The 144,179-nt window shown below is 41.8% G+C and overlaps 3 protein-coding genes and 1 pseudogene across 7 annotated transcripts; all 4 read left to right on the plus strand.

Annotated features, from left to right (window-relative positions):
• Nucleotides 1-17,813: 17,813 nt before the first annotated feature.
• LOC110531683 lies at nt 17,814-64,998 on the plus strand. Of its 5 annotated transcripts, none has more exons than XR_005053201.1 (10): nt 17,814-17,868; nt 18,320-18,369; nt 18,457-18,513; nt 18,840-18,901; nt 19,026-19,156; nt 20,069-20,425; nt 20,528-20,893; nt 21,181-21,205; nt 21,413-21,474; nt 21,587-21,752. XR_005053201.1 is itself a non-coding variant. In XM_036987520.1 (10 exons), the coding sequence occupies exons 1-10, from the start codon at nt 17,829-17,831 to the stop codon at nt 64,671-64,673; spliced, it is 1,398 nt and encodes a 465-aa protein (XP_036843415.1). In that variant the 5' UTR covers nt 17,814-17,828; the 3' UTR covers nt 64,674-64,998. The 5 variants fall into 5 exon arrangements, 4 of the variants coding, with proteins under 4 accessions (XP_036843415.1, XP_036843414.1, XP_036843416.1 ...); XM_036987520.1 differs by lacking the exons at nt 21,413-21,474; nt 21,587-21,752 and adding exons at nt 64,370-64,431; nt 64,542-64,998 and having other exon boundaries at nt 21,065-21,205; XM_036987519.1 differs by having other exon boundaries at nt 21,065-21,205; nt 21,587-22,152.
• Nucleotides 64,999-77,558: 12,560 nt separating this feature from the next.
• LOC110531684 lies at nt 77,559-79,390 on the plus strand. Its single transcript, XM_036987524.1, has 6 exons — nt 77,559-77,610; nt 77,760-78,125; nt 78,306-78,656; nt 78,747-78,875; nt 78,977-79,026; nt 79,154-79,390. Exons 1-6 carry the CDS (start codon nt 77,568-77,570, stop codon nt 79,277-79,279), a joined length of 1,065 nt encoding a protein of 354 aa, XP_036843419.1. The 5' UTR covers nt 77,559-77,567; the 3' UTR covers nt 79,280-79,390.
• Nucleotides 79,391-95,290: 15,900 nt separating this feature from the next.
• On the plus strand, nt 95,291-99,528 carry LOC110532963 (annotated as a pseudogene).
• Nucleotides 99,529-125,811: 26,283 nt separating this feature from the next.
• Nucleotides 125,812-128,347, plus strand: LOC110531681. The gene is made up of 4 exons (XM_021615002.2): nt 125,812-125,889; nt 126,018-126,383; nt 126,562-126,912; nt 127,968-128,347. Exons 1-4 carry the CDS (start codon nt 125,847-125,849, stop codon nt 128,078-128,080), a joined length of 873 nt encoding a protein of 290 aa, XP_021470677.1. The 5' UTR covers nt 125,812-125,846; the 3' UTR covers nt 128,081-128,347.
• Nucleotides 128,348-144,179: the final 15,832 nt, after the last annotated feature.

Genomic DNA, 144,179 nt, shown 5'->3' on the forward strand with positions numbered 1-144,179 from the left:
AAACTGGCCCCTCACACCACTGGACCTTGCCAAACCGATTGGTTGCTATGGGTCATGGTTGCCAAGGGCCTTATTACACCGTGGGATCAAACAATCACAGGTAGTCATCTTGGATCCCAGATCCCAAATTCCTGCCTTCCCCTCTCAGATTCCTTTAAACAGTCACAGAAAGAGCAGCAAGTGCATCTCTGTCCTTCACAACAACAGCTGGACTCATATTTCTTTGGACATGTGGGATTGTGTGCGTGCACAAAGTGAGTTGTGGGACATGTTTATATTGTTCTTTAATAGTTAGCTATTGTTGCATTATGACTTCTGCTTCTGTACAGCTTGTTACCTGTAAACATGTTCAGGGATTATATGCCATTTATACATTCCTGTATTACTGTTATTACAGCTCTTGTGATATTGTATGTACAGTATATCCGTTACCTTTCATGTCCTTCTACAGAACCACAACCTTTCCCACTTTCCATCCCCATGTAGATCTCCGGTGTGTGTGAATAAAGTTCCTGTGTGTGTCATCTCTTGGGCTTCCTTATTCCCCTCAAACCGGGAGCGATGTCAGTTGGTCACAGACCAATAAACACAAAGTTATGTTGCTCTTTTTCAGTAACTGTTGAATGTCCTGGTCAGAATTCTATTGGTTTTCTTTCAAAGATGTAGGGTACACTTGTATCAAAGAAGACACAGAGGGTTGTGTGTGGCTGTCCATGTGGGTGCTTGAGTGAGAAATACACATGGGAGAACCTGTCAGTAAAAAAGCACAGCACCCTTCATTATCGACACATCGTTCTGACAACATGAAAACAGCCTCCAGACTCTGAAGTCAGGAGGTTTACTAGTTAGTTGTCAAAAGGAGGTAGCCGAACACGAGCCTTGGCTTTTGCGAGCTGGAACAGCTCATTGGAGCAGCAGCCTATATCCTGTTTCTGTAGCGTGAAGCAACTTGATGTACAAGTACGACCCCTGGACAGGACTCTAGTCTATCACAGGGCCTTATCCCCAATCTATCTTCATAATGCTGAGTGCATAATGCTGAGTGCATAATGCTGATGTTGATGTGGAATGTTATTGGAGGGAATAGCAGATATTATAAGGGCTCCTGACCAATTGTGCTATTTAGTGAATTTTTTTAAGCTGACCTTAACTTTTTTGCATACATGATGTTTCTGCCATCGTTTCTTACAGTTTACCGAAAAGAGCTTCTGGGCATTAGAACAGCTATCCTTAACCTCGATTTGGATGAGGACTTCTACTTCAATGAGTCGGAGGGGAAACCATATTGATTATCCAGGACCAGGCCCAAATCCCGACACCTGAAGAAGGCGGAGACACCGCCTGGTGTCTGGTGTGCAGGATTCCTGTCAGAGAGTGGATAAACCACCTCTACCCTCCATTCTAGTGGTGAATGTGCAATCACTGGAGAATAAACTGGATGAGCTCTGTTCGAGACTAACCTATCAAAGTCAGTTGTGGCTGAACAAGGACATGGTAAATACAAATCTAGCTGTTTTTTCTATACATAGGCAGGACAGAACGGTGGTAAAAGAGAGCAAATTATTTCACTTGTATTTTACTTGTTTGTGACCCACTGACTCTGACCAGTTAGAGGGGAATAAGGCAGTCTAAGAGTTAGCACACACAGTGACTTTATTTACACACACTGGAGATTATGAATATGGAGATGGACATAGGAATGTGTATGGGAATGAAAAGTGGGAAAGGTAGTGGTTCTGAAACAGGAGAAACAGGAGGTGATGAATCCACTGTAGACAATACTATATGATAGCACAAATAGGGCAACACGGCTATTTACAAGGGAATGACTGCATGAACATGTATATGCTACCTACAAATTACAATACAGCTATACACAAATGCAGTGTCATGATGTTGCCCTGTTGGTGAGGTTTATGACCCCCATAAATACCTTTCCCCTTTCCTCTCTCTAATCTACAGATTTTACTCTTGGAAAGCCCGTTGTTAACATAGAGAGAGTCTGGTAACATCAAAAGGGTGGGGAACGGAACCATATTTTTGTATTCTGTATTTCTGTAATCCAACCAGCTGACAATATCTGTTGGTACTTAAAGAATATGATGTCAGATCAGTTGTTGTTTGAGACATTATTACTGATGATAAGACGACATAAACTGTATCTTGGAAAGTCTACACATTCTAGTTATCAGATTCACATGGAATTGTTGTGCAATTTAAATGTTTAAAAATTAAACTATTTTTGAAAAGATGAAATTTATTTTTAGCTTCTAAATGAGAGAATTGGTTTTCATAAGTGAACTGTGGTCAACTCAGTGGCCCCACCCATGTGAACCGACATTTGTTGTGAACTATGAAACACGCCCTTCTCTCCACTACTACAAAAGCCCCTTTGACAAAATTCAACTTGTGTTCCTGAGGACGTGAGGACTGCTCTCCATATGATAAAAGGGCTAATATCAACTACAGAACTAAGCCAACCTCAGTGTGAGCTCTGGTTGCGAATCATTGAACGACAACAACCTAACGAAATTAGCATTGTGTTCCCGGTGACGTGAAGACTGCAGCCCATACGTTAAAAAGGGTGAATTTCAACTTGGAGGTGACGATCGACACGCTGGAAGGACGAATATGGACGACTATACCAGCCAGAATATAGCATTAGCTTATAGTTTGGCAACTTGGTATGAACTTTGAACTCTTATTCACTAAAGAAGTGATACATCCTAGCCGTTGAGTTAGCAGCAGCTGCTGTAAATGTGGGCTAGGAAAGGACGGACAATCTCTTCAGAAAGACAGGGTACTACTACGTATACGTTCTACCACACGACGATGGTACTACAACATATCCGTTCTACCACCAACGTATTCTTCAAAGGACAAGAGATCTCTGCTGGGCAACCCAACCTTCCATCTACGACCAATCTATCGAAGCGCAGCACAGAGTAAAATATTTATTGCATTTTCCTTTCTGAATGGGCGGTTATTTAGACTGCATAAGAATCTGTATTTACGATAGCATAGCTTCATAAGGTCCGATAGAGACCCAATCCTTTTGTTCCTCAGTCTTCCCGTGCTTTCATTCAAACCCAACCCCCTTTCTTTGTGTAACCAGCCTTTCATATTGGTGGTTCCGTCTGCTAGGGACGTTTTCATGCATGACATAATTAGCAGTACTAGCCATTGAAAATAGTGGTAAGCTGAAATATTTTTTTTGGGGGGTGGATGTGTTTGTCCTCGGGGTTTCGCCTGCCATTTCAGGTATTTTATACTCACAGACATTATTTTAACAGTTTTATAAACTTTAGAGTGTTTTCTATCCAAATCTACTATAATTATATGCATACCCTAGCTTCTGGGCCTGAGTAACAGGTAGTTTACATTGGGCACGGTTTTCATCCGGACGTGAAAATAAAGGCCCCTACCCCAGAGAGGATAATAAACAAATTGGACTCAAACAATCTGCCTCCTGTGTCTGCATCTGCGTCTCGCCTTGTGCCCTTATAAGTTTTGATGTCGTCACTATTATTCTACAATGTAGAAAATAGTTCAAATAAAGAGAGACCCTTGAATGAGTAGGTTTTCTAAACCTCTTGACCGGTAGTGAATATGTACAGTTGAAGTCGGAAGATTACATACACCTTACATGGAACCCAAACCGGCTGTGCGCGTGTGACATCGTGCACCATCATGCATAAATGTATTTTGTCCCCCCACACCAAATTCGGAACCAATTACATTAATTTGGGGACAGGTCGAAAAGCATTAAACATTTATGGGAATTTAGCTAGCTAGCTTGCCCTTCCTAGCTAATTTGTCCTATTTATAAAGCTTGCTCTTGCGAGCTAATTTATCTTTGGATATAAACATTGAGTTGTTATTTTACCTGAAACGCACAAGGTCCTCTACTCCAACAATTAATCCACACATAAAACGGTCAACCAAATAGTTTCTAGTCATCTCTCCTCCTTCTGGGCTTTTTCTTCTCTTGACTATATATTGCGATTGGCAACTTTCACAAATTAGGTGCATTACCGCCACCGACCTCGTTCATCTTTCAGTCACCCACGTGGGTATAACCAATGAGGAGATGGCACGTGCGTACCTACTTCTATAAACCAATGAGGAGAAGGGAGAGACAGGACTTGCAGCGTGATCTGTCAGAAATAGAAGTGACTTTTATTTTCGCCCTTGGCAACGCAGAAGCTCGTTGGAGCGAGCGAGCACTGTGCGTGCAATAATTGAATGAAATATATCGCGAGCGCACGCGAACGGTGTATTCAGCCTTTTAGCCAAATGCATTTAAACTTAGTTTCTCACAATTCCTGACATTTAATCCTACTAAAAATTCCCTGTCTTAGGTCAGTTAGGATCACCACTATATTTTAAGAATGTGAAATGTCAGAATAATAGTAGAGAGAATGATTTATTTCAGCTTTTCTTTTTTTCATCACATTCCCAGTGGGTCAGAAGTTTACATACACTCAATTAGTATTTGGTAGCATTGCCTTTAAATTGTTTAACTTGGGTCAAATGTTTCGGGTAGCATTCCACACGCTTCCCACAAGAAGTTGAATTTTGGTCCATTCATCCTGACAGAGCTGGTGTAACTGAGTCAGGCTTGTAGGCCTCCTTGCTCGCACACACCTTTTCAGTTCTGCCCACACATTTTCTATAGGATTGAGGGCTTTGTGATGGCCACTCCAATACCTTGACTTTTTTGTCCTTAAGCCATTTTGCTACAACTTTGGAAGTATGCTTGGGCTCATTGTCCATTTGGAAGACCCATTTGGGACCAAGCTTTAACTTCCTGACTGATATCTTGAGATGTTGCTTCAATATATCCACATAATTTTCCTACCTCATAATTCCATCTATTTTGTGAAGTGCACCAGTCCCTCCTGCAGAAAGCACCCCCACAACATGATGCTGCCACCCCCGTGCTTCATGGTTGGGATGGTGTTCTTCGGCTTGCAAGCCTCCCCCTTTTTTCCTCCAAACATAACGATGCTCATTATGGCCAAACAGTTATATTTTTGTTTCTTCAGACCAGAGGACATTTCTCCAAAAAGTACAATCTTTGTCCCCGTGTGCTGTTGCAAACCGTAGTCTGGCTTTTTTATGGCGGTTTTGGAGCAGTGGCTTCTTCTTTGTTGAGCGGCCTCTCAGGATCTGTTGATAAAATACTCGCTTTACTGTGGATATAGAAGTCCACTGGACTTCTTTTACGACCAGTGTGGTACACCTCAGTAATATCTTATATGTGTTCTAAGATTTTCCCCCATCTAGGGGCCTGTCTGCTCCCCCCCACCGGCCTCAATGAGGCTCATCATGGGTCTGGGCTACTATTTCCCCCCTCTGTGGCTCGGGACCCCCCACCAGCAGTTGGTGTTGGTATCCGAGGCACAAACTAAATAGTCAGAACCTACGTATGAGTAGTCAGCGGCCGCGTCGTTATGGGAATGGCTGTAACCTTTCAACCAATTCTCCTGGTGTTTGTGCTTCAAAACACTCAGTGGCTGTTGAGGCCTGTCAGTCACCAAAGTGGCCACGTGTGGCAACCTCTTCAGTACCTGCAAACTGAGACGAGGATATCTGTCTGTTATATTCCAAAGTATTTCACCAGTGGCAGTCATTGGGTGAGTTGCAGGACTGATGCTATTTGTGTCATTGTAAGGGGTGACAGTCCCCCACAAGTTGGAAGATGTGTCAGCGGAAGCAGAGTACACTCTGCGCCTCGTTGTTTTTCTTGCTGAGACGGCCACAGTGCTTGCGGAAGTGTCCAAAGGGCAAGAGAAGTTGATCTCAACTACAGTATTGTACGACTTCAAGGAGGAGGGAAGTTGCTCAAAGAGACTGCTGGCTCGAAATCATGAAAAAAATGTTAATTCAGATTTGCTGATGGAATGTGTTGAGATATCGTAATATTTATTTGATTCGGAATCTGCACCAAGAGGTTCCGAAACGTCTTTGTCCCAAGGGGTGCTTTTGCAGCTAGCGTTAGGGAAAGACAGTGTGGTCAGTGGAGAAGGCACTGTGACCTGTGACCTTACATGGTTGGTTTTCCAATCCACCAGTGGGAGTAACCGATCCGTTAAGTCTGATCCGAGTAGCAGGGGTTCCGATTCAAGGCTGGTAACGTACACAGGTTGAATGAGTGATACGTCCTCGAAGTGTAGTTTCAGCATGACTCTCAATGTGAGAGGCGAGGTAGTCTGAGTGAAACCTCAGGATTGTAGTGATGCATTGTTCCACTTTTAACCAATGTTAGGTTGGCTTCAAAGCCCTTTTGAGATCATTGAACAATGTTTGAGAGTTGAGCGATATTGCCGCACCCGAATCAATTAGCGCATGACAAGTTATGTTTCCAGGTATTACCGTTTAGAATTGCATTTAGTGGACATATTCCCCACAATGCGAAGTGTTCATTCGCAACGATGTGCTGTGCCATTTCTGTTCGAGGTGAAGGCAGATCGACTTTTCGGGTTTTGAGTGGGCTTGGCTTTAACGAAGCTTTTGACCTTTTTCTTCGCAGCGTTTGTATCAGAGTCTATATACAAAGCCTGTGGGCTTGTTCCTTCATAGAGCGGGCCCTGGATAGGGTCTCGAGTGAGAGTGGGAGAGATTTGTTTTAACGTCCTTGCTAAGGGTGTTAAAACCTGTGGACCTGGTGTCCGGCAATTCCCCATCTTATCTTTTACCTTTTTCCTCAAAATGTTCTTGCTTTAGTTTTTCACATAGTCAAACTTCTAGAGAACATTGGTCTACTTTTTGATTGCCCTTTAACCCTTTGTTACCCTTGTGCACTGACACTTTTGTGGTTGGGTGCAAGAACTTAGCGAACAGGTCGATTGCAGCGGTAGTCATTTCGATGGCGACATACTTAACAGTTATTTCGACCGCGGTGGTTATTGGAATCGTGGTTTCGTGGTAGAAACCATTGTTGTGCTTCATCTCTCAACGCTTCAATACCTGATAATGCACCCTGTAACTGGAGTGAGTGCTCCTGGTCAACCTTCAAAACCGAGTGGTCAGGGCTCTTAGCATTGCAAGCTTTTGATGCCTCAAAAGTTGTGTTTGCAAACTCTCTGAGTTGTACGATAGGCAAGCCAACGTGGGCTGTAAGGCCCAAGTAGGTAATGAAGCTGGGATATATGTTCTACAGAGACATTTGTTTGAATGGTAACAGCTCTTCCATTCCTGTTTCAATGTGGTGGCCAAAGTAAGCTGAACGAAGCCTATGATAGTAAACTTGTGGGTGTTCATTCCGAGCTTGTTTGACAGAGTTTGCCAGTGAGCTATCATGTTTGAGAGACGCAGAACAACTAAATTCTAATTTCAAAGCTGTGGCAAGTTTAGCGTAGTCATTTAGCACGTGTTGCTGTTGTAAACGAATGAACTTCATCGCGTGTCTATTCAACGTTCGCTTTAGGTAAAGCCTGTCAGATCCCGTAGTGTTCGTTTGGCATCCAATGCATCCTCTGTCAGCTAGGGACGTCTCAGTATCGTTTGGCTGACATGGAATGGGGTCAAAGGTGGGGAAATTCTTGACACGTTTGTCAAGGTGTTCCACGCCAAGTGGGAGGAGAGGGTTGGCTTCATCCTGTGAGGAAATTGGGGCTGAAAAGCCAAGAGGAGAAGCCAAGATTTGGCTTTGTTGGCAAAGAGGCGCCATATTACTCAGTGCCAAATGGCCAAGAAGAGAAGAATGAGGGACACATGAGGGAGGCAAAGTCTGAAAACTTCTATTATCTTCACTCCTTTGAGTACTGGGCTCCGGTTGCTTGGTTTGGTAGTCACGCTGTAGTGCGTGACTGTTCTGGAATTCCATCAGATTTGACATAAGAGTGGTATTCTGCTGCATTGCAGAGTCCATTTGTGATAAAGTGCATCTCGATGAGAGGTGTAGGAGTCAGGCGCAGGAGAGCAGGGATTTTTTTGAGAAGCGTGTTTAATGTAGAGATCTGTACACATAGTCCACCAATACAAAATTGGCCCAGATGAATGTCCAAACAACACACTCGAAGGAATGCAAACTCGTGTCAGTACACTGAGGAACAACCACAGTTCCGACACTACATACACATAAGTCAATGCGAAAACAATAAACAGCATAGAATACTGAATGCTAATACTCACAAACTTAATCCTGCACGAATTACGGCAGGTAACAGGTGCCCTATATACCCACAGAAATCAAAGCAATTGAAACCAGGTGTGAAAAGGAACACAGACAAAACAACCAGAAAAATAAAAAGGGATCGGTAGCGCCTAGTAAACCTGCAACACCGAGCACCGAACAGGGAGAGGAGTTACCTTCGGTAGAAGTCGTGACACCATTTGACACGTGTTGCACTTGCTCCTTTCGGGTCTCAAACATATCTGTCATTGTTTGCAGATAGAGGTCTTGAGTACAGAGCAAGAGATTCATTGATGTAAACCTTGCTCACAAATCCCTATTTCCATCTTCATCACCTGAGTTCTTTCATCATTTATTTGGTCAACGACTTAAAAGTTTTGCTGACCTGTCATCCAACTTAGTCATTGTGTTCATTAACAGTCTTTGGTCTGCATCATTATGAGTAGAACATTGTTACTTTGAGTAACGTTCAACAAAACCGCATGCATGTTATCAAGTTGCTCGCTCCTGTTTCTAGTTTGACGTGGACATCTTCGTATTTAGTTTTGGCTAAATCAAGTTGTTCCTGTAGAAGACAATTTTGTTCCTGTAGAAGACGCTCGTTCTTTGTCATAGGTTTTTACAATTACATTAAATTGTTCAGTTTTCAAACGCAGGTCCATTGCTAGCAGAATTGTTTCCCTTTTCTGCTTTTGTCATGGGTTTCCCTATTTGGGAATTAAACTTTAATTTACCTGAGAGCATAGCTGTATCAAGATTAATGTGGAAAATATTTAATTGTCTCATTTGTAGAAACCAATCACTTTGGGTATTATCTAAAAGATCCACCTGAAAAGATTTGCTAGGCAATTTGAACTTTAGTTCAAATTCAATGAGACCAATAATATCCATTCAATTGAGATTGTCTGGATTATCATAAGTGTAAACAGTAGTTTAAATGTTAGGGTACATTCATCACAAGGTACACGTCCCTTAGGCAGAAGCCACATGGGATTCCCGCTGGAGGCGTGACTTCCTTCAGTATTGGAAGCAAATTTTACTGATTAATCAGTGTTAATGATGAATCAAACCTGTATAGGCTATTTGGGAATTACATTTTATTTAACTTGAGAGTGTTGCTGTATCAAGGTTAATGTGGAAAAGTTAAAATGGTCTCATTTCTAGAAACCAATCCATTTAAATATTGTTTAAAATGTCCATTGGAAAAAGGTAAATCTGGCAATTTGACCTCTTAGTTAAAATGAATGAGACATCGATATCCAATCAGTTGAGACTGGCTGGATATCATAAGTAACCACGTGTTAAACGTCATCCACGTTTGGGTGTCACCTAAATAATTATTTAGAAAATACATTTACTGGCAATTCAATTGAAGTACGGAAGTACAAAGGGTGGGACGTCCGTCGCGTAAGACGGAAAAATTTCCAAGTGACACAGGAACAACAAAATGGCTGCTGTTCCTTTGTTAGCTTAGCATCTCGGGCAAGCTAATGCTATTTTGTACACTTTCAAACATAACATCAGATCACTTTAAACAAGGGAATGGTTTTACTAATAACGTCTTACGTTCGAACCCTTTCCCTGTAATTACAATGAGGAGTTGGTCACGGTTCAGATACCATGTTTTCCGGTTCTGCGCACTGTGCCTCCAGTGCGCGCCCTTAGCCCCCTGCTTTCCGCACTCGCTCCTAGTCTCCAGTACACCTCCTCAGTCCAGGATATCCTGCGCCGGCTCTACGCACTGTGTCGCCAGTGTGCCTTCACAGCACAGTGCGTCCTGTGCCAGCGCCCGCACTTGCCGGGCTAAAGTGAGCATTCAGCCAGGATGGGTTGTGCCAGCTCTACGCTCCAGACCTCCAGTGCGCCTCCACGGTCCAGTACGTCCTGTGCCTGCTCCACGCACGAAGCCTCCAGTGATGATCCATGGCCCGAAGCCTCCAGTGATGATCCATGGCACGAAGCCTGCAGTGATGATCCACGGCCCAGAGCCTCCAGTGATGATCCATGGCCCGAAGCCTCCAGTGATGATCCATGGCACAAAGCCTCCAGTGATGATCCATGACCCAAAGCCTGCAGTGATGATCCATGGCACGAAGCCTGCATTGATGATCCATGGCACGAAGCCTGCAGTGATGATCCATGGCCCGAAGCCTCCAGTGATGATCCATGGCCCGAAGCCTCCTGTGATGATCCATGGCCCGAAGCCTCCAGTGATGATCCATGGCACGAAGCCTGCAGTGATGATCCATGGCCCGGAATCTCCTGAGACGTTCCACAGTCCTGAACCTCCTGAGACGGTCCACAGTCCAGAACCTCCTGAGACGGTCCACAGTCCGGAACCTACTGAGACGGTCCACAGTCCAGAACCTCCTGAGACGGTCAACAGTATGGAACTTCCTGAACTATGGAACTATGGAACTTCCTGAACTTCCTGTCTACATTCCAGAGTCTTCAGTGACGGTCTGCAGTCCAGAGCCTCCAGTGGGGGTTCCCAGTCCTCCGGCGACGATTCATGGCCCGGTTCCACGGAAGCGGAGGGATCAGCGTGCGGAGCGGGGGCTATGTCCGAACCGGAGCCGCCACCGAGGATAGATGCCCACCCGAACCCCCCCCTATAGAGTCAGGTTTAGCGGCCGGGAGTCCGCACCTTTGGTGGGGGGGTACTGTCACGCCCTGACTTTAGAGAGCTCTTTTATTTCTCTATTTGGTTAGGTTAGGTTTGGTAGGCATTCTCTATTTCTCTATTTGGTAAGTTGTGGTTTGGGTGGGCATTCTAGTTTGTCTATTTCTTTGTTGGCCGGGTATGGTTCCCAATCAGAGGCAGCTGTCTATCGTTGTCTCTGATTGGGGATCATTCTTAGGCAGCCTTTTCCCCACCTTAGTGTGTGGTATCTTGTATTTGCTCAGTTACTGTGTACCCTGCAGAACGTTACGTTTATCTAGGTAACGTTCGTTTATCTTTTGTTGTTTTTTTGGTGTTCATCAAAATAAAGAAAGATGTACGCTTACCATGCTGCGCCTTGGTCTCATTCCAACCACGGATGTAACAACCATAAACAACCATGTCACTCTCTTCATGAGAAAAGCCTGAACTAAAAATAAAATCTTAGCTGAATATAATTTGAACAGTATATCGTTGAGAGACTGATTTCAAATATGACAATGTACACATTGGGATTTAGAAGTTTTCAGAAACTATTGACAAATGTGAACTTATTAGTACACCTTGCAGGACTGCAATTCATTTATATTTCAATAGGGAGCAGCAGTGTATATGGAAGTCCCCTGTGGCAGCTTCACCAGTAGAGTCGCATCAACTTTTAGAAGTTGTGAAAATGATCAAATTGTTCACTTTCCTGTGATAGTTGATGTGTGTACTCATAATGTCTGTCAGCAAAGGCCCAACAAAGACACTGTGTGGCTTTTAAGAATCTGTAACAAGGTAATATATAAATGTATTACATACATATTACACATCTGTACCATGTTATAAATCAATTTCAGAATCAGTCACTTGTATCAAACAGTCCAGGTAGTCATGGATCATTACTACTAACATCAACTAAGTTATTATGAAGTGTATCTAAGTTACCAGGAGCCACACAATCACTAAAAATAAATATGATGAAGACAATGATGCGTGTGTTTACGTGTAGTTTATTTAAATTGATTTCTAGGGAGTAGTTGAATAAGTATGGGAGAAAACCTATTTATTCAAGTTATCTCTCCTCTGTAATGTGTTGTTCTCTTTTAGTTGTGTTTATAGCATGTCACTGAAACCCACCCCCACACGTTGACAAGTTCCCAGGTACTCTGCAGTCTTCTGTAAGCCCAAGATGAGTCTGTGTCTATGCTTTGGTCAGGTGGGCCTGCTGACTTTGTACCCACAGTACCCTCCTACCTGCTCTCTGTGTCTCTGTGTCTCTATGTGGTTTTCAGCAGGATGTCTATGTGGTGTCACTGTTGTTCTCACTATCTTTACTTGTTGTTCATGTTGCCTCTGGAAGTTTACAGTCAGCAAAACAGTTATTTATTAAACTGACTAATATATATTTAGTTATCTGAAATCTGTTACAAACCACAAATAACTGCTGATGAACCATATTTGAACCCTCTTAGTTAAGCATCTTATGTGTGGTGCAGCACCATCTATTCTAACTTGTTGTCCATGGGGAGGGGCCATTTTGTGATGATGTCATGGAAGAACTTTCAGTAAATTCTCAAAAAGACATGTCTTATTAAGCACACAAACTACTGCAGGTTCCTCTGTCAGATTGAGACCAATAGAGGATCCTCCTTCTGATAGATTGCTTCCTTTTAGAACCACACTAACCACAGAGTTAAAAAGACTAGATAAAGTGTGTCACTAGCTGTTTGGCTGGGGTTGTCCAATCAGAATAGGCACTCTCAAATGTTACACTTAGTGAATGTTTCTTTGAATGATATACAAGCAATGGAGGACTGACATGAAATGTATTTGGTTCATTGTGTAGGTGTTTACCCCGCTCATGTTCACACTTGTACATACAAGGGCTCCCGAGCGGCGTAGCGTTCTAAGGCATCGCACCTCAGTGCAAGAGGCGTCACTGCAGTCCCTGGTTTGAATCCAGGCTGCATCACAACCGGCCGTGATTTGGAGTCCCGTAGGGCGGCGCACAATTGGCCTTGCGTCGTAAGGATTTGGCCAGAGTAGGCCATCATTGTAAATCAGTATTTGTTTTTAACCTACTTGCCTCATTAAATAAAGGTTAAATATAAAAAATAAAAAAATACACTATATTTTTCAAAAGTATGTGGACACCCCTTCAAATTTGTGGATTTGGCTATTTCAGCAACACCCATTGCTGACAGGTGTATAAAATCGAGCACACAGCCATTCAATCTCCATAGACAAACATTGGCAGTGGAATGGCCTTAGTGAAGAGCTCCGTGACTTTCAATGTGGCACTCATAGTATGCCACCTTTACAACAAATCAGTTTGTCAAATTTATGCCCTCCTAGAGCTGTCCGGGTCAATTGTAAGTGCTGTTATTGTGTAGTGGAAATGTCTAGGAGCAACAAAGGCTCAGCCACGAAGTGGTAGGCCACACAAGCTCAGAAAACACGACCGCCGAGTGTTGAAGCGCAAAGCGCGTTAAAATTACCTGTCCTCGGTTGCAACACTCACTACCGAGCTCCAAACTGCCTCTGGAAGCAAAGTCAGCACAATAACTGGGAGCTTCATGAAATGGGTTTCCATGGCCGAGCAGTCGCACCCAAGCGCTGGGGTGGTGTAAAGCTCGCCGCCATTGGAATCTGGAGCAGTGGAAACACGTTCTCTGGAGTTATTAATTACTTTTCACTATCTGACAGTCTGACGGACGAATCTTGTTTTGGCGGATGCCAGGAGAACGCTACCTGCCCCAATGCATAGTGCCAACTGTAAAGTTTGGTGGAGGAGGAATAATGGTCTTGGGCCCCTTAGTTCCAGTGAAGGGAAATCTTAATGCTACAGCAAACAATGACATTTTAGATGATTCTGTCCTTCCAACCTGGAAACAGTTTGGGTAAGGCCATTTCCTGTTGTAGCATGACAAGGCCCATCTGCACAAAGCGAGGTCCATACAGAAATGGTTAGTTGAGATCTGTGTGGAAGAACTTGACTGGCCTGCACAGACCCCTGAACTCAACCCCATCGGTCACCTTTGGGATTCATTGGAACGCCGACTGTGAGCCAGGCCTAATCGCCCAACATCAGTGAACAACCGCATGAATGCTCTTGTGGCACGTTTCTCATATTGGCTGGGTTCCTTTGTGTGGTGGACCATTCTTGATACACACAGGAAACTGTTGAGCATGAAACACCCAGAAGCATTGCAGTTGTTGACACAAACCGGTGTGCCTGGCACCTACTACCATACCCTGTTCAAAGGCTCTTAAGTATTTTGTCTTGCCCATTCACCCTCTGAATCACACATTCCATGTCTCAATTGTTTCAAGGCGTAAGAATCCTTCTTTAACCTGTCTCATTCCCTTCATCTACTCTGATTGAAGTGGATTTAACAAGTGATATCAATAAGGAATCATAGCTTTCACCTGGTCAGTCTATGTTATGGAAAGAGCAATTTTATGGTTTCAGATGGTGATGTTGATCCACAGATGAGAATCCTGGTCCTTCTCTCCATCATAGGAACTGGAATTCTCCTCTTCTGTCCTACCATCTTCATCATCATCTACACCAATAGTAAATAGATAAAGCTAAGACCAGTGTCAATAGACTAGAGATGGGTTTTGGAATAAAGTTGGAGATATTGTATCATCGCTATGCATTACAAATTATGATAAATTGAGATTGCTTTGTTGCTCGTATTGCATTTGAAAAATATTAGCCTGCAACTTTTAATTCAATTGAGCATCATCATGCTTCCTTCTACTGTATGTCTTAATTGATTGAACCGAAATCCCTGTGTACTGAATGTGCCTTCTTTTTGCATTAATAAATATCTATTTAATCAACAGATACAGACTAAAATAGGCTTCTTCCATCTCTTAGTTTCTGTACATAAAGTATGTTTGTTTGTGCAGAGGGCTGCTGCAGAGACAACCTACTGTTACCATGCTAAAGTCACCTATGCATCATGCACTCAGTGAGCTGTTCACAGGTACCTGCACACTTTGGTCTGCTGTGAGCTCTTTGCTTTCGATAGGCCTGGTTGGCCTTTCACTCACTATGTGGTTTCAGCAGAATGTCTATGTGGTGTCAGTGTGTTTTCTCTCATGCTTGCATTGTTGATCATGACCATGACAATTAGAAACACAGTCTACTGACATACTGCATGCTATTATTTTAAACCCATTTTACTGATGGACATTTATATTTCTCTTTCCACAGTGAAACCTCAGGATTGGACATCTTTGTCCAGATAGTGCTTTCAAACAACACCATGTTTACAAAAAAAATGACATCATCATCAAGACAATATGTGTGATTCACCAAACCTGCACAAAATATTATATAAAGTAAGCATTGGTCCACTTTAAACATTGATTATATGAGTGATTTTCAGATATGCAAACCATGGTGGGCTGAATAAGGCATTTACAAAAATGACGCACACGTCCAGTCCGACCAATCACCAATAAGCCCATTGTAGAAGTGTTCTGTACATACAGTATGTCTGTATGAATGTTTGTCCAGAGGGTTTCTGCAGAGACAACCTACTGTTACCATGTTGAACCCACCCACACATCATGCACTCAGTGAGCTGTTCACAGGTACCTGAACACTTTGGTCTGCTGAGAGCTCAAGACGAGGCAATCTCTACACTTAGGACAGGCCTGCTGAACTTCTACACATCCTGTGGTTTTCAGCAGGATGTCTATGTGGTGTCAGTCAGTTACTCTCTTCAGTTGTTGTTCTCCCCCATCACAATTAGAAACACAGACCCACTGACATACTGCATGACATGTAGACTAACACAGTATCTTATCACTTACAAGATCATAGGTTTTATCAAATCTTGAATTGTAATCATTAATTTACAGAGTGTAGAGTAGAAGGTGTATCCAGACTACAGCCAAGAGCCCTACCCACCCAGGAACACCTCTGACCCCTACTAAACTCTAAGGTGTTACACTTAATGTTACTGTGAAATAGTGAAAGTAAGACTGACATAAAATAGACTTGCTTCATCCTGTAGGTGTTACCCCCTTATAGACTCATGATGCTCCACTCCTATTCATCCTGTACATACAGTATCAAGTCATGTTCTATGAATAACAGTCCTCCTATAGGTCATCAGGAGAACTGTAACTGCTGCAAGTGATGGAACCAAAGATATCTAAGGCACACAACTGATGTTGATACCAAGAGCATACATGTAATGTATGCTTAAAAAGTACAAAAGTGCAAACTACTATTTAAAAAACAACAACAACCTTTGATGGTAAATCAGGTGTTAAATCAATCAATCAAATGAATTTATAAAGCCCTTTTTACATCAGCCGATGTCACAAAGTGCTGTACAGAAAACGATGATTGCCAGAAAAGAAAAATGGTTTTTGGATGATATTTGAATTGTTCAGGCTATCCAGATGAGAGTATTAGACAGCTTTCATCCAGCCATGTGTTGCAAATGACCAGAATTGGTCCACTTTTAGCATTGATTATATATAGTAAGTGATTCTCAGTTAACCTGTGAAGACCACGGTGGGCTGTATAAGGCATCAACAAAAATGATGCGTACAGTTCAACCAATCACCGAATTGCCCACTGTTGAAATGTTGTTTACATGGGTAGACTGCTTCCACTCCAGACACAGTTAGTAAAGAGGATGACAACCTAATAGATGATCAATTCAATGTCAATTCAATTTTCATTTCAAATTCAATTCAATTTAAAAGGCTTTATTGGCGAAGCAAGTGCCAACGTAAGTGCCAAAGCAAGTGAAATAGATAATAAACAAAAGTGATATAAACAATAAAAACATCCCTTTTTTTTGTGGCAACAGGTCACAAATATTGCTGCTGTGATGGCACACTGTGGTATTTCGCCCAAAATATATGGGAGTTTATCAAAATTGAGTTTATCAATATGTTTCTCTAATATGGTCATACATTTGGCAGGAGGATAGGAAGTGCAGCTCAGTGTCCACCTCATTTTGTGGGCAGTGTGAACATAGTCTGTCTTCTCTTGAGGGCCAGGTCTGCCTTAATTTCTCAATAGCAGGGCTATGCTCACCGATTCTGTACATAGTCAAAGATTTACTTCATTTTGGGTCAGTTAAGGTGTTATCTCATGATTTGTTTTGGTCTAATTGTGTTGCTGTCCTGGGGCTCTTTGGGGTCTGTTTGTGTTAGGGACCAGGACCAGCTTTCTTAGAGGGCTCTTCTCTCTAGGGGATGGCTTTGTTATGGAAGGTTTGGGAATTCCTTCCTTTTTGGTGGTTGTAGAATTTAACTTCTCTTGTCTGGATTTTGATAGTTAGCGGGTATCGGCCTAATTCTGCTCTGTATGCATTATTTGGTGTTTTACATTGTACACAGAGGATATTTTTGCAGAATTCTGTGTGCAGAGTCTCAATTTGAATTTTGTCCCATTTTGTGTATTCTTGGTTGGTGAGCAGACCCCAGACCTCACAACCATAAAGGGAAAGGGGTTCTATAACTGATTCAAGTGTTTTTAGCCAGATCCTAAATGGTATGTCAAATGTTATGCTCCTATTGATGGCATAGAAGGCCCTTCTTGCCTTGTGTCTCAGTTCGTTCACAGCTTTGTGGAAGTTACCTGTGGCGCTGATGTTTAGGCCGAGGTATGTATAGTTTTTTGTGTGCTCTCTGTGTGCTCTAGGGCAACGGTGTCTAGATGGATCATCACACTCTGCCTGATATTTCAACTTCTCGGGAGATGGGTAGGTCCAACTTGTATTTTTAAGTGCTTATAGGGGGTACACACTAAATTTGTAGACACCCAGGAACTTTAACGGTACCAAGCTGGACATCAAGGGTAGGTGAAATGTCTTACATGTCTGTTTATATCCATTGTTTAATCTACTGTGTCAAACTGTACACAGTTGTAGTTATTTACATCACATTAGAAAACGTCCAATCATTTTCCGGGACAATGGCGCAGACCCTCTTCTCTTGGTGTACTGCCTGAGCTCAGCATTGGGTCTCTTGTTTACCCTGATCATTGTCCTTGGTAGCATCATGTACAAGATGAGCAAGAGAAAGTGTCTGCAGTGTAGAGGTAAGTATAGTCCATACCAAATAAATTAATGATGTATGTAGCAGGTAAAGTCCTTCTGTCACGACTTCCGCCGAAGTCCTTGTTCGGGTACCACCGATCCATGTTTCAGTTTCGTTTTGTTTTGTCTGTATTAATCACACCTGGTTTCAATTCCCATATCATGTTCCTTATTTAACCCTCTGGCATACATTTCTGTTCTGTCTGTGATTGTTGGTGTCTTAGTGGTTGTTGTAGGTGTTAGTTTGTATGTATTTTCCTATTTGGAATCTTGTTTGACTTTTGTGAGTAAACTCCGTGTGTTGCTCAAACCTGTGTCCTGTGCCTGACTCTGCTACATCTCTGCACCCAATCGCTGACACCTTCATAGAAGTTGCTCTTCTTTGATATCACCAGATGTGTCTGTTATGGAAGATGGAGTTGTATCTTTTTTTTAATCTATGTTTCTTTTCAGGACCCGTCTCTCAGACAAGAGGTCCAGCAGTCTCCTCTTCAGATCCAGGGGTAAGCAGAATTCCTGATGTTGTATTACCATAAAAAGAAGAGTGAAAGGGGTTACAATAAAATCATTTTATAATTGTTCTTCACAGGCCCAAGATGCAGACAGTTTCCATGACGTATTCTGAAACTGAGCAACAAGAAGAACAGGTCTGTAGGACAGAGAAGCAACATGTAGGAAGAGACGGTGTACTCTGGGAACAGACTGTAGAACTGGATGAATGACACAGCCTTACTTGTTAACTTTATTCACTGTAACTGTAATGAATAAGGTGCATTGTTTCTCCGCAAAACTCATTTGACAATGACTACCTTGTGATAAGATAAATAAAACATTTAACAATAATCAAGACAAAGGAAGTTGAAGGTATTTATTTGGGCCATACTCAGCCATAATCAGAAAATAAGACACAGTAGTACGGCTTTAAATTAGTAAACAAGAAGAGGTTTTAAATCTTTTTTATTTTGTCTTTTAGATTGGAATGCTTCTCAGCAAAGCCAGTATGGGAATCGTTATGCCAACTCGTCAGACCAACAGGTTAGCAGAGTTGCTGTATCAAGAGTGAGACTGGATAAGAGTATTAAAGCAAAATATTACAGCATTAGATTTAACCCAGAGTCTGAATTGAGTGAGTCTGTGTTTCATCTCCATGGCTCCACAGTGACGATGATGCCCTGAACTATACTACCCTGATGTTCACTGAAATGAAGAGTACCAAGCCCAGGAGACAGAGGAGAGAACAGAGGAAGAAACCATCTACTCTGGTTGACTCATCAAGACAGGATGTGACATGTAAGGGTCATCCAATCAGCATCATTCTAAGTTATGTTCCACTCTTCCTCTGAACTCAACTTTGATCTTGACTGTTCCAGTGTGAACTGGCTATTATATACATTTCTCATTTGCTGTAGGATGCCTTTGCATGGGCCTAGTTTTGCCTAATATAAATGTAAAATAACTCATTTCCAGAACATAATTGTCCTCCAAATGTGAAAGCTGATACTTGGATGGTTTCATAAGTCTCAAATCCTCAGCAGTAGTGGCTGAGGTTGACTTGTTTTTGTAGAAGTGTGCAACAAAATGTATAGATTTTTCAAATCTTTATTTTGTCAAAAAGGTGCCAAAAACACCAGAGTTCACTTCCTCCTGAAAGCTTTGAATTGCCTTCTACAGACATGAAGTGAGAAATACAATGTATTTCAAAGAGTGTATGTCAAAGAGGACATATGTACCGGTAGTCTCAGCCACCGACCCAACTGATTAAAAAATACAGACAAGTAACTCTGACTGTACATCATTTGAAGGGCTGCTCTAACTATGGTATGCCACAGGACACATGTTAGATTGTAGTTTTTAATCACATGTTTTATGCCTGTTCAGACAGCCAATAATATCATTCAGTTCAGAGTTTCCGCCTACTTCATAATGATTACCCAATGAGTGTCATCATATAAATGGTGCCCAGTTGTCAGACCCACACACTGTACAGTTCAGAAAGGACATTCAAATTATGATTATATATTGGACAATCTTTTTGTTTTATGGCAATTTTGGTAAGCAAGAAATATAAATGTGGATCCTTTTACTTTTTTAACATCAGTCTTTTTGAATCCATTTGAATGACTATGTAGTCTGAATAATGATAATAATGTATAATTCTGTACTATAACTTTGTCTGATTTATTTTGTTTGTTTGCTTCACAGGTTGTGCACTTAACAAGGATGTAATCCAAACAGACCCTGTGATAGTTACACGCCTGGGACAAAGTGTAACTCTCACATGCTTTTGTCAACTTGATTTGCTGATCAGAGTCTCTTGGTTCAAGCAATCTGTTGGACAGAAGCCTCTTCTCATGGCATCATCATATTATCTCTCTAAACATAGTTTGCATTTTACCAAGGACTTTAATGAGACTAAACGTTTAAGTGTGAAGAGAGGAGTTGACAGCTTTAACTTGACCATCTCAAAGACAGAGTCAGGGGACTCAGCTATATACTACTGTGGTGCTATGGAAGCGGGCCAAGTCACATTTGGAGAAGGAACATTTTTAATTGTCAAAGGTAACTTAAATTGCTTCCTAATGTGTGTTCATATAATGCTAAATTAATGAATCTAGCAAAAAAATGGAATGTACACACCATGATCTTACTCACTCTCTTCAGATTCAGGGTCCAACAGCATGTCTGTGCTTCAGCAGCCTTTGTCTGAGTCAGTTCAGCTAGGAGAATCTGTGACTCTGAACTGTACAATACACACTGAGACCTGTGCAGGAGAGTACAGTGTCTATTGGTTTAGACAAGGCTCAGGAGAATCCCGTCCAGGAATCATTTACACCCTTAGAGACAAGAGTGATTGGTGTGAGAAAAGTCCAGAGGCTTGTCCTCCTGAGGCTGGGTCTCCTACACAGAGTTGTGTCTACAACCTCCCCAAGAGGAACCTCAGCCTCTCTGATGCTGGGACTTACTACTGTGCTGTGGCCTCATGTGGGGAGATACTGTTTGGGAACGGGACCAAGCTGGATGTTGAAGGTAAGTTGTGCATAACCAAAATACGGCACTACTACATCAATATCAATATGTAAATCTTTCACCTTTAGTTGATAGTGGATTTCAAATTATTTAACTTTATTAGCTAACGTTCATGCCAAATGCATTGAGAGAAAAAAAAGAATAGAAAATAATTAAGCCTTGCTTTTTAAGTTTCAGACCTGTTGGGTGATAAGAGTAATCTTGTTTTCTTCGTATTTATATCTGGCCTGACAACTGCTGTGATTCTGAGTGTGATTGTCAACATTATCCTCTGTGTGATAATGAAGAGGTCACGATGTGAACACTGTGCAGGTACAGTAAAAGTCTTCATAATAATAGTAACATTAATAATAGTTACAGATCAAAAGAATGGTGAAAGCTCGCCCTTCTTTTACCACATCCCTCTCTGGCCTACTTCATTTTGAAGCAGAAAATATGACATTCACTGTAGTTTGTGTTTTTATTAGTAAACAAGAAAAGGTTTAGAATATATTGAATGTTTTGACATTTGTCTTTTAGCGGGGAGCCCTTTTCAGCAAAGCCACTATGGGAATCCTCATTCCAACACCACAGACCAACAGGTTAGCTGGATCAGTTCCACTGTATCAAGAGTGCGTCTGGATAAGCATAAGAGTACAGCATTAGATTTGACCCAGAGTCTGAACTGAGTGAGTCTGTGTTTCATCCCCACAGCTCCACGGTGACGATGATGGCCTGAACTATGCTGGCCTAAAGTTCACTGACAAGAAGCCCAGGAGACAGAGGAGAGAACAGAGAGAGGAAGAAACCATCTACTCTGGTGTGAGTCATCAAGTCAGGATGTGACAGTCCTCCAATCAGCATCATTTTAAGTTGAGCCCTACTGACCTCCACTTTGAGCTTTACTGTGTCCGTGTGACTTGGCTGTTTTGTACATTCCTCATTTGCTATAAAATGTAATAGTCGGGTCTAGCTGTAGAGACAGTCACTGCATTGGAAAATTCTCCTAATAACGACACAGAATCCCTCAGATGCAGAGCATAAGTGTCCGGCAAGTGTGAAAGATGATTCTAGGATGGTTTCAGAAGTCTCCAATCCACACCAATAGTGGCTGAGGTTGACTGACTGGATCCATTTGTTTTTGTAGAAGTGTACAACAAAATGTATATAACGATTTACAAATGTCTGAACTCTTCCCTTTGATGACAATAGTTGTAACATGGAACTCTGTAACCTGCCTATATGTGTGTGTGACAGTTTAATAAACACTTTCTTTTGTTTCCTATGTTTATTCACTTGCCCAATTCTTACCACTTATCTTGTCTTTGATTTTCTTCCAATTTGACATGAGTGTTTTGTGCAGATCGTTGACAAAAAAGGATGAAAAAATAGAAACCAGTAACTCTGACTTCATACCACTCTTCCCTTTGTGATAGCACTCCTTTGTGATAGCACTCCTTTGTGATAGCGTAAGCATTTTAGAGAGAATAGCATCATTGATTCATCTATGAATACATACTGTATCTGTATGTAAAGTGGGGCATTATTTTGACCTCACTTCTTCTTCAAACAACCAATGGAGCCAACCTAAAAGTTGTGCCTCCTGTGGTGCATGTAGATACATATTTCCGCTGATGCTGTCACCTCACTTTGTCTCTTGACCCTCATCTATGTTACACCAGACCAGAGAGAAGAAGTTGAAAGATGTTCAGGTTGTGTCTAGTCCTGGTTATCATTCCAGTTTAACAACTTAAAATACTATTTGTAAACCAAGGATTCTAATATTTCTTACTCCTGAATCAATGTTTAACCATGTTTCATTCACACACTCAAGGAAACCAAACACTGTACACCACACCCAACCAGGATTTAGGATTAATGTAATTAAAGTAAGTAAATGTTTGTGTTGTCTGAGTAATCTTCTCTGCATTTCATTTATTGTGGACACGGTGGACATTGGCAATCCAAGTCCTCTTCTGAACGTTCATCTTTGAGACAATGTGACTCTGCAATGCTTCTATCTGAACAGAACATCTTATCTGATGGTACAAGATAACTGTAGGAAAGAATCCTCAACTTGTATTTCCAATTCACAAGTATGATGGTGGTGCAATATTTCACAATGAGTTTAAGGATAACCCTCAGGTTCACAGTGCAAAGGTGAAATGGATTTTATCATCTACATACCATCTGATTCCACCACATTTTCTATAGGGGAATGAATGTTAATGATGGAATTCAAAAGAATTCTCATTCTGAAAGGTAGGGTATTGTTTTATTAAGAGTAATGTTGTAAAATATGGCTAATTATTGTAATTGTTGTACAGCAGCCTGTGTCTGAGTCAGTCCAGCCAGGAGACACTGTCCTCAGTGGAAGTTGTGCCCCTGAAATTACATATTGGTTTCCTTACCCTATAAGTAGTCTATGGACAAGATATGACAGCAATCATTGCTTTGGTTTAGTTTACATGGCACTGTTTCTAAATGCTAATATTTTAGCATTTGTGGCACATATCCCGTTCAAGTCATGGGTCCAATATTAGCCTTTTTCACACATAAAGTCCAAATCATTTGAAGGTATCTCAAATAAATTCTGAAGCTCAACAGAGTCACTTATAGATGATAGAACATGATGCACAAAAAAATGCTCAAATCAGTACCTTCTGCAACTTTTTGCACTTTTTTGGATACTATGTCTTGAACATGAGGTAATTATTCACATAATCAGATCACCATAGGAAACAGATTTACTGACATGTAGACTTTCTTGTCAGGTTGGAAATGGGACCAAGCTTGACATCAAAGGTAAGTGATACATTTTGTTAATATACAGTGGGGCAAAAAAGTATTTAGTCAGCCACCAATTGTGCAAGTTCTCTCACTTAAAAAGATAAGAGAGGCCTGTAATTTTCATCATAGGTACACCTCATCTATGACAGACAAAATGAGAAAGAAAAATCCAGAAAATCCCATTGTAGGATTTTTAATGACCACCTACAAACAAGCAAGATTTCTGGCTCTCATAGACCTGTAACTTCTTCTTTAAGAGGCTCCTCTGTCCTCCACTCGTTACCTGTATTGATGGCACCTGTTTGAACTTGTTATCAGTATAAAATACACCTGTCCACAACATCAAAACAGTCACACTTCAAACTCCACTATGGCCAAGACCAAAGAGCTGTCAAAGGACACCAGAAACAAAATTGTAGACCAGCACCAGGCTGGGAAGACCAAATCTACAATAGGTAAGCAGCTTGGTTTGAAGAAATCAACTGTGGGAGAAATTATTAGAAAAGGGAAGACATACAAGACCACTGATAATCTCCCTCGATCTGGGGCTCCACGCAAGATCTAACACCGTGGGGTCAAAATCGATCACAAGAACGGTGAGCAAAAATCCCAGAACCACACGGGTCGACCTAGTGAATGACCTGCAGAGAGCTGGGACCAAAGTAACAAAGCCTACCATCAGTAATACACTACGCCGCCAGGGACTCAAATCCTGCAGTGCCAGACGTGTCCCCCTGCTTAAGCCAGTACATGTCCAGGCCCGTCTGAAGTTTGCTAGAGAGCATTTGGATGATCCAGAAGAAGATTGGGAGAATGTCATATGGTCAGATGAAACCATTAATTTTGTGAAAAGCGATAGGGGCTGACTGGCCATCTAGCATTTTGGTCAAATGCGTGATGGGCTGGTTCGGAGGGCATGGTGTCCGGTCCTCTGGCAGTCTCTATGGGGGTGCCACAGGGTTCAATTCTCGGGCCGACTCTTTTCTCTGTATATATCAATGATGTTGCTCTTGCTGCGGGCGATTCCCTGATCCACCTCTACGGAGACGACACCATTCTGTATACTTCCGGCCCGTCCTTGGACACTGTGCTATCTAACCTCCAAACGAGCTTCAATGCCACACAACACTCCTTCCGTGGCCTCCAACTGCTCTTAAACGCTAGTAAAACCAAATGCAAGCTTTTCAACCGTTCGCTGCCTGCACCCGCACGCCCGACTAGCATCACCACCCTGGATGGTTCAGACCTAGAATATGTGGACATCTATAAGTACCTAGGTGTCTGGCTAGACTGTAAACTCTCCTTCCAGACTCATATCAAACATCTCCATTCTAAAATCAAATCTAGAGTCGGCTTTCTATTCCGCAACAAAGCCTCCTTCACTCACGTCGCCAAACTTACCCTAGTAAAACTGACTATCCTACCGATCCTCGACTTCGGCGATGTCATCTACAAAATAGCTTCCAACACTCTACTCAGCAAACTGGATGCAGTTTATCACAGTGCCATCCGTTTTGTTACTAAAGCACCTTATACCACCCACCACTGCGACCTGTATGTTCTAGTCGGCTGGCCCTCGCTACATATTCGTCGCCAGACCCACTGGCTCCAGGTCATCTACAAATCCATGCTAGGTAAAGCTCCGCCTTATCTCAGTTCACTGGTCACAATGCCAACACCCACCCGTAGCACGCACTCCAGCAGGTGTATCTCACTGATCACCCCTAAAGCCAACACCTCATTTGGCCGCCTTTCGTTCCAGTTCTCTGCTGCCTGTGACTGGAACGAATTGCAAAAATCGCTGAAGTTGGAGACTTTTATCTCCCTCACCAACTTCAAACTTCAATCTGCTATCTGAGCAGCTAACCGATCGCTGCAGCTGTACATAGTCTATCGGTAAATAGCCCACCCAATTTTACCTACCTCTTCCCCATACTGTTTATATTTATTAACTTTTCTGCTCTTTTGCACACCAATATCGCTACCTGTACATGGCCATCTGATCATTTATCACTTCAGTGTTAATCTGCAAAATTTTAATTATTCGCCTACCTCCTCATGCCTTTTGCACACAATGTATATAGACTCTCTTTTTTTTTTATTGTCTTGTTAATTGTTTACTCCATGTGTAACTCTGTGTTGTCTGTTCACACTGCTATGCTTTATCTTGGCCAGGTCGCAGTTGCAAATGAGAACTTGTTCTCAACTAGCCTACCTGGTTAAATAAAGGTGAAATAAAAAATTTATAAATAAATTTAAAAAATTAAGCTCGTTGGGCCTGTCAAAATTCATTCATTATTAAAATTCATTATTTGTGACTTTTTTGCAGAACACAAGTAGTCGTTTTTTGTATTGAGTTCCAGAGACTAGTAAGGCACACAACCTTTTAATTCAAGTTATTGCTCCTCTGTAATGAGTTGTTTTCATTTAGTTGTGTTGATAGCATGCCACTCACACCCACCCCTATACAGTGAACAAGTTCCCAGGTACTCTGCAGTCTTCTGTAATCCCAAGATTACGCTGTGTCTATGCTTTGGTCAGGTGGGCCTGCTGACTTTGTGCACACAGGACACTCCTACCTGCTCTCTGTGTCTCTGTGTTGTTTTCTGCAGGATGTCTATGTGGTGTCACTGTTGTTCTCACTATCTTTACTTGTTGTTCATGTTTCCCCTGAGAGCTTACAGCCACAGCAAAACAGTTATTTATTAAACTGACTATAACATATATTTTGTTATCTGAAATCAGTTACAAACCACAAAGAACTGCTGATGAACCCCCGGTTCCCCTCTTTCCACTGGGATTCTCTGCCTCTAACCCTATTACAGGGGCTGAGTCACTGGCTTTACTGGGGCTCTCTCATGCCGTCCCTGGAGGAGGTGCGTCACCTGAGTGGGTTGAGTCACTGATGTGGTCATCCTGTCTGGGTTGGCGCCCCCCCCCCCCTTAAGTTGTGCCGTGGCGGAGGTCTTTGTGGGCTATACTCAGCCTTGTCTCAGGATGGTAAGTTGGTGGTTGAAGATATCCCTCTAGTGGTGTGGGGGCTGTGCTTTGGCAAAGTGGGTGGGGTTATATCCTTCCTGTTTGGCCCTGTCCGGGGGTGTCCTCGGAGTGGGCCACAGTGTCTCCTGACCCCTCCTGTCTCAGCCTCCAGTATTTATGCTGCAGTAGTTTATGTGTCGGGGGGCTAGGGTCAGTTTGTTATATCTGGAGTACTTCTCCTGTCCTATTCGGTGTCCTGTGTGAATCTAAGTGTGCGTTCTCTAATTCTCTCCTTCTCTCTTTCTCTCTCTCGGAGGACCTGAGCCCTAGGACCATGCCCCAGGACTACCTGGCATGATGACTCCTTGCTGTCCCCAGTCCACCTGGCTGTGCTGCTGCTCCAGTTTCAACTGTTCTGCCTTATTATTATTCGACCATGCTGATCATTTATGAACATTTGAACATCTTGGCCATGTTCTGTTATAATCTCCACCCGGCACAGCCAGAAGAGGACTGGCCATCCCACATATGCTCTCTCTAATTCTCTCTTTCTTTCTCTCTCTCGGAGGACCTGAGCCCTAGGACCATGCCCCAGGAATACCTGACATGATGACTCCTTGCTGTCCCCAGTCCACCTGACTGTGCTGCTGCTCCAGTTTCAACTATTCTGCCTTATTATTATTCGACCATGCTGGTCATTTATGAACATTTGAACATCTTGACCATGTTTTGTTATAATCTCCACCCGCACAGCCAGAAGAGGACTGGCCACCCCACATAGCCTGGTTCCTCTCTAGGTTTCTTCCAAGGTTTTGGCCTTTCTAGGGAGTTTTTCCTAGCCACCGTGCTTCTTCACCTGCATTGCTTGCTGTTTGGGGTTTTAGGCTGGGTTTCTGTACAGCACTTTGAGATATCAGCTGATGTACGAAGGGCTACATAAAATAAATTTGATTGATTGATTGATTGAACCCTATTTGAACTCTGAGTTAAGCATCTCATGTGTGATACAGCACCATCTATTCTAGATCTATGGGCTCAGGGGGAGGGGACAGTGTATGATGATGTCATGGGAGAACTTTCAGTACATTCTCAATCAGACATGTACAGCACAAAAACGTATTAAATGCCCAACAGACCTCCTATGGAACATCAGGAGTACTGTGTTAGGTTCTAATTTCTGGTACAATAATCCAGACAGATTCAAGCTAAATGTATTCACCAAACTATGTGTTTCAGATGCAAAAGCACACATACAGGTCACACAAGCATATCAATGTATACCTTCCGACTAGGTCCCCTTTCGATGACTAGCATGAATCAGTCTCTGTTTTTTTGGCAGGAACTGAGTCTGTTCATCCTATTGATGTTACTGTGTTCCAGCCTGTCGATTCAAGAACCTTCGTACTCCCCAGTGCCATTCACATGTCTTCTTATCAGTTATTGGAAGTACACATTCCTATAGTCTAATGCAGTCCACTAGATAATTCCACTTTTCATACACAAAGAGCTTAAACCTAACATTACTTTCAATCTGTAAGAATATAAAGCTGTATATTCATACAAGGAGAATATAATGACATAAAACAGTAGATATAAGACCATGTTATAGAACAGAAATGAGGATCTATGAGCACACACCCCAGAAAAATGGTTTCTTGTTCAAGCCCTATGGAATCATTCTTGCAATCAGCTTTCATTCTTTACCTCTGCTCAAATATAATGCACATAGGTCATTCCAACTGACCCATAACATGATAATTAATACTGCTAAGCTTATTATACAATTATAATCAGATTAAAACGGGCTCAAGTCAAATAGTTTTTAACAACTGTATCTGCTGCAAATATTATTTGTTTTCTTTCAAATAATTTAATACAATTGGCTTACCTCGACCTGCGTAATGGATGAAAGATAAATCAAGTGCACCTAAAGTAAGTGTGAGAAAACAAATAGTCTACTAACATTAAAAGGCAAGTACATTTCAACATTATTCACACTTAGAGACAATTTGAAAATATCAACACACAACACTTAAGGTCCAGAGTTGAATTTGAGGGTCTAGAATCAAAAGTGTTATTGACATGATGCCTCTTTTCAGGTTAAGAATCCAACAGCAAGAAAGTTGTACAGCAGCCTGTGTCTGAGTCAGTCAAGCCAGGAGACTCTAACACTGAACTATACAATACACACGGAGACCTGTCCAGAAGAACACAGTGTCTATTGGAGAATTCCATCCAGGAATCATTTACACCCATGGAGACAGGAGAGATCAGTGTGAGAAGAGCCCTGATGCTGGGTCTCCTACACAGAGCTGTGTCTACAACCTCCCCAAGAGAAACCTCATTCTCTCTGATGCTGGGTCTCCTACACAGAGCTGTGTCTACAGCCTCCCCAAGAGAAACCTCAGCCTCTCTGATGCTGGGACTTACTACTGTGCTGTGGCCTCATGTGGGGAGATACTGTTCCGGAACATGACTAGGCTGGAGATTAAGGGTACGTGATACATCTTACAGTTTTGTTCATATCTATTGCATAATAAAACTGTATACAGTACTAGTTTTTTAGATCACATAAGAAGATGTGCAATCATCTATACAGTTACCATACTTCAATCATCATCTTTGTTTTCCCAGACAATGGAGTAGACCCTCTTCTCTTGGTGTATTGCCTGGGCGCAGCATTGGATCTCTTGTTTATCCTGATAATTTTTTAAAGGTGATTACCTGCCTACGTACCATAGATCGCAAGCCCATGATAAGTCAATAGGGCAAACTGGCTAGCTACTACTGTTAGCTAACCAGATAGCCACGAGGAACTTTTAGATAGCTACCCACATATAATTGAAATCTACCTAGAATAATATTCATTTTAGGTCATTTTTCCCTGCTAAACTATCTGGTTAGCTACATTATTATCATGTACATATAGCTAACTGATAGTTATGAAGTAAAATGTTTGCTTTGTGAATATCTTGTTTTTTCTGTATTGCCATTGTCCTGGCTGGAAGATGATTTAGTGAATTTAGTGAAGTCCCAAGGCCATACTAATTCAATAAAAAAAAAGGGCTAACTGGATAGCTAGCTAGCCACAAAGAATTGGTCGCTACCCACAAACAATTTACATCTACCTTGTATAACAGTAGTCTTAGGTCATTTTTGCCTGTTTAACTATCTGGCTAGATAGATTATTACGATTCACACATGTAGTTGATAATCATGAAGTAAAACGTTTGCTTTGTGTATATGTTGCTTTATTCTATTGTTGCCATTGTCATGGCTGGAAGAAGGTTCAATGAAGGGGGGGGGGGGGGGGGGTGCAGCGTGAGGTAATACAGTAGGGGGAGTGCGAGTGCTTCTCAAATGTAATGTTTTATGCATTCTCCACACTCTCTTCCTCAGAAGAACGTACTCAAGAGAACGTCGTCGGAGAATGCACTTGGAGCATGAGAGCGTGGAGCACGGTTGTATGCATATTGAGAAACCCTATGCCTACCAGTTGAACCAATCACCTTATACCCTAACGTTGAAGTGTTGCACAAACGGGTAAACTTCTTCCACACATGATAATCTCTTCAAAGATGATGTCACTGTGTATGATATTTATATTTCTCAAACAAACAGGTGTTAAACCTTCATATTTCTGTTTATTTGCTTCCTAAAAAATACACAATAAGTGTTTTTGTATTATTCACAGACAATTTGAGGCATCTATATAAATGCTTTTTGAATCTATATCTCTGATCTATTTAAAAACTTTGTGCATTTACTATAAACAACCAGATCTGATGATAGTAACTCATCTGTGATGTTGTGTGACTCACTTGCTATTGTCCATCTAGGTTGATGACCTATGTTGATTGGTTCAATCAGGCTGTTGGACAAATGCCTTTACTCATGGCATCATCATTTCACACCAATCAAGATAGTTATTATACAACAACTTTATTAAGGACTTCCCTGGAAACTAAACATGAGTGTGAAGAGAGGAGTTGACAGCTGTAACCTGACCATCTCCAAGACAGAGTCAGGGGACTCAGCTACATACTATTGTGATGTGCTTTGTTCATGAACGACTTTGAATTTGGAGAAGGAACTTAATTTGCTTCTTTCATTTTGGATTGTTCATAAAATGTTATATTAATTAATCTAGCAGGAAAAGAGAATGTTCTCCATGATCTTACTCATTCTCTTGTCAGTGGCTATTGGGTCACACATGGCTCAGGAGAATCCCTTCCAGGAATCAATTAGACCAATCATTGTGATCAGTGTAAGAAGAGCCCTGAGGCTGGGTCTCCTACACAGAGTTGTGTCTACAACCTCCCCAAGAGGAACCTCAGCCTCTCTGATGCCAGGACGTATTACTGTGCTGTGGCCTCATGTGGGAGATATTGTTTGAAAACGGGACCAAGCTAGACATTGACACATCTTACATTTTTTGTTTGTATCTATTGGATACTCTACTATGTAAAACTGTACACAGTACTAGTTATTTAGATCATATAAGAAAATGTGAAATCATTCATATAGTTATTATACTTCTATCCCCATATTTATTTTCACAGACAATGGAGCAGACGCTCTTCTCTTCGTGTACTGCCTGGGAGTAGCAGTTGCTCTCTCTCTAATCCTGTTTCTTCTCCTGACTTGCATCCTTGACAAGATGAACAAGAGAACAACTTCTTAGAAGTTGCTCTTCTTTGATATCACCATCTACAGATGTATCTCAGTAGTGAGGGGTTGTATCTATATATTTTCTGTGTTTCTTTTCAGGATCCGGCTCTCAAACAAGAGGTCCAGCCAGTCTCGTAAGTAGAATTTCTTTAAAATGGTTCCAGTTAATAAAACATATAGTTAGTAATATTGTCCTCCATTTTATAATTGTTCCTCACAGGCCCACGATGCAGACAGTCTCCATTATGTGGATCTGAGCAACACGAAGAACAGGTCTAGAAGACAGAGAAGCAACATGGAGGAAGAGACGGTCTACTCTGGGATCAGACAGTTGAACAATAAAACAGACCATTAAAGTTCACGAGCTCTGAGTTAACTGTATTAGCTTTGTTATTGTATTGTAGCTACTAATAAATGGAATTCATTGCTTCACTACCATTTCATATCGACTTGCTTGTGATAAGATGCATAAAGCATTCAATAATAATGAAGACAAAGGAAGTTTAATGTATTTATTTGGGCCATACTCGGGCATCTTGAAGTTGTAGTGTTGAAAATAGTTTTCTCTTCTCATGCCACGTATACCCCCTCACACACAAAGCAACTGATTTACAGTTACTCTGTGGTCTGTGATCAACAAAAGATGAGGATGTCTCTATGCTATATGTTAGGGCCTGCTGGCCTCAGGCACACAATACCTTTGTCTCTCTGCTCCTTTCACTCTCTCTCCCTCTCTCTTTCTCACTAAGTGTCTCTCTATGTCTCTCTCTCTCACTCTCTCTCTCCCTCCGTTTCTCTATTTATGTGGTTTTCAGCCAGATTTCTCAGAACTCTTAGTTCTCTCATACTGTAGGTCATACTACTTCCAATTCAAATTGACAATTTTTTGCAACAATAAACCATCTATTTTGACGAGGCAGTTTATCTATACCAAGTCAACTGAAATCTGTGAGCTATGTATTATGTAATTTGATGTAGAGAGCCGTACAGTATTCTCAATCAAACACAATCCCGGATTTTAAGTGTGATGTTAGGCCACTAGAACCATTGTCCTACTCAATAACAATATCATAGGAGGGCATACTATCCATCTATTCTACTGAGTGTAAATCCTGAATGAGAGATCACTAAAAGAAGACTACTGTATTGTATTTGCTATGCTTGTTATGTGTTTTTCGTAGATGTTTTTGGTGAGGTGAAGTTGAAGTGAAGTGACTGTGTGGTGATAGAAGCCCTAGTGGATGACAGTGTCATAGAGGCATGCTCCAAAAAGGTCACACATTTGAGTCTCTTAGACAACAGCAGATGCAGTGATAAAGAATAAGGGAAACCGTACTTTAATAAACATTTGTGCTCAAATTGTACAAATCTAAACTATGAGAGTCTACCATTAAGACAATTATGTGACTCTGAACTATACAAGATCCACATAAAGACCGCAGTCGTGCCTGAATGAGTCGTCAACAAATATGATGTGGTCCAGTTCGACCAATCACCTGTAACTTCATTGTTGAAGTGTTGTCTACATGGGTGGACTCTTTCCACTCAAGACCCAAGTTGTGAAGAGCTGACAACTTTAAAGATGATCGCACTGTGTCTGATATTTCCACTTCTCGTAGAGATGGGTAAGTCAATAATTTCCATTTCTCTACTTATGTGATGTCAACACTTGATTTGAAAACACAAGGTGTTTAATGTTAATGTTTTACAGACACTTTGACCATCCAAAGTTGTATTTAAGGTATGTAACAGCTAATATATTTTTATGTTCTCTAGTTCATGAGGTAGCTGGGACTGAATCCTCATCCATCAGTCAGGAGATTGGTCTCATTTCAGGCAACGTTGGAGACATGGTGGTTTTACGTTGCTTCAATGCAGGCGATGAGGGAATAATGTTCTCCTGGTACAAGCAAACATTTGGAAATATTCCTCAGCTCATCTCAACCATCTATAAGTATGACAGGAATGCAACATTTTACCAGGAGTTTAAGAATTACCCTCGCTTCTCAGTGGAAGGTGGCCAAGGAAAAAATCACCTAATGATAGCAGATGTGGAACTCTCTGATTCAGGCACATACTACTGTGGAAGTGCTTATGGATACAAGGTGGAGTTTGGACAAGGATTCATTCTCATCATAAAAGGTAAGGATAAGGCAATTATCATTATTTATTTTTTTGTAAATCTGAATATACAGATATGATGTATTCTCTTAATCAAACAAAATATTTATATTTTGATTTACAACACTTGCTACAGTGATAATCCTAAGATATTACATTAGTTTATTGGCTGTCTTGTCAGATTCAGGTTCCAAAAAAATGCCTGTTATACATCAGTCTGTGTCTGAGTCTGTCCAGCCAGGAGACTCTGTGACTCTGAACTGTACAATCCACATTGAGACCAGTGCAGGAGAACACAGTGTCTTTTGGTTCAGACATGGCTCGGGAGAATCCCATCCAGGAGTCATTTACACCCATGGAGACAGGAGTGATCAGTGTGAGAAGAGCCCTGAGGCTGGGTCTCCTACACAGAGCTGTGTCTATAACCTCCCCAAGAGGAACCTCATTCTCTCTGATGCTGGGACTTACTACTGTGCTGTGGCCTCATGTGGGGTGATACTGTTTGGGAACGGTACCCAGTTGGACATTGAGGGTAGGTTAAATATGTTCATATCTCCTATGCATATGGTTGCTATTCTGAGTGTCTTCTAATTATTCTAAAATTTCTGCAGGCGGGAGTGTAGACCCTCTTCTCTTTGTATACTGCCTGTCCGTAGCATTGGCCTTTGCGTTTATCTTGATCATTCCCCTTGCCTGCATCATTTACAAGATGAAGAAGACAACATGTCTGCAGTGCAGTGGTAAGTGATTAAAAGTTGCTTTTCGTTGATGTCACCATCTCTATATGTAGAAAAACTGGAAGACGTGGCAGTATCTATAGTGTTTTGTGTCTTTTTTCTCAGAACTGGTCTCTCAGACAAGAGGTCCTTCAGTTTCCCGGTCAGATGCAGGTGTAAGCAGAAAAACTGTTATGTTGCACGTCTTGTGCAAATACAAACTTTCACACTTGGCTTGCAAAACCAAATTGTGCAAAAAGTAATACATTTAATGTCAAAAAACGATTTTGTTCTTCACAGAGCCAAGATGCAGACAGTCTCCATTACGTTTCTCTGCCTCTGAGCAACAAGAAGAACAGGTCTAGAAGACAGAGGGGAAACATGGAGGAAGAGACAGTGGTCATGTACTCTGGAATTAGACAGTAGAACTGGATGAATGGAACAATTTCCCCTTCATACTAGATAACTCTTTAACTAGCTCTAGCTTCGTTAGCTATATCTTTGAATGGATATGCTGAAGAAATGTGATGAAAACATTTGTTAAATCTTTTTTTAATGTAATTAAAAGTATAAATAATTTCATGTTTAACTTCTCTGTCAAACTTTTTTTACGGTTCATTTGTATTTGTCAAGAAAAAGAAAGTTAAACCTAATTAATTTGAATAAAAAAACCTAATTCATTTGAATAAGTTGAACTCAATGCATTTTGTTCACCCACCTCTGTGGTCATAGGGGAGGGTGTTACAGTGACTTTACACTTTTGGAAATTAACCTTTCATAGACCTTAAACACAGGAAGACTGACCTGCAGCAACACACTGCACTCTACTTTTCCTCTCAGGGCCAGAGTACTGTTCACACCCCTTAGTGCAACAATGGTCTTAGTGCTTACAGTGTAAAGGTCAATGTCTTCACATTTAAGTCAGGTAGTCCCTTGCATCATGTTACAGTAAATAACGTAGGCCCCTTTCAACATAATTACTCATAGTGAAAGTGGCATAACAGCCACCACCACAGAAGGAGGACAGGCCAGTTAGTGTAGGTTTTTTTCCTTGTTTTCTCTTTAAGACATAGGCCTACAGATTGCATGCCACACACCCCCTTACATACACAGCAACATATGTACAGGTTTTCTGTGGTCTGCTATGCAAGCATTTCGCTACACTCGCATTAACATCTGCTAACCATGTGTATGTGACAAATAAAATTTGATTCGAAGAATACACAAGGCTGTAGCTATCTACACTTTGTTAAGGCCTGTTGGCCTTCTGCACAGGACCCTCTATGTCTTTCTCTCTCTGTCTCTCTCTATGTGGTTTCAGCAGGATGTCTCCGCAGTGTCAGTCAGATGTTGCTGTTGTGTTGTTGTGTCTCTGTTGCTGTTGTGTCTCTTACTTTGGGTGGACAAGCCCTCTGTTGGCCAGCTGCAGTACATAGTATTGTAGACAGTGTGAGCATAGTTAGGCCTAATAAAGGATAAATCCACAGTGGTGACATTTAAAAAATCAACAAAAAAAACTGAACATCGACATATTCAAACTTGCTATGTGATAAAGTAGTGCATTACAGAATCAAGCTGTAGAACAACATGAAAGGATAGTGTTTGTTCTATTCATGGTCTACTGGGCGGCCTATCGAGTGTTCAGCTAATCAAATTTGACCATCAAAATCAGACGTTACCTGAAATCAACCAGTGAACGCAAACACAAGTTTCCATTCTTTTCTGTAGAGAGACTGTATTTTACACAGGTCAGTCTCGTCCAGTGAAGGAGCAACCAAGAGGATTAAACTCCTCACCTTTCTTAGATCTGGAAAGCATGTCAGTAACATCTAGCTCAATTGACTAATGTTATACATATTCTTTATACATTTAAAGTGCTTACTATAGGCATTTGGTAAATGTAATAAAATGCAGAAAATATAGTGTTTTTTTCATGTGCATCTCAAACACCAGTTATTGGCGGAGGGGTGTCGTGGGGGGACAGCATCAGCCAAGGGACCAGGAAACACCGGCCTGAAAATGAAGACATGAAACGAAGGTGAGATACGGTAGTCACTGGGAAGCTGTAACCTATATGTCACCTTGTTGAACTTCCGGAGATCCTTGAACGGCCCCACAAACAGGGGGCTCTGCATCTCGCAGGGCATGTGGAGTGGTAAGGTCCTGGTGGAAACCCAGACGCAATCACCAGGATGGAACATGGGCACCTTACTGCGGTGGCGATCCACCTGCTCCTTCTGGCGACGACGACAAGCTGGACCATCACATGAGCATCACTCCAAACACCCTCTGCGCACCGGAACCAGTTGTCCACCGCTGGGGCATTGGTCTGCCTCGGAGTCCACGGAGCCAGGGCCGGTTGATAACACAGGACACATTGGAAGTGACTAAGCCCAGGGAAGGAATCTAGCCCACTCCCTCTTTTGGCATGATATTGAAAATCTGTCTACAACCACCAGAATTGCGGTGAAACCATCAGAGGGGGGGAGATAACAAAGTAACAACGTCAATGGACAGATGAGACCAGGGATGCTGAGGCACGTGAAGGGGAAGGAGCTTACCTGCTGGAGTCTGCCGGGGGGACTTAGTTTTAGCACACACAGAACAGGAGTTGATGTAACAAATAACATCCTGTGCCAAGTTGGGCCACCAATACTTATCGGAGATAGATTGAATAGTACGGGTGATCCCAGGATATCCAGCGACGACAGCTGTGTGTGCCCAAGTCAACAGCCACTCCCTTATCCCCGTATCGTATATGCGCTAAGGAGGACAATTAGTGGGTGTGGGTTCCCGCTCCAGAGCCTGGCGAAAATCTACATCTACATCTACGTCCCAGACCACAGGGAATACGATGCGAGATGGAACGGGAAAGCATGTCCTCTGGCATTCGGGTGACCAGTCGGTGATTTTCATCCTCGACCATGATATGGTGGGGTTATGGCGTTGGAGCCATGGAAGGCTGACGATGATCTTGTGATCTGGTGCACTCGTGATGAGGAAGGGAGTATTCTGCTGATGAATGGACTCCAAGGTGAGGGTGAGTGGTGTGGTGATGTGATCCTAGTGGTCGAGTTTCAAGGGATTGGACCCGAAACGGAGAAGAGAATGTGTATGAGGTGATATTAGAGAGGTGGTAAAGGTCTGGTCAATAAAGTTCCCCGTGGCACCAGAATCCGCTAGCGCTGTAGAAACGGTACCTGAGGGACAGCCAGTTAGTGTGATCGACACTAAAAAGGGAATGGCAGAAAATGATGAGGTCGGGGTAATCACACCTGCCCCAGGGGGTGGAAGATGACTGTCCTCCTGCTCTTGTGGAGGATGTACCAGACACTGCTGAAGCTGGAGCCTTCCTTGACCACAATAGGGACAGAGCTCCAGCTGTTTCCGTCTACGTCGTTCAGCCATGGGGAAGTGTGTGACCACTACCTCCATGGGCTCAGGCTCTGCTACAGAATTGTCACCGAGCGAGGGAGAAAAGCGATGAGGGTACTGATGCTCCCGAAGTAGGTTATCCAGACGGATGGCCATCACGATGGGTGTGTCCATGGAGAGGTTGTCATCGCGACATGCCAGATCTGTCTGGACCTCCTTGCGCATTCCTCTTTTGAATAGCATACGAACCGCTGGCTCATTCCATCAGCTGGATGCTGCTACAGTCCGGAAGGTGAGCGGGTACTCAGCAGCGGTCTGGTCATCCTGCCCCAGTTCGATTAGGCGCTCACCCCCCTCTCTGCACTCCCTCCGGTGGATGAGCGAAGATACCTCTGAATAGAGCCATGAACCCCTCATATGAATCCATCTCCTCCTCTCCTCTCTCCCAGGCGGCCGTAGCCCACTCCAACACTCTCCCAGTCAGCAGAGACTGGGAGAGTGGACCTCTCAGTGGTGGGAGCTCTCATCTGGTGCACAAAATAGAGGGAGCACTGGAGTAGGAAGCCACGGCACTGAGATGGGGTTCCATCATATTAATCCGGGAAGGACAGACGGTCATTATTGACCTGGGTGGACTGCTGAGTGGACTGGTGTGCTGTCTAACTGGGTCGACTGGTGGCAGAGTATTGTCTGCTAGATGAAGGCAACGCTTCTCGGGAATGTTCCAGACGTTGAAGACTGCGAAGTACCTCTTCCATAGTCTTCCCCAGTTTCACCAGCTGGTTGTGGTGTTGAAGAAGTAGGTATCCCTGTTCTTCAACCATTTGGGAGATGTCCTGATTACCTGATGCTTCCATTTGTTGAGGACGTATTCTGTAATGTATACGCTGGGAGTCGGAAAACAAGTGCAGCTGGTGAGTTTAATAATAAATGGAACATAGAACAATATAACAAACACAAGTAGTGTATAGACATGAAACACACAGTCTTTAACGTTATTTTATTTAACCTTTATTTAACTATGCAAGTCAGTTTAAGAACTGCCTGGGGACGGGAACTAGGGGACTGACAGATATAGGGGAGGTAATCAGTGAAGTGATGGAGTCCAGGTGTGCACAATGTTGAATGCCAGGACTGGTGTCGAACAACGGAGGTGAGGAGCGGAAGTAGACATGAAAAAGCGAAGGTATTTATTTAGGCCATACTCAGGCATCTTTATGTTCCAGTGATGAACAGTATTTTTCTCTTCTCATGCCACTAACACCCGCTCAAACACACAGCAACCTATTTATAGGTACTCTGATGTTATTTCTTAATAAATAAGAACTTAAGACATGGTAGTATGCCTTTTAATTAGTAACAACAAAAAAAGAGGTTTCAAATGTTTAAAACATTTTGTCTTTTTTTTAGCGGGGACCCCTTCTCAGCAAAGCCAGTATGGGAAGCTTCATGCCAACACGTCAGACCAACAGGTTAGCAGGATGAGACAGGGAAGTAGTATTACAAAGCAATATACTACAGCATTAGATTTCACCCATACTCTGAATGTACCTTGTTTTATCCACATAGCTAAACGGTGATTATGATGCCCTGAACTATACTGCCCTGAAGATCAGTGGCAAGAAGAGGAACAAGCCCAGGAGACGGAGGAGAGAACAGAGAGAGGAAGAAACCATCTACTCTGGTGTAAGTAATCAAGACAGGATGTGACATATGAGGGTCATTCAATCAGCATTATTCTATGTTAAGCCCCACCCCTCCTCTGAACTGCACTTTGATCCTGACAGAGCCAGTGTGAACTGACTATTATTATACATTTCTCATTTATTGTAGGATGCTATTGCAGGGTCCTAGCTTCACCTAATAAAACCTAGTAAAAACTCTCAGGTGCAGAGCGTAAATGTCCAGCAATTGTGAAAGCTGATACTAGGATGGTTTCAGAAGTCTCACATCTTTAGCAATAGCGGCTGAGGTTGACAGACAGCATACATTTATTTTTGTAGAATTGTACAACAAAATGTATATAATGATTTTGCAAATGTCTGAATTCTTCCTTTTGATGATAATAGTTGTAACATGGAACTCTGTAACCTGCCTTAATCTTGTGTGATATTTCAGTAAAGTGTTTTAATTTCCTAGTTCTTATCACATTTTTGAACCAGGTATCAAAGGATCACATCTTTATTTTGTCAAAAATGTGCCAACATCACCAGAGTTCATTTCCTCCTGAAAGCTTTGAATTACCTTCTACAGACATGAAGTAAGAAATACAATGTAAACCCCCTGTGGATGTCAAAGAGGACATATGTACCGGTAGTCTCAGCCACCGACTCAAATGATGAAAACATACAAACCAGTAACTCTGACTCTGCATTATTGAAGGGCTGCTCTAACTATGATATGCCACAGGACAAATGCTAGATTGTAGTTTTTATCAGATGTTTTATGCCTGTTCAGACAGCCAATAACAAGGATGTAATCTAACCAGACCCTGTGATAGTTACACAACTGGGACAAAGTGTATCACTCAATTGCTTTTGTCGATCTCAATTGTTCAGAGTCTCTTGGTACAAGCAAACTGTTGGACAGAAGCCTCTTCTCATGGCATCATCATATTATGGGAATGAAAATAGTTTTTATTTCAACAACTTTACCAAGGACTTTACTGAGACTAAACGTTTGAGTGTGAAGAGAGGTTTTGAGTCTGCAACCTCCTTAAGAGGCACCTCAGCCTCTCTGATGCTGGGACTTACTACTGTGCTATGGCCTCATGTGGGGAGATACTATTTGGGAACGGGACCAAGCAGGAAATGGACTGTTACTGATATTTCTGACATTTCTAAAATGTTTATAACATTGTACGCCTGGTGGAGCAAAATGTCCTGAATCTCCTCTATCACTGTCTATATTTCCACAGATGGTTGTAAGGAGGACCAGGTTCTCTTGGTGTACTGTCTGGGTGTAGCGTTGGCTCTTTGTGTCAACAACATCATTGTCCTTGGTTGTGTTATGTATAATATGACCAATAAAACCTCTCTGCTGTCCAGAGGTGAGCGGTATCATTGCCCACAATATATGAATAAACTGTTGGTGCAGTATAAAGTGCATTTGGAAAGTTTTCACACCCCTTGACTTTTTCGACAGATTCCCATAATGACAACATAAAAAAAAACGTTTTTAGAAATGCTTGCAAATGTATAAATAATTTAAAACATAAATACCTTCCTTGCTTAAGTATTCAGACCCTTTGCTATTTGACTCGAAATTGAGCTCAGGTGCATCCTCTTTCCATTGATCATCCTTGAGATGTTTGTACAACTTCATTGGAGTCCATCTGTGTTAAAGGAATTGTCCGCAGCGTTCCGGGACAGAATTGCGTCAAGGCATAGATCTGGAGAAGGGTACAGCATTGAAGGTCCCCAAGAGCACAGTGGCCTCCATCATTCTTAAATGGAATAAGTTTGGAACCACCAAGACTCGTTCCTAGAGCTCGCCACCTGGCCAAACTGAGCAATCGGGGGAGAAGGGCCATTGTCAAGGAGGTGACCAAGAACCCAATGGTCACTCTGACAGAGCTCCAGAGTTCCTCTGTGGAGAAGGGATAAACCTCCAGAAGGACAACCATCTCTGCAGCACTCCACCAATCAGGCCTTTATAGTAGAGTGGCCAGACGGAAGTCACACTTTAGTAAAAGGCACATGAATGCCCGCCTGGAGTTTGCCAAAAGCCACCTAAAGACTCTCAGACCATGAGATACAAGATTCTCTGGTCTTATGAAACCAAGATTGAACTCTTTGGCCTGAATGTCAAGTGTCACATCTGGAGGAAACCTGGCACCATCCCTACGGTGAATCATGATGGTAGCACCATCATGGGTATCTTCCTTTTACTAAGGGATGGGGACGGTTTTCAGCGGCAGGGACAGGGAAACTTGTCAGGATCGAGGGAAAGATGAACGGAGCAAAGTACAGAGAGTTCCTTGATGAGAACCTGCTTCAGAACGCTCAGGACCTCAGACTTGGGCGAAAATTCACCTTCCAACAGGGCAATGACCCTAAGCACACATCCGAGACAATGCAGGAGTGGCTTCAGGGCAAGTCTCGGAATGTCCTTGAGTGGCCCAGCCAGAACCCAGACTTAAATCTGATCGAAAACCTCTGGAGAGACATGAAAATATCTGGGCAGCAATGCATCCCATCTAACCTGACAGATTTTGAGAGGACTTGCAGAGAAGAGTGGGAGAAACTCCCCAAATACAGGTGTGCCAAGCTTGTAGTGTCATACCCAAGAAGACTCGAGGTTGTAATCATAGCCAAAGATGCTTCAAAGTACTGAGTAAAGGGTCTGAAAATGTATGTAAACGTGACATTTCAGATTTTTTACATTGCTTTTTCTGTTACACACCATGTTTTAATCATTATAATTGTGTTACAATTTCTTGTATTCTGTCAAACTCCTTTCTACGTTACTGTTGTGCATTTTAGATCAAATAAAACTTTAATTCACTGAAATGTAGATTTTCTCTTATATACTTCTAGTTAAACTGGTAGGTTTGCAGGAACATTGCATGATGTTCATAATAGCATGCATAGAGTACATTCCATTGAGTATCACTTTCAGTTGTCTCAAAACTCTATTTTTAAAGCTGGATCCTACATCACATCTCTGTGGTGTTCTGACGGCCCTAAATAGATTGAACACTCAGTTTAACTAATCTCAAACTCCCAGCAATGACCATCAGTCCTCATCACCCACTGTCTTCACACACCTCAGTGAATCAAAACCACAAACATCCATGTCACTAAGGTCACAACTCACTCTCTTCATGAGAAAAGCCTGTACTAATAAAAAGTCTTCTTAGCTAAGTAGATTTTGAAGAGAGCTGATATTGTTGAAAATATAATCAAAATATGACAATGTATACATTGTAACTGAGACGTTTTCACAAACAATACAAAATGTGAAAATGCATACGTGCAGATCGAAGTACTGCACTTAATTTATTTTTCAATAGGATGTAGCAGTGTACATGGAAATCACTATTACCGCCTTAACAGTAGAGTTGGCAGTACACTAAATTCATTATTCTGCGCGCTGGTACACTCAGACAAGATTGCTCTGAAATCGGTGTAGATAGCCGGAGCGAATTTACGAAAGCACCCGAATGTCCATTGAGAACTCACAATGACTATACCATTTAGCTAAATTAAGAATGACGGGAATAATCAAGTCAATAAACGTTGCGTAGTTAGATTTTGTTAACATACTGGCAAGTTTGATGTATAACCACAAACGTTAGATAGCTAGCTAACATACCGGTACATACTGCTGTAATGATATGCTATGTGGTCCGTAAGGACGGCGTAGCTAACAAATTGTCAGCCAACATAATGTGTAAGATAACTTTTTTGAAAAGTAAGTACTTTATTACATTGAGCAGCAAGCTACCCCTTGGTCGTTAGGGAAAATCTGGTCTTCCACGTGTCATTAGTCTGCGCCTGAGTGGCTCGCTAGTGGAGGTGCTGTCAGGATATGGCAGCAACTTTGGTTGTGCGTCAAGAATTCTGCATACAGTAGCACGTTTGTATGAAGGTATGGTTGTTCACAGGCAAATTGTTAAATGCAATGGAGGTACATTTGTGTCTTTTTGTCGAGAGCAAAACTTTTTTATTTTCTATCAAATTTAATTGTTCTGAAAGCAACTTTTTTCTGACAAAAAGGAAATCATAGCGGACACCTTCGAAGAAGGACTGTGTGATGATGGCATCTCAGGTAAGCAGCACTGGGCATTCTTCTGTTCAACTTTTACATAGCTAGTAGTTAGCTCCTATGATTCAGTGTCGGTTCATAACATTCTACTACTATATTACATACCATAGAATGATAAATCACTCAATTATTATTCTCAAGGTAACCAAAAGCATTTAGCTACGAACACCTGTTCTTGCCATTTTCAGTTGAATTAATCTAGCTTTCTTTCATGGCAACTCATAAGCAGGCCATGTCCTGTTTGTTTCATAGTCGATATACAGATGAAGTCAGAAGTTTACATACACGTAGGTTGGAGTCATTAAAACTTGTTTTTCAACCACTCCACAAATGTCTTGTTAGCAAGCTATAGTTTTGGCAAGTCGGTTATCTACTTTGTGGATGACATCAACAAAGCAGTTCAAGAAATAGAGCTAAAAAAATATTTGTTACAAAAACGAAAGTAAATTTTTTTTAAATAAAAAAAACACAAGAAAATGACATAACAGTAACGAGGCTATATTCATGGGGTACAGGTACCGAGTCAATGTGCAGGGGTACAGGTTAGTCAAGGTAATTTGTAAAGTCACTACGCTCATTGAGTTTTTTCTCTAGTGATTGCACGTTGGCCAATAGAATGTATGGTAGAGGCGGGTTACCCACTCGCTGACGAATTCACACAAGGCAACCTGATCTGCTCCCCCTGTATTTCCTTATTTTCTTCATGTGAATAATGGGGATTTGGGCCTTGTCCGGGAGCAACATTATATCATAAGTGTCAGGCACATTAAATAAAAAATCTATGTCCAGTTCGAGGTGAGTAATCGCTGTTCTGATATCCAGAAGCTCTTTTCGGGCATAAGAGAAGGTGGCAGCAACATTTTGTACAAAATAAGTTACAAACAATTTAAAATAACACAATTGGTTAGGAGCCCGTAAAACAGCAGCCATCCCCTATGGCGCCATTCACTTGATTCGATTTGATTCACAGGGACCTTCATGTACACTGCTGCTCCCTATTGAAAGATACATGAATTGCAATCCTGTAAGGTGCACTTATACGTTCACGTTTTGTCAATAGTTTGTGGAAACTGCTCAGTCACAATGTGTACATTGTCATATCTGAAATCAGTTTCAACAATATAAATTCTGCTCAAAGTATATTCACCTAAGTATATTCACCTTTATTTTTACTTCAAGACTATTCTCATGAAGAGAGTGAGTTGTGCTCTTAGTGACATGGTTGTTTGTGGTTTAGATGCACTGAGGTGTGTGTAGAGAGAACGTGGTGAGGACTGAAGGTCTTTGCTGGGGCTTAGACATGAATTTAGCAGAGTGAAAAATCTATTTAAGGCCGTCAGAACACCACAGAGATGTTTTCAGGATACAGTTAAAAAACACCATTCAATAGATGCATATTCACAGTGCGTTATGCAACCAAAAATAGCTTTGTTACATTGAGCATAAGCCTAATATGGTTGTTGCATTTTAAATTGGTGGGTGAAATTTAAAGACAGAGAAAAATATGAATGCAAACCAAACAATGCATCTGTATGAAATGTTTTATTTGATCTAAATTGCACAACAGTATCAATGTTAAAAGGAGCTTGACAGAATACAAGTCATTGTAACACCCAATGAAAAGCCATAGTAATACATATAGTGTAGAAAACACAATCTTAGTGCAAGTTATTAAAGAGCAAAAGTTGACATTTCAGTCCATGTTTTGGTGTCTCACCCCAGAGTACACAGTGTCTCTCTCCATGACACTCCACTGTCTTCCGGCGTTTGCTTACTTGTGGACAACGTTCAGAGCGGCGTATAGGGCTGCTCATTCTTTGACATTCATTTCATAAAGCTTCCAATGAACAGTTCTTGTGCTGACGTCGGGTGCTGACAACTTCCAGAGGCAGTTTGGAACTCGGAGTGAGTATTGCAACCGAGGACAGACGATTTTTACACGCTTTATGCATCAGCACCTGGCGATCCCGTTCTGTGAGCTTCTGTGGCCTACCACTTCGCGGCTGAGCATTGTTGCTCCTAGACATTTCCACTTCACAACAACAGCACTTACAGTTGACCAGGGGTATCTCTAACAGGAGAGAAATTTGACTAACTGACTTGTTGGTTAGGTGGCATCCAATGACGGTGCCACGTTGGAAGTCACTTAGCTCTTCAATAAGGCTCAGTGATTGAATTAGCCAAATCCATTAATTTGAAGGGCTGTCCACATACTTTTGTATATATGTACAAGAGTGAATATGAGTAGTGTAAACACCTACCCAATGAAACAAGTGCACGTCATTCCTCCATTCCTAGTATATCATTCACGGAAACATTCACTAAGTGTAACACCTGAGCGTGCATGCCTGACTGGATACCCCAGCCACTCAGCTAATGTGACACACTTGATCTAGTCTGTTTAAGTCTGTGGTTAGTGTGGTTCTGAAAGGAAGCAATCTATCAGAAGGAGGATCCTCCTTTTTAAGTTTCATTCTGGAAGAGGAACCTGCAGTTGACTTTGTGCTTCACAAGACATGCCTGTTTGAGAATGTACTGAAAGTTCTCCCATGACATCATCACAAAATGGCCCCTCCCCATGGACCACAAGTGAGAATAGATGGTGCTGTACCACACATGAGGTGCTTAACTCGGATGGTTAAAAAAGGGTTATTTAGTAGTTATTTGTGGTTTATAACTGATTTCGGATAATTAAATATATATTACAGTTAGTTTAATAAATAACTGTTTTATTTTGGATGTAAGCTGTCAGGGGAAACATGAACAACAAGTAAAGATGGTGAGAACAACAGTGACACCGCATAGACATCCTGCTGAAAACCACATAGAGACACAGAGACACAGAGAGCAGGTAGGAGGGTCCTGTGTGCACAAAGCCAGCAGGCCCACCTGACCAAAGAGTAGATATGGCCTCGTCTGGGGCTTACAGAAGAGTGCAGAGTACCTGGGAACTTGTTCACTGTGTGGGGGTGGGGGTGATTGAAATGCTATCAACACAACTAAAAGAGGACAACACATTACAGAGGAGAGATGACTTGAATAAATTGGTTGACTCCCTGGCAGTCAATACAAACTACACGTCAACAAGAGTCATTGTCATCGTCATATAGAGATCACTTTGTTGCCCCTTTCATTTTGAGTGATTGTGTTGCTCCTCCTGGTAACTAAGCTACACTTTATAATAACTTAGTTGATGTTAGTAGCAATTATACAGTGATGATGACTACCTAGACTGTTTGATGCATGTGAGTCTATGATTCTGAAATGGATTTATAACATGATACAGATGTGTAATATGTACAGTGCCTTGCGAAAGTATTCGGCCCCCTTGAACTTTGCGACCTTTTGCCACATTTCAGGCTTCAAACATAAAGATATAAAACTGTATTTTTTTGTGGAGAATCAACAACAAGTGGGACACAATCATGAAGTGGAACAACATTTATTGGATATTTCTAACTTTTTTTAAAATTCAAAAACTGAAAAATTGGGCGTGCAAAATTATTCAGCCCCTTTACTTTCAGTGCAGCAAACTCTCTCCAGAAGTTCAGTGAGGATCTCTGAATGATCCAATGTTGACCTAAATGACTAATGATGATAAATACAATCCACCTGTGTGTAATCAAGTCTCCGTATAAATGCACCTGCACTGTGATAGTCTCAGAGGTCCGTTAAAAGCGCAGAGAGCATCATGAAGAACAAGGAACACACCAGGCAGGTCCGAGATACTGTTGTGAAGAAGTTTAAAGCCGGATTTGGATACAAAAATATTTCCCAAGCTTTAAACATCCCAAGGAGCACTGTGCAAGCGATAATATTGAAATGGAAGGAGTATCAGACCACTGTAAATCTACCAAGACCTGGCCGTCCCTCTAAACTTTCAGCTCATACAAGGAGAAGACTGATCAGAGATGCAGCCAAGAGGCCCATGATCACTGGATGAACTGCAGAGATCTACAGCTGAGGTGGGAGACTCTGTCCATAGGACAACAATCAGTCGTATATTGCACAAATCTGGCCTTTATGGAAGAGTGGCAAGAAGAAAGCCATTTCTTAAAGATATCCATAAAAAGTGTCGTTTAAAGTTTGCCACAAGCCACCTGGGAGACACACCAAACATGTGGAAGAAGGTGCTTTGGTCAGATGAAACCAAAATTGAACTTTTTGGCAACAATGCAAAACGTTATGTTTGGTGTAAAAGCAACACAGCTCATCACCCTGAACACACCATCCCCACTCTCAAACATGGTGGTGGCAGCATCATGGTTTGGGCCTGCTTTTCTTCAGCAGGGACAGGGAAGATGGTTAAAATTGATGGGAAGATGGATGGAGCCAAATACAGGACCATTCTGGAAGAAAACCTGATGGAGTCTGCAAAAGACCTGAGACTGGGACGGAAATTTGTCTTCCAACAAGACAATGATCCAAAACATAAAGCAAAATCTACAATGAAATGGTTCAAAAATAAACATATCCAGGTGTTAGAATGGCCAAGTCAAAGTCCAGACCTGAATCCAATCGAGAATCTGTGGAAAGAACTGAAAACTGCTGTTCACAAATGCTCTCCATCCAACCTCACTGAGCTCGAGCTGTTTTGCAAGGAGGAATGGGAAAAAAATTCAGTCTCACAATGTGCAAAACTGATAGAGACATACCCCAAGCGACTTACAGCTGTAATCGCAGCAAAAGGTGGCGCTACAAAGTATTAACTTAAGGGGGCTGAATAATTTTGCACACCCAATTTTTCAGTTTTTGATTTGTTAAAAAAGTTTGAAATATCCAATAAATGTCGTTCCACTTCATGATTGTGTTCCACTTGTTGTTGATTCTTCACAAATAATACAGTTTTATATCTTTATGTTTGAAGCCTGAAATATGGCAAAAGGTCGCAAAGTTCAAGGGGGCCAAATACTTTCGCAAGGCACTGTAGAAGTAATATGGTAGGCTCATGACACTGGGCCGCTCTCGGGTGTGCTTCCCTTTGTATTCTGTAATAGTTTGCGACCCTGTGTAGTATAATTCGATCTTAGTCCTGAGCTGACGCTTTGTTTGTTTGATGGTTCGGCGGAGGGCATAGCAGGATTTCTTATGAGCTTCCTGTCAGGGATCAAGATTAGACCCAGATGCAGACATGTCAAATTGACAATGGTTTGATATTCCAACAGGGGCAGGCAATAGACAGGTCAAGGCAGGCATGGATCAGTAAACCAGAGTTGGTGGCAAAGGTACAGGTCAGCAGGCAGGCTCAGGGTCAGGGGCAGACAGAGTGGTCAGGCAGGTGTGCTCAGGACTAGGGCTATAGGGTTCAGAGTCAGGAGAAGCAAGGGTCAAAACCAAGAGGATGAGAAAAGAGAGATAGGAGCTGATACAAAAAACGCTGGCTGACTTGACAAAGAAGACGAACTGGCAACAGACAAACAGTGAACACATGTATAAATACACAGGGGATAAGGGGGAAGATGGGCGACACCTGGAGGGGGTGGAGACAAGCACACAGACAGGTAAATCAGATCAGGGTGTGACAGTACCCCCCCTAGGGGCACCACCAGGCGTCCTACCTGGGTGAATACCTGGTTGAGAATCCACAATAAGGCCTGGGTTCAGGATGTCCCTGGCGGGGACCCAGCACCTCTCGTCCAGGCCATAACGCTCCCAGTCAACCAGGTACTGGAACCCCCTGCCCCGAGGTCGAAACTTCAGGAGATCACCGTGCAGGCCGGTTGACTGTCGATGATACGAGGAAGAGGAGTGGGCCTGGAAAAAGGAGACAAAGGGCTCTGAGACACAGGTATGACTCTGGACACATGAAAGGTGCGGTGTATACGAAGGGTACGTGGCAACAGAAGACGAACAGCAGTGTGTCTAATAATCTTGGAGATGGGAAATGGGCCGATGAACTAGGGGGAGAGTTTGCGGGATTCCACCCAGAGGGGCAGATCCCGGGTGGATAGCAATTCCTTCTGCCCGAGACGATATTGGGCAGCCCGTGTCCGATGCCGATCCGCTTGTCGTCAATACCTGGAGGTGGTCTTGAGGAGAGCCGACCGGGCTCTCCAGGTGTGACAACAGTGGCGGACAAGCATCTGGGCAGAAGGTACCCCGACGTCTTCCTCCTGCTCGGGGAAGAGCGAGGGCTAAGACCCCAGGGAACTCTCAAACGGAGAAAGGCCTGTGGCAGAGCACGGAAGGTTGTTGCAGGCGTACTCGACCCACACCATGTGCTGGCTCCAGGAGGAGGGGTTGGCAAAGACCAGGAAGCGCAGAGTAGTCTCAAGATCCTGGTCATTGGACTGGGGGTGGAACCCAGAAGACAGGCTGGCCGACGAACCAATGAGGGCGCATAACGCTTTCCAGGACGAGAACTGAGGCCCCCGGTCGGAGAACATGTCCACGGCAGACCATGTATCTGGAAGATGTGGTGCACCATGAGCAGGGCTGTCTCCTTGGCCGAGGGTAGTTTAGTGGAGAAGAATGAAGTGAGTAGCTTTGGAAAACCGGTCGATCACAGTCAGGATTTCAGTGTTTCCCTCAGATGGGGGGAGACTCGTGACGAAATCCAGGGATATGTGGGACCAGGGACGATGAGGGACAGGCAGTGGTTGAAGAAGACCAGCCGGAGCTTGCAGAAGATTCTTATTCTGAGCACAGACCATGCAGGCGGAGACAAATCCGGCAACATCCGGAAACATTATAGGCCACCAAAAGCGTTATTGCATGATTGTTCAGCCAAAGTTTGGACCCCATCTACAAGGCCATGAAGCAATTCCTCGTGCCTACTGATTGTGGTTCCCTGGGTGGAGATGACGTTGCGCAGCTGGCCCTGGTATGCTGGGTCAGTCAAGGCCAGTTCGTACTATCAAGGATCAAGGTAAGACCCAGATGCAGACACGTCAAATTGACAATGATCAAATATTCCAACAGGGGCAGGCCATAGACAGATAAAGGCAGGCAAGGGTCAGTAAACCAGAGGTGGGTGAAAGGTACTGGTCGGCAGGCATGCTCAGGGTCAGGAGCAGGCAGAGTGGTCAGGCAGGGGGCTCAGAGTCAGGACAGGCAAGGGTCAAAACCAGGAGGACGAGAAAGGAGAAATTTTTTTTATTGACCCAGTCACTGGTGCCTCATGCTTTAATTTTTACTTGTAAGCAAGAATCAGGAGGATAGAATTATGGTCAGATTTTCCCAATTAAGGGCAAGGGGGAGCTTTGTCCGCATCTCTGTGTGTGGAGTAAAGGTGGTCTAGAGTTTTTTTCCCCTCTGGGTGCACATTTAACATGCTGGTGGAAATTTTGTAGAAACGGAATAATGTTTCCTTACATTAAAGTCCCCGGCCTCTAGGAGCCTCCACCTCCGGATGAGCGTTTTCCTGTTTGCTTATGGCAGTATCCAGCTCATTGACTGCGGTCTTAGCGCCAGCATTGGTCTGTGGTGGTATGTAGACAGCTACGAAAAATACAGATGAATCATGAGATGATCTTCCTCAGGCGAGTAAAACCTTGAGACTTCCTTAGATATTTAGCGCCAGCTGTTGTTTACAAATATACATAGACTGTCCCCCCTTGCTGCTGTTCTCTCCTGCCGAGACAGTGTAAAAAGTTCCCAGAAGAGCAGTATATCCTTCATGTTAGTCTCGTCGGACACGTTAAAGGAATAAAGCTTCTACCAGTTCGTGGTGAGCAATCGCTGTTCTGATGTCCAGAAGTTATTTTCGGTCAGAAGAGACAGTAGCAGCAACATTATTGAACAAAATAAGTAAAAAAATAAGTTATAAACATTGCAAAAAAACTAACAAAATCACTCTGTTGGTCAGGAGCACGTAAAACATCAGCCATCCTCTCCGGCATATTCTATATATATATTGGGGGCAATGATAATGCTTACCTCTTCACAGCAGAGAGGTTTTCTTGGTCATCTTATACTTAACACAACCAAGGACAATGATGATGATGACACAAAGAGCCAACGTTACACCCAGACAGTACACCAAGAGAACAGGGTTGTCACGTTCTGACCTCTATTTCTGTTGTTTTGTATTTATTTAGTATGGTCAGGGCGTGAGTTGGGTGGGCAGTCTATGTTTGTTTTTCTATGTTTTGGGGCATTTCTATGTTTTCGGCCTAGCATGGTTCTCAATCAGAGGCAGGTGTCATTAGTTGTCTCTGATTGAGAATCATACTTAGGTAGCCTGGGTTTCACTGTGTGTTTGTGGGTGATTGTTCCTGTCACTGTGTTTGTTGTCACAGGATAGGACTGTTTTGCGTTTTCACATTTCTTGTTTTTGTTAGTTTGTTCATGTGTAGTGATTTATTAAAACATGAATAACCACCACGCTGCGCTTTGGTCCGCTTCTCTTCCTCCTACAGACGAACGCCGTTACAAGGGTCCTCCTTACAACCATCTGTGGAAATATAGATAGCGATAAAGGAAATTCTGAACATTTTGTTCAACCAGGCATACGTTGTATTCACAGCAATGTGAAAGAATGTTCAACATTTTCAGAAATGACAGAAATATCACTTATGCTCAATGTCCAGCTTGGTCCCTTTCCAAAATAGTATCTCCCCACTTCAGGCCACAGTAGTAAGTCCCAGCATCAGAGAGGCTGAGGTTCCTCTTGGGGAGGTTGTAAACACAGCTCTGTGTAGGAGACCCAGCCTCAAGCCTGTTTGTTAAATTACAATATAACCACTAGGAGATCCTGATAGTCACATGTTAATAAATATACAGTAAGTGTACAAAACATTAAGAACACTGCTTTTTCAATAACATAGACTGACCAGGTGAATCCAGGTGAAAGCTATGATCCCTTATTGATTTCACCTGTTAAATCCACTTCAATTGGTGTAAATGAAGCGGAGGAGACAGGTTTAAAAAATATTTTTGAGCCTTGAGACATGGAATGTGTATGTGTACCATTCAGAGGGTGAATGGACAAGACAAAAGATGCAAGTGCCTTTGAATGAAGTATGGTAGTTGGTGCCAGGCACATCTGTTTGAGGGTGTCAAGAACGGCAATGTTGCATGGGTTTTTCATGCTCATCAGTTTCCTGTGTGTAGCAAGAATGGTCCACCACCCAAAGGACATCCAGCCAACTTGACACAACTGTGGGAAGCATTGGAGTCAACATGGGCCAGCATCCCTGTGGAATGCTTTTGACACCTTGTAGTCCATGCCCTCCGAATTGCACCACCCTATGGGACTCCCAATCATGGCCAGTTGTGATACAGCCTGATATCGAACCAGAGTATTTGTAGTGACACCTCAAGCACTGAGATGCAGTGCCTTAGACCACTGCATCACTTTTCTGAATGCAAAATCAGTAGGATGCCATCACCTATTAGAAGACGTTCCTACTGTTTTGTACACTCAGTGTATATATTTTACATTCTTTTTTATATGTTATCTTTAGGGTTAGGACTAGGGTTAGCTTTAGGGTTAAGACTAGGGTTAGCTTTAGGGTTAGGACTAGGGCTATAGGGTTAGCTTTCGGGTTAGGACTAGGGCTATAGGGTTAGCTTTAGGGTTAGGACTAGGGCTATAGGGATATCTTTAGGGTTAGGGATATAGGGTTAGCTTTAGGGTTAGGTCTATAGGGTTAGCTTTAGAACTAGGGCTGTAGGGTTAGCTTTAGGGTTAGGACTAGGGCTATAGGGTTATCTTTCGGGTTAGGACTAGGGCTATAGGGTTATCTTTAGGGTTAGGACTAGGGTTAGCTTTAGGGTTAGGACTAGGGTTAGCTTTAGGGTTAGGACTAGGGCTATAGGGTTAGGTTTAGGGTTAGGACTAGGGCTATAGGGTTAGGGCTATAGGGTTAGCTTTAGGGTTAGGACTAGGGTTATCTTTAGGGTTAGGACTAGGGCTATAGGGTTAGCTTTATGGTTAGGACTAGGGCTATAGGGTTAGCTTTAGGGTTAGGACTAGGGCTACAGGGTTAGGACTAGGGTTAGGACTAGGTCTATAGGGTTAGCTTTCGGGTTAGGACTAGGGTTATAGGGTTATCTTTAGGGTTAGGACTAGGGCTATAAGGTTATCTTTATCGTTAGCACTAGGGCTATAGGGTTATCTTTAGGGTTAGGACTAGGGCTATAGGACTAGGGTTATGGCTAGGGCTAGGTTTAGGCTAGGGGTAGGGCTAGGGTTATGGCTCGGGCTGGGGTTAGTGTACAATTAGTTGAGCATCTATAAACCACTTCTCCAAATAAAGCATCACCAGCAGCAGTAACCCTGAGAATGGCCATGTGGTCACCTATGAATATATTCTGCTTTCTGTAAATTGACATTGTTGTCCAAAACCAACAACAACTCCCCCTGCCAATGAAATGCCCTTTGACCCAGGCTGATCTCTGAGTGAATTAAGAGATATTCTCTGATTCACAGCTAGACGAGGGAGATCAGATCTACACACATAATGGTGAGAACCAGCTCTACTTTATACCAGCTCTACTGGTCTATGTATTGAGTAAGTATGCTACTGTTAAACCTAACATAGAAAATAAGATTGACTGCATCATCCATCCGATAATCTAATATGAGGACAGAGTATATGCCAACAGAATGGTAAACACAGTATTTTAGCTAATTTGCTAAATATACATTTCATTTAGCAAATTTATCAGCAGTAGAAACAAGACCAACAGAAAAAGCTGAGGGATTGGGCTGGATAATTGTAAACACTCTCAAATTAATAGACACATCTACGGCTAACTTCTAAGGACTGACGATCCATGATATCAAAATGATAGTTTTAACCATGTTTTGAGCCTGTAAAGTGTTTGTTTACAAATGTTTGAGTAAAACAAACGTATATTTTCGGTGTAGTACGACAGTTGAAGAATCAATGGGTACATATCATGAATTTATAAGTCCGAAAATGGATGTAGCGACTGTTTGGTCTCTCTCTCTCTTCACACCACTCACTCTTTCTCTCGCTCTCTCTTTCTCTCACTCTCTCTTTCTCTCTCTCGCTCTCTCTCTTCACACCACTCTCTCTCCATCTCAATTCAATTCAATTCAATTCAAGGGCATTACTGGCATGGGAAACATATGTTAACATTGCCAAAGCAAGTGAAGAAGATTTTAAACAAGTGAAATAAACAATAAAAATGAACAGTAAATATTACACTCACAAAAGTTTCCTCTCTCTCTCTCTCTCTCTCTCTCTCTCTCTCTCTCTCTCTCTCTCTCTCTCCCACTCTCTGACTCAGCCTTTTACTCTTGCTCTCTCACTCAGTCTCTCTCTCTCTCACTCAGCCTCTCTCTCTCTCACTCACTCTCTCACTCAGTCTCTCGCTCTCTCTCTCTGCACATGTTAACCACACACTCTCTTCTCACCAATCAGGCCCTACATCTCTTTCCATCCATACTGCCAGACTATAAATACCTGACCAAAACCAAAACCAAACTACCCCAGGCTCTAGACTAGATTTGTGCACAACGTGGGTGGAGTACAAATAAAGACAAACACTTATCTACTGTTGTTATCATAATACAGTTGAGTTTAATTGAATGCATGATATACAATGATACTGTATGTTGGACACCTTGGGTTTGGGACACCTGCACACCGCCATCTGCTTTTTAGTACAATAACCATACTTTAGTGGGCTATGTTCAAAAGAATGTGTTGTATGCAACATCTTGAACACTTTGGAGCTCTTGTAGGCCTACTTCAGTCATAGTGCATCCATGATGTATTTGCATGCAGAGTGAATTCATCCTTAAACAATAGACCTACTGCTCTATTGTTGAGTGTACAGAGGCAGGTGTCAACCCTCTCTGCAGACTCTCATCTGATGCATTTACTGCAGACGCAACATCCTCGGCCTGTAGTCAGTGTCACCTCGCTGGCGTGAACACGGATGGAAAAAACACACCTCATACAAAGATCTCTGTGGTCCAACGTTTCCACTCAACAACTAAACAAACTGACATCATGTCTTGGACTTTTTTTTTCTTAGGTACTTTTGAGTTCAAAACCTCCTCTGTTACTGTAACATTAAGGGTTTGTTATGGTTTGCTACCAATGCAGTTTGATTTGCATGCAGATACTTTCTAACTGTGTTTCTAAGGCCTGTGATAAGCCTTGTCACTTTTTCAATGTTACTATTTCTGCTGGACAGAGTGATTCTGAGGAGGTTGATAACCAACCCTCAGGTCCAACACTTTCAGACCATAGTTTTCACACTTTTCAGGGTGGTAGGGCCATGCACTCTGTTTACTTATAGATAACAAAACAGTTATCAACCAAATGACAAGTGTGCTTCTGAAATTGGATGCAATCAAGGTCTCCGTCCTCACCCTCTGCTCCAAACCCTCTGTCTGAATCATACACACATTACATTTATATGCAGACCACAACCTGTTGTTGTCATGATATTCATCAATGATAACAAAATACTTTAACCTCTTAAATGTAACTTAAAATGTCATCTAAAATATAAACTATGTAATCCCCAAAAGTAATAATTTATCATGAGACGGGCATAAAGAATAAGTAGTAATGCTGCATACTCCAAGAAAGATTCAAATTGCACCTTTCTGGTAAAAAATAGTTATAAATTGCTTAGTCACTTCTGAGGACAAAGCTCAAGTACACAGTACAAATATGAAAAAATTGCATGACATATTTTCTATTCAACAAAACTGCATGAGTGAGGCTTGAAAACACTTTTTATATATAGTAAAATTAAATGATAAAACCCCTAACTACAGATTTAAACCTCCTTATAACTGTAAAATGCATATTTGTATGTTTAGTGAACTTTTTAGGAACTTGTCTTTCATCTCATACTAATCTTGTCCATCTATGACAAACAGAAAGTGTTTTTTGTTTAAAATCTATAAATTATTTTAGATGAACGACGATAAATCAATCTCTTAATGTGCCATAGTGATGAAACCACTCTCTCCTGCTGCGCTGTGATGTAGGGTTCAGCCACGAGTTGATTGACAGTCGGATGAGCGAATTAAATGGTGGGAGGGACATCCCATCTTTAAGTGGTTTCAGATTTCACATCCTATGTCACACAAAAATATACTACTGTGTCCGTGGGAACCAGCGCTATTGCTCAATGCAAGAAATGTTCATCTACGGTGTCCACAGATCAACTTTTAAGCAAAAATGTTGGTCGGAACCGGGAACAGACTAAATATCACAACTATATAAGTATTCGGACCCTTTACTCAGTACTTTGTTGAATCACCTTTGGCAGCGATTACAGCAACAAGTCTTCTTGGGTGTGACACTACAAGCTTGACACACAAGTATTTTGGGAGTTTCTCCCATTCCTCTTTGCAGATCCTCTCAAGCTCTATCAGGTTGAATGGGGAGTGTTGCTGCGAGGCTATTTTCAGGTCTCTCGAGAGGTGTTCGATCGGGTTCAAATCCGGGCTCCGGTTGGGCCACTCAAGGAGATTCCGAGACTTGTTCCGAAGCCACTCCTTCGTTTTCTTGGCCGTGTACTTAAGGTCGTTGTTCTGTTAGAAGGTGAACCTTCAACCAAGTCTGAGGTCCTGAGCACCCTGGAGCAGGTTTTCATCAAGGATCTCTCTGTACTTTGCATTGTTTGTCTTTGCCTCGATCTTGACTAGTCTCCCAGTCCCTGAAGCTGAAAAACATCCCCAAAGCATGATGCTGCCACCACCATGCTTCACCGTAGGGATGGTGACATGTTTCCTCCAGATACAACGCTTGGCATTCAGGCCAAATATTTAAATCTTGCTTTCATCAGACCAGAGAATCTTGTTTCTCATGGTCTGAGAGTATTTAGGTGCCTTTTGGCAAACTCCAAGGGGGCTGTCATGTGCCTTTTACTGAGGAGTGGCTTCCGTCAGGCATGTATATCCCCCCCAAGCAGACACCTCGACGGCCCTGAAAGAACTGGAAACCACATATCCTGAGGCTGCATTTATTGTAGCTGGCATTTTAACAAGGCTGGCAAAATTCTGGATCATTGTTACTCTAACTTCCACAATGAATACAAAGCCCTCCCTCGCCTTCCTTTTGGCAAATCTCAACTATTAAAACCTTCCCCAACCAGAAACCATGGATTGATGGCAGCAATAGCACAAAACTGAAAGTGCGAACCATTGCTTTTAATCAGGGCAAGGTGACCGGAAATATGACCAAATACAAAAAGTGTAGCTATTCCGTCCGCAAGGCAATCAAACAAGCTATGCGTCAGTATAGAGACAAAGTAGAGTCACAATTCAACGGCTCAGACATGAGAGTTATGTGGCAGGGTCTATAGTCAATCACGGACTACAAAAAGAGAACCAGCCCCGTCGTGGACCCCGATGTCTTGCTCCCAGACAAACTAAACAACTTCTTTGCTCGCTTTGAGGACAATACAGTGCCACCGGCACAGCCCACTACCAAAATCTGCAGACTCTCCTTCACCGCAGCCAAAGTGAGTAAATCATTTAAACGTGTTAACCCTTGCAAGGTTGCCGGCCCAGACGGCATCCCTAGCAGCATCGTCAGCTGTGTTTACAGACATATTCAATCAATCCCTATCCCAGTCTGCTGTTCCCACATGCTTGAAGAGGGCCACCATTATTCCTGTTCCCAAGAAAGTTAAGGTAACTGAGCTAAACAACCATTGCCCTGTAAGCACTCACTTCCGTCATCATGATGTGTATTGAGAGACTTGTCAAGCATCATATCACCTCCTCCCTACCTGACATCCTAGACCCACTCCAATTTGCTTACCGCCCCAATAGGTCAACAGACGACGCAATTGCAATCACACTGCCATAAACCATCTGGACAGGAGGAATACCTATGTAAGATTGCTTTTCATCGACTACAGCTCAGCATTTAACACCACAGTAGCCTCCAAACTCGTCATTAAGCTTGAGACCCTGGGTCTCGACCCCGCCCTGTGCAACTAGGTCCAGGACTTTCTGACGGGACTCCCCCAGGTGGTGAGGGTAGGAAACTACATCTCCACTCCGCTGATCCTCAACACTGGGGCCCCACAAGGGTGCGTTCTCAGCCGTCTCCTGTACTCCCTGTTCACCCATGACTGCATGGCCATGCACGCCTCCAACTCAATCATCAAGTTTGCAGACGATACTACAGTGGTAGGCTTGATTACCAACAACGACAAGACGGCCTACAAGGAGGAGGTGAGGGCCCTCGGAGTGTGGTGTCAGGGAAATAACCTCACACTCAACGTCAACAAAACAAAGGAGCATGTCGTGGACTTCAGGCTACAGCAGAGGGAGCAGCCCCCTATCCACATCGACGGGACAGTACTGGAGATGGTGGAAAGTTTTAAGGTCCTCAGCATACACATGACGGACAAACTGAAATGGCCCACCCACACAGACAGCATGGTGAATAAGGCGTAACAGCGCCTCTTCAACCTCAGGAGGCTGAAGAAAGTCGACTTGTAACCAAAAACACATAAACTTTTACAGATGCACAATCGAGAGCATCCTATCGGGCTGTATCACCGCCTGGTACGGCTACTGCTCCGCCCACAACCGTAAGGCTCTCCAGAGGGTAGTGAGGTCTGCACAACACATCACCGGGGGCAAACTACCTGCCCTCCAGGACACCTACACCACCCGATGTCACAGGAAGGCCAAAAAGATCATCAAGGACAACATTAGGACCTTCGTTATATTGAGTAATAGGTGCAGAGTCCAGAAACCAGCATCTTACTTAGCAGTCTGTGTCTGAGTCAGTCCAGCCAGGAGATTCTGTGATTCTGAACTGTACAATACACAATGAGACCTGTGCAGGAGAACACAGTGTGTATTGGGTTAGACATGGCTCAGGAGAATCCCATCCAGGAATCATTTACACCCATGGAGACAGGAGTAATCAGTGTGAGAAGAGCCCTGAGGCTGGGTCTCCTACACAGAGCTGTGTCTAAAACCTCCCCAAGAGGAACCTCAGCCTCTCTGATGCTGGGACTTACTACTGTGCCTCATGTGGGGAGATACTGTTTGGAAACGGGACCAAACTGGAGTTCAAAGGTAAGTGAAAAATCTTTACAGTTTTTGTTTATATCTATTGTATAATCTACTGTGTCCAACCGTGCACAGTTGTAGTTATTTATATCATGTAAGAAAATGTCCAATTATTTTCCCAGACACTGGCGGAGACCCTCTTCTCTTATTGTACTGCCTGAGCTCAGCAATGGGTGTCTTGTTTATCCTGATCATTTTCCTTGGTTACATTATGTACAAGATGAACAAGAGAAAGTGTCTGCAGTGTTGAGGTAAGAACCATCCAAATTCAATAAACGAATGATGTATGTAGCCGGTAAATTCCTTCATAGAAGTTGTTCTTCTTGGTTTCACCAGATCTGTCTGTAATGGAAGAAGGAGTTGTATCATTATCTCTTCTGTCTTTCTTTTCAGGACCCGTCTCTCAGACAAGAGGACCAGCAGTCTCTTCTTCAGATACAGGGGTAAGTAAAATTCATTATATATTCTATTACTATGTAAAAAATATATATATTTAACAATAACGTGCAGTCATATTCTCCCTCCATTTTGTAATTGTTCTTCACAGGCTCAAGATGCAGACAGTCTCCATTATGTAGCTCTGAAACTGAGCAACAAGAAGAACAGGTCTAGAAGACAGAGAAGCAACATGGAGGAAGAGACGGTGTACTATGGAATCAGACAGTAGAACTGGATGAATTAAACAGTTGTCCTTTTAGACCAGATAGCTCTTTAACTTGCCCTAACTTCATTAGCTTTATATGAATGCTTCAGTAAAATGTGTTGTAATCAGTGGTCATAGTTTTTCAAGTGTAATATAAAGTGCAAATAGAAAAATAAAGCATTTCCATCTGTTAAACCAAATTAATTGTAATAAGTTGAGCTGAATGCATTGGATAAGTTGAACTGAATACTTTCCACCATTGGAAACTAACCTTTCATAGCCATTTAACACAGGAAGACTGACCTGCAGCAACACACTGTACTCTACTTTCCCTCTCAGGGCCAGAGTACTGTTCCTACCCCTGAGTGCAACACTGGTTTCTAAACACAGTGCTTACAATGTAAAGGTCAATGTTTTCTCATTTATGTGAAGTCAGGTGGTCCCTTGCATCATGTTACAGTAAATAACGTAGGCCCCTTTAAACATAATTACTCACAGTGAAAGTGGCACAACAGCCCCCACCACAGAAGGACAGGCCAGTTGTAGTTGTTTTCTCTTTAAGACATACAGTATGCCTACTGATTGCATGCCACACACCCCCTTACAAACACAGCAACATATATACATGTACTCTGCGGTCTGCTATCAACAAAACATGAGGCTGTACCTATACCTACACTTTGGTAAGGCCTGTTGGCCTTTTGCACAGGATCCTCTCTGTCTCTGTCTCTTTCTGTCTCTCTTTATGTGGTTTCAGCAGGATCTCGGTGGTGTCAGTCAGTTAGATGTATCACATACTCTTTTACTCTTCATGTTGCCCTTTTTATCAACAATAGAACACTATTTTTACGAGGCATCTAGTAAACTATACATAGTAGACTGAAATCTGTGTAAAAACCCAACTATTTATTAAGTAATTTGACCTTGACATCTGAAGTCCGTAGTTAAATAAAACCATGGTTTGAAGAGTGATGTAAAGTATCAAAATCATCTGGGCCAAGAAGAAAGAGCCTCCTTCAAACTAAATAACGGGAGGGCTTTATTCCATCAATACATTAAAGAATTATCACACCCTGATCTGTTTCACCTGTCCTTGTGATTGTCTCCACACCCTCCAGGTGTAGCTTATTATCCCTGGTGTATTTATCACTGTGTTTCCTGTCTCTCTGTGCCAGTTCGTCTTGTATGTTCACGTCAACCAGAGTGTTTTTCCCCGTGCTCCTACTTTCTATTCTCTTCTACTAGTCCTCCCAGTTTAGACCTTTTCCTGTTTTCTGGACATTCCCGCCTGCCTGACCATTCTGCCTGCCCTGACCTCGAGCCTGCCTGCATTCTTAACTTCTGGATCTCTGAACTGGTTTTGACCTTTTGCCTGTCCACGACCACTTTCTTGCCTAACCCTTTTGGATTGTTAATAAACATCTTGGACTTTAACCATCTGCATCCTGTGTCTGCATCTGGGTCTCGCCTTGTGCCCTTATAAGAATAAATAGTATATGAGATATTGTTGGTTAAGCAAAGACTATGTTTTCTGTTTCTCCTTATTATGAAGTGACTGTATGGAAGTCATAGAGTATGACAGCGTTATAACATGTGGCCAACCAGGTCCCAACTACTGTATGACTCCCATGGACCACAATGGAAGAAAAACAAAGTAAAGGGATTAATTACTTTAAAATCATACAATGAGATTTTATGGATTTTTGTTTTAGATTCTGTCTCTCACAGTTGAAGTGACTCACAGACTCTTGCTGTTGTGTCTCTTACTTTGGGTGGACAAGCCTTCTGTTGGTCAGCTGCAGTACATAGTATTGTAGACAGTGTGAGCATAGTTAGACCACATGACCATCTCCCATTCCTCCTCTGGATCATCCAGATGGTCATTGGCAAACTTCAGACGGGCCTGGACATGCGCTGGCTTGAGCAGGGGGACCTTGCAGGATTTTAATCCATGACGGCGTAGTGTGTTACTAATGGTTTTCTTTGAGACTGTGGTCCCAGCTCTCTTCAGGTCATTGACCAGGTTCTGCCATGTAGTTTTGGGCTGATCCCTCACCTTCCTTGTGATCATTGATGCCCCACAAGGTGAGATCTTGCATGGAGCCCCAGACCGAGGGTGATTGACCGTCATCTTAAACTTCTTCCATTTTCTAATAATTGTTTTTGCCTTCTCACCAAGCTGCTTGCCTATTGTCCTGTAGCCCATCCCAGCCTTCTGCAGGTTTACAATTTTACCCCTGATGTCCTTACACAGCTCTCTGGTCTTGGCCATTGTGGAGAGGTTGGAGTCTGTTTGATTGAGTGTGTAGACAGGTGTCTTTATACAGGTAACAAGTTAAAACAGTTGCAGTTAATACAGGCAATGAGTGGAGAACAGGAGGGATTCTTAAAGAAAAACGAACAGGTCTGTGAGAGCCAGAATTCTTACTGGTTGGTAGGTGATCAAATACTTATGTCATGCAATAAAATGCAAATTAATTACTTAAAAAATGATACAATGTGATTTTCTGTTTTTTTCTTAGATTCTGTCTCTCACAGTTAAGGTGTACCTATGATAAAAATTACAAACCTTTACATGCTTTGTAAGTAGGAAAACCTGCAAAATCAGCAGTGCTTCAAATACTTGTTCTCCCCACTGTATGTACCAGTAGTCTCAGCCACCGACTCAAATGATGAAAAAATACAGACCATTAACTCTGACATTACATCATTTGAACAGCTGTTCTAACAATGCTATGACACAGGTCACATGTTACATTGTAGATTTTATTACATGTTTAATGCCTGTTCAGACAGCCAATAAAATCACTTAGTTCAGTGTTTCCTCCTACTTCATAATGATTACCCAATGAGTATCATCATATAAAAGGTGCCCTGTTGTCAGACCCCTCACACTATACAGTTCAGAAAGGAAATTATGATTATATATTGGACAATCTTTTTGTTTTACGCCAATTTGGGTAAGTAAGCCTTTTTAATATGGTTTCTTTAGATATTTTTGGATCCCTTTCCTTATGTCAGTCTTTTTTCATCCATTTGAATGACCATGTAGTCTGAATAATGATAATAATGTATAATTCTGTACTATAGCTTTGTATGATTTATTTAGCTTGTTTGCTTCACAGGTTGTGCACTTAACAACGATGTAATCCAACCAGACCCCGTGATAGTTACACAACTGGGACAAAGTGTATCACTCAATTGCTTTTGTCAATCTCATTTGATCAGAGTCTCTTGGTTCAAGCAAACTGTTGGACAGAAGCCTCTTCTCATGGCATCATCATTTTATCACACTCAAAATAGTTTTTATTCCAACAACTTTAACAAAGACTTTACTGAGACTAAACGTTTGAGTGTGAAGAGAGGAGTTGACAGCTGTAACCTGACCATCTCCAAGACAGAGTCAGGGGACTCAGCTACATACTACTGTGTTAATTTGTTCGCGAGGGAAGCCACATTTGGAGAAGGAACTGTTTTAATTGTCAAAGGTAACTTATGTTTTTTTTAAAGTGGGTACTGAAGTGCATTCATACAATGCTAAAATAATTAATCTAGCAGGAAAGAATGTACAAACTATGATCTTATTCACTCTCTTTAGACTCATGGTCCAACCACATGTCTGTGCTCCAGCAGCCTGTGTCTGAGTCAGTTCAGCCAGGAGACTCTGTGACTCTGAACTGTACAATACACACTGAGACCTGTGCAGGAGAACACAGTGTATTTTGGTTCAGACATGGCTCAGGAAAATCCCATCCAGGAATAATTTACAACAATGGAGACAGGAGTGATCAGTGTGAGAAGAGCCCTGAGGCTGGGTCTCCTACACAGAGCTGTGTCTACAACCTCCCCAAGAGGAACCTCAGCCTCTCTGATGCTGGGACTTACTACTGTGCTGTGTCCTCATGTGGGGAGATACTGTTTGGGAATGGTACCAAGCTGGATGTTGAAGGTAAGTTGTGCATAACCAAAATACAGCACTACTTTTCTCTCAACCGGTTTGAAATATAATAGATTTCAAATGATACAACTTTAATAGCTAACTTTTATGTCAAATGCATTGAGGAATAAATAAATATAGAAAATAATTAAGCCTTGTTTTTTAAGTTTCAGACCTGTTGGGCAATCAGAGTAATCTTCTTTTCCTCAACATTATATCTTGCCTGACAACTACTCTGATTCTAAATGTGTTTGTCAACATTATCCTCTGTGTGATAATGAAGAGGTCACAATGTGAACACTGTACAGGTACAGTAAATGTCTTCATTCTAATAGCAATAGTAATAATAGTTATAGATCATAAAGTAGGGTGAAGGCTCGCCCTTCTTTTACCACTTACCTCTCTGGCCTACTTCATTTTGAAGCAGAAAATATGACATTTCACAGTAGTATGTATTTTTATTAATAAACAAGAAAAGGTTTAGAATATTTTGAATATTTTGACCTTTGTCTTTTAGCGGGGAGCCCTTTTCAGCAAAGCCACTATGGGAATCCTCATTCCAACACCTCAGACCAACAGGTTAGCAGGATCAGTTCCACTGTATCAAGAGTGCGTCTGGATAAGCATAAGAGTACAGCATTAGATTTGACACAGTCTGAACTGAGTGAGTCTGTGTTTCATCCCCACAGCTCCACGGTGACGATGATGGCCTGAACTATGCTGGCCTAAAGTTCACTGACAAGAAGCCCAGGAGACAGAGGAGAGAACAGAGAGAGGAAGAAACCATCTATTCTGGTGTGAGTTATCAAGTCAGGATGTGACAGTCATCCAATCAGCATCATTTTAAGTTGAGCCCTACTGACCTCCACTTTGAGCTTGACTGTGTCTGTGTGACTTTGCTGTTTTGTACATTCCTCATTTGCTATAAAATGTAATAGTCGGGTCTAGCTGTAGAGACAGTCACTGCATTGGCATATTCTCATAATAATGACATAGAATCGCTCAGATGCAGAGCATAAGTGTCCAGCAAGTGTGAAAGCTGATACTAGGATGGTTTCATAAGTCTCAAAAACTCACCAACAGTGGCTGAGGTTGACTGACTGGATACATTTGTTTTTGTAGAAGTGTACAACAAAATGTATATAATGATTTTGCAAATGTCTGAACTCCTCCCTTTGATGATAATAGTTGTAACACGGAACTCTGTAACCTGCCTATATGTGTGTGTGATGGTTCAATAAACATGATTTTATTTCATATGTTCAATGACTTACCCAATTCTTACCATTAATCTTCTGTTTGAATTTCTTCCAATTTGACATGAGTGTTTTGTGTACATCGTTGACAAAAAAATGGCAATTAAATCCGTTTGAATCCCACTTTGTGTCACAGTGAAATGTGAAGAAACCCAATGTTAGTGTGGACTTTCTATAGGCACTGTATGTGCTACTAGTCTCAGAAACCAACTCAAATGATGAAAAAATACATACCAGTAACTCTGACTTCATACCATTTGAAGATACACCTTCTTGATAGAGTATGCATTTTTAGTGAGACGCATCAGTGATTCATCGATGAATACACGGGTGATTATGCAACTTCGGGCACTTTGGCCGTGCAAACTTTCAGAAATTAAAACTTATTCAAACACCATTTTACCAGTACTGTACTTGTCTTTGATTTGTCTAGAAACTATATCTGATTATGGCTGCGATTGTACTATTCAGGAATTTATATATTTTTGTCAATTTTCCCAGACAGCCATACTGTCACGCCCTGACCATAGAGAGCCCTTGTTTCTCTATGGTGTAGTAGGTCAGGGCATGACAAAGGGGTGTTCTAGTTCAAATTTTCTATGTTGGTGTTTTTATGGTTCCCAATTAGAGGTAATCGTTGCCTCTAATTGGGGATCATATATAGGTAGCCATTTTTCCCACCTGTGTTTGTGGGATATTGTTTTGTGTTTGAGGATGTGCACCACTTCTTCACGTTTCGTTGTTGGTTTATTGTTTATGTTTAAAGTTCCACCAAAATAAATATGTGGAACTTCAATCACGTTGTGCCTTGGTCCGCTCATTACGGCGATCGTGACACATACACAAATGTCATTTCCATCAAGTCATTAAACATAAATTTTAGTTGAAAATGAAATATCATACAATTGATTTATAACGGATTTCTTATACATTTGTACGTGAACTTGTATTGAATATTATTTAAAGTGATTTAAGGTTTTCCTAATATTAATAATTCCACACGACGCCTGAATGTATAAACTTGCCTTGGTGAAAGCTGAAAACATTTATTTATCATGAAAAATAATATATTTCCATACAACCTTTTTATGACATTAACAACCAGATGATTTCCATATCTAAAACATATAAATGTATGTAAATTATACATAATATACTCATTTACCTCAAAATATGGGTTGTGATGGAAATGACAAGGTGTGGTGGAAATGACATCTATGCATAAAAAAAATTGTAGGAAAACAATATTTTATTGCAAACATTTTGAACAACAACCATTGTTAATTAAACATTTCAGACCTATACTGGGTTGTAAGCCCATCACTCACAAAGTGTACAGCAGTAGCTGATGGGCAGAGCTCAAGGAGGGAGGCCAGTGTTTTTGAGAGACGGGCCCAGATAACAGAGGGGTCAAGCCGCATAGAAGAGCTTAGTGAGCAAAGAGAAACAGTTTAATTTGTGGTATATCCAACACAGGTGTGGAGGGTCACCTGCTTGTGAGAATCACCAAAGTATACTGCCTGAATTTCACTGGTGTATTTACACAGGTAGTCAATATGCAAAGTCAATATGCACAATGATCTCCTTTTTCCCCAGATTCTCTTAATTCTCTCAGTTGAGTATTGGTGCCGAATGTTGTACACATGTTTCCCCAACTTCTCTTTCAAACCTTTGGAGAAGTCCTCCAACAGAATTAGCAGTGTGCCACATACATTTTCTCTACTGTCAAATGTACAGGGAACTTCTCCATGTTTCCCTCTTTGTTTTTCTTCTCTCTCTCTTCAGCTTTGTTTTTCCACTCAAACCACCATGTCTTCTCACCAGCATCAAAGTCAGATGTTTTAAGCTATTTTGCTTGGCAAAGGGAGCACTCTCTATACATGCACTCTTTCTTCAGGTTCTCACAGCAGAAAGACATAAGAAAGGTTCTCACAGCACAAAGACTCAATAAGGTTCTCAACGTTGCTGCAGCTGATCACTTTGTGATGCTGAAGTTTGTCTGCCATGAACTGGAGGTTGGCGTGGGTTTTGCAGAGACATGTGTCCCTATCCTGGACTGTTGGCTTGACAACCCAAAAAGGACGTATTTTGCAGAATTCACAGTAGGAAATTTGAATTTCTGAATATTTTTCTTAACTTCTGATAAAGGTTCTGAATTGTGCCATTCAAGAAGTGCTTCTGCTTTTTCTTCTTGTTCCTCGTTAGTGTGTCCCTTTTCCCTGTTGTTGCTCTGCTGTTGTCATCACGTACATAGAAACTAGTGATGTTCTCTTCTGTGGCTGTGCTAATTCTGTTACTTTGATTCTTCCTGGAGTATTGAAGACTTGATGGCCTGTTTTCATTTGCCCTCATTGCTTTTGCTGAAAATCCGAATTCTCTGTTTGCGCTTTGAACAGGCCATACTTTCTCAGGATGTTGCCTCTGATAATTTTTGATGACATTTGTTTGTCTTTGGCACTGCAAGCACATGTTTTTATACTTTTGTTTTAACTCTGCAATGATGGCATTCCGAAACAATAAAGTCCTTCTCATGTTCTTCGGAGTTCCCTTCATTTGCTGTTCTGTCTTTGTCTTTGGGGAATCTTGTCTCTTCATTTTGTTCATCAGTCGATCATACCTTTTTTTGTATTTTTCACTTTCCTTAAAGCATAATCAAGTTTGACATTTGTCATACTAAGATCTCTGTATGCTTTTGAGCGACCTCTTCCAACCTTTTTCCTTCCAGTAAGTATTCAACATCTCATTCATGTTGCAGATGATGAGGAAGGGGTACCAGGGTGTGCATCAGGGGTAGTAGGTAAGTTAGGGGCAGGTATGTTAGCCTCATGTTCTGGCTGCAAGTCATCTGGTGAATGAGGTGGTGTGTTGGCTGATAGGTCTCCATTGCAACTGTTCTCTTTAAAGTCTGTCTTCTATTCCGTTGATTACATTACCATTGCCATCTCTTGTTTCTTTGTTCTTTCACTTCTCCCTTCTATTTTTTTATTCCAGTATCTCTCCCTGTCTTTTTGCAGATGTTCCTGGTATCTTATATGATTTTTTAAAATGTTGTTTCTATGTGTCTGTGACCTCTGTGTGGCATCTATGTGGCATCTTCTAAAAATAAAGACAAATACTACTTAGTTTTTAATTTGTGCACACCTTGGAGCATTTTCTAGATTCAATTCATTTTAAACATAATTAAATGAGCCTAAAGTAAAAACGAATAAGATAATGGATTTGTGTCATTTCCACCACTTTGTAATTTCCACCACACATAAGTTTGTGATGGAAATGACTGTGATGGAAATGACATTTCTACAGTTTCAGGAGAAAATTGACAGACAGCTTAGCATGCTTTGATTAGAATTACAGCTAGCATATTGTTTACCTTAAATACATAAAATAAAAAAAGTCAAAAGTTCTACCACAAATTAAAGAAATTATAGCCTGTTTGGAAATGTCTGACAATTAGAATATTCTCTACACAAGCAATATTTACCTTGACTTTTCTTAAACTTCAGAACATCCCACCTGGAACAACTGTCCACTGCGGCCATGTGCTTCAGTGTCACAATATGTTTCCATGGTAACTAGATTAACATTCTCTTGAAAAAACTTTATTAATTAGGAATTTGTCCTCAGTGGTGGAAATGACACCAGGACAGGTATATTTTGTGTAAAAAAAAAACATTTAAAGGGCATACGCACAATAAATATTGATATATGTTTAATTTAATGTATTATTTCTGTAGTACATAACATTATATAATGCGTAATTATTAATGTTTTCTCATAGAAAAACATAGAAGAAGCTTAAAGGTCTGGGTCAGGGACAAGGGCAAAATAGTGAAATTGAGGTATAAAATGCATTTAAAAAGTAGCTAAAATAGTTGATAGAGAGGTGTTTAAAAAAGTATCGGGTGATTCCAGTGTGAACTTAACATACAAACATTTGTATTTGTTTTATTTGTATAAAATCCCCAAAATTGACCCGAGGACATGGAAGGGCCCTTAGTTGCATAATCAGCCACATACTGTATCTGTATGTAAGGTGGGACATTTTTTCAACCTCACTTCCTCTTCAAACAACCAACCTAAATGTTATACCTCCTGTGGTGCATGTAGATACATATTTCCGCTGATGCTGTCACCTCACTTTGTCTCTTGACCCTCATCTCTGTTACACCAGACCAGAGAGAAGAAGTTGAAGGATGTTCAGGTTGTGTCTAGTCCTGGTTATCGTTCCAGTTTAACAACTTAATTAAAGTACTATTAGTAAACCAATGATTCTAATATTTCATACTCCTGAATCAATGTTTAACCATGTTTGATTCACACACTCAGGGAAACCAAACACTGTACACAACACCCAACCAGGACTTAGGGTTAATGTAATTAAAGTAAGTAAATGTTCATGTTGTCGGAGTTATCCTCTTCTGCACGTTCATCTTGGAGACAATGTGACTCTGCAACGCATCTATCCGGACAGAAAGTCTTATCTGATGGTACAAGAAAAACTGTAGGAAAGAATCCTCAACTTGTATTTATAACAATTAACAGATATGATAAGGATCAACATTTAAACAATGAGTTTATGGATAACCCTCAGTTCACAGTGCAAAGTGGAAATGGATTTTATAATCTACATATCTCCAACGCTCAGCCATCTGTCTCCACTACATATTTCTATGGAGCAATGAATGTTAATGTGATGAAATTCAAAAATGGGCTATTTCTCATTCTGAAAGGTGGGCTATTGTTTTATTAACAGTAATATTGTAAAATATGGCTAATTATGTTAATTGTTTAAATGTGCTAATCCATCATCAAAAGTTCTGATCTAACTTTTAATTTCAGGATCAAGCAAAACTGTTGTACAACATTCTGTGTCTGAGTCAGTCCAGCCAGGAGAATCTTTCCTCTGTGAAAGTTGTGCCCCTGAAATTACAAATGTGTTTCCTTACCCTATAAGCAGTCTATGGAGAAGGTATGACAGCAATCCATGCTTTGGTTTAACTTACTTGGCACTGTTTCAAAATGCTAAGGTATTAGTATTCGTGGCACAAATCATATTCAAGTCATGGGACCGATATTACACTTCACCAAGATGGCGTAGCAGTGCAGATGTTGTTTGTCGTTCTCCCGTGCAAATGTTGTATTTTTTGTCTAAATATACCTTCCGGCAACCCGTATCACAAAATGTGAACAGATCTGCTATTTTTGGACATTTTTGCCAGAACCTCAATCAGAAATTAAACAGCTAATCAGCTACTAGCTATTTAGTAACTGTTAGCCACTGCTAACGGCCTTTACCTTTAGCACAGACACCAGACGCTTTTAGCATGGATAATACTTGACAGCATGCCAGTCTGCGCAGGGCGTTATCAACCCTGTGCATATCAAACTGTTTTTCTCCACTGCAACACCGGATTCCTGCCGTAAGCACTGGACAATTACTCCTGATCGTCACAGCTAGCGAGCTACCACCGAGTGGCCCAACCCCGAAGCTAGCCTTGAGCCAAACCCATCTCCCGGCCTGCTCAGTGGACCCTATGATCACTCGGCTACACAGCTGATGCCTCCCGGACTCTTCACTAAAACGACAAAAATCCACTATACCACCGGAATCTTGCCGTAAGCTCTGGACCTTTGCATTGGATCATCGCTGCTAGCTAGCTGCTACCGAGTGGCTTTCGTGGCTAACGCCCTTGTCCCGAAGCTAGCACCAGTTAGCCGCGAGCCAACGCATCTCCCGGCTAGCAAACAAAATTACTCCAGGTACAATACCTCTTTTGCCAACTGGCTTGGACCCTTTGTCGACACGGTGCCCCGACATTCCATCACGACTGGTCTGCCGAAATAATTCCATCCGTTGTGCCATCAACCGGCCTTTGCCGGACGTCGGAGCAGACACTTCTACTAGCCACGGCCTGCTAACTTTTTTTTGAACGCCGTGTCTCCCGCTTGCTATTGTATTACGGCTACCTAGCGGCTTCCCTGTTTCATCTATTGCTGTTCACTGGACCCTGTGATCACTTGGCTACATAGCTGACGCCTGCTGGACTGTTCATTAATCACGGTACTCCATTTTTGTTTATTTTGTTTATCTGTCGGCCCCAGCCTCAAACAGGCCCTGTGTGTAGTTAACTGACCCACTCTGCACATTCACCGGCATTTTACCTGCTGTTGTTAGCTGATTAGCTGTTGTTGTCTTAACCGTTGTTGTCTTAGCTAGCTCTCCCAATCAACACCTGTGATTGTTTTATGGCTCGCTTTATGTCTCCCTCTAATGTCAATATGCCTTGTATACTGTTGTTTAAGATGGTTATCATTGTTTTAATTTACTGTGGAGCCCCTAGTCCCTCAACATGCCTCAGATACCGCTTTTGTCTCACCTCCCACACATGCGGAGACCTCACCCAACATAACTAGTGCGTCCAAAGAGGCAACCTCTCTCATCGTCACCAAATGCCTTGGTTTACCTCCACTGTACCTGCAAACTACCATAGCCCTGTCTTTACATTATGCCCTGAATCTATCCTACCACGCCCAGAAATCTGATTATTTTATTCTCTGTCCCAAACGCACTAGATGACTAGTTTTTATATTTTTTTAGCCACTCTCATCCTACTCCTCCTCTGTTCCTCGGGTGATGTGGAGGTTAACCCAGGCCCTGCGTTTCCCAGGTGCTCTTATTTGTTGACATCTGTCACCGTAAAAGACTTGGTTTCATGCATGTTAACATCAGAAGCATCCTCCCTAGGTTTGTTTAACTCACTGCTTTAGCACACTCCGCCAACCCTGATGGCCTTGCCGTGTCTTAATCCTGGCTCAGGAAGGCCACCAAAAAATCTGAGATTTCCATCCCCAACTATAACATTTTCTGTCAAGATAGAACTGCCAAAGGGGGAGGAGTTGCAATCTACTGCAGAGATAGCCTGAAAAGTTCTGTCATACTTTCCAGGTCCATGCCCAACAGTTCGAGCTCCTAATTTCAAAAATGTATCTCATCAGAAATAAGGCTCTCACTGTTGCCACCTGTTATAGACCCCCCTCAGCTCCCAGCTGTGCCCTGGACACCATATGTGAATTGATTGCCCCTCATCTATCTTCAGAGTTCGTTCTGTTAGTGACCTAAACTGGGATATACTTAACACCTCGGCAGTCCTACAATCTAAGATAGATGCCCTCAATCTCACAGGAACCCACAAGGCAAAACCCTGAATCCATAAACATGGGTACCCTCATAGATATTATCCTAACCAACTTGCCCTCCAAATACACCTCTGCTATTTTCAATCACGGTGATATGTATTTAATAAGAAACACTAAACATGAACACAAATACAACATAATAAAGTACACTGGCACCGAAACAGTCCCGTGTGGCACAAACACTGACACAGGAAACAATCACCCACAAAAATACCCAAAGAACATGGCTGTCTAAATATGGTTCCCAATCAGAGACAGCAATAAACACCTGCCTCTGATTGAGAACCAATCTAGGCAACCATAGACTTATATAAACACCTAGAATGAACACAACCCCATCAATCTACAAAAAACCCTAGACAGTACAAACACCCTAGATGACACAAAAACCATACATCACCCATGTCACACCCTGACCTAACCAAAATAACAAGGAAAACAAAGAATACTAAGGTCAGAGTGTGACAGGTAGGTTTGCAGGGACATTACATCCTGATTACAAAATGTGCATAATAGCATGCGTGGAGTACATTCTACTGACTAACACTTTCAGTTGTCTCAAACTCTCTTTTAAAACTGTATTCTAAATCACATCTCTGTGGTATTCTGACAGCTCTAAATAGATTTTCCAATCAGCTTAACTCATCTCTAACCCCCAGTAATGACCATCAGTCCTCACCACACACTGCCTTCACACACTTCAGTGAATCAAAACCACAAACGTTCATGCCACTAAGAGCACAACTCACTCTCTTCGTGAGAAAAGCCTGGACTAAAAATAAACGTCATAGCTGAGTAAATTTTGAAAAGAGATGATATTGTTGTTGTTGATATTGTTGAAAATATAATCCAAATATGACAACATACACATTGTCATTAAGAATATTTCACAAACAATGCAAAATGTGAATATGCATATGTGCAGGTTGAAGGGCTGTGATTCAGATTCAGAGGCCTTGAGTTATTGTAACCCATTTGTAACCAAGATTTAACTTCCTGACTGATGTTTTGAGATGTTGCTTCAACACACCAAAGTATGTTCATCTCTAGGAGACAGAATGCGTCTCCTTCCTGAGCGGTATGATGGCTGCGTGGTCCCATGGTGTTTATACTTGCGTACTATTGTTTGTATAGATGAGCCTGGTACCTTCGGCATTTGAAAATTGCTCCCAAGGATGAACCAGACTTGTGGAGGTCTACAATTTTTTTCTGAGGTCCTGGCTGATATCTTTTTGATTTTCCCATGATGTCAAGCAAAGAGGCACTGAGTTTGAAGGTGACCTTGAAATACGTCCACAGGTACACCTCCAATTGACTAAAATGACTTCAATTAGCCTATCAGAAGCTTCTAAAGCCATGACAGAATTTTCTGGAATTTTCCAAGCTGTTTAAAGGCACAGCCAACTTAGTGTATGTAAACGTCTGACCCACTGGAATTGTGATACAGTAAATTATAAGTGTAATAATCTGTCTGTAAACAATTGTTGTTAAATTGACTTGTGTCATGCACAATGTAGATGTCCTAACTGACTTGCCAAAACTACAGTTTGTTAACAAGAAATGTGTGGAGTGGCTGAAGAAAGAGTTTTAATGACTACTACCTAAGTGTATGTAAACTCCCGACTTCAAATGTAATTGACATCTATCTTGCATAATACTAGTTTGAGGTCATTTTTGCCTGTTAAAATATCTGGTTAGCTACATTATTACGATTTACAAATAGGTACAGTAACTGATAGTTATAAAGTAAAACGTTTGCTTTGTGTATTTCTTGTTTCCTCTCTACTGCCATTGTCCTGGCTGGAAGATGGTTTAGTGAATGGGTAAGTCCCAAGTCCATAGTAAATCAATAGGGCTAACTGGATAGCTAGCTAGAAACAAAGAATTGGTAGCTACCCATGAAAAATGTACATCTACCTTGTATAATATTAGTTTTAGGTGATTTTTGCCTGTTTAACTATCTGGCAAGATAGATTATTAAGATTCACACATGTAGCTGATAATCATGAAGTAAAACATTTGCTTTGTGTTGGTCTTGTTTCGTCTATTGTTGCCGTTATCTTGGCTGGAAGAAGGTGCAGTGAATGGGGAGGTGCAGCGTGTGGTAATACAGTAGGTGGAGTGCGATTGCTTCTCAAATATAATGTTTTATGCATTCTCCCCACTCTCGTCCTCACAAGAACATACTCAAGAGAACGTCCTAGGAGAATCCACTTGGAGCATGAGAGTGTGGAGCACGGAGTATGCATATTGAGAAACACCCTATAGATCAAATCAGTAGATCAAATCACCTTTTACTCCATTGTTGAAGTGTTATTCAAATGGGTAGACCCTTTCCACACACAATAATCTCTTCAAAGATGATGTCACTGTGTATGATATTTCTGTTTCTCATACAAATGGGTGAGTTAAACCTTAATATTTCTGTTAATGTGCTTCCTAAAAAATACAAGAGGTATTTTTGTATTATTCACAGACACTTTGAGGTATCTATATCCAGCACTGGAATGGTTGTATTTTGTATAATGGCTAATATATTTGAATAAGTAATGTTTTTTTTGTGTCTAGATCAAGTTTATATCTGTGACACAGTCCCAGTCAGCCCTTTGTCTATAGTATTTGTCAAAGTTGGAAGCACAACAACTTTGCATTGTGTCAACTTCAATTGCCTGTGATGGGTATATATGTTTTTGAATCTATATCTCTGATTCATTTTCTTTTTTTGTATTTTACAGTTTGTGCATTTACTATGGACAACCATATGTGATGATAGTAACTCATCTGGGAGGTAGTGTGACTCTCCCTTGCTTTTGTCCATCTAGGTTGATGACCTATGTTGATTGGTTCAATCAGGCTGTTGGACATATGCCTTTACTCATGGCATCATCACTTCAAACCAATCAAGATAGTTTTTATACAACAACTTTATCTTCCCTGGAAACTAAACATCTGAGTGTGAAGAGAGGAGTTGACAGCTGTAACCTGACCATCTCCAAGACAGAGTCAGGGGACTCAGCTACATACTATTGTAGTGTGCTTTATTCGTGACTGACCAAGCATTTAGAGAAGGAACTCTTTTAGCTGTCAAAGGAAACTTAAATTGCTTCTTTCATTTTGGCACATGCGAGTGCTCATAAAATGCTAAATTAATTAATCTAGCAGGAAAATAGGGAAATGATCTTACTCATTCTCTTGTCAGAGATTATTGGGTCAGACATGGCTCAAGAGAATCCCAACCAGTAATCAACTACACCCATCAGTGTGATCAGTGTGAGAGGAGCCCTGAGGCTGGGTCTCCTACACAGAGCTGTGTCTACAACCTCCCCAAGAGGAACCTCAGCCTCTCTGATGCTGGGACTTACTACTGTGCTGTGGCCTCATGGGGAGATGCTGTCTGGAAACTGGAACAAGCTGGAGATCAAGGATAGGTAATACATCTTACAGTTGTGTTTATATCTATTGAATGATCAACTGTGTAAAACTGTACACAGTACTACTTATTTAAATCACATAAGAAAACATGCAATCATCTATATAGTTACTATACTTATATCCCCATATATTTATCTTCACAGACAATGGAGCACTCTCCACTGTTGGTGTATTGCATAGGAGTAGCATTGGCTCTCTCTCTAATCCTGATCATTTTCCTGACTTGTTTCATTTACAATATGAACAAGAGAGAGCATGTCTGCAGTGCAGAGGTAAGTGACTTATTCTTTGAAGTTGCTCTTCTTTGATATCACCATTTAAGGTTGTATCAGTAGTGAGGGGTTGTATCTCTCAAACAAGAGGTCCAGACAGTCTCGTCTTTGGATACTCGGGTAAGTAGAATTGCTTAAAAATTGTTTCAGTTAAAATTAATAATAACATATAGTTAGTAATATTCTCCTCCATTTTATCATTGTTATTCACAGGCCCACGATGCAGACAGTCTCCAATATGTAGCTCTAAATCTGAGCAACAAGAAGAGCAGGTCTAGAAGACAGAGAAGCAACATGGAGGAAGAGACGGTCTACTCTGGGATCAGACAGTAGAACAATAAAACAGACGTCAATTAAAATTCATGAGCTCTAAATTAACTGTATTAGCTTTGTTATTTTAACTGTAGAAACTAATACAAGAAATGCGTTGCTTCTCTGCCATTTCATATCGACTTGCTTGTGATAAGATGAATAAAGCTTTCAACAATAACCAAGACAAAGGAAGTTGAATGTATTTCTTTGGGCCATACTCAGGCATCTTGATGTTGTCGTGATGAAAATTGTTTTCCCCTCTCATGCCACTTATACACCGTCACACACCAAGCAACTGATTTACAGTTACTCTGTGGTCTGTGATGAACACAAGATGAGGATGTCTCTATGCTATATGTTAGGGCCTGCTGGCCTCAGGCACACCATACCTTTGTCTCTCTGCTCCTTTCACTCTCTCCCTCTCTCTTTCTCACTAAGTGTCTCTCTATGTCTCTCTCTCTCACTCTCTCTCTCCCTCTGTTTCTCTATTTCTGTGGCTTTCAGACAGATTTCTCAGAACTCTTAGTTCTCTCATACTGTAGGTCATACTACTTCCAATTCAAATTGACCATTTTTGCAACAATAAACCAACTATTTTGACGAGGCAGTTTATCTATACCAAGTCAACTGTGAGCTATGTATTATGTAATTTGATGTAGAGAGCCGTACAGTATTCTCAATCAAACACAATCCCTGATTTTAAGTGTGATGTTAGGCCACTAGAACCACGGACTTACTCAATAACAATATCATGGGAGGGCATACTATCCATCTATTCTACTGAGTGTAAATCCTGAATGAGAGATCACTAAAAGAATACTGTATGGTATTTGCTATGTTTGTTATGTGTTTTTCGTAGATGTTTTTGGTGAGGTGAAGTGAATTGACTGTGTGGTAATAGAAGCCCTAGTGGATGACAGTGTCATAGAGGCATGCTCCAAAAAGGTCACACATTTGAGTCTCTTAGACAACAGCAGATGCAGTGATAAAGAATAAGGGAAACCATACTTTAAAAATGTGTGCTCAAATTGTACAAAACTTTGATATTCTACCTTTTGGACAATTCTGTGACTCTGAACTGTACAAGATACATGTAAAGACAACAATGTTGCCTGAATGAGGCGTCAACAAATATGATGCGGTCCAGTTCGACCAATCACCTGTAACTCCATTGTTGAAGTGTTGTCTACATGGGTGGACTCTTTCCACTCAAGACCCAAGTTGTGAAGAGCTGACAACTTTAAAGATGATCGCACTGTGTCTGATATTTCCACTTCTTGTAGAGATGGGTGAGTCAATATTTTATATTTCTCTGCTAATGTGATGTCCAAACTTGATTTGAAGACACAAGGTATCCCATTATTGTTCTACGGACACTATGACAATCCAAAGTTGTATTTAAGGTATGTAACAGCTAATATATTTTTATGTTCTCTAGTTCATGGAGTAGCTGGGACTGAATCCTCATCCATCAGTCAGAAGATTGGTCTCATGTCAGCCAACGTTGGAGACATGGTGGTTTTACGTTGCTTCAATGCAGGCGATGAGGGAATAATGTTCTCCTGGTACAAGCAAACTTTTGGAAATGTTCCTCAGCTCATCTCAACCATCTATAAGTATGGCAGGAATGCAACATTTTACCATGAGTTTAAGAATAACCCTCGCTTCTCAGTGGAAGGTGGCCAAGGAAAAAATCACCTAATGATAGCAGATGTGGAACTCTCTGATTCAGGGACATACTACTGTGGAAGTGATTATGGATACAAGGTGGAGTTTGGACAAGGATTCATTCTCATCATAAAAGGTAAGGATAAAGTTATCATTACGATACATTGTTTTGTAAATCTGAATTTACAGATATATAGTATAAATATTATGTATTCTCTTAATTAAACTAAATCTAGATTTAATACTTTTTAATTTACAACACTTGCTACAGAGATGTTCCAGAGAGATGAAATTGGTTTATTGGCCTTCTTGTCAGATTCAGGTTCCAGAAATATGATTATACTTCAGCAGCCTGTGTCTGAGTCAGTCCAGCCAGGAAACTCTGTGACTCTGAACTGTACAATCCACACTGAGACCTGTGCAGGAGAACACAGTGTCTATTGGTTCAGACATGGCTCAGGAGAATCCCATCCAGGAATCATGTACACCCATGGAGAAAGGAGTGATCAGTGTGTAAAGAGCCTTGAATCTGTGTCTCCTGCACAGAGCTGTGTCTACAACCTCCCCAAGAGGAACCTCAGCCTCTCGGATTCTGGGACTTACTATTGTGCTGTGGCCTCATGTGGGGAGATACTGTTTGGGAACGGTACCAAGCTGGATATTGAGGGTAGGTTAAACAGCTTTCATTGTTGTTCATATCTCCTATACATACGCTTGCTATTCTGAGTTTCTTCTATTTTTTCTAAAATTTCAGCAGGCGGGAGTGTAGACCCTCTTCTCTTTGTATACTGCCTTGGTGTAGCATTGGCCTTTGCGTTTATCTTGATCATTCTCCTTGCCTGCATCATTTACAAGATGAAGAAGACAACATGTCTGCAGTGCAGTGGTAAGTGATTAAAAGTTGCTTTTCGTTGATGTCACCATCTCTAGATGTAGATCAACTGGAAGACGTGGCAGTATCTATAGGTTTTGTGTCTTTTTTCTCAGAAATGGTCTCTCAGACAAGAGGTCCTACAATTTCCCAGTCAGATGCAGGGGTAAGAGGAAATCATTTTTTACGTTGCATGTCTTATACAAATACACATTATTAGACTTGGCTTGCTTTACCAAATTGTGCAAAATGTAATACACTTAATATCAACAAAACAATTTTGTTCTTCACAGAGCCAAGATGCAGACAGTCTCCATTACGCAGCTCTGCCTCTGAGCAACAAGAAGAACAGGTCTAGAAGACAGAGAGGAAACATGGAGGAAGAGACAGTGGTCATGTACTCTGGAATTAGACAGTAGTATCACGTTTCAGGCATGACCCAGATGTAGACAGTGTCGATGAAACAAAGGTTTATTTCTAATAAAGGGGCAGGCAAACGACAGGTCAAAGGCAGACAAGGGTCAGTAATCCAGAGAAGGTGCAACAGGTACAGAACGGCAGGGGTCAATACATTCTCAGGGTCAGGGCAGGCAGGGGTCAATAATCCAGTGAGGTAGGGCAAGGTATAGAATGGCAGGCAGGCTCAGGGTCAGGGTCAGGGCAGGCAGAAAGGTCAAAACCGGGAAGGACTAGGTAACAGGAGCAATAAATAGACAGGAGCAGGGGAACAAATGCTGGTAGGTTTCATGAACAAAACGAACTGGCAACAGAAAAACAGAGAACACAGGTATAAATACACAGGGGATAATGGGGAAGATGGGCGACATCTGGAGGGGGGTGGCGACAAGCACAAATACAGGTAAAACAGATCAGGGATTGAAAAGTAGTACTGGATGAATGAAATACTTTCCCCTTCATACTAGTTAGCTCTTTAACTAGCTCTAGCTTCATTAGCTAATTCTATGAATGGATATGCAGAAAAAGGTTATGAAATCAGTTGTTAACGATTTTGTTAATGTAATACAAAGTATGCATCATTTCATGCATTGCTTCTCTGTCAAACTTATTTTACATTTGATTTGCATTTGTCAAGAAAAATAAATAAATAATTTTCAAGTGTTAAACCAAATATATTTTGATAATTTGAACTCATGCATTCTGTTCACACACCTCTGTGGTCATAGTGGAGGGTGTTACAGTGACTTTCCAATATTGGAAACTAACCTTTCATAGACCTTTAACACAGGAAGACTGACCTGCAGCAACACACTGTACTCTACTTTTCCTCTCAGGGCCAGAGTACTGTTCATGCCCCTTAGTGCACCAATGGTCTCTTCACACAGTGCTCACAATGTAAAGGTCAATGTCTTCTCATTTATGTGAAGTCAGGTAGTCCCTTGCATCATGTTACATTAAATAACGTAGGCCTCTTTCAACATAATTACTCATAGTGAAAGTGTAGGAGGTTTTCTTCTTTGTTTTCTCTTTAAGACCTAGGCCTACAGATTGCATGCCACACAAACCTTCACATACACAGCAAAATATTTACAGGTTTTCTGCGGTCTGCTGTGAAAAATACCCAAGGCTGAGGCCATCTACACTTTAAGGCCTGTTGGCCTTCTGCACGGGACCCTCTATGTCTCTCTCTCTCTCTGTGTGTCTTTCTTTCTCTGTCTCTCTGTGTGGTTTCAGCAGGATGTCTCAGTGGTGTCAGTCAGTTGTATCACATACTCTTTTGCTCTTCATGTTGTCCTTTTTTATCAACAATAGAACACTCTTTTTATGAGGCAGCTAGTTCTCTATATATAGTCAAATGACATCTGTGAAAAAACTAAATTAACTATTTATTAGGTAATTAGACATGGAGATCTGAAGTCCGTAGTTAAACACAAACCGTGGTTTGAAGTGTGATGTAAAGTATCATCATCATCGGGGCCAAGAAGAAAGAGCCTCCTAATTATATAACCCAAGGGATTTTATCCGTCAATACATTGGAAAATAAATTGTTTCTCTGTGTTACTAAGTGACTGTGTGGAAGTCATATAGGCCCTAGAGGATGACAGTGTCATAACATGTGGCCAACCAGACCCCAACTACTGTATCACTCCCATGGACCACAATTGCAAGAAAAACATTAAGTAAAGGGATCAATTGACTCTTGCTGTTGTGTCTTTTACTTTGGGTGGACAAGCCCTTTGTTGGCCAGCTGCAGTACATAGTATTGCAGACAGTATGAGCTGCAGTTAGACCTAATAAAGGACATATCAACAGTAGTGACATTGTTAAAAAAATAAACCTGAACATCGACATATTCAAATTTGCTATGTGATAAAGTTGTGCAACACAGAATCAAGCTGTACAACAAAATAAGAGGACAGTATTTGTTCCATTCGTGGCCTACTGGGCGTTCTATCGAGTGTTCAGCCAATCAAATTTGACCATCAAAAACAGACGGTACCTGAGATGAACCAATGATCGCAAATGCAAGTTTCCATTATTTTCTGTAGAGAGACTGCATTTTACACAAGTCAGTCTCATCCCTTGAAGGAGAATAAAAGATTAATAAGCTCCTCACCTTTCTGGAAAGCATGGAAGTAACATCTAGCTCAATTGACTAATGTTATACATGTTTACTATACAATTAAAGTGTTTACCATAGGCGTTTGGTAAATGTTTTAAATGCAGTAAATATAGTTGTTTTTTCAGTAGCATCTCAAACACCAGTTATTGTCTATCCCACGTCTTCTCAGAAAGCAAAGCTGGGCGACAATGTGACTATTGAACGACACATGACAAGTGAGAACATAAACTACATGGTATGGTACAACATCAGTGCTTCAGTACATTGCTAAATCTTCTAAGTACCTGAGGGATGTGCTATTCTACAATAAATTTGATGATGGGTGATTCACTGTGATGGCTGGCAAAAATACGTTTCACCTCAATATTTCTGCCACAAAGCAAGAGGACGTTGGGACCTACTCTAACATAGACACAGGAAGCAGGAAGCAGGTGCAGTTAGTGAGTTTAATGATAACGAACATGCCACTGCCTGTCACCAAGGGAGTACTCCAAGGCTCGATCCTAGGCCCCACACTCTTCTCAATTTACATCAACAACATAGCTCATGCAGTAGGAAGCTCTCTCATCCATGTATATGCAGATGATACCGTATTATACTCAGCTGGACCCTCTCTGGATATTGTGCTAAATGCTCTACAACAAAGATTTCTTAGTGTTCAACAAGCTTTCTCTGTCCTTAACCTTGTTCTGAACACCTCCAAAACAAAGGTCATGTGGTTTGGTAAGGTGTGATTACTACCTCTCAGGTTTTAAAGCTTGAGGTAGTCACCTCATACAAGTACTTGGGAGTATGGCTAGATGATACACTATTCTTCTCTCAGGCAGGCTAAAGTTAAATCTAGACTTTTTCACCCCTGCTGCCAAACTAACCCTGATTCAGATGACCATTTTACCCATGCTAGATTACGGAGACATAATTTATAGATCGGCAGGTAAGGGTGCTCTCGAACCGCTAGATGTTCTTTACCATTCAGCCATCAGATTTGCCACCAATGCTCCTTATAGGACACATCACTGCACTCTATACTCCTCTGTAAACTGGTCATCTCTGTATATCCGTTGAAAGACCCACTGGTTGATGCTTATTTATAAAACCCTCTTCGGGCTCACTCTTCCCTATCTGAGATATCCACTGCAGCCCTCACCCTCCACATACAACACCCTTTTCTGCCAGTCACATTCTGTTAAAGGACCCAAAGCACACACATACCTGGGTCGCTCGTCTTTTCAGTTCGCTGCAGCTACCGACTGGAACGAGCTGCAACAAACACTCAAACTGGACTGTTTTATCTCAATCTCTTCATTCAAAGACTCAATCAGGGACACTCTTACTGACAGTTGTGGCTGATTCGTGTGATGTATTGTTGTCTCCACCTTCTTGCCCTTTGTGTTGTTGTCTGTGCCCAATAATGTTTGTACCATGTTTGTGCTGCTACCATGTTGTGATCCTACCGTGTTGTCATGTTGTGTTGCTACCATGCTGTGTTGTCATGTGTTGCTGCATTGCTATATTGTTGTCTTAGGTCTCTCTTTATGTAGTGTTGTCTCTCTTGTCGTGATGTGTGTTTTGTCCTATATTTATATTTGATTTATTTTTCATTTTTAATCCCAGCCCCTTTTTAATCGCAGGAGGCCTTTTGCTTTTTGGTAGGCTGTCATTGTAAATAAGAAATGTTCTTAAAACTGACTTGCCCAGTTAAATAAAGGTTAAATTAAAAAAATCAAACAATTAAAATCAGCTGTAGAAGTTGCAAATCCCCCAAAATATTGTAACCCCTTTATGGTGGTTGGGACTGGCTATGACCTGACAGCATCCCATCTTCTTTTAATCCATCATGACTCCTTGTGGGCCGATCTGGTAACCCAAAAAGAAGACATCCTCCTGATGGAATTGGCACTTCTCCGCTCTGACGTACAGGTGGTTGGCCAGGAGGCATTCCAGGACTACTTGTTCATGAGTGATGTGATTCTCCAAGGTAGATGTGTAGGCAAGGATGTCGTCAATATACACGATCACCTGGAGTCCAAGTATGTCTCAGAAAACCTCATTGACGAATGCCTGGAACACTGACGGAGCATTGGCTAATCCAAAAGGAATCACCAAGTACTCGTAGTGACCAGACATCGTACTGAAAGCAGATCAAATTGTAGACACTCCGCAGGTCCAACTTGGCAACAAAAAAAATGGGCCCCGCAACCCTCCGTCTTTCTTGGGCACGAAGAAGGAGAGTGCCAAGGCAGAGGAGGTGGACGTGTGAATTAAACCCTGCTCGAGAGCCTCCTGGATGTACTCCTACATAGTCTTGGTTTCAGCCACCAACAGAGGGTAGATGCGGAGACGCAGAGCCTGCAAGCATGTCCATAGCACTGTCCCAGGGGCGATAAGGAAGGAGACAGGTGGCACGGGTCTTGGAAAAAAAACTCCCAAAGATCCTGGTATACCCCCGGGATGTTGGCTGAAGGGCAACCCTAGGACTCTCAACTGACGTGGAACACAGGGAAGGGAAAGCAGGTCTTCCGACATTCGGGTGCCCCTCTGCCCAAGAACACTAAGGTAACCGGCCTAAATGACTACCGTCCCATAGCGCTCACGTCTGTAGCCATGAAGTGCTTTGAAAGGCTGGTTATGGCTCACATCAACAGTATTATCCCAGAAACCTTAGACCCACTCCAATTTGCAAACTGCCCCAACAGATCCACAGATTATGCAATCTCTATTGCACTCCACACTGCCCTTTCACATCTGGACAAAAAGGAACATCTACAGTATGTGAGAATGCTATTCATTGATGACATCTCAGTGTTCAACACCATAGTGCCCTCAAAGCTCATCACTAAGCTAAGAACCATGGGACTGAAAACCTCCCTCTGCAACTGGATCCTGGACTTCCTGATGGGCCGCCCCCAGGTGGTAAAGGTAGGTAACAACACATCCACCACGCTGATCCTCAACACAGGGGCCCCTCAGGGGTGTGTGCTCAGTCCCCTCCTGTACTCCCTGTTCAATCATGACTGCATGACCAGGCACGACACCAACAGCATCATTAAGTATGCTGATGACACAACAGTGCTAGGCCTGATCACCGACAATGATGAGACAGCCTACAGGGAGGAGGTCAGAGAACAGACCGTGTGGTGCAAGGACACAAACCTCTCCCTCAACGTGATCAAGAGAAAGGGGATGATTGTGGACTACAGGAAAAAGAGGAACGAGCATGCCCCCATTCTCATTGATGAGGTGTAGTGGAGCAGGTTGAGCGCTTCATGTTCCTTGGTATCCACATCACCAACAAACTAACATGGTCCAAGCACACCAAGACAGTCGTGATGAGGGCACGACAAACCTATTTCCCCTGAAGAGACTGAAAAGATTTGGCATGGGTCCTCAGATCCTCAAAAGGTTCTACAGCTGCACCATCGAGAGCATCCTGATGGGTTGCATCACTGCCTGGTATGGCAAGGCCCTACATGGGGTAGTGCATACAGCCCAGTACATCACTGGGGCCAAGCTTCCTGCCATCCAGGACCTCTATACCAGGCGGTGTCAGAGGAAGGCCCTAAAATTGGTCAAAGTCTCCAGCCTCCCTAGACATAGACTGTTCTCTTCGCTAGCGTGTGGCAAGCATTACTGGAGCACCAAGTCTATGTCCAAAATTCTAAACAGCTTATACCCCCAAGCCAAAAGACTCCTGACCATCTAATCAAATGGCTACCCAGACTGTTTGTATTGCCTCCCCCTTTTTTACGCTGCTGCTACTCTGTTGTTACAGTGCCTTGCGAAAGTATTCGGCCCCCTTGAACTTTGCCAGTCTCTCGATGTGCAAAACTAATAGAGACATACCCCAAGCGACTTACAGCTGTAATCGCAGCAAAAGGTGGCGCTACAAAGTATTAACTTAAGGGGGCTGAATAATTTTGCACGGCCAATTTTTCAGTTTTTGATTTGTTAAAAAAGTTTGAAATATCCAATAAATGTCGTTCCACTTCATGATTGTGTCCCACTTGTTGTTGATTCTTCACAAAAAAATACAGTTTTATATCTTTATGTTTGAAGCCTGAAATGTGGCAAAAGGTCGCAAAGTTCAAGGGGGCCGAATACTTTCGCAAGGCACTGTATCTATGGGGCGGCAGGTAGCCTAGTAGTTAGGCTGTTGGGCTTGTTACCGAAGAGTTCCTAGATCAAATCCTCGAGCTGACAAGGTAAAAATCTGTTGTTCTCCCCTGAACAAGGCAGTTAACCCACGGTTCCTAGACCTTAATTGTGAATAAGAATTTGTTCTTAACTGCTTTGCCTAGTAAATCTATGCATATTCACTTTAATAACTCTACCTACATGTACATATTACCTCGACTAACCGGTGTCCCCACACATTGACTCTGTACCGGTACCCCCTGTATACAGCCTCACTACTGTTATTTTACTGCTGCTCTTTAATTATTTGTTACTTTTATTTCTTTTTTAAAATAATTTTCTTTAAACTGAGGGCTTGTAAGTAAGCACTTTACCGTAAGGTTGTATTCGGTGTATGTGATTTTGAAGTTTGCAGGGACATTGCATCCTGATTACATAATGCATAGAGTACATTCTATTGGCTAACACTTTAGTTGTCTTAAACTATTTTTTTAAGCTGTTTCCTGCATCACATCTCTCCGGCCCTAATTAGATTTTCCACTCAGTTTAACTCATCTCTAACCCCCAGTAATGACCATCAGTCCTCACCACACACGGTCTTCACACACCTCAGTGAATCAAAACCACAAACATCCATGTCACTAAGTGCACAACTCACTCTCTTCATAAGAAAAGCCTGAACTAAAAATAGACTTCTTACCTGAGTATATTTTGAAGAGAGCTGATATTGTTGAAAAGATAATCTAAATATCAAATCATATCAAATCAAATTGTATTGGTCACATGCACATATTTAGAATATGTTATTGCGGGTGTAGCGATATGCTTGTGTTCCTAGCTCCAACAGTGCAGTAGTATCTAACAATTCATAACAATACACAAATCTAAAAGTAAAAGAATGAATTAATTAATTTTAGGATGAGCAATGTCGGAGTGGCATTGACTAAAATACAGAAGAATAGAATACAGTAAATACATATGAGATGAGTAAAGCAGTGTGTAAACATGATTTAAGTGACTAGTGATTCCATGTCTATGTATATAGGGAAGCAGCCTCTAAGGTGCAGCGTTGAGTAACCGGGTGGCAGCTGGCTGGTGATGGCTATTTAAAAGTCTGATGGCCTTGAGATAGAAGCTGTTTTTCAGTCTCTCGGTCACAGCTTTGATGCACCTGTACTGACCTCGCCGTCTGGAAGATAGCGGGGTGAAAAGGCCGTGGCTCGGGTGGTTGATGTCCTTGATGATCTTTTTGCCCTTCCTGTGACATCGGGTGCTGTAGGTGTCCTGGAGGGCAGGCAGTGTGCCCCCGGTGATGGGTTGGGAAGACCGCACCATCCTAAGGAGAACCGTGTGGTTGTGTGCGGTGCAGTTGCCATACTAGTCACTGATACAGCCCGACAGGATGCTCTCAGTTGATTGAGTTGGAGGTGTGTGTGGCCACGCAGTCATAGGTGAACAGGGAGTACAGGGGGCTGAGCATGCACCCTTGTGAGGCACCTGTGTTGAGGATCAGCGAGGTGGAGGTATTTTTTCCTACCTTCACCACCTGGGGTCAGCCTGTCAGGAAGTCCAGGACCCAATTGCACAGGGCGGGGTTCAGACCCAGGGCCCCGAGCTTAATGATGAGCTTAAAGGGTACTATGGTGTTGAAGGCTGAGATATAGTCAATGAACAGCATTCTGACGAAGGCATTCCTCTTGTCTAGATGGGATAGGGCAGTATGCAGTGCGATGGTGATTGCATTGTCTGTGGATCTATTGGGGCGGTAAGCAAATTGCTGTGGGTCTAGGGTGTCAGGTAAGGTAGGGGTGATCTGATCCTTAACTAGACACTCAAAGCACTTAATGATGACAGAAGTGGGTGCTACGGGGTGAAATTAATTTAGTTCAGTTACCTTTGTTTTGCAATGTAAACATTGTAACTGAGACGTTTTCACAAACAATACAAAATGTGAATATGCATATGTGCAGCTTGAAGTACTGCACTTCAATTATCTTTCAATAGGGTGCAGCAGTGTACAAGGAAGTCCCCATAACTGCCTGAACAGTAGAGTTGTCAGCAACTTTTAGAATTGTCAAAATGTTCAAATTGTTCACTAAGAATCGTTGAAAATGAACTTTCCTGTGATAGATCATCTGTATAGTCATAATATCTGTCAACAAAGGCTCAACAAATACATTATGTTGCTGTTAACAATCTATAAAAATGTAATATACACCTTAAGTTCATGGGAAAAACACACCTATATTTCAGCATCATAGAGTTACTTGCTTCCATCAGGCTAGGTAGTCATCATCACTGGATCATTGCTACTAACATCAACTAAGTTATTATAAAGTGTAGCTTAGTTACCAGGAGGAGCCACACAATCATTCAAAATAAAACTGGGTAGTAGAGTGCTCTCTATATGACAACGACAATGACTCATGTGTTTGTGTGTAATTTTGTATCGAGTTCCAGAGTATTTGAATAAGGATGGGAGAAAACCTATTTATTCACGTCATCTCTCCTCTGTAATGTGTTGTCTTCTTTTAGTTGTGTTGATAGCATGTCATTCACACCCACCCCCACATAGTGAACAAGTTAACAGGTACTCTGCAGTCTACTGTAAGCCCAAGACAAGGTCGTATCTATGCTTTGGTCAGGTGGGCCTGCTGGCTTTGTGCACACAGGACCCTCCACCTGCTCTCTGTTTCTCTGTCTCTATGTGGTTTTCAGCAGGATGTCTTTGTGGTGTCACTGTTGTTCTCCCTATCTTTACTTGTAATTCATGTTGCCCCTGACAGTTTACAGCCACAGCAAAACAGTTATTTATTAAACTGACTCTAAAATATATTTAGTTACCTGAAATCAGTTACACACCACAGAGAACTGCTGATGAACCCTATTTGAACTCTCTGAGTGAACCGACTCATGTGTGATACATTTATTCTAGATTCATCGGCTCAGGGGGAGGGGCGAGTTGATGATGATGTCATGGGTGAACTTTCAGTACATTCTCAATCAGACAAGTCTTATAAGACTACTGCAGGATGCTCTGTCAGAAGGAGAGCAATAGAGGAGGATCCTCCCTCTGATAGATTGCGTCCTATGAGAACAGCACTAACCAGAGAATGAAACAGACTACATAAAATGTGTCACATGCATTAGTTAATAAGCTGGGGTGTCATGTCAGCCACGTACTCTCGGTGGTACACATCAGTTAGTGCATGTTTCTGTAAATTATATACAGGGAATGTATGACTGACTAAAATGTACGTGTTTCATTCTTTAAGTGTTTCCCCCACATATGTTTTTTTAAACCTTTATTTAACCAGGTAGGCTAGTTGAGAACAAGTTCTCATTTACAACTGCGACCTGGCCAAGATAGAGCAAAGCAGTTCGACACATAGAACAACTTTCTCTTGCCTATGGAAGTTACACATGAAATAGGCAATGGTGGCGAAGTAATTACAATATAGGAATTAAACACTGGAATGGTAGATGTGCAGAAGCTGAATGTGCAAGTAGAGATACTGGCTGCAAAGGAGCAAGATAAATAAATAAATACAGTATGGGGATGTGGTAGTTGAATGGGCTATTTACAGATGGGCTATTTACAGATGGGCTATGTACAGGTGCAGTGATCTGTGAGCTGCTCTGACAGCTGGTGCTTAAGTTAGTGAGGGAGATAAGAGTCTCCAGCTTCAGTGATTTTTGCAGTTCGTTCCAGTCATTGGCAGCAGAGAAATGGAAGGAAAGGCAGCCAAAGGAAGAATTGGCTTTGGGGCTGACCAGTGAGATATACCTGCTGGAGCGTGTGCTACGGGTGGGTGCTGATATGGTGACCAGTGAGCTGAAATAAGGCGGGGCTTTACCTAGCAGAGACTTGTAGATGACCTGGAGCCAGTGTGTTTGGCGGCAAGTATGACGTGAGGGCCAGCCAACGAGAGCGTACTGGTCCCAGTGATGGGTAGTATATGGGTCTTTGGTGACAAACTGGTGATAGACTGCATCCAATTTGTTGAGTAGAGTGTTGGAGGCTATTTTTTAAATTACATCGCCAAAGTCGAGGATCGGTAGGATGGTCAGTTTTACGAGGGTATGTTTGGGAGCATGAGTGAAGGATGCTTTGTTGCGATATAGGATGCTGATTCTTGACTTAATTTTGGATTGGAGATGCTTAATGTGAGTCTGGAAGGAGAGTTTACAGTCTAACGAGACAGCTAGATATTTGTAGAAGTCAGAACCATCAAGAGTAGTGATGCTGCGGACAGGTGCGGACAGCGATCGGTTGAATAGCATGCAATTAGTTTTACTTGTATGTAAGAGCAATTGGAGGCCACGGAAGGAGACTTGTATGGCATTGAAGCTCACCTGGAGGTTAGATAATATCCTCTTGAAGCTAGGGGGCACTATTTTTATGTTTGGAAAAATAACGTTCCCAAAGTAAACGGCCTATTTCTCAGGACCAGATGCTAGAATATGTATATAATTGACAGATTATGATAGAAAACACTCTAAAGTTTCCAAAACTGTCAAAATATTGTCTGTGAGCATAACAGAGCTGATATTGCAGGCGAAACCCTGAGGAAAATCAAACCAGGAAGTGGCTTCTATTTTGAAAACTCCATGTACCATAGCCTGCCTTCGCCCCATTTAAAGGGATATCAACCATATTCCTTTTCCTATGGCTTCCTCAAGCTGTGAACAGTCTTTAGACATAGTTTCAGGCTTTTATTTTGAAAAATGAGCGAGAAAGAACCCATCGCGTCAGTGGATGGCTGGGTGCCAGCAGAGTTTTTCATGCGCAACAGCCATTTTCTTTCTCTCGCCTATGGAAGAAGCTACATTCCGGTTGACATATTATCGATTATATATTGTAAATACAACCTGAGGATTGATTATAAAAAACATTTGACATCTTTCTACGCACTATTTGAATTTTACTACGATACTATTTGGAATTTTCGTCTGCGATGTCGTGACCGCTCGAGCTTGTGAATTTCTGAACATAACGCGTCAAACAAGTGGAGGTATTTTGGATATAAAAATCATCTTTATGGAACAAAAGGAACATTTATTATGTAACTGGGAGTCTCGTGAGTGCAAACATCCGAAGATTATGAAAGGTAAGTGATTTAATTTATTGCTTTTCTGACTTTCGTGACCAATCTACTTGGCTGCTAGCTGTTTGTGATATTTTGTCTACTGAGAGATGTTCTTACATAAACGCTTGTTATGCTTTCGGCAAAAAGCTTTATTGAAATCTGACACACCAGGTGGATTAACAAGTTAAGCTGTGTTTTGCTATATTGCACTTGTGATTTCATGAAAATGAAATAGTTTTAGTAATTTAATTTGAATTTGGTGCTCTGCAATTCAGCGGAAGTTGATGACAATTATCCCGCTAAAGGGATAGGTGCACCAAGAGGTGCTCCTGATTTAACAATTTGGCATACAAGTTTTTTAATAAGGCATATGAACGTTCACATATTCCAGGAGGAATTTCTGCCAAAAAACAAATTTTGATTATAAAAAAAAGTTTACGTTAAAATGGCTCTCCTGTGAAGTAGTGACGCGCAACATACCCCTAGTTTCCTGAAACGAGTAACATATACTCATGGTGCTCCACCCCTGTTCACCCTTATACTGTGGCATTCTGCAATAGCATTGAATATCCCCTACGATATGCAGCTTTTTTTTTCTTCACGGCTGGTCATGCTTACCACCTTGCTACTCCTACCCTAGCCAACATCTCAGCACCCCTTGCAGCAACCCCCCCCCCCCCCCACCCCGTCTTCAAAGGGGGAGACACCACTCTAGTCACTCTAGACCACTCAAGACACTCTAGACAATTTAGACCACTCTAGACCTATCTAGACCTATATCTGTCCTGCCCTGACATTTATGGAATCTTCAATGCCGAGTTAATAAACAGATCACCAACCATTTCGAATCCCACCGTACCTTCTCCACTATACAATCTGGTTTCAGAGCTGGTCATGGGTGCACCTCAGCCACGCTCAAGGTCCTAAACGATATCATAACCACCATCGACAAAAGACAGTACTGTGCAGCCGTCTTCATCGACCTGGCCAAGACGTTCGACTCTGTCAATCACCGCATTCTTATTGGCAGACTCAATGGCCTTGGTTTCTCAAATGATTGCCTCGCCTGGTTCACCAACTACTTCTCTGATGGAGTTTAGTGTGTCAAATCGGAGGGCCTATTGTCCGGACCACTGGCAGTCTCTATGGGGGTGCCACAGGGTTCAATTCTTTGGCTGACTCTTTTCTCTGCATATAACAAAGATGTTGCTCTTGCTGCTGGTGATTCTCTGATCTACCTCTACACAGACAACACCATTCTGTAAACAGCAGGCCCTTCTATAGACCTCCAAACAACCTTCAACACCATACAACTCTCCTTCCGTGGCCTCCAACTGCTTTTAAATGCTAGCAAAACTAAGTGCATGTTCTTCAACCGATTGCTGCCCGCACCCTCCCGCACGACTAGCATTACTACGCTGGATGGTTCTGATCTAGAATATGTGGACAACTACAAATACCTAGGTGTCTGGTTAGCCTGTAAACTCTCCTTCTAGAATCGGCTTCCTATTTCGCAACAAAGCCTCCTTCACTCATGCCGCCAAACATACCCTCGTAAAACTGACTCTCCTACCGATCCTTGACTTCGGCTAAGTCATTTATAAAATAGCCCCCAACACTCTACTCAGCAAACTGGATGTAGTCCATCACAGTGCTATCCGTTTTATCACCAAGCCCCATATACTACCCACCACTGCGACCTGTATGCTCTCGTTGGCTGGCCTTCACTACATATCCATCACCAAACCCACTAGCTCCAGGTCATCTATGTCTTTGCTAGGTAAAGCCCCGCCTTATCTCACCTCACTGGTCACCAAAGCAACACCCACCTGTAGTATGCACTCCAGCAGGTATATTGCACTGGTCATCCACAAAGCCAACACTTCCTTTGGCCGCCTTTCCTTCCAGGTCTCTGCTGCCATTGACTGGAACGAATTGCAAAAATCCATGAAGCTGGAGTCTTGTATCTCCCTCTCTAACTTTCAGCATCAGCTGTCTGAGCAGCTCACTGATCTCTGTACCTGTACACAGCCGATCTGTAAATAGCACACCCAATTTCCTCATCCCCATATTATTACTTACCCTCTTGCTCTTTTGCTCCACAGTATCTCTACTTGCAGGCCCCTATGGTAGACCCAGGGTCAGGGCCAGATCAGGAGGCAGTGATGGTGTGTCCAGGGTAGATGGTCGAACAGCTCGGACCACAGGAGCAGGAATAGGTAGTGTGTCCCCCATAGTCAGGTTGGGAGGTTGAGCTCAGTGGTAGCAGGACCAGGACTGGAGCTAGGCTTCCTGGACACCCCGAATGGGACCAGGGCTGTGGCTGGGTCAGTTGAGGCTGTACTGTCTACAGCTGGTGACAGTGGTGTGGCTGTGGCCCCCAATGGGCCTAGGTTAGGGCTGGACTAGTCATCGGAGTTAGCAGCAGGTGGGTTCAGTGCTGCTGAAGGGTCTCCTAATGCAGGGACATGCAGAGAGTCAGAGGACGGCAGGGCCTCTGCCGCTGCCAGTGTGACCTGTATAGTTAAGAGGGTGGGCAAGTGCCCGGCCCCATAGTAACCTCCCTAGAAACCTATCAGGGCGAGTTTGAGAGGCAGGAACAGGAGTGAAGTGTGCAGCTCAGGGTTGCGAGGTGCTGATAACAGTCACCGGCATTGCTTTTGTAATAAGTGATTTGGGGGAAACTGAGAAGAGGGGGTGTCTCTGTGTTAATGTCAGCTGGTGCACAATATCTAATATTAAGAAATTCTCAAGGCTCTGCTCGCCTAAGTTAGAATACCCCATGATAAGGTGTAGACCATACTATTTACCAATAAATTTTTTATCTATATTTTTCATAGATGTCAATTTACCACCACAAACCAAATGCTCACCCAGAGGCAGAGCTCCTAGTGGCCAGAGCCTTTAATGCAGGAAAAGTCAAATCTGTTTTACCTCACATCTGTTAGCATGTCACTTGTGTAACTAGATGTTAAAACACTCTAGATCACCTTCACTCCACACACAGAGACGCATACATAGTTCTCCCTGGCACACCATTTAAATATGACCGTAACTGTATCAATTAAATGTATTTATAAAGCCCTTTTTACATCCGCCGCTGTCACATAGGGCTGTACAGAAACCCAGCCTAAAACCCCAAACAGCAAGCAATGCAGATGTAGAAGCACAAGAAATAAAAAAATAAAAAACTTCCTAGAAATGCCAGACCCTAGGAAGAAACCTAGAGAGGAACCAGGCTCTGAGGGGTGGCCATTCCTCTTCTGGCTGTGCTGGGTGAAGATTATAACAGAACATGGCCAAGATGTTCAAACGTTCATAGATGACAAGCAGGGTCAGATAATAATAATCACAGTGGTTGTAGAGGGTGCAACATGACAGCACCTCAGGAGTAAATGTCAGTTGGCTTTTCATAGCTGATCATTCAGAGTTTGAGATAGCGGGTGCGGAAGACAGAGAGTCCAAAACAGCAGGTCCGGGACAAGGTAGCACATCCAGTGAACAGGTCAGGGTTCCATAGCCGCAGGCAGAACAGTAGAAACTGAAGCAGCAGCATGACCAGGTGGAATGGGGACAGCAAAGATGCATCAGGCCAGGTAGTCTTGAGGTATGGTCCTAGGGCTCATGTCCTCCGAGAGAGAGAGAGAGAGAGAGAAAGAAAGAAAGAAAGAATTAGAGAGAGCTTACTAAAATTCATACAGGACACTGGGTGAGACAGGAGAAATACTCCAGATATAGCAGACTGACCCTAGCCCCCCGAAACTATTTCAGCATAAATACTGGAGGCTGAGACAGGAGCGGTATCATCCTGATTCCTCCTTACAAGCAAAAACTCAAACAGGAAGTACCAGCTACACCCTCAATGCGGAAGTGTTCCAATGAAGCGGATGTTAAGCTACACGACTGTTTCACTAGCACCGACTGGACCAAGACAGAATCCTACTACACCGGTTCTGATGCTCGGCGAATGTGGCAGGACTTGCAAACTATCACAGATTACAAAGGGAAACCCAGCTGTTAGCTGTCCGGTGATGCAAGCCTACCAGATGATCTAAATACCTTCTATGCTCGAGTGTGATGTTAGGCCACTAGAACAATGGACCTACTCAATAACACTATCATGGGAGGGCATTCTAGCCATCTTTTCATTTGAGTGTAAATAATGAATGAAAGATCACTAAAAAAAGACTACGTTGATGTGTTTGTTATATGTTTTTCATAGATGTTTTTAATGAGGTGAAGATACTGTGTTGTGATAGAAGCCCGAATGGTTGACACCTGCATTGCTTGCTGTTTGGGGTTTTAGGCTGGGTTTCTGTACAGCACTTTGAGATACCAGCTGATGTACGAAGGGCTATATAAATACATTTGATTTGATTTTGATTTGATTTGATTTGACAATGTCATAGCATGCAAATTCCAAAATGGTCACAAATTTGAGTATCTTAGACAACTGTAGCTGAAGTGATAAATAATAAGTGAAACCTTGCTTCAAAAATGTGTCCTCAATTTGTACAAATCTAAACGATGAGATTCTACCTGTAGGACAATTCTGAAACTCTGAACTGTACAAGATACACGTAAAGACCACAGTCATGCCTGAGTGAGGCGTAAACAAATATTATGCAGTCCAATTCGACCAATCACCTGTAACTTCATTGTTGAAGCGTTGTCTACATGGGTGGACTCTTTCCACTCAAGACCCAAGTTGTGAAGAGCTGACAACTTTAAAGATGATCGCACTGTGTCTGATATTTCCACTTCTCCTAGAGATGGGTAAGTCAATATTTTACATTTCTCTGCTTATGTGATGTCCAAACTTGATTTGGAGACACAAGGTATCCAATTATTGTTCTACAGACATTTTGACAATCCAAGGTTGTAATTGAGATATGTAACAGCTAATATATAATAATGTTCTCTAGTTCATGGACTAGCTTGGACTGAGTCCTCATCCATCAGTCAGAAGAATGGTCTCATGTCAGCCAACGTTGGAGACACAGTGGTTTTGCTCTGCTTCAACAAAGGCGACGTGGGAATAATGTTCTCCTGGTACAAGCAAAGTTTTGGAAATATTCCTCAGCTCATCTCGACAATCTATAAGTATGACAGGAATGCAACATTTTACCATGAGTTTAAGGATAACCCTCGCTTCTCAGTAGAAGGTGGCCAAGGAAAAAATCACCTAATGATAGCAGATGTGGAACTCTCTGATACAGGCACATACTATTGTGGAAGTGCTTTTGGAAACAATGTGGAGTTTGGACAAGGATTCATTCTCATCATAAAAAGTAAAGAGAAAGTTATTATTATGATGATTTTTTTTGTAAATCTGAATTTACTTGTATACAGTGTAAATATGATGCATTCACTGGATAAGATGCGATCTTCATTGAATCAATTTTGATTTATAAAACTTGCCATAGGGATACGCTAGAGAGATGAAATGTGTTTATTGACCTTCTTGTCAGGTTCCGGGTCCAGAAATATGCCTGTTATGCATCAGTCTGTGTCTGAGTCAGTCCAGCCAGGAGATTCTGTGACTCTGAACTGTACAATACACACAGAGACCTGTGCAGGAGAACACAGTGTCTATTGGTTCAGACATGGCTCAGGAGAATCCCATCCAGGAATCATTTACACCCATGGAGACAGGAGTGATCAGTGTGAGAAGAACCCTGAGGCTGGGTCTCCTACACAGAGTTGTGTCTACAACCTCCCCAAGAGGAACCTCAGCCTCCTTATGCTGGGACTTACTACTGTGCTGTGGCCTCATGTGGGGAGATACTGTTTGGGAACGGGACCAAGCTGGATGTTGTCCGTAAGTGATAATTCTGATATGTTCTGATATTATTTCATGGTGCTATGAAGAAACTCAATGCCTGGTGGAGCAAAATGTCCTGAATCTCCTCTATTACTGTCTGTATTTCTACAGATGGTTGTAAGGAGGACCGTGTTCTCTTGGTGTACTGTCTGGGTGCAGCGTTGGGTCTGTGTTTCATCATCATCATTGTCCTTGGTTGTGTTTTGTATAAGATCAGCAGTAGAGAATGTGAACAGTGCAGAGGTAAGTTTTATCAATGTGCAATATGCTGAAACTGTTGGTACAGGGAACATGACATGTTTTTGATCATAAAACTTTTGATTATAATTATGATGTTGATGATGATGATGATGATGATGATGATGTTGATGATGATGATGTTGCTGATGATGTTGTTGTTGTTGATGATGATGATGTTTTTGTTGTTGTTATTGTTGATGATGATGATATTGTTTGATTAAAAGGGGCGCCCCCTCAGCCAAGTACTCCGGCAGTCCCCAGTCATAACCAGGTACACACACCTTGCATTTTTTGAGCTGTTGCTGAATCAATGTTTTTTTTTATTCAATCAAAATATGAACATTTACACTTTGGTATTGTGTGATTTTCTCTCAGATTTTGCCCTTGCTCTTAAATTTCTACAGCGGTTTCACTGGTGGGTTTGCAGGGAAGAACAATGACACCACAACTGATTTTGGGCAACAACATCAGAGTTGATTGAGGTTTATGCTCAATGTAACATTAGCTCATCCTGATGACAATATGTGCATATATGCATGCATGGAGTCCATTCTATTGACTAACTCTTTCAGTCATCTCTCCTTCGTAAGCTGTATCCTGTATCACATCTCTCTGTGATGTTCTGAATGCCCCTAAATAGATTTTCCACTCATGTAAACTCATCTCTAACCCCCAGCAATGACTGTCAGCCCTCATCACACGCTCTCTACACACAACTCGGTGCATTGTAACCACAACACACCCGTATCACCGAGGGCCCATTTCAGACTTAGGCAATACATGCCGTTCCTACGCACTCCTTTCCTGCACACTTCTCAGTAGTTGCTATTCAGACTTACTTTATGCAGGTGTGTAACGGGCTTTGCAGGCGTGGTTCCCTTGCATGCGCTGAATAAATTAAATGAAACTGCTGAAAACCCTCCCACTTACTGACCAGCTGATTTTCTAATGGAGTTTCCATTCAATCAGGTATTAAGTACATTTGTTTAAAACTATCCCTACATTTGGTGTACCTTTAATTTGAATTTCTCGCCAGTCTCACTAGAATATAGAGAGGGAACTGTTCATAATATTAGGGTGTAACACGATACAAATGGTAAAAGATACAGTGAACAATTTGGGCATATAATTAAAACATTATAGAATTATAGTTATAAGGCCAGAATTTCACTGTGGAAAAGGTGATATGTTGATATGCTTCAGTTTGCTGCTATGTGACTGGTTTCATATTTGTCTCAAGCGATCATAAGGTAAAATAGATATAAAACAATGGTAATGTATATTTACAATCCCTTCATCCCAAAATATTACTAATTTATCTTGCTCTTATCAACAGCCTTTATCAATTTGTAAATTACAGTATATATAAAACTGTATTTCTATCAGAAAAAAGAAAGTAGTTGTTGTTCCACTTGGAACTGAGGTTGCTGGACCTTTATAAAACTTTTCATTGTGCATAAAGTTGGTGATATTATGAGGTCAGAATATGGCGTGTCTGTAGACACACCTTCATTTCTTTGAACTCCACCCAAAACGAATAGTTAATAGCATTAATAGCATGCTTTTCTCAAGCTTAAATTCAAAGTCAGAATAAGCTTAGAGAGAAAGGTGCATAAAAAAGAAATTATGTTCCATTCATGCGATCTTAGGTTGGGCCGGAATCGGCCCCTAAGATCACAACTCTCTTTTACTGAGAAAAGACTGAAATAAAAACAAACTTCTTATCTGAGTACATTTTCAACATATTTTGTATTGTTGAGAGACTGGTTTCAAATATGACAATGTGCACATTGTGACTGAGCAGTTTTAACAAAACTGCACGTAACCTTGCGGTTAAATGCGTTGAGCGTTGGGCCAGTTACCAAGCCAACTATTTGAAAACATCTGTTGATGTGCCCTTGAAGCCCTAATTGCTCCTGTAAGTCATTCTGAATAATAGCGTCTGCTAAATTACTCACATGTAAAATGTTAACTATTGACAAAATGTGAATATATAAGTCCACCATGCAGGACTGCAATTCATATATCTTTCAATAGGGGGCAGCAGTGCATATACAAGTCCCTGTCACTGTTTTACCAGTAGATTCACAGCAACTTTAAGAAGTTGTCAAAAGGTTCAAATTGTTCACTAATTTGATGAAGTATCTTTGAAAACTTGCTTTCCTGTGATGGTTCATGTGCATAGTCGAAATAGCTGTCAAACAAATGCAAATGACCAACAAAGATGTATGTTAGACTCTATAACATGGGTGATATAGTGATTACATTGTTATTACACATCTATAACATGTTATAAACCCATTTCAGCGTCATAAAATCACATGCATCAAACAGCATAGGGTGTCATCATCACTAGATTATTACTACTAACATCAGCTAATTCATTAAAAGTTTAGTAACTAGGAGTCACAAATACCCAAAATAAAATTGGTAGCAGAATGATCTGTACATGACAAAGATAATGACTTGTGTTGACGTGTACATTTGTATTGAGTTCCAGGGAGGAGTTGAATAAGAATGGGAGACAATCTATTTATTCACGCCATCTCTCCTCTGTAATGTGTTGTCCTCTTTTAGTAGTGTTGATAGCTTGTCACTTACAACCACCCCAACACAGTGAACAAGTTCAGAGGCCCTCTGCGGTCTTCTTTTAGCACAAAACAAGGTCGTATCTATGCTTTGGTCAGGTGGGTCTGCTGGCTTTGTGCACACAGGACCCTCCTACCTGCTCTCTGTGTCTCTGTGTCTCTATGTGGTTTTCAGCAGGATGTCTCTGTGGTGTCACTGTTGTTCTCATAATCTCCTCCGCTTCACTTCTCACAATTTCTACACAGGCTTTGCCAAAGACCGCTTGCAGCCATAGCAAATTAACTCTTTATAAACTGACCCTGATATACAGTATATATATATATACAGTATTTAGTTACCTTATATCAGTTACAAACCACAAAGAACTGCTGATTAACCCTATTTGAACTCTCTGAGTTAACAGTCTCATGTGTGATACCATCTATTCTAGATCTATGGACAAAGGGGAGGGGACAGTTTATGATGATGTCATCTGAGAACTTTCAGTATATTCACAATCAGACAATCGTTATAAGACTACTGCAGGATGCTCTGTCAGAGACCAATAGAGGAGGATCCTCATTCTGATAGATGTATGAGAATCAAATCTAATTTTAAAACACTAAACAGAGAGTGAAACAGACTAGATGAAGTGTGTCATGTAAGGGTTGGCTGGTTGACTGGTTGACTGGTGTCCAATCAGACATGCACTCTCGGGTGTTACACATTAGTCAGTGCATGTCTCTGTGAAGGATATAGAGGGAATGAGACTGACATACAATGTACTTGTTTCATTCTGTGGGTGTTTTCCCATATGTACTCTGCGACCCCCCTTCACCTTTATACTGTACATGACAAGGCATGCTCTAGACACAACAGACCTTCTATGGGTCACCTGGAGTACTATAACTGTCTTAATAAATTGACCAGCTGGACCAAAAAAATATTTATTTTCTTTCAAAAACTTTAGTTACAAAATACTGTACACTTATAAGGGACACAGTTGAGTGGCACTACTGAGGTTAATTAAAGGATATGGGCTAACACATAAAAAAGGGCAAAAAATTTAGCCTTTACATATTTAAAAGGGCATTGACAACCAACAAAGGTCTGAATTTAATAGACCATGCTATAATTCCACATCTGGTAATACATTATGTCATGTTGGAGGCCTAAGATGAAAACCAAGAGACAAAATTGGAGATTGTATATGCTGTGGGGGAGAAACTTCACTTGGGCTTGGGCTAGGCTGGGTTGGGATGGGCTCAGTACCAGGCACTAGAGAGGGGAATAGGATCCTTTACTGTTTGTCCAAACATCAAAAGAAAATTGGTCTTAATAAATTTAATTTCCCAGATAAATAAGCAGATTACCAAGCCACGATTTTGTCGGCTTGATCTAATAACTCTGACTTGATTGTCTTCTTTAAAAGTCTGTCTGGGCTTCTCAAACTATGGTAAATACACTTGCTAAACAGTAGCTTTTATTCCTGTTCAGACAGCCAATAGAGTCTCTCAGTTCAGTGTTCCCTCCTACTGTATGACGGCTACATGTAAAGTGTCATCATAAAAGAGGTTTCCTGTTGTCAAACCTTCACACGATACAATGCAGAAAGGTTTGACATTACAATGAAGATCAGACATTGGTCAATGTTTTTGTTTTACACCAACTTCAGTAAGTACACATTTTGAATGATGCTTTTTCAAATAATTTCATGCCATAGTCTTATGAATCCATTTAAATGACTAGCAGTATGCATATGAAAAGTATAATGAGATGTACTGTCTCCATAATGGGTAGAAATAATTTTTGATCAGATCTTTTACAGTTTGTGCATTGTCTAAGGACATTATTCAATCCTGGGATTTGTTCTGGGATGGGAGGTAGTGTGACTATCCCTTGCTTTGGTTCATCTGATATGGTGACCTACACTACATGGCCAAAAGTATTTGGTCACGTGCTCGTCGAATGTCTCATTCCTAAATCATGGGTATTAATATGGAGTTGGTCCCCCTTTTCCTGCAATAACAGCTTCCAATCTTGTAGGAAGGCTTTCCACTAGATGTTGGAACATTACTGTGGGGACTTGCTTCCAATCAGCCACAAGAAAATGATTGAGGTCAGGCACTGATGTTGGACGATTAGGCCTGGCTCGCAGTCCGAGTTCCAATTCAACCCAAAGGTGTTCGATGGGATTGAGGTCAGGGCACTGTGCAAGTCTGTCAAGTTCTTCCACAACAATCTCGACAAACCATTTCTTTATGGACCTCGCTTTGTGCACAGGGGCATTGTTATGCTGAAACAGGAAAGAGCCTTCCCCAAACTCTTTCCACAAAGCCCCGAATCAGATTTGTCCATCAGACTGCCAGATGGTGAAGCGAGATTCAACACTCCAGAGAACACGTTTCCACTGCTCCAGAGTCCAATGGCATGGAGCTTTACACCACTCCAGATGACGTTTAGCATTGCGCATGGTGATCTTAGGCTTGTGTCATAAACCGGCTCAAAGCCCGTAACAAAAGGGAGACAACGTAGAGATAAGGAGTAACAAAATATATATTTATTGAATAAAGTACACTAAGTACAATATACAATGGTGTGTGTAATCAGTAATCAGTAGTGTAAGTGAGTGTTTTGCATGCATGAATGTGATAATGCAGGGTGTTGAAAGGTGCCAAAGCAAACAACCAAAAGGCCACCAAGATACACAACAAAATCTGTAAAGGTGTCTGTATGGAGAGAGTCTCCTCCATGAATGGGGAAGAGGTCTATTTATCCTGGGACACACCGAGCCCAGGTGTTTCCCATGTAGCTGACGACCCTCCCAACTCCGCCCACCAGCATCCTAATAAGGAAACAAGAACAAAGAGAGAATACGGCAGACAGAGTGGGAGGGTTGTCACAATTGTGAAGCTCCAGACGAACAGATTTTGTGCTGATGCTGATTCCAGAGGCTGTTTGGAACTCTGTACTTGCAATAGAGGACATCCTATTTTTACGTGCAACGCATTTCAGCACTCGGCGGTCCTGTTCTGTGAGCTTGTGTGGCCTACCACTTTGCGGCTGAGCCGTTGTTGCTGCTAGAAGTTTCCACTTCACAATAACAGCACTTTGACCAGTTGACCAGGGCAGCTTTAGCAGGGCAGACATTTGACTTTAAGAATAAAATGACAGACGTAGTATGTTTCAAGTGTTTTCAATGTTTTATAATTCATCTTTTAGCGGGGACGCCTCAGCAGAGAAATTATGGGAATCCTCATGCCAACACATCAGACCAACAAGTCAGCAGGATTGCTGTATCAAGAATGGGACTTTTAAGAGTATTAAAGCAAAATATTACAGCATTACATTTGACCCAGAGTCTTAATTGAGTGAGTCTGTGTTTCATCCTCATACTGTAGCTACAGGATGGGAATGATGCCATAAACTATGCTGTCCTGAAGTTCACTGACAAGAATAGTACCACGCCAGGAGACAGAGGAGAGAACGGAGAGAACAGAGAGAGGAAGAAACCATCTACTCAGGTGTGAGTCATCAAGACAGGGTGTAACAGAGTAGGGTCATCCAATCAGCATCATTCTAAGTTAAGCCCCACCCCTCCTCTGAACTCCAATTTGATCTTGACATTGTCCTTGTGACCTGGCTATTTTGTACACTTCTGATTTACTGTAGGATGTCATTGCAGGGGCTCTAATTTTGCTGAATATATGCAGTACCAGTCAAACGTTTGGACACAACTACTCATTCAATGTTTTTTCTTTATTTTTACTCTTTTCTACATTGTAGAATAATAGTGAAGACATCAAAACCAGTTCTAACCAAAAGAATGTTAAACAAATAAAAATATATTTTATATTTGAGATTCTTCAAAGTAGACACCCAGTATCTCTACCGCTGCTGTCTCTAGAGAGTTGAAAACAGCAGGTCTGGGACAGGTAGCACGTTCAGTGAACAGGTCAGGGTCCCATAGCCACAGGCAGAGCAGTTGAAACTGGAGCAGCAGCACGACCAGGTGGACTGGGGACAGCAAGGAGTCATCAGGCCAGTTAGTCCTGCTACAGAGAGAAAAGAAAGAAAGAAAGAAAGAAAGAGAGGAAGAAAGAGAGGAAGAAAGAGAGGAAGAAAGAGAGAGAAAAAGAGAGAGAGAATTAGAGAGAGCATGCTTAAATTCACACAGGACACAAGATAAGACAGGGAGAAATACTCCAAATATTACAGACTGACCCTAGCCACCTGACACATAAACTATTGTAGCATAAATACTGGAGGCTGAGACAGGAGGGGTTGGGAGACACTGTGGCCCCGTCCGACGATACCCCCGGACAGGGTCAAACAGGACATATGTACCAGTAGTCTCAGCCACCGACCCAAATGATGAAAAAATACAAACCATTAACTCTGACTTTATAGTATTTTAAGACATACAGTGCATTCGGGAAGTATTCAGACCCCTTGACTTTTTCCACATTTTGTTACATTACATTCTTATTAAAAATGTTGTTTTAATAAATGTTTTCCTCATCAATCTAAACACAATACCCCATAATGACAAAGTGAAAACCGGTTTTTGGAAGAAAAAAATAATAATTCTTACAAATAAAAAACTGTGATACATTATTTACATAGGTATTCAGACCCTTTGCCATGAGACTTGAAATTGAGCTCAGGTCCATCCTGTTTCATTGAGATGTTTCTAGAAATTGATTGGAGTCCACCTGTGGTAATTGCAATTGATTGGGCATGATTTGGAAAGGCACACACCTGTCTATAAAAAGGTCCCACAGTTGACAGTGCAGAGCAAATATCTAGCCATGAGGTCGAAGGAATTGTCCGTAGAGCTACGAGACAGGATTGTGTCGAGGAACAGATCTGGGGAAGGGTACCAAAATATTTCTGCAGCATTGAAGGTCCCCAAGAACACAGTGGCCTCCATCAGTCTTAAATGGAAAATGTTTGGAACCCCCAAGACTCTTCCTAGAGCTGAGCAATCAGGGGAAAAGGGCCTTGGTCATGGAGGATGTCACTCAACCCGATGGTCACTTTGACAGAGCTCCAGAGTTCCTCTGTGGAGATGGGAGAACCTTCCAGAAGGACAACCATCTCTGCAGCACTCTACCCATTAGGCCTTTATCGTAGAGTGGCCAGACGGAAGCCATTCCCCAGTAAAATGCACGACAGCCCGCTTGGTTTGCCAAGAGACACCGAAAGGACTCTGACCATGAGAAACAAGATTCTCTGGTCTGATGAAACCAAGATTGTCTTAACAAGAGATGGTGATGGTTGTTTTACACAGGTATCCTTGATTTAGTTGTGTACTGTTAGCTAGCTAGCTAACGTTATCTGGCTGGATTCCTAGCATTGGAAGTTTAAGACCATGTTTAACCATTGTTCTCTCTCTTAACTCTGGTCTTAACAAGAGATGTTCATGGTTGTTTTATACAGGTATCCTTGATTTAGTTGGCGTGGGCTACGACCAAACAGTTGCCTGTGTTGAGTTGGGTTAATACTATGTTATTTCATAGTTTTGATGTAGAAAATGTAGAAATTAATAACAATTAAGAAAAACCCTTGAATGATTAGGTGTGTCAAAACCTTTGACTGGTACTGTTTATTTAAGGGATAATGAACGAGGGGCTATGTGTTCAGTGGAAAATAATGAATGGCGTGGAAGGTGTGGTCCACAATGTGCTAGCTCATAGATAATATATATATATGCATACATACAGTGGGGAGAACAAGTATTTGATATACTGCTGATTTTGCAGGTTTTCCTACTTACAAAGCATGTAAAGGTCTGTAATTTTTATCATAGGTACACTTCAACTGTGAGAGACGGAATCTAAAACAAAAATCCAAAAAATCACATTGTATGATTTTTAAGTAATTAATTAGCATTTTATTGCAAAGGGTACTTCCTGAATTGACTGGAATTTAAATGGAATTGACCCCAACCTTGACTGTAAGGTAACTGAAATTGTCCTCTACCTTAGCACAACTCCCATACTGTAACGCCTATGCAAATAAGAATGCAAATTTATTATTTTATGTCTAAATCTTAGCAAAAAGTGGGTCCTTTACCTCTAAACGGTTTACACTGTGGTATATTTCCCTCTCCAACTATGTACTCTGTCCTGTTAGTTCCAGACATGTCCATGCATCTGAATGTATCTCAGCCTGTGAGGACAGAACCATTGACCCTGGGGGGTTCTGTGAACCTTGAATGTTTCTCCACATTAGAAACATTAGACATTAGTGTTATCCTGGTAATGGCTGAAACACACCCAAGGACATGGACTTTTACCCATTGTAACAACCTACTATTAAAACGTGCAATTTCATGTTGCAAAGGATGAAATAAACTTTAATCTGAAGCTTTGCCCTCACTGATGTTGGAATGTATCATTGTGGAATATTCTGGTATAATGAATGCTATTTTGGAAATGGTGCACATCTCATGATTCAAGGTCAGTATAGAAATGGGAAGAGATTGCAAGACAGTAAAAACATTGAGTATAAATATTCAGATTTTTTTTCCCACTAAGAATTTTTAAATGTTGCATGGTTCTTTTTAGCCAATGAATCTACTCAAGTGAAAGGAACCAAGTCTGACAATGAAGGTAAGATATTTGAACAGCTGATCTCTGAAAAATGTCTGTACATGTTATCTTATCCTCACACGGGGTACCAAATGTAGGTACAGTGTTATAAATTATGTGTTTGTGTTTTTCTGGTCAGCAACATTAAGAAATCCCTTATTATATGTATAAATTGTTCACCTTCTCAAGAGAAAAAAAACAGAATTGCTGAACTACATTACATTGTTGCTATCATTATTATCCTGATAGTAGCAAACATTCTCCTGACAATCTTGTGGAGGAGAGTTCTGCAATAATTTAAATAGTGTGTTAAAGTGTATCTTTGTCATGCCTTATACAAAATATATGATGAATAAATGTATATTATATAATGTATTAATGGCAATCAATTTTATTTCTGCGTTTTGGGTAGCGCCGGCTACCGCAAAATCTGTTGTCTACGTGTCGTGCTGGTATTTTGGGGGGTGTATGCTATCAGATAATAGCTTCTCATGCTTTCGCCGAAAAGCATTTTAAAAATCTGACTTGTTGGCTAGATTCACAACGAGTGTAGCTTTAATTCAATACCCTGCATGTGTGTTTTGATGAACGTTTGAGTTTTAACGAGTACATTTAGCATTTAGCGTAGCGCATTTGCATTTCCAGGTGCCTAGTTGAGACATCTGCGTCTCAAGTAGGAGCAAGAAGTTATATAATGTATTACTGGCAATCAATAATACACAAAAAGTATATGTTTTGTTATTTAATCTAGGGGTGCCAAGGACATTTCACCCTCAGTCCAAGTGAGTAATTTTGCATTACCTATTTTGCATGATGTTAAATTGCTTCACATTCTCATGCTTCTTGTAGGTAGCTGGAGTAATTTAGTAATTGTGGATGAGGTATGTATCTCTCTCTTTATTTTAGAATCTGAACGTGGACAGAGAGAACTATGCTGCACTGAGCTTCTCAATAAACAGATCTGAGTGTGGAAGAGGGAGAGGGCAGCGTGGAGACGTTTGTTTATGCTCCAATACAGCAACAGCTGTGAAATAATGTTGTTTGAATATATTAACATTCCATAATGTATGTAATGTGTAATTTTGCCAGAATTTAATATTTTTTTAAATGTTATTTCAATAAAGATGCATTTATTTTTTGAATGTATAATTGTACTCGCTGGTGAAGGCTATGTTTAAATGTGGCTGAGTAAAAATGCCATCAAAATAAAAGTAAATAAAACATACCTATCTCTCCAAGAAGCAAAGACGCTTACAATTGTGCAAACATCCTAATAGCTGTCATCTTCTTCAAAACCTGTGTCTTGAGTGGAAATGTTTACCTCTATAGAACAACAGTTCTCAAATGAGGTTATTTAGTTTTCTGTTTTCAAATATAGTTCTATGTTTTCAAATGTAATAAAAGGTCAGAATTTCACTTTTTGGATGAAAAATTAAATTTAACAAAAGCCTGGCCTTTTTATGGGACAGAAATTATCATCTTCACACCCCACTCCACTTTACAACTCACTCCCCACTCCCCTTTAAGGAGTGGGGATTGCTCAAGGCCTTCTAAGTCTTCACAGAAGTCACAAGGACTTATAAAGTATTCTGATTATATTATTTTTTCAATGACATTCTGATATCATTTTTTCAGTTTGCATTTAAAACGAAAAGGTTCAAAATGAGGACAAAAAAAGATCCATTCAAGATTTCTCATTGGTTGTCCCTGGGGAGAAATGTAGCAAGATAGCTCAACATTGGCTATGCCATCAGAAGCTCGATAGAAGGCACCTGCTATTCAACCATATTAGAGCAGAATTTTGAAGTGACAGTAGAATCAACCAATCACATTTTGACATGTAATGAGTTGGACCATTTTTTTAAAAACGTATGGAAACTTCCACCATTCTTTACCCTGTCTAGGACTGGCCCCCACAACAGCCAGTGAAAGTGCAGGGCGCCAAATTCAAAACAACAAAAATTTCATAATTAAAGTTCCTCAAACATACAGGTATTTTACACCATTTTCAAGATAAAATTCTCGTTAATCCAGCCACAAAATGAAAGCACCACAAATGATTATGTTAGGTTCAGTAGTTATAAAACATGCAGTCATATTGCAGAGAGCCACATCAATTTACAGAAATACTCATAATAAACATTGATAAAGATATGACTATTATACATGGAACTTTAGATAAACTTCTCCTTAATGCAACCGCTGTGTTATATGCATATTCTAGCTTTTACGGCTGAGTAGCAGGCAGCTTGATTTGGGCACATTTTTCATCCAAGCTAAAAACAATACTAGCCCCCTACTCCAAAGAAGTTAAAGCTCGATAGGTCCCCGCACAATTGCAAGCAGTAGTTTTCCCATTGTCTAAGCTAGCTAGTTTTTGTTGTAGGCTAGTGTGCGGCGGCTGCTCTTGTTGGTGAAAATTAAGAAGATGTTGATGCTATATTGTTAGCCTCATGATTTTCGAAATTAACTTTCAACAAGAAGTTGTTTCAAATGATCATCATCTGGTGCGTGGAACAGTTTTTTTTTTATTGCAGCTCACTTGCTGTTGTTAGCTATCCCTTTGAAAATAATGTGTTATGCGTGTGAAACTTTAGATCAAACGGTTAGTGTGTGTGCGTAATGTCATAACGACGTTTGCAATGGGAAGTAATAATTGTACATTTCTATTGGTAAATGTTTATCCTAATGGTTGTGTTTTTGTGATCTTACGATTGGGAGCTATTGGACTATTAATTCCTAGTAAATGGACTGCTTATACCTTTAACATCATCCTGTGTGTGACTGCTGTCTTTCTATCAGTCTAAGTGTTTTACAGAAAGTGTTTGATAATTTGGTACAATGTTTTGAGTTATGTACAATGTTTTGGAAGAGTTTTCCCCCTCTGAAGGCCTAGGTCCAAAAGCCAGGGTACGCCACTGGCTTTAAGGTATACTGTGGGTGAAGTACAAGCCACTGCTCCTGGCAATCGCAGGAGTTCCTAAATTCATTGGTCTGTAGGTGCAGTAAGAAGAGTTCCCCCTATTGGCCAATGTTGAGTCAAATATTTGCACCGATACCGGAACTTGTAGATTCAGTTAGACTTCATTACAAAGTAACAGAGCCGAGCGATTCCATGGAATGACCAACTTTCTTATCACAGAGCTCTGTCTTTATAATTGTTCTTCTTTATATAACACATAGAGTCACGTCCCTCTATATGGATGATAACTCCCCTTGACCTTTCGCCACCATTATCTTCCAGTCTCAGTTATTGCTTGTTAACGCCCACATCTGCTCCGTTCTAGATTATAATGTTGGCGGCGCCCTGGTTATAATACAAAAAAAGAATACATTTATTGCATACATATGTTTCCAGTATTAGTTCTGTTTTCTGCTGACATTATGCTTTTCTGTAACCCTAACCCTAACCCTAACCCTAACCCTATCTAGCTCTGTCCCTTTACCTAAGTTCAGCTCACATTTGTTTTATCCCTTATACATGTTATTCTGTCTCAGTACTTCAAAGTGGACAGTGTGGATACTGCGGATACTGGAAATGTAATCATTGTCATGAGTTTGGCTCCTACACCAACCATCAACAATTCCAGCCAATAGATACCAACTCCAGGAGGTCCTAAAGCCCACTAAAATAAATAAACACAACAGTGAGGGGAATTTCACAGTGAGAACAGATTTAGATTTTGAATGTTTACTGTCAACCACACCCTTTTCAAAGGTTATTACTTTAAAATGGACTAAATATGTTTGACCAACTGTTCTGTTTGTCACATCCTGACCTTAGTTCCTTTTTTTATGTCTCTGTTTTAGGTTGGTCAGGGCGTGAGTTGGGGTGGGCATTCTATGATTTTGTTCTATGTTTTGTATTTCTGCTTTTGGCCTGGAATGGTTCCCAACTTACTTTTCCCATACTTAGGTAGCCTGTGTTCCCACTATGATTTGTAGGTAGTTGTTTTCTGCTTTGTGTATTCACCTGACAGAACTGTTAGTATATCGTTTTGTTGTTTTTGTTTGTGTATTCATTCTTTATTAAAAGTATTATGGATACGTACCATGCTGCACTTTGGTCCTCTTCTCCTTCCACCAACGACAACCGTTACAGAACTACCCACCACCAAAGGACCTAAGCAGCGTGGTAAGGAGGAGCAGCGCTATAAGGAGGAATGGACATGGGAGGACATTCTGGACGGCAAGGGTTGCTACTCCTGGGGGGAGATCCTGGCTGGAAGGGACCATGGGAACAGGTGGAGGCAGCCAGGAGAGCGGAGGCCGCAGGTAAAGGGAGCCAGCGCTTTGAGGGAACACGGCTGGCAAGGAAGCCCGAGAGGCAGCCCCAAACATTTCTTGGGGGGGCACACGGAGAGATTGGCTAAGTCAGGTAGGAGACCTGATCCAACTCCCCATGCTTACCGTGGAGAGAGAGTGACCGGGCAGGCAACATGTTATGCAGTGAGGCGCACAGTGTCCCCAGTGCGCACGTATAGCCCGGTGCGCAACATCACAGCTCCTCGTATCGGCCGGGCTAGAGTGAGCATCGAGCCAGGAGTAATGAAGCCGGCTCAGCGCATCAGGTCTCCAGTGCGTCTCCTCGGCCCGGGTTATATGGCACCAGCCCTACACACGCTGTCGCCGGTTCGCCAGCACAGCCCAGTGCGGTCTGATCCACCCCGCCGCACTTGCCGGGCTACAGGGAGTATCCAGCCAGGACGGGTTGTGCAGGCTCGGTACTCGAGAACTCCAGTGCTCCTCCACGGCCCTGTGTATCCGGTGCCTCCTCCACGCACCAGGCTTCCTGTGGCAGCCCCACGCACCAGGCTGTCTCTCCGTCTCCTCCTTCCAGGTTCTCGCTCCTGTCCGGTGCCTCCAGAGTCTCCCTCCTGTCCGGCGCCTCCAGAGTCTCCCTCCTGTCCGTTGCTCCAGAGTCTCCCTCGTGTCCGTTGCTCCAGAGTCTCCCTCCTGTGCGGCGCCGCCAGAGCCGGCCGTCAGTCAGGAGCCGCCAGAGCCGCCCGTCAGTCAGGAGCCGCCAGAGCCACCCGTCAGTCAGGAGCCGCCAGAGCCGCCCGTCAGTCAGGAGCCGCCAGAGCCGCCCGTCAGTCAGGAGCCGCCAGAGCCACCCATCAGTCAGGAGCCGCCAGAGCTGCCCGTCAGTCAGGACCCGCCAGAGCCGCCCGTCAGTCAGGAGCCGCCAGAGCCGCCCATCAGTCAGGTGCCGCCGGAGCCGCCCTTTACTCCGTCGCCGCCGGAGTCACCCTTCAAGCCGACGCTGCCAGAGTCTCCCGCCTGTCCGGCGCTGCCGGAATCTCCCGTCTATTCGGGGCCCACTGCAAGGGTCCCCAGTCCGAGGTCGGTGGCGAGGGTCGCCGCTCCAAAGGCACCACTTAAGTGGGCCAAGACTATGGTGGAGTGGGGTCCACGTCCCGCCCCGGAGCCGCCACCGCAGACAGATGCCCACCCAGACCCTCCCCTATGGGGTTAGGTTTTGTGGCCGGAGTCCGCACCTTTGGGGGGTGGGTACTGTCACGTCCTGACCTTAGTTCCTTTTTTATGTCACTGTTATAGTTTGGTCAGGGCGTGAGTTGGGGTGGGCATTCTATGTTTTTGTTCTATGTTTTGTATTTCTGCTTTTGGCCTGGTATGGTTCCCAATCAGAGGCAGCTGTCAATCGTTGTCTCTGATTGAGAACCATACATAGGTAGCCTGTGTTCCCACTATGATTTGTGGCTAGTTTTTTTCTGTTTCGTTTCTTCCATTCACTTTGTTATTTTGTTTTGTGTGTTCAGTCTAATAAATTACATGGACACTTACCACGCTGCATATTGGTCCGATCCTTCCTACTTCTCTTCAGACGACTAAGAGATTCGCTACACTGTTAAAAAATATTTGATCAATTCTGAGAATTTAAAATTCTGCGAACATCTATGATGATAAACTACAGTCTATAATTAAAATATCTTATATTTCTCTCTATTAAACCAAATACAAGGGTGGAACATCAGTGGTTGGTGATAAGATTACTTGTATCTGTGGTCATTGTCCACAGATATGGTTGTCATTATGTCCCGCCCATAATCACAAATTACTTTCATTTCTCTTATTTTAAGATTCATTCCTTCATTCATGGTCTGGCAGTGTAGATCTAAACACAGAATGGAACGCATATATGTACCAGCTCTCGTCCTCTACGGCTTCTGTAAGTGACTGTATCTTCAGTTCAGATTTTGTGATTCATCAATAGATTTGGTCTCTCACATAGTTGTGTTAAAGGTGTGTATTTAATGTGCATGAAGATGACGTTTTATTCACAACTCTTTTGTAACTTTTGTTCTCTCTCTCTTTCAGATCTGAACCATGTTGTGTGTGTCTCTCCACCACCCTTAATGGTGGTACATTCAGGAGAGAATGTCACCCTGCAGTGCATCAATGTCCTTAAAACACCAGGACATGTTGGCTGGTTCAAGCAAATCAACGGCTCAGAGCCGCTGTGCATCACGTATATGTGGAGCTCCGTGCCAACTATTCATCATCAAAATGGATTTCAGGGCATGAGTATGAAAATGTTCATGACCAATATAACTATCTATCTCACAATCACAGAGGTGGATGTAGCTGATTCTGGTCTGTACTTCTGTGGAATGTTGGATAACTATTTAATCTTCACCAACGCGACTGTCCTGAAGGTCCAAGGTAACCTTTTCAATACATTGTCTGCTATGACACCAAATGCACAACCATTTATTCTAGGTATCAGATATAATTTTGACTTAATGTTGGAGATACAATACTATCTAGTATTACAGTTTGAATAACAGTAGAATATTTAACTCACCTAATTGTTCAAAAGGTCACAAAGATTATGACAAGGACTCTACAGAGCACCATGAAGAAGGTATATTCATTCTGTAATTTTAAGTGAGAATCTTTCAGAAATTAATTGATATGATGTACCATGAAAGTACCACAGAATAGAAATAAAGTATAACAGCAGCTTATACCAACCTAGCCTGAGAATTCGTATCATTTCAGTTGCTGATCCACAGATGAGAATCCTGGTCCTTCTCTCCATCACAAGAACTGGAGTTCTCCTCTGCTGTCTGACCACCTTCATCATCATCTACACCGCCAGGAAATAGATAAAGCTAAGGCCAATATCAATAGAGTATATGCAGTATGAATCTTGCTATCGCCAAGCACTGTTGTATGTAAGAATTAATAAATAGTACTGTGAACATTGATACTGACTGAAGTCGATATGTTTTGAGCGCACGGGTCAGAGGTTTTCATGAAGGAAAAGAGTTGACAAATGTATTAATAAAGTTAACATTTTTGTAAGGTTACAAAGTATCTGCATATTTTCCACTTGTTGAATGCTTTCGGGAATTTAAAGGTTTTTAGCTCATTGTTTGTATTCTTTACATACATAGTTTGAACATCTTGTTGAGCAGCAAAGGTCTTGTCTGGTGTTTTTCATCCAGATAAACAGATGAAGAGAAGTGTGGATAGAATGTGTGTTGTTTTGATGCACTGAGGGTTGTACAGTTCTTTCAGAAAGTATTCACACCACTAGACTTTTTCCAAATGTTGTTGTGTTGGATAGAAATGGATTTAATTGTATTTTTTTTAAACACAAAATACTCTGCTATGTTAAAGTGGAAGAAAAATGTTTAAATTTGTAAAAAGTTAATGTCAAATTAAACCCTAACTAACGTATCTTGATTCACTAAGTATTCAACCCCCTGAGTCAATACATGTTGAAATCACCTTTGCCAGCGATTAAAGCTGTGACTATTTCTGGGTAAGTCGCTAAGCGCTTGCCACAGCTGGTTTGTGCAACATTTGCCAATATTATTTTTCAAATTCATCAAGCTCTGTCAAATTGGTTGTTGATCATTTCAACTCAATATCAGGAAGTTGATCTTAATGATGTGTACACGCAGTGGATATTGAATGGTTGTTTTATAATTGACTGTTGTTGTTGTTGCTGTGCTCTGTCCCCCTATTCCAAGCAGTAGGCAAAAATACCCTTCTGGCAGCCTTCATGGTCAGGGTCTGAGGTAGAGTAGGAGGGACCAGTGAGCAACGTATCACCACCTTCTCAAATCCCATTGCATGAAAAATTTAGAGGAGAGGGACCTCTGGCTTTCTCATCCAATGAGTTTAGAGAAGGAGGCGAGAAGAGAGGCGAGAGGACGTGAGGAGTTTGCAATTGAGATTCACCAGTGCTGAGGTGAACAAGACTGGCCTTAAGACATAACATTTGTCGGGGAGACAGTGGAATATTTTTTAAAGAACAACTATTTAGAATCGATTCCCTGTATGTTACCATCTTTTGAAATTAAAGATGACATAGCCCTTGGGTAATATATCGAATTCTGTGGATTAAGTTGTGTATTGGAATTGTATTGTGTATTGGAATTCCCCTTGGGTTGTGCCGGGTTGTGCCGTGGCGGAGATCTTTTTGAGCTATACTCGGCTTTGTCTCAGGATGGTAAGTTGGTGGTTGAAGATATCCCTCTAGTGGTGTTGGGGCTGTGCTTTGGCAAATTGGGTGGGGTTATATCCCGCCTGTTTGGCCCTGTCCGGGGGTATCGTCGGATGGGGCCACAGTGTCTCCCGACCCCTCCTGTCTCAGCCTCACGTATTTATACTGCAGTAGTTTAGGTGTCGGGAGGCTACACAAACACAGCAACGTAGTCTTTTTTTTGTGATCTCTCATTCATTATTTACACTCAATTAAAAGATGGATAGAATGCCCTCCCATGATAGTGTTATTGAGGTGGTGCATTGTTCTAGTGGCCTAACATCACACTTGAGCATAGAAGGTATTTAGATCGTCTGGTAGGCTTGCGTCACCGGACAGCTAACAGCTGCGTTTCCCTTTGTAATCTGTGATACTTTGCAAGTCCTGCCACATTCGACGAGCATCAGAACCGGTGTAGTAGGATTCTGTCTTGGTCCAGTCGGTGCTAGCGAAACAGTCGTGTAGCTTAACATCCGCTTCATTGGAACACTTCCGCATTGAGGGTGTAGCTGGTACTTCCTGTTTGAGTTTTTGCTTGTAAGGAGGAATCAGGATGATACCACTCCTGTCCCAGCCTCCAGTATTTATGCTGCAATAGTTTATGTGTCGGGGGTCTAGGTTCAGTCTGCTATATTTGGAGTATTTCTCCTGTCTCATCCAGTGTCCTGTGTGAATTTAAGTATAATGTTTATTTCTTTCTTTCTCTCAGAGGACCTGAGCCCTAGGACCATGCCTCAGGTCTACCTGGCGTGATGACTCCTTGCTGCCCCCAGTCTACCTGGCCGTGCTGCCAAATGACATTTACTCCTGAGGTGCTGACCTGTGGCACCCTCAACAACCACTGTGATTATTATTACTTGACCCTGCTGGTCATCTATGAACATTTGAACATCTTGGCCATGTTCTGTTATAATCTCCACCCGGCACAGCCAGAAGAGGACTGGCCACCCCTCATAGCCTGGTTCCTCTCTAGGTTTCTTCCTAGGATATGACCTTTCTAGGGAGATTTTCCTAGCCACTGTGCTTCTACACCTGCATTGCTTGCTGTTTGGGGTGTTAGGCTGGGTTTCTGTACAGCACTTTGAGATATCAGCTGAGGTAAGGAACTTTAAACCAAACTCATAATACTTGTGGTGGTATACTGTACTTTATATGTAAGTGGAAATAACACATACATAAATACATTTTCTGTAAATACATTTTTGGGTACTTTGTGTTTATAATAGCGTCACTGATAGGCCTAGTTATATTCCGCTGTGGTAAACTCATCTCATTCTTTCTCTCTCTCTGATGAATACGAGCAACCTGAACCACAGGAAGACTGACCTGGAGCTCTTATCTCTCACCACACTGATCTGTTGTTCTGTTTAAACCCCCCCTCTCTCAGTTCTCTTCACACCTCTCCACCTCTCTCTCTCTCTCTCTCTCTCTCTCTCTCTTTCTCTCTGCATCTAAGTCACACTCTCTCTTCTTCTTTCCACCAATCAGGCCCCACATCTCTTTCCATCCATAACTCCAGACTAAAAACACCTGACCGGCCCAGATGGCATCCCTAGCCACATCCTCAGAGCATGCGCAGACCAGCTGGTTGGTGTGTTTACAGACATATTCAAACAATCCCTATCCCAGTCTGTTGTCCCCACATGCATTAAAATATATCTTTTTTTTGGGGGTGGGGGGACGACGACAAAAAAACAGAACTTCAGCGTGCATAATTATTCACTCGCCCCAAAGGCAATACCTTGTAGAGCAACCTTTTATAGCAATTACAGCTGCAAGTCTCTTGGGGTATGTCTCAATAAGCTTGGCACATCTAGCCACTGGGATTTTTGCCCATTCTTCAAGGCAAAACTGCTCCAGCTCCAACAAGTTGGATGGGTTCCGCTGTTGTTTAGCAATATTTAAGTCATACTCAATTGGATTGAGTTCTTGTTGCTTTAGCAGTATGCTTAGGGTCATTGTCCTGCTGGACACTGCACACTGCCCTATCCCATCTGGACAAGAGGAATAATGTACGAATACTGTTCATTCACTATAACTCAGCATTTAACACCATAGTACCTTCCAAACTTGTCATTAAGCTTGAGACCCTGGGTCTCTACCCCGCCCTGTGCAACTGGGTCCTGGACTTCCTGATTGGCCGCCCCCAGGTGGTGATGGTAGGAAACACCATCTAAACCCTGCTGATTCTCAACACTGAGTCCCCACAAGTGTGCGTTCTCAGCCCTCTCCTGTACTCCCTGTTCACCCATGACTGCATGGCCATGAACGTTTCCAACTCAATCATCAAGTTTGCAGACAACACTACAGTGGTAGGCCTGATTCCCAACAACGAAGAAACGGCCTACAGGGAGGAGGTGAGTGCCCTCAGAGTGTGGTGTCAGGAAATAACCTCTCACTCAACATCAACAAAACAAAGGAGATGATCGTGGACTACAGGAAACAGCAAAAGGAGCACCCCCCCATCCACAATGACGGGACAGTAGTGGAGAAGGTGGAACGTTTTAAGTTCCTTGGCGTACACATCACGGACAAACTGAAATGGTCCACCCACACAGACATCATGGTGAAGAAAGCGCAACAGCGCCTCTTCAACATCAGGAGGCTGAATTTTACACCAGGTTCTAGACTAGAAAGTTGTGTTCAACGTAAGAGGAGTACAAACAAAGACAAACACTATTATATTTATTTACTGTTGTTATCATAATTGTTTTGCTGAAGTTAATTGAATATGTATGTATAATGGTGACACTGATAGGCCTAGTTATTTTCCACTGTGGTAAACTCATCTCATTCTCTCTCTCTGCTGAAGACGAGCAACCTAAACCACAGGAAGACTGACCTGGAGCTATCAGCTCTCACAACACTGAAATCTCTCTCACACTTTCGTGCTCTCTCTCTCACGCTCTCTCTCCCTCTCTGACACTCTATCTCTTGTGCTCTCTCTGTTCTCTTCACACCACTCTCTCTCTCATTTCAATTTAACTTAAGGGGCTTTCTTGGCAATGGAAACACATGTTTACCTTGCTGAAGCAAGTGAAATATATAATAAACAAAAGTGAAATAAACCATACAAATTTACAGTAAACAATACACTTAAAAAAACTTCCAAAAGAATAAAGACATGTCCAATGTCATATTATGACTATATACAGTGTTGTAATGATATGCAAATAGTTAAATTACAAAAGGAGAATAAAATAATAATAATACATAGGTTGTATCTGTCTAACTCTCTGTTCTCATCACACCTCTCTCTCTCTGCCGGATCTAAACCATAATACAGATGAATTTAATTGAATGCATGATGTACAATGTTGGACACCTGGGGTTTGGGACACCTGCACAATGCCAACTGCTGTTGAGTACAATAACTGTACTTTAGTGGGCTATCTTTAAAAAGACTCTAAATGTGTTCTATGCAAAGTCTTCAACACTTTGGAGCTCTTGTAGGCCTACTTCAGTTTTGGTGCATCCATTATGTATTTGCATGCAGAGTGAATGCATCCATAAACAATAGACCTACTGCTCTAATGTTGAGCGTACAGAGGCAGGTGTCAATCCTCTCTGCAGACTCTCATCTGATGCATTCGCTGCAGACGCTACATCCCCGGCCTGTGGTCAGTGTCACCTCGCTGGTATGAACAGGGATGGAAAACAAACCACACCTCATACAAAGATCTCTGTGGTCAGAAGTTTCCACTCAACAACTAAACAAACATACATTATGCCTTCACACATTTGGTATAAACTTTTCTTAGGTACTTTGAGTTCACACCTCATCTATTAGTGTGACATTAACGGTTTGTTATGGTTTGATACCAATGCAGATAATTTGTCCCATTGTGTTTCTAAGGCCTGTGATAAGCCTTGTGATGTCTTTGGTCATCATGCACTTTTTCAATTTCTATATTAAATATCTTCTGAACAGAGGGATTCAGAAGAAGTTGAAAACCAAATGTCACAGCTTTAATTTGACCTCTTACTCTTATTGTAACGATCGTCTGTGGTGGAAGAAGGTGAGGACCAAAGCACGGCGTGGTAAGTGTTCAAGTTTTTTAAATAAAGTAATGAACACTGAACAAAACAATAAACGTGAAGTAATCAAACCGAAACAGTCCCGTGTGGCACAAACACTAACACGGAAAATAATCACCCACAACTCAAAAGTGAAACCAGGCTACCTAAGTATGATTCTCAATCAGGGACAACGATTGACAGCTGCCTCTGATTGAGAACCATGTTGAGCAGAGCCCTATGGGCCTTGGTAAAAAGTACACTGTACACTGAGAAAAAAGGGTGCTATCTAGAACCTTAAAGGGTTCTTCAGCTGTCCCCATATTATAACCCTCTTAAGAACAATGTTTGGTTCCAGGTAGAACCCTATCCACAGAGGGTAATATATATATATATATATATATATATATATATATATATATATATATATATATATATATATATATATATATATATATATATATATATATATATATATATATATATATATATATATAGTATATACAGCCGGTCTCCTGTAAGCACAAAACGAGGCCACTACTATGGTTTGGACAGGCGTGATAGCCTTCTACACACCCTCTCTCTATGTGGTTTTCAGCAGGATGTCTGTGTGGTGTCACTGTTTTCTCTCTGTTGTTGACAACAATGACAATTAGAAACACAGTCCACTGACATGTAAGACCCACACAGTATATTATCACCAAAACTGAATAGAAGGCCAGGTTGAATTCATTATTGGACTACAATCATTAGCTCATAGTGTCTAAATAGCATTTATCTATTTATCCCAGGCTGCATCCAGAAGGTCTTGCCAGTTAACCGTTACACCCATACTAAACCGACTGGTGTCACACTTCAGATAGAGCATGATTCTGTGAATGATAGGTAATGAGACTGACATAAAAATAGACTTGTTTCATTCTGTAGTGTATGTTATTCCCCCATATACACTCATGATGCTCCACCACTCTTCCCCCTGGTACATATTGTTGACAACAATGACAATTAGAAACACAGTCCACTGACATGTAAGACCCACACAGTATATTATCACCAAAACTGAATAGAAGGCCAGGTTGAATTCATTATTGGACTACAATCATTAGCTCATAGTGTCTAAATACCATACTAAACCGACTGGTGTCACACTTCAGATAGAGCATGATTCTGTGAATGATAGGTAATGAGACTGACATAAAAATAGACTTGTTTCATTCTGTAGTGTATGTTATTCCCCCATATACACTCATGATGCTCCACCACTCTTCCCCCTCTTTACCTGTTGTAAACCAAACAGACCTCCTATTGGTCATCAAGAGTACTGTAACTGTTACATGGGGTTGGGCCAAGTCTAAGGAAGATAACTGGGTGTCAGACCAAGAGCCTGTGCAGGTCCTTGTACTGTAACTGTAGTTCTTTACTGTTTGTACTCTGATTGAAAATGTATCGTATGCTTGCCAGATAACAATTTCTTCATTTCATATCTTGTTTACTGAAGAAAATGCATCTGTTTTCACACTGCAACCTCAGCATTGTACGTTCTTTATCCAACCGGTGCTAGAAAATTATACAATGGTTCATTTAACTGATCATCTAGACACCAAAAAGTCACACACCCTGCACAACATATCGTACACAGTAAGCATTGGACCACTTTAAAGAAATAGTTCACCCAAATTACAAAATCACATTTTGGTTTCCTTTCCCTATAAGCAGTATACGGACAAGGTATGACAGCAATCCATGCTTTGGTTCAGTTTCCCTGGAATTGTTTCCAAATGCAAATATTTTATCATTTGTGGCATTCAAGTTATGGGACCGATATTAGCATTTTTTGCACTTTTCGCAAATCATTTGAAAATATCTAAAATTTATTGTGAAACTTGTTTTTCAACCACTCCACAAATGTCTTGTTAACAAACTATAGTTTTGGCAAGTCGGTTAGGACATCTACTTTGTGGAGTGGTAATTTTTCCAACAATTGTTTAAAGACAGATTATTTCACTTATAATTCACTCTATCACAATTCCAGTGGGTCAGAAGTTTACATATAGTAAGTTGACTGAGCCTTTAAACTGCTTGGAAAATTCCAGAAAGGGTGTTATGGCTTTAGAAGCTTCTGATAGGCTAATTTAAGTAATTTGAGTCAATTGGAGGTGTACCTGTGGATGTATTTCAAGGTCTACCTTCAAACTCAGTGCCTCTTTGTTGTACATCATGGGAAAATCATAAGAAATCAGCCAAGACCTCAGAAAGAAAATAGTGGTCTGGTTCATCCTTGGGAGCAATTTCCAAACGCCTGAAGATACCACGTTCATCTGCACAAACAATAGTACGCAAGTTTAAACACCATGGGACCACGCAGCCGTCATATCGCTCAGGAAGGAGACTGTCTCCTGTCTCCTAGAGATGAACGTACTTTAGTGCGAAAAGTGAAAATCAATCCCAGAACAACAGCAAAGGACCTTGTGAAGATGCTGGAGGAAACAGGTACAAAAGTATCTATATCCACAGTAAAACGTGTCCTATATCGACATAACCTGAAAGACCACTCAGCAAGGAAGAAGCCACTGCTCCAATACCGCTATAAAAAAGCCAGACTACACTTTGCAACTGCACATGGGTACAAAGATCATACTTTTTGGAGAAATGTCCTCTGGTCTGATGAAACAAAAATGAATGATGAAACTGTTTGGCCATAATGACCATCGTTATGTTTGGAGGAAAAAAGGGGGGTGCTTGCAAGCCGAAGAACACCATCCTAACCGTGAAGCACGGGGGTGGCAGCATCATGTTGTGGGGGTGCTTTGCTGCAGGAGGGACTGGTGCACTTCACAAAATAGGTGGCATCATGAGGAAAATGATGTGGATATATTGAAGCAACATCTCAAGACATCAGTCAGAAAGTTAACGCTTGGTCGCAAATGGGTCTTCCAAATGGACAATGACCCCAAGCATACTTCCAAACGTGTGGCAAAATGGCTTAAGGACAACATAGTCAAGGTATTGGAGTGGCCATCACAAAGCCCTGACCACAATACCATACAAAATGTGTGGGCAGAACTGAAAAAGCATGTGTAAGCAAGGAGGCCTTACACACCAGACTCAGTTACACCAGCTCTGTCAGGAGGAATGGGCCAAAATTCACCCAACTTGTTGTGGGAAGCTTGTGGAAGGCAACCTGAAATGTTTGATCCAAGTTAAACAATTTCAAGGCAATGTTACCAAATACTAATTGAGTGTATGTAAACTTCTGACCCACTGGGAATGTGATGAAAGAAATACAAGCTGAAACAAATCATTATCTCTACTATTATTCTGACATTTCACATTCTTAAAATAAAGTGGTGATGCTAACTGACCTAAGACTGGGAATTTTTACAAGGATTAAGTGTCAGGAATTGTGAAAAACTGAGTTTAAATGTATTTGGCTAAGGTGGTTGTAAACTTCAGACTTCAACTGTATATATTCTCATCCCATTCCTTTACTAGATTTTGTGTATTAGGTTTTGTTGTGGAATATGTTAGATATTAGGTTTTGTTGTGGAATTGTTAGATATTACCTGTTAGATACTGCTGCATTGTCAGATCTAGAAGCATAAGAATTTTGCTACACTCACAATAACATCTGCTAACCATGTGTATGTGACCAATAAAGTTTGATTTGATAAGCAAACTGGAACGGAGTCTTTATCAATATGTCAAAAGAGTGGTATTGTGTCAGGCAATGTCGGAGACAAAGTGATTTTGCACTGCTTTCATAAAATGTTACCTTTATTCAACTAGGCAAGTCAGTAAAGAACAAATTCTTATTTACGATGATGTTCTACACCACCTTATAGTACTCCCAATCACAGCCAGTTGTGAAACAGCCTGGATTTGAACCATGTTGTCAGAAAAGACCTATATAGTACTGAGATGCAGTGCCTTAGACCGCTGCGGCACTCGGGAGCCCAGCAACATTGCTGTATTGTTCTCTTGGTACATGAAAACCTTGGGAGATAAACTTCAGCTCTTCTCAACTGTCTTAACGTTTGAAAGGAACGCAACATTCTAAAGTGAGTTTCAGGATAACCCTCGCTTCTCAGTGGAAAATTGGCAATGAAATAATGACCTAAGGATTTCAGACATGCAGCTGTCAGATTCAGGCACATACTACTGTGGGAGCTCTGATAGCAATAACATGGAGTTTGGAGAAGAAGCCATTCTCATAATGAAAGGTAAAGAAAAAGTTAAACCATGGTTCTCCCAAGTGGCATGGTGTTCTAAGGCACTACATCGCAGTGCTAGCTGTGCCACTAGAGATTCTGGGTTTGAGTCCAGGCTCGAACGAATGGGAGACCCATGGGGCAGCACACATGTGGCCCAGTTTTGTCCGGGTTAGGGGACTGTTTGTCCGGCAGGGATGTCCTTGTCCCATTGCACACTAGCGACTACTGTGGTGGGCTGGGCGCAGTGCATGCTGACACGGTCGCCAGGTGAATGGTGTTTCCACCGACACATTGGTGCAGCTGGCTTCCGGGTTAAGTGGGCATTGTGTCGAGAAGAGTTGCGGCTTGGTTGGGTGAAAAGAGCAGGTCTGGGACAGGTAGCACGTCCGGTGAACAGGTCAGGATTCCATAGCCGCAGGCAGAACAGTTGAAACTGGAGCAGCAGCACGGCCAGGTGGACTGTGGACAGCAAGGAGTCATCATGCCAGGTAGACCTGAGGCATGGTCTTAGGGCTCAGGTCCTCCGAGAGAGAGAAAGAAAGAATTAGAGAGAGCATACTTAAATTCACACAGGACACTGGACCAAAGTGATCAGTGTGAGAAGAGCCCTGAGACAGGGTCTCCTACATAGATATTTGAAGTAAAGTTTACAACGTAGGTGCACACGGGTTGAGAGAAACATTTGAGGTGACAGACAGTGACACACATTGGCACAATCAATTCCTCCTTCACACATATTACCTTCATCAGCTGATATATACTTAATCATTAGTACAACAGTTGCAAACAAGAGTTTCTATTGAGCAAATTCACATATGTGTGACACCTTTTTGATCCGTTTGCTTCTGTTTAAGAAATGTTTTTCAACAGAATGTAATGAATACACCCCTGATCACTCATAAACCCAGTTCACTTTCATAACAGCCTAGTTATATTCCTTCTTGCATCTATGATCTCCCCATCCTCTCACATCATCCCTATGCTTGTGGACTTCAATACACAACACATCATCTGTACGTGACCAGGTGAAAAAATATTTCAAAGCCAAACCATATCATAACCGCTACACACAGCCTACATCATTGTCAGCATTTTAGCTAAAGTAACGTCACAGTCAACATAGCTAATTGAACTAAAGTGTTAGTAAACCTGCTACAATCATGCAGTAACATTACAGTGTGCAGTCAGTTAGCAGTTTAGCAGTTTAGCAGTTTAGCACACTGGTGGGCCCCGGGGGCAATGAATTAGGAAAACCAAAAGCTTACCTTGACTTGGAAGAGTTCCAATGTTGTGTTGGATAGTCATAGCCAGCTAGCTAACATAGCATCTCTTTGTTTGAGCAGGGTGTTTCAGTGGGCTAAACTAGCTAGTTGCATTTGCTAGATAAGTAAGTGAAAGTGAAGAAAAAGGATAACATCTCTTTCCATCTCTCTCTTGCTTCTCCTTCATTTTGCAAGAAATGTATTTGCTCAAAACTGTTAAACTACTGTCTTTCTCTCTCTTTGAGTCAACTACTCACCACATTTTATGCAATGCAGTGCTAGCTAGCTGTAGCTTACGCTTCCAGTTCCAGAATCAATCTCTGATCCTTTCATTGGGCGGACAACATGTCAGTTTATGCTGCAAGAGCTCTGATAGGTTGGAGGACGCCCTATGGAAGTTGTCATAATTACTGTTTAAGTCTATGGAAGAGGGTGAGAACCATGAGCCTCGTAGGTTTTGAATTGAAGTCAATGTACCCAGAGGAGGATGGAAACTAGCTGTCCTATGACAACACCATGTTGCTACCCTACAGAGTGCTTTTGAGGCTACGGTAGACCTTCATTGCAAAATAGTATGTTTTAAACAATTATTTGGTGATGTGATTATATTTAGAATAGTGTTATCAAAAAAGTATAACTTTTTAAATGATTTAGCATTTTTATATTCATGAAATTTACCGAGGAGGATGGTCCTCCCCTTCCTCCTTTGGGGAGCCTCCACTGGTAGCTCTGAATCTGAGTAACAAGGAAAAGAGGTCTAGAAGACAGAGAAGCAACATGGAAGAGAAGATGTACTCTGGGATCAGACAGTAGAACAATAAAACAGATTTCCATTGAAATGAATGAGCTCTTCATTAACTGTATTAGCTTTGTTATTGTAACTGTAGCTACCAATAAATTAAATGCATTGCTTCTCTGCCATTTGATATTGACTTGCTTGTGATAAGATTAATCAACTGTTCAACAATAATCAAGACAAAGGAAGTTGTATGTATTTATTTGGGCCGTCTGTAAGTTGTAGTTTTGAAAAGTGTTTTCTGTTCTCATGCCACTAACACCCCATTACACACACAGCAACTTATTTCCAGGTACTTTGTAGTCTTTGATGAACACAAAATGAGGATGTATCTATGCTTTGTTAGGGCCTGCTGGCCTATTGCAAGCAATATCCTTATCTCGCTCTTTCTCAGCTCTTTACTCTCCCTCTCCCACTATCTCTCTTTCTCTTTCTGTGGTTTTCAGCCGGATGTCTCAGAACTCTCATTTCTCTCATACTGTAGGCTCTACTACTTACTCTTTAACTGACCATTTTAGCAACAGTAAACCAACCATTTTAAGGAGGCAGCTTAGTAATACCAAGTCAACTGAAATGTATGAAAAAACACAATGAGCTATGTATTAGGTAATTTGACGTAGAGATCAGTACAGTATTCTCAATCAGTGTGATTTTAGGCCACATGGACCTACTCAATAACAATATCATAGGGCATTCTATCTATCTTTTCATTTGAGTGTAAATCCCGAATGAGAGATCACTAGAATAAAACTACTGTATTGTATAAGCTGTGTTTGTCATATTTTCTTCATAGATGTCTTTAGTGAGGTAAAATGACTGATAGAAGCACTAGTGGATGAACAGGTCACACATTTGAGTCTCTTAGACAACAGTAGCTGCAGTGATAAAGATTGAGGGAAATCGTGCTTCAAAAATGTGTGCTCAATTTGTACAAACCTAAACTATGAGATTCTACCAGTAGGTCAATTCTGAGACTCTGAACTGTAAAAGCTACACGTAAAGACCGCAGTCGTGCCTGAATGAGGCGTAAACAAAAATGATGTGGTCCAGTTCGACCAATCACCTGTAACTCCATTGTTGAAGTGTTGTCTACATGGGTGGACTCTTTCCACTCAAGACCCAAGTTGTGAAGAGCTGACAACTTTAAAGATGATCGCACTGTGTCTGATATTTCCACTTCTCGTAGAGATGGGTAAGTCAATCTTACACATTTTCTATTTCTTGATTTGGAGACACAAGGTATCCCATTATTGTTCTACGGACACTACGACAATCCAAAGTTGTATTTAAGGTATGTAACAGCTAACATATTTTCTCTAGTTCATGGACTAGTTGGGACTGAATCCTCATCCATCAGTCAGAAGAATGGTCTCAAGTCAGCCAACGTTGGAGACATGGTGGTTTTGGACTGCTTCAACAAAGGCAACGTGGGAGTAATGTTCTCCTGGTACAAGCAAACTTTTGAAAATATTCCTCAGCTCATCTCGACCATCTATAAGTTGGACAAGAATGCAACATTTTACCAGGAGTTTAAGAATAACCCTCGCTTCTCAGTGGAAGGTGGCCAAGGGAAAAATAATCTAATGATCGCAGATGTGGAACTCTCTGATTCTGGCACATACTACTGTGGAAGTTCTTATGGAAACAATTTGGAATTTGGAAAAGGAGTCATTCTCATCATAAAAGGTAAAGAGAAAGTCATTATTATTATTATTTATTTTTTGTAAATCCGAATTTACAGATATGCACTGTAAATACGAGGTATTCTCAGATGAGATCTTTATTGAATAAATGTTGAGCTACAACACTTGCCACAGGGATATTCTAGAGAGATGAAATTGTTTTTTTTTGGCCTTCTTGTCAGGATCAGATTCCAGAAATATGATTATACTTCAGCAGCCTGTGTCTGAGTCAATCCAGCCAGGAGACTCTGTGACTCTGAACTGTACAGTACACACTGAGACCTGTGTAGGTGAGCACAGTGTCTATTGGTTCAGACATGGCTCAGGAGAATCCCATCAAGGAATAATTTACACCCATGGAGACAGGAGTGATCAGTGTGAGAAGAGCCCTGAGGCTGGGTCTACTACACAGAGCTGTGTCTACAACCTCCCCAAGAGGAACCTCAGCCTCTCTGATGCTGGGACTTACTACTGTGCTGTGGCCTCGTGTGGGGAGATACTGTTTGGGAACGGGACCAAGCTGGGTGTTGAAGGTAGACTACATTTTCTAATGTATTAAGCTATTATTAAAAATACAAACATTACGGTTAATTATTGATTTGTGGTATCGACTGCTCACCATAGCAATATAGTGGAGGGATACAGTATACACTGAGTATACCAAACAATAGGAACATCTTCCTAATGTTGATATTTAAATGTCACCCCCACTCCCCTCCACCTTTTGCCCTCAGAACAGCCATAATTAGTCAGTGCATGGACTATACAAGGTGTTGAATGCGTTCCACAGGGAAGCTGGCCCATCTTGATTCCAATGCCTCCCAGAGTTGTCTCAAGTTTGCTTGATGTCCTTTGAGTGTTGGACCATTGTTGATACACACAGGAAACTGTTGAGCGTGAAAAACCCTGCAGCGTTGCAGTTCTTGACACAAACCGGTGCACCTGGCACCTACTACCATATCCCATTCGGCACTTAAATATTTTGCCTTGTCCACTCACACTCTGAATCACACAATCCAAGTCTCAATTGTTTCAAGGCTTAAGAATCCTTCTTTAACCTGTCTGCTCCCCTTCATCTACACTGATTGAAGTGGATTTAACAAATTACATCAATACGAGATCATAGCTTTCACCTGGTCAGTCTTGTAACGTCTGCGACCAACTCACACTCCCAAACACTTAGATCCCGGAACGCAGCCCACTTTCCAGCTCACTCTCCAGATCCCAATCACCGGAATTCTAATCACCTGTTCACACACCTGCATGTCATCATCCCACACTATTTAGTTCAGTTCCTTGCAACCCATCACTGTGAGGTATTGTTTGTTTTGAGACAAACTTATTTTGGAGTGCTGGTTGTTTCTCGTCCTGCGCTCCTCCCATGTATGATAGTTTTTGCCTGCCTGTACTGTTGCCATTTTGTACCAACTGTGTATGACCTTCTGCCTGCCCCTGGACCCAGCTACCTGCCTCCTCCCATGGTTCCTTCCAATAAACACCTGCTATGCTCTGTGCTTGAAACCAGCTCTCTCTCCTACCGTGTGTATTACCAGTCTATGGCATTTAAAGAGCCATTTTATTATTTCAGATTGTGGCGTTGATCCACAGATGGAAATCCTGGTCCTTCTCTCCATCATAAGATCTGGAATTCTCCTCTGCTGTCTGATCATCATAATCATTGTCTATATCACCAGGAAATAGATAAAGATAAGACCAGTGTCAATAGACTAGAGATGGGTTTTGGAATAAAGTTGGAGATATTGTATCATTGCTATGCATTGCAAATGATGAATAACTGAGATTGCTTTGTTGCTCGTTTAGCATTTGAAAAATATTTGCCTGCGACTTTTAATTAAATTGAGCGTCATCATCCTTGCTTATGCTCTATGTGTTAATTGATTGAACTGCTCTCCTGAAAACCATGTATACAGAATATGCCTTCTTTTTGCATGAATAAATATCAATTTTAACAACTGATACGGACTAAAATATAATTCTTCCTTCTCTTGTGTTCTGTACATACAGTATGTCTGTATGAATGTTTGTCCAGAGGGTTTCTGCAGACACAACCTACTCTTACCATGCTAAACCCACCCACTCATCATGCACTCAGTGAGCTGTTCATAGGTACCTGAACACTTTGGCCTAATGTGAGCTCAAAATGACGCCGTCTCTATGCTTTGGACAGGCCTGGTTGGCCTTGACTCACTATGTGGTTTCAGCAGGATATCTATGTGGTCTCAGTGTGTTTTCTCTCATGTTTACATTGTTGATCACGTCCATGACAATTAGAAATACAGTCCACTGACATACGTCATGCTATATAGCCTCTATCTATCACATGGGACAGTTTCCCAGACACAGATCATGACTAGCCCTGGACCTAGAAGCATGTCCATGTTCAGTCCTTAACTACGATAATTGATTTAAAGTAGCAGTTGTATACATGTGTACTAGGCTACAGATAAGAGCCCTACCCACCCAGGTACACCCCTGACCCCTATTAAACTGTCAGGTGTTACACTTCAGATAGAGCATGATTCTGTGAATGGTAGTTAATGAGACTGACATATAAATAGACTTGTTTAATCCTGTCAGCGATTCCCACATATACACTCATGATGCTCCATCCCTGTTCACCCTGCTACATTTCAAGACCTGTTGTATACCAAACAGACCTCCTATAGGTCATCAGGAGAACTGTAACTGTGGTATGCGGTGGGGCCAACTCTATCACAACTAAGTTTGATACTAAGAGCATATAAAGGTATGTGCTGTATATGTAATCTATGCTTAAATGTTCTGCATGCTTACCAGACAACAGTATTACTTTAAACCCATTTACTGATGGACATTTATATTATTCTGTCCACGGTGAAACCTCAGGATTGGACAGCTTTGTCCAGACAGTACTTGCAATCAACACAATGTTTTTTAAAAAATGACATCATCAAAACACAAAAAATGTCCTTCACCCACCCTGCACAAAAAATTATATAAAATAAGCATTGGTCCACTTTAAACATTGATTAAATTAGTGATTTTCAGTTAGACCATGGTGAGCTGAATAATGCATTTACAATAATACTATACTTCTAGCACAATATTTATTTTCACAGACAATGTGGTGTATTGACTGAGCCCAACGTTTGGTCTCTCGTTCATTCTGATCATTGTCCTTGGTAGCATCATGTACAAGATGAACAAGAGTAAGCGTCTGCAGTGTAGAGGTAAGAGAAGTCCATACCAATTAAATCAATGATGTATGTAACAGGTAAAGTCCTTCATAGAAGTTATGTATCTAATGGGAAAATGAGTTGTATCTTTATCTTTACTGTCTTTCTTTTCAGGATCCGTCTCTCAGACAAGGGGTCCAGCAGTCTCTTCTTCAGATGCAGGGGTAAGCAGAATTCCTGATGTTGCATTACCATAAAAAGTTTAAAGATTTACATATAGTAATATTCTCCCTCCATTTCTTAATTGTTCTCCACAGGCCCAAGATGCAGACCATCTCCATTATGTAGATATGAATCTAAACAACAAGAAAAAAAACTCTAGAAGACAGAGAAGCAACATGAAGGAAGAGAAGATGTACTCTGGGATCAGACAGTAGAACAATAAATCAGATGTCCATAAAATTCATGAGCTGTTAGTTAACTGTCTTTCTTTGTTATTGTAACTGTAGCTACAAATAATTTAATTCATTGATTCTCTGCCATTTGATATTGACTTGATTGTGATACAATGAATAAATAACAATAATCAAGACAAAGGATGTTGAATGTATTTATTTGGGCCATACTCAGGCATCGTTAAGTTGTAGTGTTGAGAAGTGTTGAGAACCTATTTACAGGTACTCTGTGGTCTGTGATGAACACAAGATGAGGATGTTTCCATGCTTGGTTAGGACCTGCTGGCCTATTGCACACAATACATTTGTCTCTCTCTCTCTGCTCTTTACTCTCCCTCTCTCTCCCTTTTTCTCTATTTCTGTGGTTTTCAGCCAGATGTTTCTTACTTACTCTTCAAGTTGAACATTTTAGCAACAGTAAACATACTCTTTTAATTATGAGGCAGCTTATCTATACATAGGCCATCATTGAAAATAAGAGTTTGTTTTTAACTGACTTGCCTAGTTAAAGGTTAATTCAAATCAAATGAATACATAGTCAACTGAAATCTGTGAAAAAACACAGTGTGCAATCTATGTATTACATAATTTGACTTAGCGATCAGTAGTTCTTAGTCAAAAACAAACCCTGATTTTAAGTGTGATGTTAGGACACTAGAACCATGGACCTACTCAATAACAATATCATGGGAGGGCATTCTATCCATCTATTCTACTGGGTGTAAATACTGAATGTGAGATCACTAAAAGAAGACTACCGTTTTGTGTTTGCTGTGTTTTTTCCATAGATGTTTTTGGTGAGGTGAAGTGGCTGTGTGGTGATAGAAGCCTTATTAGATGACAGCGTCATAGCATACATGTTCCAAAAGGTTACAACATTGAGTCTCTTATACTACAGTAGCTGCACTGATAAAGATTGAAACATTTGCTTAAAACATTTGTTCTCAATTTGTACAACTCTAAACGATGGGGATTCTACCTGTAGGACAATTCTGTGACTCTGAACTGTACAAGATACACAAACCAGGGACTGTAGTGATGCCTATAGCACTGAGATGCAGTTCATTAGACCGTTGTGGCAAACAGGAGCTATAAGGTGGAGTTTGGAGAAGGAGCCATTCTCATTGTAAAAGGTAAAGAGACAGTTTGTGTTTTGTTTGAGTAAATCTGAAATTACAGACATACTGTGTAAATATTAGGTATTAGGTCATTTCTTTCACTTATTTCACCAATTTACCATTCCAGAGTTTTATAGGAGGCATATTTGTAACCTGCATGGTAAGAGAAAATGTACTATTACCTGATATTCCTCCAATAAAACATTTAAATGATCAAAACCTTTGGTTTTCGAGTATGATTTTCCTCTGACTCCTACGGTTCTTCCACTGCTGGCATCAAACATTGTTTTTGTGATTGTCGTCTTTCTACTGACATGGGGGATATGCAAGGAATGGACCCGAGGGCCTAAAGGTACAGAATATGCATATTAATACTTACTAACAGTCTAACCGTTATGTCATGTTTCACAGTAATGTTTGAAGATGTCTTCATGTGAAATTAAAATATACATTGAGTGTACAAAACATTAGAATCACCTGCTCTTTCCATGGTATAGACTGACCAGGTGAATCCATGTAACAGCTATGGTCCCTTATTGATGTCATCTGTTAAATCCACTTCAATCAGTGTAGGAGAAAGGTTCAAGAAGGAGAAAGGTTCAAGAAGGATTTTTACAATTTAGACATGGGGGTGAATGTGCAAGACAAAAGATTTAAGTGACTTTGAACAGGGCATGGTAGTAGGTGCCAGGCACACCGGTTTGGTGCAACACAAGGGGGTGCAACTAAATATTAGGAAGGTGTACCGTGTTCCGTTTCAATAAGATTTCTTGTGTACTGTACATAATTTAATTTTGTACTTTCTGTTTTTAACCTGAAGCATCAACTGATAGATCACCATCTGCACTAGTCAACAGGTAAACTTTAGCACATAATTTCACCCCATATAAAAATGGTTCATGTAGTGGATGTAACCAGTATAATGTCTTGTTTATGACTCACACAGCACCGAGAGAGGGACGTGTTGAACTATGCTGCTGTGAGTTTAAACCCCAAAAAGAACTCCAGAAGAGCAAGATAGAAGACCAGCAGAGAGGATGCAGTGAGATACCTTCAGCAGTAGTGAGAGATATAACCACTGTCACAAAGACTCCAAGTAGAATCATTTTACGATTCGTGGCCTAATAAAACTGCTTTTAGTAAGTGAAATTAGTATGGAATTTAGAAGGCAAAAAAATAAACTATAATTTTAGCTAAGTCTTTATGTTAGATTTATGCAGTATGATGATCATGTAATGCCTAAAATGTTGAAACCTTTTATTTGTGCTTTTAATTCCTAGAAATTTTCTTGCCATACATCTCTGTTTCCTCTCTAAAGTACATCTCTGTTACCACAGATACAATAGGATTAAAAGGAACTGCTGTTTAGCTTATTGTGTGTCAGGCTCCATCAGTCAGAAACCCATCACACCATTAGAAAAGAAGACTTACACACCGTCAAGAGGTTTCTGACTCTACATACTTCATAGATATACAGTGGGCAGAACAAGAATTTGAGACACTGCCAATTTTGCAGGTTTTCCACTTACAAAGCATGTAGAGGCCTGTAATTTTTATCATAGGTACACTTGAACTGTGAGAGACAGAATCTAAAACAAAAATCCAGAAAATCACATTGTATGATTTGTAAGTAATTAATTTGCATTTTATTGCATGACATAAATATTTGATCACCTACCAACCAGTAAGAATTCCGGCTCTCACAGACCTGTTAGTTTTTCTTTTAAGAATCCCTCCTGTTCTCCACTCATTACCTGTATTAACTGCACCTGTTTGAACTCGTTACCTGTATAAAAGACACCTGTCCAAACACTCAATCAAACAGACTACAACCTCTCCACAATGGCCAAGACAGGGGGACGTGTAAGGACATCGGGGATACAATTGTAGACGTGCACAAGACTGGGATGGGCTACAGGACAATAGGCAAGCAGCTTGGTGAGAAGGCAACAACTGTTGGCGCAATTATTAGAAAATGGAAGAAGTTCAAGATGATGGTCAATCACCCTCGGTCTGGGGCTCCATGCAAGATCTCACCTCGTGGGGCATCAATGATCATGAGGAAGGTGAGGGATCAGCCCAGAACTACACGGCAGGACCTGGTCAATGACCTGAAGAGAGCTGGGACCACAGTCTCAAAGAAAACCATTAGTAACACACTACGCCATCAAAGATTAAACTCCTGCAGCGCACGCAAGGTCCCCCTGGTCAAGCCAGCGCATGTCCAGGCCCGTCTGAAGTTTGCCAATGATCATCTGGATGATCCAGAGGAGGAATGGGAGAAGGTCATGTGGTCTGATGAGACAAAAATAGAGCTTTATGGTCTAAACTCCACTCGCCGTGTTTGGAGGAAGAAGAAGGATGAGTACAACCCCAAGAACACCATCCCAAACGTGAAGCATGGAGGTGGAAACATCATTCTTTGGGGATGCTTTTCTGCAAAGGGGACAGGACGACTGCACCATATTGAGGGGACTATGGATTGGGCCATGTATCGCGAGATCTTGGCCAACAACCTCCTTCCCTCAGTAAGAGCATTGAAGATGGGTCGTGGCTGGGTCTTCCAGCATGACAACGACCCGAAACAGACAGCCAGGGCAACTAAGGAGTGGCTCCGTAAGAAGCATCTCAAGGTCCTGGAGTGGCCTAGCCAGTCTCCAGACCTGAACCCAATAGAAAATCTTTGGAGGGAGTTGAAAGTCCGTATTGCCCAGCGACAGCCCCGAAACTTGAAGGATCTGGAGAAGGTCTGTATGGAGGAGTGGGCCAAAATCCCTGCTGCAGTGTGTGCAAACCTGGTCAAGAACTACAGAAAACGTATGATCTCTGTAATTGCAAACAAAGGTTTCTGTACCAAATATTAAGTTCTGCTTTTCTGATGTATCAAATACTTTTGTCATGCAATAAAATGCATATTAATTACTTAAAAATCATAGAATGTGATTTTCTGGAGTTTTGTTTTAGATTCCGTCTCTCACAGTTGAAGTGTACCTATGATAAAAAATTACAGACCTCTACATGCTTTGTGAGTGGGAAAACCTGCAAAATCGTCAGTGTGTCAAATACTTGTTCTCCCCACTGTATATGTAAGGGATAATCAATGAGGGGTTATGCGTTCTGTGAAAAATAATTAACGACTTGAGGGTGTGTTTCAAAGTATGCTAGCTCATAGATATAATATACTGTATATACAGTACCAGTCAAAAGTTTGGACACGCCTGCTCATTTAAGTGTTTTTCTTTATTTTTACTATTTTCTACATTGTAGAATAATAGTGAAGACATCGAAAACTATGAAATAACACATAATATATATTTTATATTTGAGAATCTTCAAAGTAGCCACCTTTTGCCTTGATGACATCTTTGCACACTCTTGGCATTATCTCAACCAGCTTTATTTCAATTAACAGGTGTGCCTTGTTAAAAGTTAACTTGTAGAATTTCTTTCTTTCTTAATGTGTTAGAGCCAATCAGTTGTGTGGCGACAGGGTAGGGGTGGTATACAGAAGATAGCCCAATTTGGAAAAAGTCCATATTATGGCAAGAAAAGCTCAAATAAGCAAACATAAATGACAGTTAATCATTACTTGAAGACATGAAGGTCAGTTGATCCGGAAAATGTCAAGAACTAAACGTTTCTTCAAGTGCAGTCGCAAAAACCGTCAAGCGCTGTGATGAAACTAGCTCTCATGAGGACCGCCACAGGAAAGGAAAACCCAGAGTAACCTCTGCTGCAGAGATAAGTTCATTAGAGCTACCAGCCTCAAAAATCGGCAATTAACTGCACCTCAGATTGCTGCCCAAATATATGCTTCACAGAGTTCAAGTAACAGACACATCTCAACATCAACTGTTCAGAGGAGACTACATGAATCAGGCCATCATGGTCGAATTGCTGCAAAGAAACCACTACTAAAGGACACCAATTAGAAGCAGAGACTTACTTGGGCCCAGAAACACAAGCAATGGACATTAGACTGGTGGAAATCTGTCCTTTGGTCTGATTAGTCCCAATTTGAGATTGTTGGTTCCAAATGCGGACTGGGATATGTTCCAGGTAGCCTCAGAGCATAATATTGACGTATGCGCTGATTCAGTAAGTGAGTTTATAAGGAAGTGTATGGGAGATATTGTACCCACTGTGACTATTAAAATCTACCCTAACCAGAAACAGTGGATAGATGGCGGCTTTCGCGCAAAACTGAAAGTGCGAACCACTGCATTTACAAACAAGCAAAATGTCAGTATAGAGACAAAGTGGAGTCTCAATTCAACAGCTCAGATACGAGACGTATGTGGCAGGGTCAGGTACAGACAATCACGGACTAAAATAGGAAAACCAGCCACGTCACGGACACCAATGTCTTGCTTCCAGACAAACTAAACACTTTTCTTTGCCCACTTTGAGGATAATAAAGTGCCACCGACATCGCCCGCTACCAAGGACTGTGGGCTCTCCTTCTCCGTGTCCGACGTGAGGAAGACATTTAAACGTGTTAAACCTCGCAGGGCTGTTGGCCTAGACGGCATCCCTAGCCGCGTCCTCAGAGCATGCGCAGACCAGCTGCATGCGCAGACCAGCATATTCAATCTTTCCCTATCACAGTCTGCTGTCTCCACATGCTTCAAGAAGGCCACCATTGTTCCTGTACCCAAGAAGGCAAAGGTAACTGAACTAAATTACTATCGCCCTGTAGCACTTAATTCTGTCATCATGAAGTGCTTTGGGAAACTAGTTAAGGATCATATCAACTCCACCTTACCTGTCACCCTAGACAAACTTTAATTTGCTTACCGCCCCAAAAGGTCCACAGACGATGCAATCGCCATCACACTGCACACTGCCCTATCCCATCTGGACAAGAGGAATACCTATGGAAGAATGCTGTTAATTGACTATAGATCAGAGTTTAACACAGTAGTAGCCTCCAAGCTCATCATTAAGCTCGAGGCCCTGGCTCTCAACCCCACCCTGTGAAATTGGGTCCTGGACTTCTTGACGGCTGCCCCCAGGTGGTGAAGCTAGGAAACAACTCTCCACTTCGCTGATCCTCAACACTGGGGCCCCACAAGGGTGCATGCTCAGCCCCTCCTGTACTCCCTGTTCACCCATGACTGAGTGGCCATGCACGCCTCCAATTCAATCTTCAAGTTTGCAGACGACACAACAGTAGTAGGCTTGATTACCAACAACAACGAGACAGCCTACAGGGAGGATGAGAGGGCACTCGGATTGTGTTGTCAGGAAAACAACCTCTCAGTCAACGTCAACAAAACAAAGGAGATGATCGTGGACTTCAGGAAACAGCAGAGGGAGCACCCCCTTATCCACATCGACGGAAAAGCAGTGGAGAAGGTGGAACATTTTAAGTTCCTCAGTGTACACATCACGGACAAACTGAAATCGTCCACCCACACAGACATTGTGGTGAAGAAGGCGCAACAGTGCCTGAGTATTTTGCAGCACTATTTTCCACAGTTTTGTTACAAAGTGGGATAGAAATGGATTTAATTGTCTTTTTTTTTATTAACGGTCTACACAAAATACTTCAATGTCAACGCAGAAGAAAAATTCTAACATTTGTAAAAAGTTAATGAAAAAATAAACACTAACGTCACTTGATTCGCTAAGTATTCAACCCCTTGAGTCAATACATTAGAATCACCTTTGGCAGCGATTACAGTTGTGAGTATTTATGGGTATGTCACTAAGAGCTTTCCCCACCTGCATTGTGCAACATTTGCCAATTATTATTTTTCAAATTCATCAAGCTCTGTCAAATTGGTTGTTGATAATTTCTATACAACTATTTTCAGGTCTTGCCATAGATTTTCAAGCAGATTTTAATCAAAACTGTAACTCGGCCAGTTAGGAACATTCACTATCTAGTTGTATGCTTGTAAATATGGAGATTGGTACTCAATGTGTTACAGTGGCTTGTGAAAAATTCACCCCCCTTGGTATTTTTCCTATTTTGTTGCCTTAGAATCTGGAATTAAAATATATCTTTTTTGGGGGGGGGGGGGCAAAAAAACAGAACTTCAGCGTGCATAATTATTCACTCGCCCCAAAGGCAATACCTTGTAGAGCAACCTTTCATAGCAATTACAGCTGCAAGTCTCTTGGGTATGTCTCTATAAGCTTGGCACATCTAGCCACTGGGATTTTTGCCCATTCTTCAAGGCAAAACTGCTCCAGCTCCAACAAGTTGGATGGGTTCCACTGTTGTTTAGCAATATTTAAGTCATACTCAATTGGATTGAGTTCTTGTTGCTTTAGCCGTATGCTTAGGGTCATTGTCCTGCTGGAAGGTGAACCTCAGTCCCAGTCTCAAATCTCTGGAAGACTGAAACAGGTTTCCCTCAAGAATATCCCTGTATTTAATGCCATCCATCATTCCTTCAATTCTGACCAGTTTCCCAGTCCCTGCCGATGAAAAACATCCCCACAGTATGATGCTGCCAGCACCATGCTTCACTGTGGGGATGCTGTTCTCTGGGTGATGAGAGGTGTTGGGTTTGCGCCAGACATTGTGTTTTCCTTGATGGCCAAAATGCTAACTTTTAGTTTCATCTGACCAGAGTACCTTCTTACAAATTTTTGGGAAGTCTCGCCTTTTGGCGAACACAAACGTGTTTGCTTATTTCTTTCTTTAAGCAATGGCTTTTTTTCTGACCACTCTTCTGTACAGCCCAGCTCTGTGGAGTGTACGGCTTCAAGTGGTCCTATGGACAGATACTCCAATCTCTGTTGTGGCGCTTGGCAGCTCCTTCAGGGCTTTTTTTGGTCTCTTTGTTGCCTCTCTGATTAATGCCCTCCTTGCATGGTCCCTGAGTTTTAGTGGGTGGCCCTCTCTTGGCAGGTTTGTTGTGGTGCCATATTCTTTCAATTTTTTTAATAATGGATTTAATGGTGCTCCGTGGGATGTTTCAGATATTTTTTATAACTGTTTGGACAACCTGTTTGGACAACTCCTTTGTCTTCATGGTGCTGCTTGGTGGTGCCCCTTGCTTAGTGGTGTTGCAGACTCTGGGGCCTTTCAGAACAGGTGTATATATATTGAGATCATCTGACAGATCATTTGACACTTAGATTGCACAAAGGTTTACTTTATTTAACTAATTATGTGACTTCTGAAGGTAACTGGTTGCAACAGATCTTATTCAGGGGCTTCATAGCAAAGGGAGTGAAAACATTAGCACCCACCACTTTTCCGTTAAATCTTTCCAGGCACTAAATATTGGATTTGCCCCAATCATAAGACTTTGTATTTACATTTTTTGCACTATTACTTTAGGGCCTTGTTACAAACAGAATGCATGTTTTGGAATATTTATATTCCTCACAGTCTGATTTATTTTCATTCTGTCAATGAGGTTAATATTGTTGAGTAATTACAACGTTGTTGATCCATCCTCAGTGTTCTCCTACTGCAGAGGGTGAATGGGTAAGACAAAAGATTGAAGTGTCTTTGAACGGGATATGGTGGTAGGTGCCAGGTAAGTCAAGAACTGCAACGCTGCTGGGTTTTTAACGCTCAACAGTTTCCCGTGTATCAAGAATGGTCTACCATCCAAAGGACATCCAGCCAACTGTGGGAAGCATTGGAGTCAACATGCATGCATGGCCAGCATAGGGGGGCAACTCAATAGTTGTCCTTAATGATTTGTCCACTCAGTGGAAATTGAATGGTTGTTTTATAATTTACTGTTGTTGTTGTTGCTGTGCTCTATTCCAAGCAAGTAGTCAAAAATCCCCTTCTGGCAGCCTTCGTGGTTAGGGTCTGAGGTAGAGTAGGAAGGACCAGTGAGCAACGCATCACTTCCTCTAGCGCGAGTGACAGGAAGGAGCAGCTCAATATTGAGGGAGACCTGGGGAGAATCTCAGTATGTTACCATCTTTTGAAATTAAAGATGACATAGCCCTTGGGTAATTTATCTAATTCTGTGTAAATAAGATTTAATTCAAATCAAATCAAAGTTTATTTGTCACGTGCGCCGAATACAACAGGTGTAGACTTGACAGTGAAATGCTTACTTACAGGCCCTTACCAACAGTGCAATTTCAAGTAAAAAAATAGGTAATAAAAAACAACAGTAAAAAGACAGTGAGGCTATATACAGGCACCGGTTAGTCGGGCTAATTGAGATAGTATGTACATGTAGGTATGGTTTGCATATATGATAAACAGAGAGTAGCAGTAGTGTAAAAGAGGGGGTGGTGGGTGGCGGGTGGGGGGACAATGCAGATAGTCCGGGTAGCCAATGTGCAGGGGCACTGGTTGGTCAGTCTAATTGAGGTAGTGTGTACATGAATGTATAATTAAAGTGACTATGCATATATGGTAAACAGAGAGTAGCAGCAGTGTAAAGAGGGGTTGGGGGGGAGGGGGGGGGGGGGGGGGGGGGGGGGGGTCACAATGCAAATAGTCCAGGTAGCCATATGAGTAACTGTTCAGGAGTCTTATGGCTTGGGGGTAAAAACTGTTGAGAAGCCATTTTTGTCTTAGACTTGGCGCTCCAGGACTGCTTGCCATGCGGTAGTAGAGAGAACAGTCTTTGACTGCGGTAGCTGGGGTCTTTGACAATTTTTAGGGCCTTCCTCTGACACAGCCTGATGTTGAGGTCCTGGATGGCAGGCAGCTTAGCCCCTGTGATGTACTGGGCCGTACGCCCTCTGTAGTGCCTTGCGGTCGGAGGCCGAGCAATTGCCGTACCAGTGATACAATATCGAGAGGATGCTCTCGATATTGCAGTTGTTAAATAAGTATCTGCTGTTAAAGTACATACGATTTAGGTCACAAACTGCAACAGAACTGCCACAAACTGGGGAAATTTTAACCAAACTCATAATACTTGTGGTAGTGTACTGTACTGTATATTTAAAGGGAAATAACCAATAAATAAACTAATTGAGTGCAAACATTTTCTAGTGTGTATAATAGCGACACAGATAGGCCTATTTAAATTCCTCTGTGGTAAACTCATCTCGTTCTCTCTCTCTCTCTGATGAAGACGAGCAGCCTGAAAGACACTAAAACTGACCTGGAGCGCTCAGCTCTCACCACACTGATTGATCTGCCGTTCTGTTCAACTCCCCCCCCCCCCCCCCCCCCCCTCTCTCTGTTCTCTTCCTACCACTCTCTCTCTCCCTCTGTTCTCTTCACACCACAATCAGGCCACACATCTCTTTCCATCCATCCTTACCACCAGACTAAAAATACCTGGCCAAACCTATAACCAAACTACACCAGGTTCTGGACTAGAAAGTTATGTTCAACGTAAGAGGAGTACAAACAAAGATAAACACTATTTTATTTATTTACTGTTGTTATCATCATTGTTTTGTTGAAGGTAATTGAATGTGTATGTATAATGGTGACACTGATAGGCCTAGTTATTTTCCACTGTGGTAAACTCATCTCATTCTCTCTCTCTGCTGAAGACGAGCAACCTAAACCACAGGAAGACTAACCTGGAGCTATCAGCTCTCACAACACTGAAATCTCTCTCTGTCTCTCTCTCTTAAGCTCTCTCATGCTCTCTCTGTTCACTTCACACCACTTGCTCTCTCTCTCATTTCAGTTTAATTTAAGGGGCTTTATTGGCATGGGAAACATATATTTACATTGTCAAAGCAAGTGAAATAGATAACAAACAATAGTGAAATAAACAATAAAAATTAACAGTAAACATTACACTTTACACAAACGTTCTAAAATAATAAAGACATTTCAAATGTCAAATTATATAATATATAATTTATAGGTCGTTATATATAATAATATATAGGTCGTATTCTCTATCACTCTCTGTTCTCAACACACCTCTCTCTTTCTCTCTTTCTGTCTTGCTCTCTCTGCCACATCTAAACCATAATACAGTATAATTTAATTGAATGCATGATATACAATGATAGTGTATGTTGGACACCTGGGGTTTGGGACACCTGCACACCACCATCTGCTTTTTAGTACAATAACCATACTTTAGTGTCCTATGTTAAAAAATACCATAAATGTGTTGTGTTCAACATCTTCAACACTTTGGAGCTCATGTAGGCCAACAGTCATAGCGCATCCATGATGTATTTGAATTTACAGTAAATGCATCCATAAACAATAGACCTACTGCTGTAATGTTGAGCGTACAGAGGCAGGTGTCAATCCTCTCTGCAGACTCTCATCTGATGCATTCGCTGCAGACGCTACATCCCCGGCCTGTGGTCAGTGTCACCTCGCTGGTATGAACAGGGATGGAAAACAACACACACCTCATACAAAGATCTCTGTGGTCAGAAGTTTCCACTCAACAACTAAACAAACATATACATTTGGTATAAACTTTTCTTTCTTAGGTACTTTTGAGTTCACACCTCATGACATTAACAGTTTGTTATGGTTTGATACCAATGCAGATAATTTGTCTCATTGTGTTTCTAAGGCTTGTGATAAGTGTTGTGATATCTTTGGTCATTATGCACCTTTTCAATTTCTGTATTTGTTCTGAACAGAGGGATTTAGATGAAGTTAATAACAAAATGTCTCAGCTTCAATTTGACCTCTTACACTTATAGCCCACGGGTTTCATGTCCTCATTGTTTAGTAGGACAGGAGGGTGCAGTAAGAACATGCACTTTCAAGGTTTAGTTTACATTTTCTAAAACCGTTATCTACCTACAACATCAACCAAATGACAAGTGTGCTTCCAAATATTGAGCTCTACATTTGACCGGGATCCATTGTTGAGCAGAGCCCAATTGGCCCTTATAAAAAGTAGTGCACTGTACACTCTAACAAAAGAAGATGCTGTCTAGAACCATAAAACCTCTTTGGGCTAGGCCTGCCACTAGTGCCCCACCTTGACAATATCCGGTGAAATTGCAAAGGGCGAAATTCAAAATACAAACATCGTAACATTAAACATTCATGAAAATACAAGTGTCTTACATCGTTTAAAAGCTTAACTTCTTGTTAATCCAACCGCTTTGTCAGATTTCAAAAAGGCTTTACGGCGAAAGCATACCATTCTATTATCTGAGGACAGTGCCCCACATACACCAGCATTAAAAACATCCAAACCAGCAGATGCATCACAATAATCAGAAATAGCGATAAAATAAATCACTTACCTTTGAAGATCTTCCTCTGTTTGCAATCCCAAGGGTCCCAGCTACACAACAAATAGTCATTTTGTTCGATAAAGTCCTTCTTTATATCCCAAAAAAGTAAGTTTAGTTGGCGCATTTGATTCAGTAATCCACACGTTCCACCGTTCAACGTGCAGAATAAGCAATCCCAAAAGTTAACAGTAAACAGCAAAAGAAGGTTCTTCAGCTGTCCCCATATTATAACCCTTTTAAGAAAATGTTTTGGTTCCAGGTCGACAGAGGGTAATATATATATCAAATGAAATTGTATTAGTCACATGCGCCGAATACAGCAGGTGTATAGTGAAATGCTTACTTACAAGCCCCTAACCAATAATGCAGTTAAAAAATATATATATGAAAAAGAATAAGAAATAAAAGTAACAAGAGCAGCAGTAAAATAACATTAGAGAGACTATATACAGTGGGGGTACCGGTACAGAGTCAATGTGCGGGGGCACCAGTTAGTTGAGGTAATTTAAACATGTAGGTAGAGTTAGTAAGTAAAGTGACTATGCATAGATGATAACAACAGAGGGTACCGTTTAGTCACGGTAATTAGGCTTCTCCAAGCTTTGATTCTGCTGATGGTCATTAGTAGTCTACCAAACTTGCTAACTGCCTGGTACTCTGTACTCTATTGTGCCTCTAATAACTCTGACATGAATGCAAATGTAATCGTAAATCTAATCAAACACTTCATGAGATCCCATGAGCGCATGTTGCGCAATGTTTTTGTAGCCTATGCAATTGTGTGGGAAAAATGATGGACTCTGTAACGGTTTTCTAGGTGTGAAGGAGAGTCGGATCAAAATGCGGCGTGTAGATTGCGATCCATGTTTATTAAACTGAAACAACATGAATCTAAATACAAACACTACAAAACAATAAACGCAGAACAAGGACAACCGTATACTAAGGACAATCACCCACGAAACACTCAAAGAATATGGCTGCCTAAATATGGTTCCCAATCAGAGACAACGATAAACACCTGCCTCTGATTGAGAACCACTTCAGACAGCCATAGACTTAACTAGAACACCCCACTAAGCCACAATCCCAATACCAACACACCACATACAAATACCCATGCCACACCCTGGCCTGACCAAATAAATGAAGATAAACACAAAATACTTCGACCAGGGCGTGGCAGAACCCCCCCCCCCCCCCCCCCCAAGGTGCAGACTCCCGGACGCACATCAAAAAACAATAGGGAGGGTCCGGGTGGTCGTCTGTCCATGGTGGCGGCTCCGGCGCGGGACGTGGACCCCACTCTATCAATGTCTTAGTCCCTCCTCCTCGCGTTCTAGGATAGTCCACCCTCGCCGCCGACCATGGCCTAGTAGTCCTCACCCAGAATCCCACTGGACTGAGGGGCAGCTCGGGACTGAGGCAGCTCGGGACTGAGGGGTAGCTCGGGACTGAGGGGTAGCTCGGGACTGAGGGGTAGCTCGGGACTGAGGGGAAGCTCAGGATTGAGGGGAAGCTCGGGATTGAGGGGAAGCTCAGCACTGAGGGGAAGCTCAGCACTGAGAGGAAGCCCAGCACTGAGAGGAAGCTCAGCACTGAGAGGAAGCTCAGGCAGGTAGTTGGAGCCGGCAGATCCTGGCTGGCTGGTGGTTCTGGCAGATCCTGGCTGACTGGCGGATCTGGAAGAGTCTGGTTGACTGGCGGATCTGGAAGAGTCTGGCTGACTGGCAGATCTGGAAGAGTCTGGCTGACTGGCAGATCTGGAAGAGTCTGGCTGACTGGCAGATCTGGAAGAGTCTGGCTGACTGGCAGATCTGGAAGAGTCTGGCTGACTGGCAGATCTGGAAGAGTCTGGCTGACTGGCAGATCTGGAAGAGTCTGGCTGACTGGCAGATCCTGGCAGACTGACGGATCTGGCTGCTCC

Source organism: Oncorhynchus mykiss, chromosome 9 (assembly GCF_013265735.2).
Source record: "Oncorhynchus mykiss isolate Arlee chromosome 9, USDA_OmykA_1.1, whole genome shotgun sequence".
NCBI classification, from domain to species: domain Eukaryota; kingdom Metazoa; phylum Chordata; class Actinopteri; order Salmoniformes; family Salmonidae; genus Oncorhynchus; species Oncorhynchus mykiss.

Excerpts from the sequence above, each read along its gene's own strand:
- LOC110531681 (XM_021615002.2), top strand. The coding sequence starts at position 125,847 with ATGATCGCACTGTGTCTGATATTTCCACTTCTCGTAGAGATGG. Across the intron at positions 126,384-126,561 it reads AGTCATTCTCATCATAAAAG|GATCAGATTCCAGAAATATG; the intron begins GTAAAGAGAAAG and ends CCTTCTTGTCAG. Across the intron at positions 126,913-127,967 it reads GACCAAGCTGGGTGTTGAAG|ATTGTGGCGTTGATCCACAG; the intron begins GTAGACTACATT and ends TTATTATTTCAG.
- LOC110531683 (XM_036987520.1), top strand. The coding sequence starts at position 17,829 with ATGTACAAGATGAGCAAGAGAAAGTGTCTGCAGTGTAGAG. Across the intron at positions 18,902-19,025 it reads CCAACTCGTCAGACCAACAG|TGACGATGATGCCCTGAACT; the intron begins GTTAGCAGAGTT and ends ATGGCTCCACAG. Across the intron at positions 20,894-21,064 it reads GACCAAGCTGGATGTTGAAG|TTTCAGACCTGTTGGGTGAT; the intron begins GTAAGTTGTGCA and ends TTGCTTTTTAAG.
- LOC110531684 (XM_036987524.1), top strand. The coding sequence starts at position 77,568 with ATGATCGCACTGTGTCTGATATTTCCACTTCTTGTAGAGATGG. Across the intron at positions 78,657-78,746 it reads TACCAAGCTGGATATTGAGG|GCGGGAGTGTAGACCCTCTT; the intron begins GTAGGTTAAACA and ends AAATTTCAGCAG. Across the intron at positions 78,876-78,976 it reads AACATGTCTGCAGTGCAGTG|AAATGGTCTCTCAGACAAGA; the intron begins GTAAGTGATTAA and ends CTTTTTTCTCAG.